The sequence below is a fragment of the Vigna umbellata genome, chromosome 11, assembly GCF_029865625.1.
Source record: "Vigna umbellata cultivar VRB3 chromosome 11, Vumbellata_1.0, whole genome shotgun sequence".
Lineage (NCBI taxonomy): Eukaryota > Viridiplantae > Streptophyta > Magnoliopsida > Fabales > Fabaceae > Vigna > Vigna umbellata.
In genome coordinates, this window is record NC_142175.1 from 19,136,436 (window position 1) to 19,280,614 (window position 144,179).

The window sequence follows — 144,179 nt, forward strand, 5'->3', positions numbered from 1 at the left end:
TCTTCTCTTCTTCGTTTCTTTCTTCCTCTTCTTTTCTCTCAATCTCTATTTCTATTTGCTTAACCTTCAGCTCTATTTTCTTAACCTTCAACTCCTTATGTCTGACTTCAAATTCTAGTTCTCTAAGAAGGAAACCATGGTCGTTTAAACTTTCAAGAAATGTTTTTCCATCTTGAACGCAATCTCTCATCAATTGTAGGTTTCTCTTAGTTGAAGGCACAAACTTTCTTCTTATGCAAGCTTTTAATTCATACCAATTACAAATGGAGGACTTTCTACCTATCCTAACATGATATTGTCTTTCATCCCACCACTCTCTTGCATGCTCTTCAAATCTACAAGTGTAGAGACTAAGGACATAAGATTCACTCTCTCTAGAATGGAAATAGGATTCATATTTACATTTTCTAGTAATGAATGGATGCATGTCATCAAATTCTCTTTCCCAGCTAGGTATGTTAATGCACCAATATCCTCACCAAAGAATGAAATATTTTCCCTAGCATGATGATATAAAAATTATCCTCAATCCTATCAAATTCCTCAAATCAACAAGTCTTCCTTCTTGCTTTTTCAAGGTTTCTTTTAATGTCTTTGAAACTAATTGGCTCATCAAAATTAGAAATCCTAGATGACTTATATGAACTAGACGACCTATATGAATTATAACAAGACATCTTTGTTCCTAAAAGTTTTTCTAGTCTAAGAGGTATACAAAATTCACACTTAGACAAATCTCAGATAAGAGAGGTGAGTCAAGAAGACTGCTTAAGTACCAAGTCTTACCTTACCAGAAATTTCTTAGGTTACTAAGTAGTTACCTCTTCAACTAAAATTACTTTAAAATTAAAGGACACAACTCACAATAAAACACAAACAATCAAAACTAGACTCCTAATTTTTGGACTCTAATGTGACAAGGCTTAGAGTTTAATCGCTTTTAGCCTAAATAACCCCTAAATTCAAGCAATCAATATCAAATTATACTCCTATGGTGAGGCTTGTAGCTTTGGCTAACAAGACATGCTCACCTGTCTAGCTATGTCAGATTTAAAAAAGAAAGAAAGTAAAGTTGCCAAGAGGTTGAAAGAGCATCAAGGACACTTCCAATCCACTTGGACTTTTAATGGCCCTTTACAAAATAATAATGAAACTAAAAGAAAGGCTAACAAAAACCTATTGCAAACTAATGTGAAAAAAATTACAAAAGAAAATCAAAACGTTGTTGCCCACTATACTGGTCCACTTCTGTAGAATCTTCTCATGACAAATGTTGCTTTTAGCTCTCTCAGCCTAATCAGGAAGCTGGTTGGGTCACTCCTGCAAACCCATTTGATAACTTGGATCAGTGTTCAGTTAAATAGATTGCAAGAGAAAACAATATGCATATAAAAGAAGCTTCCCATTCTTGGGCTCATCCACTTGATGCAAAGAAGGTTCCTATTTGCTATCCATTTAAAATTTGTTGCACAGGGAATTCACAATTCTCATCTATCCCAACCTGCACGGACATTCAAACCAACTCAACAGAGCATACAATGCTTAAAATTATCTGAAACAATTAGCAAAATGGAAGTAATTAAAATAATTAACTCCCCTAATAAAATGGTTGTTTCTCATTGTGTAATTCCCACAAGCTCAAATCTACACAAAGAATTCTGTCTAAATCAAGAGATCAATCAATCCAACAAATTGCAAGCCGTAACAAAATCAATTTAAGCAAACAACTTGAACAAACAGAGGCAATTAAACAACTTCCTTTATTCTTTGGCCTTCACGTGTTCACTTGCTGATCCTAGAAGCTTTCTAGCTCTCTTAAACTCCAAATATATCAGCCTTGCACACAAAATCACACAAAAGCTAGCAATGCATACAATGTTAGCCAGTTCAATTTGTGAGTAATTGGAACAATCACAATCAGACTTAGAAATGTTTAAATCATGATCAAATAGTGTTGTAGTATCTAATTCAGCTATTTCCATTAATCATAGCACACAAAAATAGTTGTGTCATGCAATGATAAACTTGATGCATTAATCTGGTCAAACAATGATCTAATCAATTCAGAATTCAATGGACTAAGATGATGTAAACAACGAACAAAGAATGACAAGATATAATGAGGAAACTCATCAACTAAGCTTAATCAATCAACCTAAATATACTGGAAATATGTTTAGTAAAACTCAGTTGTTTAAGCTCTCAAATCATCATATTAAAATTCTGATATGCACTCTCATAGTCCAATATACTCAATCTTCATCAGATTCAAGACCCAACTTCCAACTTATTTTTACCATATGAGTGGCATTCTCATGAACCGTGATCGACCCACTAGTCTGTAGGGTGCCACCCTTTTCAGAAGCTTTGTTCCTCTAGGCTGTAGCACACTTATTGTGAAACTCTGCTGAATTCCAATGAGTGAGTAAAGAGTTCCAAATGTGCTCGCCCAACCATTAAGGGCACTTCCTTGCATTGCGGGCATCCCTAAACATCTCTGACAGCCGATGAGATGCTTTCATGTGAAAATTTCTTTGTATTTGAGATTCATGTTCAGGTTTCCACTGCACCTTCATCTATAACAATAAACAAAACAAACATTGATTAATGAACATACTAAAATAAGAATGACAATTAGTTTAATGGGTTGTTCACCTTAAAACGCTCCTAGAATGACTTTCTGTCATCTACAGGTATTGCTCCCCAAGTAGGCCATGGACTCAAATATTGTTGCTTAATTGATCGTGTGATGACCTGGGAAGCAACCTTGGATGGAATAAACCTGCATATAAAAAAATAAAATTAATTTGAATTTAGGTAATCTTTAAACATCAAAATGGTTATGAAAAGGATTAAAGTCTTACCACATTGTTGTCAATGTGGATATCAACACCTTTTACTCTTGACTGGATCTCACCATTTACGCTTTTCAAGTTGTTGTAAAATACTCTCATAAGGTCAGGGTACCAGTCACCCTTCATTTGTACTAAAGTAGAGAGGCCTTGAGTTTCAAGCCATTTTGGAAAGTGAAAGCCCTTTTTTTCAAATAGACTTAAGTTGAGATGCTTGGGGGGGTATAACAATCTTGATTCTTCCTCTTAGAAATCTCTCTCTTGTTTCATCATCATTGACCCAACTTGAGGGATCAACACCTCTTGTAACAATTATTGTCTTTCCTCTATTTCCTCCTGAGGGATGTGATGAATCAGCCATTTGATCTTGAACTCTTGAACACTCTTTCACAATTCTAGGGTTACAAGGATTACACAGACCAAACACACTAAAAGCCAACATAATTTTTCAAACTTGACACTTATAAGGGCGTGAATCAAAATCACACATAAACAAGCCCATTTAAATTTTTAAAACACACAAGGCCCATAACAGAGTCAATTAATTGATTTCATTAAGGGCATAGTCAACTTGGTGTTTAACACATGTTACAAAAAAAAAAATAGAGAATCACATACACAGAACTTATTCGACTTAATGCATAAGACAATTGATTAAAAATCGAGTAACTTGATTTTCACAAAATTCAGTCAATCAAACAGACACACAAGAAACATGCATATAACAATCATTCATCCAAATATTTATGATGCATAAATCTGAAAATAATTTGTTATTTTTACCACAAATTGAATCTCAAGAACTTGTAAATTCTTCACTGTAATTCATCCTTGAGTTCTGTACTGCTTCAGCTGCAACTACTTCTTGTAAAACAATTGAATGGTTTTGATGTTGGTACCCACATGAACTTGGGTCCATTCTTGTCAGTTGCAGAAGGTTGTTCCTTAAGGATCCATTTTTATTTTCCTTTAGGAACTCCAACTTTTCTATTATAGCAGTTTCTATATAGAGTAAGTAAGTTTCTACTCCTTTTTCCCTTAAATTCTCTTTGCATGTATTAGATTAGTTTTCTACCTATCTATTTGTCGATCAGAAGTCCTAAGGACTTGCTCTGATCATGCTCTTGTGGTTTGTAGGTTTCTTTAGAGTTCCTTGAGCTTGAAGCAAGAGCAACGAGCTTTAAAGAGCAGTGGTAGTTTCTTTCAAGATAAGGGAAGATGGTTTTATAATTTAAGTGTTTAATTTCAAGTATGCATCATGAATTTCTATAATAATGGTTTGATTTAGTTATGTTAAAGATGAATGGCTTGGTGAAAATGTTGTTTTGATTAAGTGGAATTGGGGTATGATGCTTGATATATTGTATGAGTATGTGTTTGATTGGATTAACCTTGTTGATGATAATTTAGTGAAATGGTATTGTTATATTGTATTGAATTATTGAATTGGAAATTGAGATTTGAGGAAAATTAGATCATTTTGGTAAAAAGGGGAGGTATTGGTAGTTGACTTTTTGAAGAAATGGTAAAATGGAAGAAATGAGAATTTGATAGTGTCATTTAAGATTGATTTGGATGATTATTGAACATGTAGATGGTCTTAAGTAGTAAATTTTAGAAGTAGAAGTTTTTAGGTAAAATGGAGAGTTTCGGGTTTGCTTTTGAGTCCATTTGAACTTGTTCGTACCCCTAAATTACTTGGTCAAGAGCAAGAATTGGTATATTTGAATTTGGTCCATAAAGTGCATAAATGAGTTGAAATTTGATGGGAATTTCATGGTAGAATGATTTAAAACTTGTTTAGATTGAGTTATATGCATATAAACATGTTGGTTATAGTGTAGATTTACATTTATGAGTGTTAGAAGTTGATGGAAGTGCATAGGAGAGGACATGAGAGGTTGGAGTGGTGTTCTTGGTAGATTTGAAGGATTGTTGGTTTATGTAGTGGGGTTGGGCGAGCAAACAATTTGTTGGGCGAGTAACTAAGGGTTCTAACAGTGAGTTTCAGGGGCTGGGCATGCTTCCTCGCTAGTTTGTGGGAGTTCTCTGTCTTCGCACTAGCTGAGCGAGTAAATTTGGTTTGTTGGGCGAGTTTGTAGGGAGTTTGGATTGTAGTTGCAAGAGCTAGGCGAGTCAACTCACTTGGTTGTGAGAGTTCACTGGTTTTGCTCTTTCAAGGCAAGTGAAGGCTACTTGCTAGGCGAGTGAGTTCGGGTTTCATTGGTCATTTTCAATGATTTTTCTCTTTTATGCTTAGTTGTGAATGATAAGATGTTGTACCTTATACTTTGTGATATGATTGAAAGGTGTGATGGCATATGAATGATGTTATTAGGAGATCGAGGAGAATTCTTTTGTAATGGTTACGTGTATAAGTGTATGTATTGTTATAGGAAGATCGTAATTAGAGGTTATTTTGACGCTCTTAATGACCTCGAGTCTCAAGAAGAGAATGATGGTTATGCGGTGGAGAGTAGTAGGTGATGCCTAGTCTATTGGTTATTTGTTATCTTGGAGTGTGGTGATTATTGATGAGGATATCATTGTTGTTCCACCTCAAACACAGGGCCTCTATAGTTTGGTATCAATACATGTATCTGGATGGTTAGTCTAGACTTAGATGTTGAAATGGGTGTGAATATTGTTTAGTGATTGATAATTGAACTGTTTTGAATGATGAATATAACAATATATTTATTTTGTTTCATTTTATTTTATATCAATTGGTCCAATTATTACTGTTTCAATTTTATCGATCAAAGTAACATGTTATAAGAATATGAGAAGAAGAGCATGAAAAAAAGTTAATTAAGTGAACCAATGAGCCAAACCATTTAACCCACCAACCCGTGGTGGGTCGGGTCGAGTTCGAATTTTTTTAGCTCGCTAATAAATGAGTCCGGTTGGGTTGGCTCACTAAGTGGCCAACCCGTGGTGGGTCGGGTCGGGCCGGGTTACCTGATAACGGTTGAAAAACCGTTATTTTTATGCTTAAAATTGATACCAAAAGCAACCTTTAAGACTTAAAAACTAGCTTGAACTCATATTTTTGCTTTAGTTTTGTGAATAAGAGAGTTAAAAGTGAATTTAATGGTTTTGTGCAAGATTCCTTTGATTTTGTAGGCTAATTGAATGATTTGAAAGAAGAATTGAAGTACCGAATGATTGGAGTGCTGAAAAGTCAACCAGAAACCAGAAAAGTCAACCAGTCAACCAGAAAAGTCAACCAGTGAACCAGAATACGAAAAAAGTCAACTAGACGAGTTTTGGGCCAGTTTTCTGCGATTTTATGATCTGTTTGGGCCTGAACCTGTTTTCTATTATTTTTATGTCCTATTTAAAGACCTAGATATCTTAGGGTTTTGTATCTTTGGCTGAGACGAAGCAAACACTCACTTTTCCACCCCTTGAAGGAAGATCTTGGATGCTCAGGCTACCTCCTCCTCTTTCTAGGGTTCTATCTTTCATTCTTTCATTATTGTTCATCTAGTTTCACCATGAATATGGTGAACTAAACCTTGTATTGTTGTTGGGGAATCAATGTAGTCTTATGAAACTCTCATATATGAAATTTGTTTTAACGTCTTATATTAAGATATATGCTTTCTTTCATCTTTAGTTAGGGTTTTTCCTCTTTGCTTATTGCTTGCTTTGTTTAACTCATTCATTGGCATGATTATTGATTTTGTCGATACGGGAACGTACGGGGAAATCTAGATCCGGGGAATTTCTCCCAATAGCATATTGGTTGCCTTTAAGCTCCTGCACTTCAGAACTAATTACTAGGAATGCTAGGAATTGTATGAACTCGTAATTAAGGATAGGCCTTCTTGCAAGGTGATTTAGAGAGTGACATTAGCAATTGATGAAAAGAATGATGAATTCCTAAAAGTATATGAGAGTGGATAAGATGAAATTGATACCCCAACAACATACTCATCCATCTAATTCATTGAAGTGTTTGTATTATGTTTTTCTCCATTGATCAAATTCATGCATACATATTTAATTACTGTCTCTTGCATTTAAACCTACAATCAATTTGTTCTTAAAGTCTTAAATAATCAACAAATCATATAGCTAAACTAGGCCGTGAGTCCTTTGGCAAAACGATACTTGGTCTTACCTTGTTTTATTACTTGATACGATTCGATCACACTTGCCGATTGTTAAACAAGTTTGCGGCGCCGTTTTTCAGTGTTCATAAATTTGTCATCATTACCCGTTTTGACAGCTCTAATTTTTATGTTCTATTTAAGGACTCGCACGTCCTAGGGATTGTATCTTTTGATGGCTTGAGCATAGAAACACACTTTTCACCTATTGGGAGTAGATTTGGGGATGTGACAACTCTCCTCTTCTATTTCTAGGGTTTTTCTATCTCTTTCATTCTTTCATTCCATTGTTCATCTAGTTTCTCCATGAATATGGGGAACTAAACCTTATTATTTGTTGGGAAAGATGTAACCTCTTAAACTCTCATGTATTGAATTGATTCTTGATTATATATGCTTTACTTCATTAATTGTTAGGGTTTTTCCTCTACACTCTTTGCATGCTTTGTTTAACTCATTCAATTGCATGATCATTGATTTTGTCGATATGAACACATATAGGGAAATCTAGAACTGGGGAAATTCTCCCGAAAGCAATATTACCTAGACATAGGAATAGGAGGATCGGTTGCCTTTAAACTTCTGTGTGAATGTAAAGCATGATTAATTGCTAGGGAGACAAGACATTGTGAACTAGTAATTAGGAGTAGGCTTTCTTCACCGAGACATCGGGTTTAAGGTAAATTAGAAAGTGGCATTAACATTAATGAAAAAGATGAATTCATATATGCATGAGAGTAAATTAGGTGAAATCTAAACCCAACAACAATATCATCAACTTCATCCATTCATTCTTGTGTTTAGCCTCAATTGATCAAATTGCATTCATGTTTATTTTATTTCATTTGCAGCCAAAAACCCCAAAATTTATTCTTTAGAGTCTTAATTAGTTGAGTAATCACATAACTGTTTAGTGCCACGAGTCTCTTGGGAAACAATACTTGGTCTTACCATTTATTATTACTTGATACGATTCGGTACACTTGCCGAGGTCTTAATAAGTTTTTGACTCCGTTTTCGGGGATTAAAAATTTGTTTATCAAGTGCCTACCCGCAACCTGACCCAACAAAAAAAAGAATCCACCTACTACTGATAACAATTGATTTCACCGTTATTTAAGAGTAAATTTTGATATCAAATGAACCCTTTTTGACTTAGAAACTTGTTTGTTCTCTTGATTTTGGTTTATTTTGGGAAATAAGAGAGTTGAGGTTACACTTGAAGATTTTATCACTAAATCCCCTTGGTTTTGTAGGAAATTGGGATGAATTGGAAAAAGAGTTAAGTTGTCAAGAAGTTGGAACTCATAAATTACAGAAAGAGCACCAGAAGAGAAGGTTATAGAAGGTCGCATTCATGATTGGGCGCCCCTTTAATGACCCTCAGCGCTGGAGCTTCGCAGTCACGCCTGGGCCCCCTTTTTGGGGCGCTGAGCGCCATCTTTCCTGCAATGTTTCATGCCTGAGCGCCCTCCATTAGACGCTGAGCGCCATTCTCTCGCAAGCACGCCTGAGCGCCCTAAGTAGGGGCTTTGAGCGGTGGCAATGTTGGCCCAATTTATCCCTATTTAAGGATTAGCTTGACCTAGAGAAGGTATCTCTTGACAAAATTGACACAAACTCATATTTTCTCCAACTCTCTAAAGGCAGAAGTGGATGCGGAAGCTCTCCTCTTCAGTTTTTAGGGTTTTTTCTATCTTCGTTCCATTGTTCATCTAGATTCTCCACGATGATGGGGAACTAAACATTCTTTGTTGTTGGGGGATGATGTAACCTTGTGAACTCTCATGTATTTGAATTGATTCTTATTTATTTATGCTTCTTTCATTAATTGTTAGGGTTATTCTTCTTTGCTCAATGCTTGTTATGTTTAACTCATTCATGGCATGATTATTGGTTTTCGTGATATGGACACATACGGGGAAACCTAGATCTGGAGAATTCCTCCCAAAAGCAGTATTGCCTAGACATAGGGATATGAGTTTTGGTTATCTTAAGCTTATGTGCGTATGTAATGCAGAATTAATTGCTAGGGACAAAGACATTGTAAACTAGCAATTAAGGATAAGCTTTCTTCGCTGAGACATCGGGTTTTTAGTAATTTAAAAAGTGATATTAACATTAATGAAGAAGATGAATTCATATATGCATGAGAGGAAACTTGATGAAATCTAAACCCCAAAAACATATTCATCTCATATTCTCAATATCATCCATTCATCTTTGTATTTTTCTTTCAATTGGTCAAAATTGCATTCATGTTTACTTTTATAGCATTTGCATTCAAAACCACTAAATTGTTCTTTAAAAGTCTTAATTAGTTGGGTAATCACATAAATGTATAGTGTCGTGAGTCCTTTGGGAAACGATACTTGGTCTTACCATTTTATTATTACTTGATACGATTTGGTACACTTGCCGATATCTTAACAAGTTTTTGGCGTTGTTGCCGGGGACTCGTGGTTTTAACTATTCTATTGGTGTGATTCTTAATCGATTATACTTTATCTTTAATTTTTATCTTTTTATCTTTTTATCTTTTTATCTTTTTATCTTTTTATCTTTTTATCTTTTTATCTTTTTATCTTTTTATCTTTTTATCTTTTCATCTTTTTATCTTTTCATCTTTTTATCTTTTTATCTTTTTATCTTTTTATCTTTTTATCTTTTTATCTTTTTATCTTTTTTATCTTTTTATTTTTTTTATTTTTTTATCTTTAATTTTATCTTTTTTATCTTTTTGTGCTAATTAGGTGCTCTATTGTTTTGTTCTCTAGTGTATGCAGGGTACAATTTGGACTAGAAGCACAAAAGTTTCTAAACCTCTTCTTGAAGGTCTGGATAATAGTAGAAGAAAAATGAGATTGCTTTGATAGTTTTTCAAAAAAAATATTTGCGAAAATGGCCGGTCACAATCAAAACCATGTATATGCTGAGGGTGCTTCCATTAACAGACCTCCATTGTTTACTGGTGATAACTATGCTTTTTGGAAAGTGAGAATGGAGATTTTTATGGGGTCTGTTGATAGAGGTATCTGGGAAGCTGTACAAAATGGCCCTTATATTCCTATGAATACTGTTGATGGTGTAGAGACTGAAAAACCTTATTTTAATTGGACTGCTGAAGAAAATAGACGAGCTCATTTTGATATTAAAGCTCGTAATATAATTTCATCTGCTGTTGTACTTGATGAATTTTATAGAATTTCAGTGTGTAAGACAGCACAGGAAATGTGGGAAGTCCTCAGAGTCACTCATGAAGGAACAGAGGACGTGAAGCGCCCTAGGAAGAACACTCTCATTCAGGAATATGAGATGTTCAGAATGCAACCTGGAGAAACTATCTCTGACGTTCAAAAACGATTCACTCATATTGTGAATCATTTAACAGGGTTGGGTAAGACTTTTGATACTGATGAACTTAATGTGAAAATTCTGAAATCTCTGGATAGGTCTTGGCAACCAAAGGTGACTGCCATCTCGGAATCTCAAAATCTTACTCAGATGTCAATGCCAATCTTGTTTGGAAAGCTCCGTGAGCATGAACTTGAGCTGAGAAGATTGACTGCTGAAGAGGATCAAGGCAAAAGGAAAACTCTAGCTTTCAAGTCTGAAATATCTAAAGGAAAAAGCTCTAAGAGGATCGAAGAAGATGATTCTGATGATGAAGAAAACATGAGCTTGATGATAAAGAAATTTGCAAAGTTCATGAAAGCGAAGGGAAAGGACAAGTTTCACAAAGATAGGAAAGAAAGTCCAGAATCTCCATCAAACGTAAAGTGCTTTGGTTGTGGAGAAAGAGGGCACGTAAAATCTGAGTGTCCAAAAAGCAAGAAAAGTGAAGGGAATAGAAAAATCACACAGATATTTTTATCCTGGTTCGATTCAACAGAATCTACGTCCAGTCGTTAATCACTATAAATAGTGATTAACAGTTCCACTAAAAATGGTTTAACAGATTACAATCAAATGAACAGGAATAAAATGAAAAGAACCACTCTACCAACTTGAAGAGAACCGCTCCGGCAATCGACCAACGATTCGCAAGCTTCTCCTTACACAAGACCAGGCAGAGTACCTTGCTAACTTAAAGAGAGTCTGCTCCGACTATCGACACACGATACGCGAGCCTCTCCTTTCACAAGACCAAGCAAGGGAACAATGAACAAAAAGCTCTCTAAGAACGTTCCTCTGATACACAGTGTTCTAAGCTTTCTTAGTTCATAAAAACGTTACCTTCTGATTTCTCCAAATCAAATTATATAGCCAAGTACACTGAATGCCAAAGGTCAGCTCCCAACTGCCATGAATAATCGATTATTGTAAGTGATAATCGATTATTCAAGTCCATTACAGAGTTTTCAAAAAAGTGATAATCGATTATATGAAGTGATAATCGATTATTCAAGTATGACTTGTGATAATCGATTATTGCTTAACCATAATCGATTATACTAGTAAAAATTACAATGTTTAACATTTTCCTACTACATTCAAAATCTACAAGTTGATTTTTTTAAATATTTTCCTACTACATCCAAAATCTATAAGTTGCAGCATCATCAAAACACATCTTCAGGTTTTACCAATACTCCTTATTGGTAACAAACAGGACGTCCAAAGAACGTTTCCCTTCTCCTGAGACTCTGTTACAGCCTTCACCTCAAAGATCTGACAAGGAAACTGAAAATATGGCTGAAGAGCATAATGGTAGACGTACCCTGGCAGATTATGCAATAGTCATTGGCCCTCATCATTTTAATAGCATTGCAAAGCCGAGGGTTAATGTTGTAAACATGGATATGAAGCCTACGTTGATTCAATTGGTGAAGAGAAACCAATTTAAGGGATTGTCACATGAAAATCCGTATGAACATCTGACCACATATAATGAAATATGCAACAGTGTGAAGATCAATGGTGTGCCAGATGAAGCTATTAGACTTAGCTTATTCCCTTTTTCTTTGGGAGGCAATGCTAAGATGTGGTTGAACTCTTTCCCAAAGAACAACTTTACTGAGTGGGAAGCCGTGGTTGCAAAGTTTCTAAACAAATACTTCCCACAGTCAAAAGTAAACAAAGGTAAGCAGGAAATTTCTTCTTTCAGGCAAGGCATGGATGAAACACTCGGTCAAGCATGGGACCGGTTTAAAGGCTTGTTGAGAAAGACGCCTACTCATGGTTTTGATGAACCTACAGTAGTCATTCTATTCCTTGGAGGTCTAAGCTAACAAACTAAATTGATGTTAGACGCCTCAATTGGAGGTAATATAAAGTGCAAGACTCTAGAGGAAGCCTATGATCTGATTGAAAATATGGCTACAAATGATAATGAGATGCACGGTGAAAGGACTCAATTACAACAAAAGGGAGTTCTACAATTGCAATCTCAGGATGCTCTACTGGCGTAGAATAAGATAATGACTCAACAATTGAAGACTCTGATGAAGAAAATCTCTCAATTGCTAAGGGAGTTGCAGAACATTTCTCAAGTTCAACAGCAATTGTGCGAGCTGTGTGGTGGTGATCATATTAATGGTCAATGTGCCATGCCGGAAGTGACTGATAACAGTTGAAAAACTGTTATTTTCATGCTTAAAATTGACACAAAAAGCAACCTTTACACTTAGAAACTAGCTTGAAATCATGTTTTTCTTCATATTTTCATAAATAAGAGAGCTGGACAGGTTTATGCTTGATTTCAGTGTTTTTGTGCAGGTTTTAAGGTGAATTTAGTGAAAGAAGTGAAGAACGAGAGAGATGAAATCAGAAAAGACATCAAAAAGTGCAAAAGGAGAAGCCGAAGTCACCGCTCAGCGGCAGTTTACCGCTGAGCGGCACTCAGGAAGTCACGGGAGGTCCGCTGAAGGGCAAAATGGCCGCTGAGGGGAAAAAACGTCTCACGCACTTACCGCTGAGCGGTACTTTACCGCTGAGCGGCACTTTTATGGGCTTGGACCTAATTTTCTGTAATTTACGAATAATATATAAGCTTTAGGGTTTCCTAGGGTTAGGTATCTTTGGCTGGAACGAAGCAAACACTCTCTCTTCCACCCCTTTGAAGGAGGATCTTGGATGCTGAGGCTTCCTCTTCACCTTTTTAGGGTTTTATCTTTCATTCTTTCATTGTTATTCATCTAGGTTCACCATGAATATGGTGAACTAAACTCTGTATGTTTGTTGGGGAATCAATGTAATCTTTTGAAGCTCTCATATATGGAATCTGTTTTTACATCTTTTAATTAAGACCTATACTTTCTTTCATCATTAGTTAGGGTTTTTCCTCTTTGCGTAATGCTTGCATTGTTTAACTCATTCGATGCATGATTATTGGTTTTGTCGATACGGGCGCGTACGGGGAAGTCTAGATCCGGGGAATTTCTCCCAATATTATATTGGTTGTCGTTAAGCTCCTGCACTTATGAACTAATCATTAGGAATGCTAGGAATTGTATGAACTCGTGATTAGAGAGAAGCCTTCTTGAAAGGTACTTTAGAGAGTGGCATTAACAATGATGATTTGAATGTTGAATTCCTAAAATATATGAGAGTGGATAAGATGAAATTGACCCCCAACAACATATTCATATTTCATTGAAAGTGTTTATCTTTTGCTTTTTGCCATTGATCAAAAACTTCATGCATACATATTTAATTTTCGTCTTTTGCATATAAAAATCCAAATATTTCGTCTTTAAGTCTTAGCTAATCAATAAACCACACAACTAAACTAGGCCGTGAGTCCTTTGGGAAGAACGATACTTGGTCTTACCAAGTTTATTACTTGAACGATTCGGTCATACTTGCTGATTGAAAAACAAGTTTGTGACATCATATTTTGGTGTTCATAAATTTGTCCATCAACTTGCCGATTGTAAAACAAGTTTGTGACATCATATTTTGGTGATCATAAATTTGTCCATCAAGTTTTTGGCGCCGTTGCCGGGGACTCTGGTTTAACTGGTTAATTTGTGTGATTATTGATTATCTTTGACTTTAATTTTGAATTTCTGTTTTTATTTTCTGTTTTTATTTTTTCGGTTTTTATTTGATTTGGTTTTATTTTATTTGATTTTATTTGATTTTATTTTATTTGGTTTTATTTTATTTGATTTGATTTTATTTTATTTTATTTTATCTTATTTGATTTTATTTTATTTTATTTTATTTTATTTTATTAGATTAGATTTTATTTTATTTGATTAGATTAGATTTTATTTTATTTGATTTGATTTGATTAGATTAGATTTTATTTTATTTTATTTTATTTTATATTATTTTATCTTATCCTCTGAATCTTTTATCTTCTGAATCTATATCTTCTCCTATATCTTTTTGTGCTAACAAATCTTTTCTAGGGTTTTGTTTTCTTGTGCATGCAGGAAGCAATTAGAACAAGGAGCAAGAAAACAACAGAACCTCTGCTTGAAGGTCTAGACGAGAGTAGACGGAGGAGAAGAATCCGAACATCTAGAGAACTTTTCCCTTCTCCAGAAACTCTCTTACAATCATCACCACAAGGTTCTGTTCATAGCACAGAAAATATGGAGAACAACAATGTTAGAAGAACTCTTGCTGACTACACCAATATAGCTGGACCTCAGCACTTTAACAGTATAGCTAGACCTAGAGTCAATGCAGCTAATATGGAGGTCAAACCAGCACTGATTCAACTGGTGAAAAGCAACCAATTTAATGGGTTATCTCATGAAAGCCCATATGAGCACCTCACTACCTTCAATGAGATTTGCAACACAGTCAAAATTAATGGGGTGCCAGACGAAGCTATCAAACTTAGCTTGTTTCCTTTCTCATTGGGAGGCAATGCTAAGCTTTGGTTGAATTCTTTCCCAGAAGAAAGTTTCACAGAGTGGGAAGCAGTGGTCACAAAATTTTTAAACAAGTACTTCCCACAATCTAAGGTGACAAAAGGCAAGCAAGAGATTTCTTCATTTAAGCAGGGTATGGAAGAATCAATGGGGCATGCATGGGACAGATACAAAAGCTTGCTAAGAAAAACACCCACGCATGGCTTTGAAGATCAGGAAGTAGTCTTAACTTTCCTTGGAGGGCTTGGTTCACAAACCAAGATGATGCTGGACGTCTCAGCAGGAGGCAATATTAAATGGAAAACTCCAGAGGAAGCAATAGAGATTATAGAAAACATGGCTACTAGTGATAATGAGCTACACAATGAGAGAGGAGCTCCTATGCAAAAAGGAGTCCTCCAATTACAAACACATGATGCCCTGCTAGCTCAAAACAAAATTCTAACTCAACAGCTGGAGACTCTGACCAAAACTCTTGCACAATTACCCAAAGAGTTGAAAACTGCTGCACAGGTACAAACCCAGTTGTGCGAATTGTGTGGAGGCGACCATATCAATGGTCAATGTGCCTTTCCAGTTGAAGCCGTAGAGGATGTAAACTACATGACCAATCAGTATCGTCAAGGAAGCTACAATCAGGGGTGAAAACCACACCCAAGTATTGGTCAAGGGCAAACTGGGCAAGCTGGTCAATATAATAAGCAGCAGCAGCAACCCACCTTATGGCAACAGTTATCTATGCTTAATGAAAGGTCCATGAGGATAGAGGAAACTCTCAACAATTTCATACAGAAAACTGAGTCTACCCAAAAGAGCACTGAAGCTGCTATCAAAAATTTGGAGATTCAGATGGGGCAGATCACCAAACAGGTGGAAGAAAGGCCAAATAGAAATTTTGGGGCTAATACTGAGGTTAACCCCAGAGAAGAGTGCAAGGTGGTAGAGAGTGTTGATGATGAGAAAGTTGAGTTAGATACAGAAGAGAGAAGAGAAATAGAGAGCAAAAGTACTTTTCCTTTTCCAATCCATCAAGGGAAACAACTGGACTTCACAGAATTATTCAGAATGGTGGATAATGATGCACCTTGGGAGCAGATTCTACAGCAAATCACAGTTTACACAAAATATGATGAAAACATCTCTACAAAGAAAAGACGTAAAGATGATGAAGCAAAGGAGTGTATAACTGTTAAAAAAGAGTCATTCCCTCCTAAAGCAACAGATCCAGGCAGTTTTTCTATCCCTTGTACCATAGGGAAGAAAAAGGTGAAGAAAGCTCTCCTTGATTTAGGTTCAAGTGTTAACTTGATACCTTGTTCTTTACTGGAGCAAATCGGCAATGTTAAAGTGAAACCTATAAAGGTTAATCTAGTAATGGCCGATGGATCTTCAAAGGAGCCATGTGGGATTGCAGAGGACATTATAGTTTGTGTTGGCAAACTTCAGTTCTTGGCAGACTTTGTGGTGATGAAGATGGAGACAGAGAAGATACCTATCATACTTGGAAGACCGTTTATGAAAACGGCCAAAGCTATCATTGATGTAAATGAAGGTATAGTGGTGCTCCAGGATAGGGAGGAGAGAGTGGTTATAGACGTCTTTAAAGATGAGACGCAAACACAGGAGGAAGAAGCTAGTTATAAAGCTGCATTTCAAGATGCACCCATGACTAGCCGTAAAGATGAAAATCTCAAGGTTGCAGGTAACCATTGTTTGTTGTTTCAGGTACACAAGGAAGAAAAGATTGGAAGAGGAGGAGAAATTCCTGGTGACTGGGAGAAAAGAAGACTCCAACTTGGCACACCTGTAAGAATCAAGAACAAGTTGTGGGTTGTGAAGGGCTTTAAAGAGAAGGAAATGATAGAGATAGAGTCTCCACATTCTAGAAGGACCAAAACAGTTCACAAGAAACAACTGAGGAGTTGGTGGAATGACAACATCAACTATAAAGAAGGAACTTGAGCTTTACTGGGTCAAGCTAATGACGTTAAAAGAGCGCTTGCTGGGAGGCAACCCAATGACTTAAAAAAACTTTTAATTTTATTTTGGTTTGTAATTTTTAATCTGTTGAACATGATTTTGTGAATATTTTGCTGAACATAGCATCTACTGATGGATGCTAGGTGGTTAAGTATCTACTGAGAAAATTTTGCACCTACTGATGGGTGTTGGTAAGTTTTAAACACCTACTGATGGGTGTTGGTGGACTTTGGGTCAGGCTCGTGACGTTAAACAAGCGCTACCTAGGAGGCAACCCAGTTGATTGATTGTTTTTGTTTGTTTCATTTTAGTTGCATAATAGGGTTTGCATAAGTATTTTAAGCATTGAATTGTAGGGAACCAGTGAGGGGCATGTCTAGGAGGCACGTAGGATAAGAAAAGAAGGAGAAGAGCACATCACGAAAGTGCCGCTGAGCGGCAAATTACTGCTGAGCGGTACTATCGCAGAGTGGGCTTTGGTTACCCTTTAGCGGAACCCGAGCCCATTAGGGTATTTTTATACCCTAAGCTGCGCAAATGCTTTTATTTTCAGGCTCTTCTCTGCACACACACTCCTACATACCTTTTCAAAGGTTCTCTACAACTTTTCCCTCATCCCTCTTTAGAAAATCTCCCTTCCACTCACTTGCTCACTAGTTTTCCATCTAAGTTTGGGGTTGGGAGAGAGCATCATTGAAGGGGCTGATTTCTTCATTATGGTTTACTAATGCTTAACAATGTATCTTTTGGTTTTGTGAATTATGTTTGATGCAGGGATGGCCTCCTCATCGGGCAAAAAGAATCAAGACTAGAAGATCCAAGAAGAGGAAGATACAGAGGACAACTCAGATTGATGAGGAGCTGAGATAGCATTTACGGATGAATGCTATCATATGCTTATGCTTTTGGGGTTTAAGTTTTCTAAACTTATTTATTTTTTTTGTTTTAGATTAGGGTTTGATGTACTCTATTGGAAACCTGGTTTGTTATGATGGTTTTCTATTAACTGTGATTGTGTGATAAGTAATGCTTGATGATGATTAGTGATTGATTGATGTTGAGATAGATGTGCACATTAAAATGCTTATACAGGTGATTCACAAGCTTTGTGAACAAATGCAGGATATTATGATTATGATTGTGAAATTAAGCAGGATGTGTATGTCAAATGTGAATGAGCTTATATGTGAGGTTTTGAGCTCCAGAGTTGTTATGTTTGAATGCTATTACTTTGAAAGCATGAATGATTTTGCCCAGGTTTTCTATGATTGAATCAATTGCTTGTATTACATCATATGATCAAGGCCATTTGTTGGAACCCTTTTTATTGGCCAGATTCATAACGTTAGCCCACTAAAAGAGAACACTTTGTGTTCTATCCTTTGAACCCTTAGCCTTGAACATACACTGAAACCCTTGATTGAAAATCTTTACCTTGAGTTAAGTAGAAGATCTTGTGTGGTATTGTTAAATGTTCAAGTTTGGGGTTGTTGGGAAAACATGAAAAAGGAAAAGCATTGAGCTAAGAGCTAAAAAGTAAAAATATGCAAAGAAGAAGAAAAAAAAAAGAAAAGAAAAGAAAAAGAAGCAAAGCTCAATGCAAATGCAAAAGAAAGTTGGGAAGAATAAGAATAATTGTGTTGTTATGACTCTCTTAACTCAAGGATTTTGTGATCCAGAAAAACCAATTTTCTTGTTAGCCAAGCCACATTATAAGCCATTGAAAAGTCCTTATGATGATGCATGCTTGTGAATGTTTTTGATTGTGGTAAAATGAAAGGCAAAGTTGATTCATGTAACATTGTGATAGTGGAGTGAATGAGTGAAACACTTTACCTCTTATACACTTGTGTGTTTAGTGAAACACTTTACCTAGTGAGGAAATATTCCATAAGCACATGAACATCCATGCTTAATTGATTGATCATTCATGAAAAATAGCATTTGTTGGAATTTAAATGACTTTGTGAACACTAAAGCATGTGCACATCTTGATTGAACTCTTGGTCATAAGTTTGAGTGAAGTTGTTACTTATCTTGAAAAAGAGGATTTTTGAATGAGTGAACCATCATATGAATTGGTTGAAGATTGAGTTACATCTTGTTTGCTTGAGGACAAGCAAAGTTCTAGGTTTGGGGTTGTGATAACAGTTGAAAAACTGTTATTTTCATGCTTAAAATTGACACAAAAAGCAACCTTTACACTTAGAAACTAGCTTGAAATCATGCTTTTATCCATATTTTCATAAATAAGAGAGTTGGACAGGTTTATGCTTGATTTCAGTGTTTTTGTGCAGGTTTTAAGGTGAATTTAGTGAAAGAAGTGAAGAAGGAGAGAGATGGAATTAGAAAAGTCAACCAGAAACCAGAAAAGTCAACCAGTCAACTAGAAAAGTCAACTAGTCAACCAAAAAGTCAACCGTCAACCAGAATACGAAAAAAGTCAACCAGACGAGTTTTGGGCCAGTTTTATGCGATTTTATGATCTGTTTGGGCCTGGACCCGTTGATAACAGTTGAAAAACTGTTATTTTCATGCTTAAAGTTGATACTAAAAGCAACCTTTAGACTTAGAAACTAGCTTGAAATCATGCCTTTTGTTTATATTTTCAGAAATAAGAGAGCTGGACAGGTTTATGCTTGATTTAAGTGTTCTTGTGCAGGTTTTGAGGTGAATTTGGTGAAAGAAGTGAAGAATAAGAGAGAGGACATTAGAAAAGACAAGAAAGAGTGCAAAAAGGAGAAGTCGAAGGCACCGCTCAGCGGCAAACTACCGCTGAGCGGCACTCAAGAGGTGACGTTGGAACCGCTGAGGGGCAAAATGGCCGCTGAGGGGAAGAAAGAAGACGCGCAATCACCGCTGAGCGGTAAATACCGCTGAGCGGCACTTTTTGGGCTTGGACTTTTGTAATCTTTTGTAACTCTAGATTAGTATATAAGGGCTTGCACGTCCTATAGTTAGGCATCTTTGGCAGAAACGAGGCAAACACTCTCTCTTTCACCCCTTTGAAGGAGGATCTTGGATGCTCAGGCTACCTCTTCACCTTTATTGGGTTTATTCTTTCATACTTTCATTGTAATTCATCTAGGTTCACCATGAATATGGTGAACTAAACCTTGTATGTTTGTTGGGGAATCAAAGTAATCTCTTGAAGCTCTCATATATGGATTTGTTGAGTACATCTTTGAATTAAGACATATGCTTTCTTTCATCATTAGTTAGGGTTTTTCCTCTTTGCTCAATGCTTGCATTGTTTAACTCATTCTAATGCATGATTATTGGTTTTGTTGATACGGACACGTACGAGGAAATCTAGATCCGGGGAATTTCTCCCAATATTATACTGACAATATTATATTGGTTGCCTTTAAGCTCCTGCACTCATGAACTAATCATTAGGAATGCTAGGAATTGTATGAACTATTTGATTAGGGAGAAGCCATCTAGAATGGTACATTAGAGAGTGGCATTAACAATGATGATTTGAATGTTGAATTCCTAAAATATATGAGAGTGGATGAGATGAAATTGACCCCCAACAACATATTCATTCATATATTTCCTTGAAAGTGTTTATCTTTTGTCTTTGTCATTGATCAATTCATGCATACATATTTAATTTTCGTCTTTGCATATTAAACTTCAATTATTGTGTTCTTAAGTCTTAGCTAATCAACAAATCACATAACTAAACTAGGCCGTGAGTCCTTTGGGAGAACGATACTTGGTCTTACCAAGTTTATTACTTGAAACGATTCGGTCATACTTGCCGATTGTGAAACAAGTTTGTGACATCATATTTTGGTGCTTACAAATTTGTCCATCAAGTTTTTGGCGCCGTTGCCGGGGACTCGTGGTTTAACTGGTTAATTTGTGTGATTATTGATTATCTTTGACTTATTTTTTTTTTTTTTATTTTATTTTAAATTTCGAATTTTTATTTTATTTTATTTTATTTTTCTGTTTATATTTTTCAGTTTGTATTGTATTTTATTTTATTTTATTGTTCTGTTTTCTGTTTTTCTGTTTTCTATTTTTATTTTCTGTTTTTTATTTTTCGGTTTTTATTTGATTTGATTTTAGGTTAGATTAGATTAGATTTTTTTTTAGGTTAGATTTTATTTTTATCTTTTTAGATTAGATTTTATTTTATTTTATTAGATTTTATCTTTTTATCTTTTTAGGTTAGATTTTATTTTATTCTTATTCTATCTTTTAGGTTAGGTTAGATTTGATTTTATTTTTATCTTTTTAGATTAGATTTTATTTTAGATTAGGTTTTATTCTATTTTATTTGATTCTATCTTCTAAATCTTTTATCTTCTTATATCTTTTCAATCTTTATTTTCTTCTATATCTTTTTGTGCTAACAAATCTTTTCTAGGGTTTTGTTTTCTTGTGCATGCAGGAGGCAATTCGAACTAGAAGTAAGAAAACAACAGAACCACTACTTGAAGGGCTAGACGAGAGTAGAAGGAGGAGAAGAATCAGAACGTCCAGAGAAATTTTCCCTTTTCCTGAAACTCTCCTACAATCATCACCACAAGGTTCTGTTCATAGCACAGGGAGTATGGAGAACAATAATAATGCTAGAAGGACTCTTGCAGATTACACTAATCTTGCTGGACCTCAGCACTTCAATAGCATAGCTCGACCTAGAGTCAATGCAGCCAACATGGAGGTCAAACCAGCATTAATTCAACTGGTAAAGAGTAATCAATTTAATGGGTTATCACATGAAAGCCCATATGAGCACCTTACAACATTTAATGAGATCTGTAACACAGTCAAGATTAATGGGGTGCCAGACGAAGCTATCAAACTTAGCTTGTTTCCTTTCTCATTGGGAGGCAATGCTAAGCTTTGGTTGAACTCTTTTCCAGAAGAAAGTTTCACGGAGTGGGAAGCAGTGGTTGCAAAGTTTTTGAATAAATACTTCCCACAATCTAAAGTGACTAAGGGAAAGCAAGAGATATCTTCATTCAAGCAGGGCATGGAAGAATCACTTGGACATGCATGGGATAGGTATAAAAGCTTGTTACGTAAAACTCCCACGCATGGCTTTGAAGATCAAGAAGTAGTCCTAACTTTCCTTGGAGGGCTTGGTTCACAAACCAAGATGATGCTAGATGCCTCAGCTGGAGGCAATATCAAATGGAAGACTCCAGAGGAAGCAACTGAAATCATTGAAAATATGGCTACAAGTGATAATGAGCTGCACAATGAAAGAGGAGCTCCTATGCCACAGAAAGGGGTTCTACAATTACAAACGCATGATGCTCTGCTAGCACAGAATAAAATTCTAACTCAACAGCTAGAGACTCTGACAAAAACTTTGACTCAATTACCTAAAGAGTTGAAGTCTGCTGCCCAGATACAAACCCAGTTGTGCGAACTATGTGGAGGTGATCACATAAATGGCCAGTGTGCTTTTCCAGTGGAGGCCGTGGAGGATGTTAACTTCATGGCTAATCAGTTTCCATACCGTCAAGGGAATTATAATCAGGGTTGGAAACCACATCCAAGCATTGGCCAAGGACAAACTGGGCAGGCTAATCAGTATAATAAGCAGCAGCAGCAACCAACCTTGTGGCAACAATTATCTATGCTTAATGACAGATCAACAAGGTTGGAAGAAACTCTTCAGCAATTCATCCAGAAAACTGAATCTTCTCAAAAGAGCACTGAAGCTGCTATAAAGAATTTGGAGATTCAGATGGGTCAGATCACCAAGCAATTGGAAGAAAGACCCAACAGAAACTTTGGGGCTAATACTGAGGTTAACCCCAGAGAAGAGTGCAAAGTGGTCAAGAGTGTAAATGAAGAGATCATTGAGTTGGAAGAAGATGAAACAGAAGAGAGAAGAGAAGAAGAAAGAATGGACACTTTTCCTTTTCTAACAAATCAGGAGAAACCAATGGATTTCACAGATTTATTCAAAATGGTTGATAATGAAGCTCCTTGGGAACAAATTCTACAGAAAATAGCAGTTTACACCAAATCAGATGAAGGAACCTCTACAAAAAGAAGACGTAGAGAGGATGAGGAAGAAAAGTGTATAACTGTTAAGAAAGAATCATTCCCACCAAAAGCAGCAGATCCAGGCAGTTTTTCTATCCCTTGCATTATAGGGAAGAAAAAGGTAAAGAAAGCTCTCCTTGATTTAGGCTCAAGTGTTAACTTGATGCCTTATTCTCTATTGGAGCAAATTGGCCATGTTGAAATAAAACCTGTAAAGGTTAATCTTGTAATGGCTGATGGATCTTCAAAGGAGCCATGTGGGATTGCAGAAGACATTGTAGTTTGTGTTGGCAAACTTCAGTTCTTGGCAGACTTTGTGGTGATGAAGATGAAAACCGAGAAGATACCTTTTATACTTGGAAGACCGTTTATGAAAACGGCCAGGGCTATCATAGATGTGAATGAAGGTATAGTGGTTCTCCAAGACAGAGAGGAGAGAGTGGTGGTGGATGTCTTCAAAGATGAAACACAAGCAAAGGAGGAAGAAGCCAGTTATAAAGCTGCATTTCGAGATGCACCCATAACTAGAGGTAAAAATAAAAATCTTGAGGTTTCTGATAACCATTGTTTGTATTTTCAGGCACCCAAGGTAGAAGAGATTGGAAAAGGAGAAGAAGTTCCTAGAGACTGGAAAAAATTAAAACTCCAACTTGGCATACCTGTAAGACTCAAGAACAAGTTGTGGGTTATAAAAGGCTTTAAAGAGAAGGAGATGATAGAGATAGAGTCTCCATATTCTAGAGAGTCCAAAACAGTCCAAAGGAAGCAGTTGAAAGGTTGGTGGAAGGACTACATCAATTATAAAGAAGATGGAACGTGAGCTTTAACAGGGTCAAGCTAGTGACGTTAAAGAAGCGCTTGCTGGGAGGCAACCCAGTAGATTTACAAACTTTTGATTTGGTTTTATAATTTGTAATTTGTGAACATTATTCTGGACATTATTTTGTTGGATTTAGCATCTACTGAAGGATGCTAGGTGGTTAAGTATCTATTGAAGGATACTAAGTTTGTAACACCTACTGATGGGTGTTGGTGAGAAGATTTTGCACCTACTGATGGGTGCTGGTAAGTTTGAAACACCTACTGATGGGTGTTGGTGGATTTTGGGTCAGGCTCGTGACGTTAAACAAGCGCTACCTGGGAGGCAACCCAGTTGATTGATTGTTTTCTGTTTGTTTATTTTTAGGATTTGCATAAGCATTTTTAACATTGAATTGCAGGGAACCTATGAGGGGTATGCTAGGAAGGCACGTAGGTCAAGAAAAGAAGGAGAAGGGCACATCAAGAAAGTGCCGCTGAGCGGCAATTACCGCTGAGCGGTACTATCGCAGATGGGCTTAAGTTCCCCTTAGCGGAACCCGAGCCCATTGGGGTAATTTTAAACCCTAAGCTGCGCGTTTTTACATTCTTTCAAGCTCTTCTCTGCACTAAGACTCCCACATATCTCCTCTTAGGTTTCCCACATCTTTTTACTCTTCCCTCTTTAGAAAATTTCTCTTCCACTCACTTTTACATAGTGTGCTATCAAAGTTTGGGGTTGGAAGAAAGCATTCTAGTTTGGAAGCATTCTCATATCATCTAGCATCTCCACCCAAGTAAGTAAAATGCATTTTGTTCATTCTAGGGTTCTTGAAATTGACTGTGATTGTCAAAGCATGAATATTTAGGGGTTTTGATTTCTATGCATGATTTGATGATATATTTGATTTTTGAACCGATTAAACTGCATGATTATGAACTGGAAAACTGAAAATTGCATTTGGGTGGAGTTAGGGAAGCTTTGAAACTGATTTTTCAAAAATCTGCAGAGTTACCGCTGAGGGGTAAATTACCGCTGAGCGGCACTCTGCCAGATTTGGTTTTTTCTGATTTTTGCGTGTTGGAATGTGGCGCTGGTGGCGCTGAGGGGAAATTCTGGCCCTCAGCGGTGGTTTAGCTTCGACAGGAGTTATGTTCTATGTTTTACTAATGATTAACATCATGTTCTGTGGTTTTGCTTGTGTTTTGAATGTAGGAATGGCATCCTCATCAGGAAAAAGATTGAAAACCATGGCAACCAAGAGAAAGGAAAAGGAACCAGAGCAACCCCACTCTAGCAGGTTCCTCTCTAGGAAACATGAGAAGCACTTTAGGGTGGTTCAGGACAGGAGACTTCTGATGGAGAGAAAGGTTGGAATGATACCTAACTTTGCTCCTCAATTTGGAGAGCAAGTGTTAGGGAATGACTGGGGAAAGTTAGCCACCTATCCTGCACCTGCCAACATAGCTGTGGTGAAGGAATTCTACACCAATGCAAAGAAGATTGGTGATTATCCAGCTGAGAATTATTTGGGCTATGTTAGAGGCCATGCTATCAGGTATGATCCTGACTCCATCAATAACTTTCTGGATACTGTGTGGGCTGGTGAGCAATGCCAGTTTGCTCTTAGCATGGAGGAAGGTGCTGACTTTGAGGATGTTGAGAGAGTATTGTGCATACCTGGAGGACACTTCCAAAGGAATAGATCTGGCTCAGTGGTTAATATTAGGAGGACAGATTTGACTCCTCTTGCAAAGTATTGGATGGCATTTTCTCATGCCAACATTCAGCCATGTTCACATGTGTCAGATATTACTCTCAGCAGGGCACTCTTCATCTACTGTGCTATCAGAAACTTGAATGTTAATATTGGGCAGGTGATAGCTGATGAGATTAGTGTGTGTGCTAACACCTCAAACAACAAAGCACCACTGGGACATCCTTCTTTGATCACTCACCTTTGCAAGCTAGCTGGGGTGGACACTTCTGTTCCACCATTTGAGAGGCCAAGAAAAGCTATAGATGAGGCCTATTACAGACAGTACTGTGGAGGTGAGGAGGCAGCCCAGCCAGTGCCACCACGCCAGGCTCGTAGAGAGAGAAGGCCAGCACAGAGCAGGACTTCTGCTGATACTCATGAGGCAGAACCATTCCAGATGAGGGACATGTATATGTCTCTTATAGGTGCTCAGTTGCAGTCCATCCACAGAGGGCAGGTGGCCACGGCTGAGATGATAGTGGGGATGTATGATACCCCTCCAGCACACAGGTGGACTATGGATGAATTCCATAATGTAGTAGCTTGGCCAGAAGAACCAGTACATGGAGAAGGAGCTGGAGCAGCTGAAGCTTCAGCTAGAGATATGGAAGAAGATGAAGCTGAGGAGGAGGATGCGTTTGATGATGATGATGATGAGGAAGAAGAGGAAGATACAGAGGACAGCTCAGACTGATGAGGAGCTGAGATAGCATTTACTGATGAATGCTATCATATGATTATGCTTTTGTGGTTTAAGTTTTCTGAACTTATTTGTTTTTGTTTTTAGATTAGGGTTTGATGTACTCTATTGAACACCTGGTTCCTTATGATGGTTTGCTATTAACTGTGATTGTGTGATAAGTAATGATTGAATGATGCTTATTGATTGATTAATGTTGAGATGATGTGCACATTAAAATGCTTATACAGGTGATTCACAAGCTTTGTGAACAAATGCAGGGTATCATGATTGTGATTGTGAAATTAAGCAGGATGTGTATGTCAAATGTGAATGAGCTTATATGTGAGGTTTTGAGCTCCAGAGTTGTTATTGTTGAATGCTATTACTTTGAAAGCATGAATGACTTTGCCCAGGTTTTCTATGATTGAATCAATTGCTTGTTTTGCATCATATGATCAAAGGCCGTGTTTTTGAAACCCTTTTTATTGGCCAAATTCATAAAGTTAGCCTTCTAAAAGAGAACACGTTGTGTTCTATCCGTTGAACCCTTAGCCTTAAATATACACTGAACACCCTTGATTGAAAATCTTTACCTTGAGTTAAGTAGAAGATCTTGTGTGGTATTGTTAAATGTTCAAGTTTGGGGTTATTGGGGAAACATGAAAAAGGAAAAAACATTGAGCTAAGAGCTAAAAAGTAAGAATATGCAAAGAAAAGAAAAGAAAAAGAAGCAAAGCTCAATGCAAATGCAAAAGCAAAGGCAAAAGAAAGTTGGGAATGAATAAGAAGATTGTGTTGTTATGATTCTCTTAACTCAAGGATTTTGTGATCCAGAAAAACCAATTTTCTTGTTAGCCCAGCCACATTATAAGCCATTGAAAAGTCCTTGTGATGATGCATGCTTGTGAATGTATTTGATTGTGGTTAAATGAAAGGCAAAGTTGATTCATGTGACATTGTGATAGTGGAGTGAATGAGTGAAACACTTTACCTCTTATACACTTGTGTGTTGAGTGAAACACTTTACCTAGTGAGGAAATATTCCATAAGCACATGAACATCCATGATTAATTGATTGATCATTCATGAAAAATAGCATTTGTTGGAATTTAAATGACTTTGTGAACACTAAAGCATGTGCACATCTTGATTGAACTCTTGGTCTTAAGTTTGAGTGAAGTTATTACTTATCTTGAAAAGAGGATTTTGAATGAGTGAACCATCATATGAATTGGTTGGAGATGGAGTTACATTTTATTTGCTTGAGGACAAGCAAAGTTCTAAGTTTGGGGTTGTGATAACAGTTGAAAAACTGTTATTTTCATGCTTAAAGTTGATACTAAAAGCAACCTTTAGACTTAGAAACTAGCTTGAAATCATGCCTTTTGTTTATATTTTCAGAAATAAGAGAGCTGGACAGGTTTATGCTTGATTTAAGTGTTCTTGTGCAGGTTTTGAGGTGAATTTGGTGAAAGAAGTGAAGAATAAGAGAGAGGACATTAGAAAAGACAAGAAAGAGTGCAAAAAGGAGAAGTCGAAGGCACCGCTCAGCGGCAAACTACCGCTGAGCGGCACTCAAGAGGTGACGTTGGAACCGCTGAGGGGCAAAATGGCCGCTGAGGGGAAGAAAGAAGACGCGCAATCACCGCTGAGCGGTAAATACCGCTGAGCGGCACTTTTTGGGCTTGGACTTTTGTAATCTTTTGTAACTCTAGATTAGTATATAAGGGCTTGCACGTCCTATAGTTAGGCATCTTTGGCAGAAACGAGGCAAACACTCTCTCTTTCACCCCTTTGAAGGAGGATCTTGGATGCTCAGGCTACCTCTTCACCTTTATTGGGTTTATTCTTTCATACTTTCATTGTAATTCATCTAGGTTCACCATGAATATGGTGAACTAAACCTTGTATGTTTGTTGGGGAATCAAAGTAATCTCTTGAAGCTCTCATATATGGATTTGTTGAGTACATCTTTGAATTAAGACATATGCTTTCTTTCATCATTAGTTAGGGTTTTTCCTCTTTGCTCAATGCTTGCATTGTTTAACTCATTCTAATGCATGATTATTGGTTTTGTTGATACGGACACGTACGGGGAAATCTAGATCCGGGGAATTTCTCCCAATATTATACTGACAATATTATATTGGTTGCCTTTAAGCTCCTGCACTCATGAACTAATCATTAGGAATGCTAGGAATTGTATGAACTATTTGATTAGGGAGAAGCCATCTAGAATGGTACATTAGAGAGTGGCATTAACAATGATGATTTGAATGTTGAATTCCTAAAATATATGAGAGTGGATGAGATGAAATTGACCCCCAACAACATATTCATTCATATATTTCCTTGAAAGTGTTTATCTTTTGTCTTTGTCATTGATCAATTCATGCATACATATTTAATTTTCGTCTTTGCATATTAAACTTCAATTATTGTGTTCTTAAGTCTTAGCTAATCAACAAATCACATAACTAAACTAGGCCGTGAGTCCTTTGGGAGAACGATACTTGGTCTTACCAAGTTTATTACTTGAAACGATTCGGTCATACTTGCCGATTGTGAAACAAGTTTGTGACATCATATTTTGGTGCTTACAAATTTGTCCATCACCCGTTTTCTATTATTTTTATGTCCTATTTAAAGACCTAGATGTCTTAGGGTTGGTATCTTTGGCAGAAACGAAGCAAACACTCTCTCTTCCACCCCTTGGGGTAGATTGGGAGATGGTGACAGCTCTCCTCTTCTCTTTCTCGGGTTTTTCTATCTCTTCCATTCTTTCATTATTATTCATCTAGTTTCACCATGAATATGGTGAACTAAACCTTGTATGTTTGTTGGGGAATCAATGTAATCTTTTGAAGCTCTCATATATGGAATTTGTGCTTGAATCTTAATCTAAGATTTATGCTTTCTTTCATCATTAGTTAGGGTTTTTCCTCTTTGCTTAATGCTTGCTTTGTTTAACTCATTCAATGCATGATTATTGATTTTGTCGATACGGGAACGTACGGGGAAGTCTAGATCCGGGGAATCTCTCCCAATATTATATTGGTTGTCGTTAAGCTCCTGCACTTGATGAACTAATTATTAGGAATGCTAGGAATTGTATGAACTCGTAATTAGGGAGAAGCCTTCTTGAAAGGTACTTTAGAGAGTGGCATTAACAATGATGACTTGAATGTTGAATTCCTAAAATATATGAGAGTGGATAAGATGAAATTGACCCCCAACAACATATTCATATATATATTTCATTGAAAGTGCTTGTCTTTTGCTTTTGCCATTGATCAAAACCTCATGCATACATGTTTATTTTCTGTTTTGCATATTAAACTTCAATTATTTCGTTCTTAAGTCTTAGCTAATCAACAAACCACATAACTAAACTAGGCCGTGAGTCCTTTGGGAGAACGATACTTGGTCTTACCAAGTTTATTACTTGAACGATTCGGTCATACTTGCCGATTGTAAAACAAGTTTGTGACATCATATTTTGGTGATCATAAATTTGTCCATCAGTGACCCAAGAAGAAGTCAATTTTATGGGTCAAGGTAATCAATTCCGCCAAGGTAATTACAACCAAGGATGGAAACCTCATCCAAGCATGGGTCAAGGGCAAGCTGGGCAATATAATAGACCACAACAACAACAGCAACAGTGGCAACAACAACCTGCACTATATGAGAGAACTGCAAAGTTAGAAGAGACACTCCAACCGTTTATGCAAGTGTCTATCTCCAATCACAAAAGCACTAAAGCTGCTATAAGAAATTTGGAGATACAAGTTGGCCAACTGGCTAAAAAGTTGGAGGAAAATTCTGAAAAGCAGTTTGGGGATAATATTGAAGTTAACCCTAAAGAGGAGTGTAATGCTATCACAAGCATTAGTAGTGAGAGGTTGGAAGAGAGAAAAGAAAACGATGAGTTGAGTGAAAAGAAAGAAGAAAGTAAGAGGAAAAGTAAGGTTGAGAGGAAGGAGAAGAATAAAGAAAAGGAAGAAAGAAAAGAAGAAGAGGGATAGAAGAAAGAGAGAAAAATTGAGAAAGTTCTTCCTTACCCAAAGGAGTTTACTAGAAAGGAAAAAGAGAGACAATTAGGGTGTTTTAAGGAGATGTTCAAGAAATTGGGGATTACCAGTCCACTGACTGAAGCATTACACATATGCAAGATGGTTGAAAAACCCCTCAAAAAGAAAAAATATGTAGATGAGGGAACCATTCAAGTACAAGGAAATTGTAGTGTGATTTTACAAAAGACACTCCCTCCTAATGTCAAAGATCCGGGAAGCTTCACTATTCCTTACAATATTGGAAAGTGTAAAGTAGGGAAAGCTCTAATTGATTTAGGGACTAGTATCAACTTGATGCCTTTATCCATGCTAAAGAAGATTGATGGTCTTGAGGTCAAACCGACAAAGATAGTGTTGCAAATGGCGGATAAATCTACCAAGAATCCTTATGGCATAGTGGAGGACGTAGTGGTACAACTTGATAAATTAAATTTCTCGGTGGACTTTGTGGTAATGGAGATGAAGGAAGATTCGAAGATTCCTATCATTCTTGGAAGGTCATTCATGAAGACAACCAAGGTTGTCATCAAGGTAGATGATGGAGTTTTAATACTTAAAGACCGAGATGAAGAGGTGATTTTCATTGTCTTTGATGATGAGCAGCCAATTCAAGAGAAGAAGGCTAGTCCAAAAGATACATAAGTATCAAAGGCTAGTGTATCTAAACAAGCTGCTAGTTCAGTCAAGAAAGGTAAGAAGCATTTCTTGTCACAAGAAAAGGAAGAAGAGAAGGAGATCCAAGAGAAGATAATCCACCAAGACTTGAAGATTGAAGATGAAGAATTCAAAAATGGAAAACCAGTCAAATACTAGAACATGTTATGGGTTGTAAAGGAGATTAAAGTGAATGGAGTTATTGAGATTGAAGCTCCATATTCTAGAAGAGTTAAGAAGGTGGACAGGAAGTTGTTAAAAACAAGTTGGTGTGATGAAAGCAAAAGGAACATCAACTTAGAAGTTTCAAAGTGAACATTATGGTGTTAGGCTCGTGACGTTAAACAAGCGCTTATTGGGAGGCAACCTAGTGTTTTTGAGAACTTTTAATTTGGTTTTGTTTGATATGTTTTAGTTTTAGGGATGTGTTTGTGGATTTATGGTTTAATGTGCATCATGAGTTTAATTATTTTAAGTGTGAGATGTTATGCTTGAGTGGGAAAGCATTGAAAGAGCCAAAAATTTGAAAAATCAAGGGTTGAAACTAAGAGATCATACCTAAAAACACTTAGCAAAAGCAAGAAAAAAGGGGAGAAAAAGTAACGTGTCACGCTGAGCGCCAACGACGCTGTTTGGTTTTCTGGGCTTTTAAAGCTCAATGTCATTAGGCCTATTTCACCCTTTTTAACCCTAAAGTGCGCGTTTTCTCCCTCACTTCTCATTCCTCCATTTTCCAGCCACCAAAAAGCCTTGATTAGGGTTCCCTACTACTTTCCCCTTTCATCTTTTCTCCAAAAATCACCATCTCCAATACTATTTGCTTCATTCCATTCACTAAGTTTGGGGTTTGTGTGGTTGTTGTGGCTACTGTGTAGAGAATCTCTAAGTTTCCACAAGCTCATGTGCACATTTTGAAACATTTGGAACTCCACTCAAGTAAGCGTCTTGCACTTTCAATTTAACTCTTGATAGTTTTTTATTCTTGAGGTTTAACACCTTAGACTTCTTAGTTGCTGATGTTGTGTATATGTTTATAATTATGTATGGTTTTTTTCGTTGATAAACTTCTATCTACACTTTAACACTCAAGTGTAAAGAGTTATGTTGAATATCATTTTATATTCTCTTCTAATATATGTTATACTATTATGGTTACTCTTGGATAACTGTAAAAGTTTTATATATACTTTCCTCATGAGTATTCTTCTAGTTTTATTAATGTGTGATCTATCTATATTGTTAATACTATTGAAAATTTGGGATGTTACATTTTAGATACTAAATTCACTTTGTCAATCCATAATTTATGCTAAATCTCTTCTAAAATATTTAATTTTTCATTGAAACTAGTGTAATCGTGTTTATTAATTTTTTAACGAATTAATTTAGTTAAATTTTATATATTAATGTAATATGTAATAATATATGAATATTATTTTACATTGAATGTAGACCTACACTAATGCGAAATTATATTGTTTTTGGTATTATAATACTACATTTCTTCTAAAATAACATTTATTTAGGGTTTCAAATATGTATTATAAAAGAAATACATATATCATATTTGTTAAAGATTTTCTTTTATCAATAACGCATCATTATATATAAGTCTATTGAAGAACTTCATTATAAATTGGTAGTATACTTTTTAGGTATTAGAAATTAATGGTAATTATGGTCTAGTCTTAGGATTATTTTATCTGATATTTAATCTTAAGTTTTGTGTAGCAATTATGATTAGACCTGTCAAATAAGTCTCAATTATAGGACTTGACCTTAGCCCACATAGGTTGGGAGTCAAAAAAGCCTCTTATTTAAAAAGTTCACAAGACTAAATACTCTCAAAGCCCTATAGGTTAGGGTCAGCCTATGAGTCTTCTTTTTTATCAAATTTTTTATCAAATTTTATGTAGAGAAAAAAAAAATTATGATCCAGAAACAAATACAAAAACAGATAAACAAAAATTTTATGCAACAATTGGTAAATACCCATACAGTGAGATAACCATTGGTTAGTCCCAAGAAAGACACAAGCATAATCATCCATCCCTCAACACCATATTTTGTTGTGAAGTAAAATGCTGGAATTAACAAGAATCTAGAAAGCACTGCAATGAGTAAAATAAGATTGCAAGTCTTTGCATAATACACATCACGAAGAAGAAAAAAATCAGCATTAGAAAAACACAAACACAAAACAACTCTGCTAACCCAGCATAGTTGATCAATTCAAATACAGCAGATAACAACCACCCGCTGTGACAAATGTTCTTGAATAGCCAAAGAAAAGTTTTAAATGATGAATCATTAAGTTGTTGTAACTACAGGTTGAGTGGAAATGGTAACAGTTGCACTTCCACATTTTCGAATTGTCCCACACGATATATTATTCAAGATAATATGACAATCTAAACGCAGTAAGAACTGAAAAATTACATATATAAAGAACTTCGCCAAAAACGTTCTTGATCCATTGGCAATTTTCAGAAACCAAAAAAATACAGAGTTTAGAACATCACGATATTTTTCTTTAAAAGATCAGGAATACCATTTGCAGTTGACTGTAAAACAACATCAGTGAATTCAAATTTCATACACAAATATTTCCAAAAATAAATAAAAAAATCAAACATTTGAAAATAAAACGTCAGGCATTTGATAAGGGGAATATATCTGGATATTAGTTCAAACACGTTGTACATTGCGATCAAAACAAGAGGGTACCTAAAAGAACCTCATATGATGAGCCGTGTGAAAACGCATTTAGATGACCAAAAGATTGGGAATTAATAATTAACAATAAATGGTCTACTTTTAAATTAATAATAATTTTTTGCATGGTGTGGTGGCACTATAATGTTTCCAACAATTTATAACAGGTTTACATAATAATATAAAATTAGAGTTTATACTTTTATTGTCACTAGCGAGCAAAATCAATTCGACTCACTTATTAGCGAGCTAAAAAAATTTGAATCCGGCTTGACCCATTACGGATTGGTGAGTTAAACAGGTTGATAAAAAATTAGATTTTTTAATTCAAATCTAAATCAATTTCACTCTAACTCCAAAAACAATTTAAAATAAAAGAAAGTCATACAATCCAAAAACAAACATAAAAGGCGAATAAATAAGTTTTTAATATTGATAATTTTTGTATCATTTGTCCATCTATAATATTAGAGTCTTGAATAAATAAATCTATAATATTTTTTTTATCTCATTTACAATATAATAAAAAAATGCTAAGTAATAATATTGAAACACAAAATAATAAATAATTAAATTAAATTAGTTCTCAACTCACCACCAATTCAACTCGGATGAGCTGAGTTCTAAGCGAGCTGGGTTGAAAACCAACCCGCATAAAAAAATTACATATTTTTCAAACTCAACCTACCGTGGTGAATCGAGTTAGTTCACGAATTACAACCCATTTTGACAATACTAATATCTAACATATTACTTCCGAAAATGAGACAAAGAAATTTGAAACATTAATGAATATACACCATCACTAGTGCAGTAAAAGGAAACGACACCGGTTATTTTCGTTTATACGCAGCGGTTCATGAACCGAGGTATATACAAGCAAGGTAAAAAGAGGTAGCCTTTTTGCCTCAGTTCTGAACCGAGGCAGTATGTGGGGCTCTTTTACCTCGATTGGATTCGAACCGAGGTGGTAGATGCTTCTTTTAAAAAAAAATGGGGACTTTTGCCTATTCAGAAAAAGGGCGATTGACGGTGAAGTCGCCCTGGTAGGTGTCGAGGACGACGGTGGGGAGGGAGATCTGCTGGGTACGGTAGGAGGCATGGAGGTGGAGTGCATGTTAGTAGACACCGATGCAGGAGTTAGGGTTGTGGGCGGATAGGGTGACCTGCATGGTGAGAGAGAGAGTGTTGGGGATGGGGGAAGAGAGGTTGAAGGTGAAGAGGGTGGCGTCTTGGAGGGTGAAGCAGAGCTTGGTAGCGTGGAGGATGACCCATATGAGGAAGACAAGGAAGAGGACTAGGAGGATGAAGGCGACGACGCCAATGAGGATGAAGCAGAGGAGACGACAACCAATGGTGGAGGCAGCAGCGATGACCAGTGGTGGAGGCAGCGGTGGCGGAGCGACAAACTATTCAGGCGAGATTGGAAGCAGTAGTTTGCGTTCTCTGGCAGAAGAAGAAGAAGAAAGGCCGAAAATGTGCTTACTGTGTTTATGCTTCTGGAATTTAACTATCAAAGAGGTTATTACCTCGGTTATAAAAATAACTGATGCGTAAACCTTTCAGAAAAAATTCAAAATAAAATTGAAAATGAAAAATTTGAAAATATCTACTAACTATAGGTCTCGGTTCGCGCCTAAACCGAGGCATAAAGGGCCTATGACATCAGTTAAAATGGAATCGAGGTAATAGAGGTTGACAAGATGCATTTGAAACGTTCAGAATCAGTTTCTGGCAGGACATACTGCCTCGGTTGGTCAGAGAACCGAGACATTAGGCCTATTTCGAAAAAGTTGTCAGAATTTTTTGCCTCGGTTGGTCAGAGAACCGAGGCAATAGACCAATTTCAAAAAAGTTGTCAGATGAAAAGTAGGGTTTTTGGCCTCGATTGGTCAGAGAACCGAGGCAGTATACCCCTTAGACATCAGTTCAAATTGAACCAAGACATATAGTGTCGCCGGAATTACAAAATTGCCACCGCTTTTTTATACGCTTTGATTTTTTAAAACCGATGCGTAACACGTAAGTTAAAAAGTCGTTTATTTACTAGTGCATATTTCGAAATCTAATTCAAAAACTCATCGAACTTTAAAATTTGAAACATTAATGAATATACACCATATTTACAAAGTTTAATGTAATTTGTGGTTCAATTCTTTTAGTTTCTTTTAATTTTAAATATTAAAACACTAATAGATATATACTGGATTTTGAAATCTGGTTAATGATTTAATCTATTCTTACCTTCATCTAAATTATACTAAACGTTTACAAATAAATAAAATCAAACAATGATGATTTATTAAAAAAAGTTGAAAAAGAGAGACACAAGATGAAATTAGATACAAGAGTGTGGTAGAAATAGACAAAGACGAAGGAGACAAGAAAAAAAAGATAGTGCTAGGCTTAGGTTAAGAAACGTGAGACTGAAAATGGGTGGTAAATGGCTTGGATAATAATTGGAGAGAAATTTATTTTTTTATCACTTATCAGAAATATAATTTTGATATTAAGGGTGTGTTCTTTTGAAAGAATTTGGGGGAGATGATTTGGGGGAGATGATTTGAATGGATTTGAGTGGATTTGTGGGTAATTTTTTTGTTGTTTTTTGAGTGGATTTGTGGTTAATTGAGAGTGGATTTGGAAGTAAAGTTTGTGAGAATTAGTGTAGGATTTGATTGATGTGATAGATTTTAAAAATTTGTTTAATTGGTAGAAAATAAAGATTACCAAATTGCCCCTACTTATAAAAGTATTATAAAATGTTATTTTGTAATGTTATATTTAATTGTAAAAATGTTTATAAAGAGAAAAAAATTATGAAAAATTATTAAAATTAATATTTAAAAATTATAAAAAATATATCGTAGTAAATGAATGTATTTTTAAACAGTTTCTTATATGAATACACCGACAATGTATAAAATAATACTTTTACAATGCATAAGGTCATCCGTTTCTACATTCTCTAGTCAATTATTCATCTTTCTATAAAATTTGTTTTATTCAATATACATTTTAATATAATTTTTCGATGTTTTCTATGAACGTCGGAAACCCACTTTATTATTTTCCTTTCAGAATATACATATATACGTATATATACATATACCAATTTTCCAAGTGCTACTTCAAATAATAATATATAGTACCAAAAGTTTTAGATTTATTTTGGATATCATATACAGCAAGTCTCATTTTGTTTATTATTTGATTTGAGATATAATACATGCATTATTATTTAGTTTATTTACAAGATATATAAGCGAAATCACAAATGATTAATTGTTTGAGATATACACTCACAGAGCCTTTTGTGATGCTTTGGCACAAGAAAGTGCAAGAGAGCCACCTAATTTGAGCAGTGCCATTGGCAACCAGCTATTTGGAAACAGTAACAACATGTCCTTAGGCTTATCTCAGAATTTGGGTGCTCAGATTCCTTCAATCCATGACCAAAACTCCCAACCCAGTGACCTATTGCGTTTCTGTGGTGCACCAAGGACTGGTCCATTTGACCACATTCTCCCACCAAACATAGCCTCACCCTTCAGATCCTCCTCACACCAAACCATGCAACTTCAAAACCCTCCGTTCTTCATGCCAGAATCAAACCAAAACCAAAACCAAAACCAAAACCAAAACTACCATGATCACCAAGAAGCTTTAATCTCAAACAAGCCTTTTCAAGGAATGATACAACTATCTGACCTCAACAACACCAACACCCCTTCTGCCTCCAACCTCTTCAACCTTCCTTTTCTATCCAACCGAGGCCACCACGCCCCCAACTACTCCGAGGAACACCACTTCAACCCCACAAAAGCCTCAAATTTCTTCACAGAAGGCACCATAATCGGCACCGATCACCAAACAAGCTCCGCCACTGCCCTTTCGCTTTTCAGCACCACTCTCCAAAACACCACCAACTTGTCTCACATGTCAGCAACTGCACTGCTCCAAAAAGCTGCTCAAATGGGTGCTGCAAGTTCCAGCACCAACAACTTCCATGCAACCGGACAAGCCACGGTGCAATTGAATAAGCGTCTGGATCAAGGCGTAACCGGTTACATCAACCTGTAACCGAATACGGCATTTCGGCTTGCTGTTCATGAAGTTGTAACCGGTTACGTCTCCCTGTAACCGATTACGCCTCACACTTCCTGCAACTCTATACTCCGACAACGCGCACTGCTTCTCCTGCGGAAAGGATCTCCCGGATCATCTCTTCTTCTTTCCGAATATACACCCGTCACCAACTCAACTTCTTCAACCACTGCTTCCACGCTTGGCAGCTTCATCCACTCGGTCATCATCATGAACAACGTTCTCAACAACGTTCTTCCTCCTCCATTCAACATTCTCTGCCTTTTCATATGCTTTTATGCGGTGCTGCGTAATTCATAAAATACGTCGAGGGCATATGAGTCATTGTATGGTATTTCTTCGCAAATCCGCGCACCTAAGGCGAGATTGTATGTACAGTGTATTCTTGCAAATCTCTGCTTTTCCGTCTGAGCAAATCTTCGCAAATCGGCACAAAAGAACAACGTATTCTTTCTAAATCAATCCTCTCTTATCCACGTGAACAGAAAAATCAGTCGCATGATTAAACTTTGGAAGTGCATAAACTTTGAAAGTACATGAAAAAGTCCACTCATTGAGAGGACATCACTTAAAATGAGTCTGTAAGTGTTAATAATTATTTCAAATTTAAATAACTTTTTTATCCAAATAAAAATGTAAAATAAAATTAAAATTCATTAAATTTAATTATCTTGTCCAAACAAAAGATTTAAAGCATACAAGTTAAGCTTTTTAAAATGGAAGAAAACTAAATTTGAAGAATTCGATACTATTGTTGTTTGTAGCAAAAATGTGGCTCTCAAGAAGTGTTAGGTTTTCTCTTCTTCCTTCCATTGTCAAGTTTCCTCCTTTTCTTCCAATCCACAATTCCCTCTTTTGCTCTCACTCTCAGTCTCAAACTTCCTTACACGACGACGCCGTCTCACAATTCAATCGCTTGCTTCATCAGCGTCATGTTCCTCCCATCTTCGAATTTGGAAAGATTTTGGGATTTCTTGTGAGGATGAAGCGTTACCCTACTGCTATTTCTCTCATTAAGCAAATGGAGCTCAAGGGAATTCACAATGACCTTGCTAATCTCAACCTCCTCATCAATTGTTGCTGTCACTTACACAAATTATCTTTCGCTTTCTCTGTATTTGCCAAGATTCTCAAACGGGGTTATCATTCAGATGCCATAACATTAACTACACTCGTCAGAGGTCTCTGTGATAAGGGTGAGGTCAAGGAAGCCCTCAACCTTCACGACAAAGTAATAGCACTAGGATCTCGGCTCAACCAATTTACTTACGTGACTCTGATTAATGGATTGAGCAAAATAGGAGAAACTAAAGCCGCCATCGAATTGTTCAGAACGATTCAAGGTCAATCAACCGTAATGTACAACATTATTATTGACTCTTTATTAAAAGAGAATCATCCGAAAGAAGCTTATGGTTTGTATTCTGAGATGGTTATCAAGGGAATTTCTCCTGATCTTATTACTTATAATACTCTAATTTATGGCTTTTGCTTAGTAGGACAGGTAGAGGTAGCATTTGGTTTCCTAAATAAAATGGTATCAAATAGCATCAGGCCAGATGTTTATACCTATAATATATTGATTGATGCATTGTGTAAGGAAAGAAAGCTAGGAGAAGCCAATAATGTGTTAGGTGTGATGGTGAAAGCTTATGTGAAACCTGATGTTGTTAGCTTTAATGCTCTAATGGATGGATACTATGTAGTTAATAAAGGGAAAAATGCGAAACAAGTATTCAGTGCAATGACTCACATGGGAGTGAGTCCTGATGTTAGGACCTACAATATCATGATAAATGGACTCATAAGGAACGAAATGGTGGATGAGGCCATAAATCTCTTTCACGAAATGCGAAACAGGAATATCGTTCCAAATACTGTGACTTATAATACTCTTATTGATGGTTTATGCAAAACTGGAAGAATCTCTCATGCTTGGGATCTTTTTCATGAGATGCGTGGTAGAAATCAACAAGCAGACGTAATCACTTATAGTTCCATGATTGATGTTTTATGTAAAAATCATCAATTAGACAAGGCAATTGAATTATTGAGGAAAATGAGAGAAAATGGAGTTCAGCCCGATATGTACACTGCAACAATACTTATTGATGGGATGTGTAGAGGGGGGAGACTTAAGAATGCACAAGAGATTTTTCAAGATCTATTTAATAAAGGTTACAATCCCAACATCCGTACTTATACTGTTATGATCAGTGGTCTTTGTAAGGAGGGTTTGCTTGATGAGGCATTGACCTTGTGGTCCAAAATGGAAGACAGTGGTTGTTTATCTAATATTATAACTTTTGAAATAATAATCTCTGCTCTCTTTAAGAATGACGAGACTGAAAAGGCAGAGAAATTTTTTCACGAAATGATCTCTAGAGACTTGTTGAAATGATGAAAGGTGACACTGTATTTGAATAACAATGTGTTTGTCATAGAATGTGCATGAATGGTTTGTAAATTTTGTATTAGATGAGTTGGTTTAGGTTGTAACCTCTGTTGCTGATGTTTTCCTGGTCTAGGGTTGATACATTTTTATTTTCTACTCTGCATTTTGGATTGCTATCAAACTTCTGTTTCCTTTGACATTACATTTCATTTGTAGAATTTGTTTAACTGATTAGTACAAAGGTTGAAATCAATGATTTTATTGTCTTTCAAGACCAAAACTGTGACCTCCCTCCCTATGTCTAAAATCTTGATGATTTTTTTATTTCCAACTGTTTGATATTTTCCATTGTTTGCCAGAAACTAAATATGTTTTTTCTTTAGGGCCTTCAGTGTTGCACTTTAGGGAACCATTCCCAAAGAATAAGCACACTTACGAAGCTTAGGGATATTAACCTTGGCAATAATCATCTTCATGATATGCCTATGCCTAAAGAACTTTTAAGTCTTTCTGAATTCTTTCAATAGCAGAATCTCACGTGTCTATTTCTTACCCTCACTGGATTAATTGCAGGTTCAATATTTAGCACAATTGGATACATTGTCCCTCTATAATATTTGCCTAACTGGTTCAATCCATTCTACATTAGGTCTATTGAAGAATGAGGTCAAATTTCATTTTGATTCAAAACAATATGCAGATATATAACTGGGAATTTTGACACAATTAATGGAATTACATCTATCATATAATTTACTCACAAATTCAATCCCTTATGTATTTGGCCAATAAGAGAAGACTATTTTGTACTTTCAAAACAGCAAAATTTCTGGTCATATACCAGTAGAATTTCGAAATCTGAAAAAGATATTTTCTGGATGAGTGTGCCACTTATGTTTTTTTGTTCATAGAATTTGAATTATTTCTCCATGTTGTTCCGACAAGAGTTATTTGGAAAATTTCCTGGTTTGTTTTTATTTCCCATATACTTTGATTTCTTCCCCCTTAAAACCTTCGCTGTATGAACATTATGCAGCCTATTTTCTCACATCATAACATGGAGATGATCAAGCTGAAGTCTAAAAGAACTAGAGATATACCACTTCTTGTGTGTATGAAGGATGATGGCACAACTTCCTTTCATTCAAGTATGGTTATACATAACCAGCTGATAAAGTTCTTACTTAGTTATACATGTAGAAATTACATAATTACAATGATAAAGTTCTTAGATTAATTACATAGCCATATATAGAACTCAAATATTGTATTCGCTGTTGAGTTAAGGTCGGTGAAGACTAATCTATAGTTTCAACCTCCTTGACAACGGTGGTGGCACCAAGTGCATGGCTGACAGATTTGGAAACCAAAATAATCAAAAAGTCAAATAGATCAGTGGCAATAACTGTTGAGGTTAAGTCCTCTTTGTGCAAAGTCTTCAACGAAGAGCTAACAAGCCTTGGAGAAATTAATTGGAGCGTTCCCTGATATCATTTTAACATCCTCCCCTGATTTCTTCATGATCTTCTTTATCCTTGCCAAGGGCAGAGAGTGGATGTGGAGCCCTGTCCTTCCAGATATCCATCTACACAGTAACCCTGAATATGCACCAGCTTGTTTCATATCTGTTCTACTTCACTACTGTGTGTTTGAGTTAATTTCAGTTTTAATGGTCTCTGAGATACTCTTAGTTGTAGCATCAGTGTCAAGTTTCAGTGTTATGTATACCATTTTCATTGAATCTTTCAGTTTCATTCCAATAACATTGCTGGCCAAGACTACTTTGGCTGGCTAAGTGGATCTAGAATAAATAATTATGAATCTTTAACTCCCAACATTATTATTCTATTTATATATTTGTTGCTTGTGTCTAGAAACATTAGGGATCCAGAAGTGTAAAATCGTTATTTAATGATTTGACTTATTTCTTGGTAAAGCATTAACTATATGACAAGGGTTCTTCTCTACAAGTATTTAGCTATTTGAAAGGATTGCTTAATCTAAGAAATATTTTAGGCACAGATATAGCCTTTGGAGTCATGATCTGCAACAATCAGTTCTGCAAAATTAGACCTATCATTTTATTTTTGGGTCCCAAGGCCAGCCCTGGCCTTTTCTAGACTTAGGCCCATTTTCTTGGCCCCACACACCATGAAATGGATTGCCATTCCACTTGGGCCGGGGCAACCCCCAAATGCACATTTTCTTCTACACAAACATTTCTTCGCTGCTGGAGCTCGACAGCAGTACCGGCGGCAGCACAGTGAAGTTTGACAGCAACACTGACGGCAGCAATGGTGGACCTCGACTGTAGCTCTTGACGGCAGCTCTCGACAGTAGGACACGGTGGGTCACTTAAGGTCTCAAACATCTTGTGTGCTTTCTTAACCCTTTGATACTCCTCTTTAGCTTCTTTGGATGCTTGAACTTGTATGTCTTTCAACTTGTCTAGAGTCTCTTGGCATGATTTTAGAGCTATGACTGCCATCAAAGTTCTTGCATCGATGTCTTCTATCATTGTCCCAACACCAAAATCATCTTGCAACATTAAGTTAGTGTGGAAAAGGAAAACCAGATTGATGAAATGTGAAGTATATTAAAACTGAGATTACCCTTTTGTGCTCTGACCTTTATGAAACGTGAGATTATACCCAGTCCATACCTATTTCCCTCTTAAGCCAATATCTTTGTTTTAGTTGGTGTAGTTCTTTTAACAATTTTTGTTTTACAATTTCCAGCATATAGTTTTGTTTTTCCTTTAGAATGAGTTAGTATAGGTACCATATTTTGATTCTTCTTAGGACTTAGGTAGGTTAGTTTACATACAACTCTATATTGATGAAATGAATTTGCTTAGTCTAGTTTGATTGTAGTTTTTGTTTCTGTAATTGAATTCTGCTAAGTCCAGTGAATTTTCTTTTAGTTATAGTCTAGTATAGTAGCATAGTTAACTTCTGCAGTTTTAATTTTTAATAACTAGAAAGATATAGTTGTAGATTAGTTCAGTGAATTTGAGTTTCTTTAAATAAATATTAGAGCTAGTTAGAAGTAGGAAGTTAATTTTTAGATTGTTCTGTTTAACTGCAGTACTTTTAGGCTAGTGTAGGGGCATTTTCAGATTTTGGTTTTATAATTCTAGAGAGTAGATAATTTTGAGATGGTTTCTAATGGTAAATTTAGGTTTGTTAACATAGTTATGATGATATTTTGGTAGTTTTATCATTAGCATATAGGTTTAGGACAGTTTTAAAATTTTCTGCATATTACAATATCATAACTGAGTCCCATTTGTTTCCTTGTTCTACCAACAAACAAATCTCCAGATTTAATGAATCCTGGAATTCTTCCAGTGATTGTCCAGAATGGTAAATGTGCCACTGCTTCTTTCCTCCCTATTGAAACTATTGCAATTGCTGAATGTGGTTTGAAGTTTCCATCCTACATTCTCTTGCTCCCTGTATTATCACCTTCAGGTTGTTCACAACAACTTCAGCCTGTTGCTGTGCCAATAACCATGCTTCATTTCCTGATGTGTGGAGTTCCATTAAAATACCTCTTATTAGGTGGCTTGTAAGAAGATTAAAATGCCATTGATTTATGGCATTTTAACCAATTTATATGGGACAATCATCAGAAAGTTGTTCAATAGTTTTTGGCGTATCGAAGGATAAGTGCACAAGTTTGAATGAATAAGCTACTCATGCTTAAGTGTTCAACTGTGCTAGTTTGGCTGATTTCATGGTGTCATCATTGAAAGCTTCTGATCACCGCAGGTATATCAGATGTTTGCAACAAGTGAAGCAAGAGTACTGCCTTGTCAAGAATAAGCTTGAAACACTGTTCAGGGTATTAACCAGAGGAAAAACTTAAAAAATTGAATATCCTTCTATTTACATTCTGGATTTGTAATTTATATTTCTTTTATGAATTATTGATGCAGCTTGAGCAACAGATTGTGAGAGTTGGTGGGTAAATCCCTACGAAATTAAGTTTCAGTGGGTGACTGGGTGGGTTTGTAGAGATGCTTGTGTTATGATTTTCATCTTTGTTAAAGATTATCTTTTATCTTATGGCCATGGTGAATGTACGGTTTTTGTGAAGATATAAGATTATTCAAAATACTAACCGTATTCCCTGGCAACGACGCCAAATTTGATAGGTTGTCGTTGAAGCTATCAAATTAATACTACTTTTTAAGACAACTTAAGTATTGTCAAGTAGTATCCAAGTAAGTAGATAGGACTAAAGTAACCCTGAGTCGTCTCCCTACGAACACGGAATTGCTTTCGAATATCTGACTCTTATGAATGTTATGCAATGCTTAAGAGTAATGATTGAAGAATGTTTAAAGAACAAATAAGAAACTTAAAAACAGTCACGATGAATTAAGCTAATTCCACTGCTTTTCCAAGATAGATTCGTCATCGGTTATTCACGGATAATTGTTCAATTGATTATTGTTTAAGTTTCAAATTAATTAAAGTACATTCTTAATTAATTTGAGGGCGATCATGCATTTAACCAAAATAAATTCTCAATCAAATGCAAAACCTTTCTAGATTATTCACAATAAATTCAACCAAAGTACATTCTCAATCAAATTCTATTGTGTTTAATCATGTCTATTCTTAAATCTCCTAACCAAATTAAAAGCTAATTAATCAAAGTAAATTCTTAATTGATTATAGTTGAAATTATTATTAATCAATCAAAGTACATTCTCAATTGATAATAAAAATCATTTAATCATATGAAAGTTCCTAAATTAAATCAAAGTATTCTCAATTTAAACCTAGAAACCCTAAAACTCATATAACCAATATGCATGTAGATTCAAACACATTATGATGCAAAAATATTTGCTTTTAACAAGATAGAGAGATGAAAGACATATAGAGAACAACTTAAATCAATAACCAAAGTAAACAATTGCATTAACTCAATCTAACCTCAGAATCCATAATGGAATTAAAGCAGAATAATCATAGATGTTTAGCTCTCCATGAATGGAGTTGAATACAAGATGAAAGAAAAGTGAGACGAGTATGAGAGAATGAATGAATTAAGTCAAGTCTCTTTTTCTGCCTCCCTTGGGTCTCTTTATATAGGCTTGATTGGGCTTGGACTCTGAATAGTTTGTTGATAAAATATTTTCTATTGATATATTATATCTTTCAAATATTCATTAGATTAAATCAGTTTTAAAGAATATTTGATAGATATTAACTCAATTATCTTATATCCTATATCTTCCAAATAACTAAAAGATTTAGATGATGTTAAAATTATTTGGAAGATATTTTCTGTTGATATTCCCAAATTAAATTCAACAACTGAATTTTATCTTTTAGATTTTTTGACTTTCCAAAATTGCACAAATACCTTGAAATTTCCTTTATCTGCACTTTAGCCCCTTTTGAATTTTTCAAATAAAATCTGATTTTGGGCCTTGAATTGCCATTTGGACCAATAAAACTTATATTCTCAGCTGCACAAATAAACATTAGAACATCCAAGAATAATTTATGCACTAAAACTCACTTTTTATGTCTCTTTATTTCCCAAACCCAACAATTTCAATCATCACAAATTCACTTAAAATCAACCATTTAAGTACAATTATCCCATCAAAACTTTGAATTTTAAAGCATAAATGTGGGCATAAGTATGCACTCATCAGCAAGTCTTCTCTTTTCCAAGTGAACAAGTTCCTTACTTCTCCTTCCTTGGAACAACAAAGGAACATTCAAGAGGCTGGAGACACTCATCATCATTTTTGTCATCTATCCCTTTTTTACTGCTCAAAATATCTAGAGTAACTAACTCCCTTATTCATTGGGGTTGAACGTAATGTATCTTTATCCATCGTGATTTTTGTTATTCAATATACTTCCTTTCCATTACTTTTGTGTTATGTTCATATTATTAGTTGCGTTATTATTGATGGCTTATTTTATGGTATTTGATTATTGGAAAATAATTTATAATCTTGATTTGGATATAATAACTAATAGATTTTGCTTATATATATAAAGTTTAATCAAATAGTCATTATAAACATCTGAACTTAATTCAAACTTCTAGTAAAAATATCTAAGAGATTAGGTTTTTATCAATAAAGTTTAGACTTGTCTTCAAGGAATTAGGACTCATTAGGTTAAGTGTAAATGCTAGAGTAAAAAAGTTGGAGGTATGTTGTTTAGTGTTTTCATTTTGAATTGGTACATGAACTCAAGCTCGGTGAAGTCTCTACCACATATTTTACATCATAAATTTAATTGCTTTCTCGAATTTAGAATTATCTATATTACAAATAAATTCATTTCATTATCATAGTTCTTAGTCTTAATCAATAAATAATCATAGTTTCACTTAACAACACTAGTCTCTTGGAAAAACAATATCTAAAATTTTCACTTTATTACTTGTGCGATTTGATACACTTTCTAATATCATAACATCTTCTTCCAATAAAATCTAGAAAGAATAACTTATAGTTTAAATCTTTTATTCTTTAGTAGATTATAAACTACTAGCAAAGGACACAAATTCATGTGTCAATAAAGATCTCTTTGCAATGAGTTTGACATTCACTTCTAAGCATTTAATATGTTCACTTTGAACTCAAGTTTCACAAATTAAAATTGAACTTATATTGCAAGCACTCATTGTCCAATTAGAATTTGTAGAACTTGATGTCAAAGTACACTTTAAATATGCATTAAAAATTAATAAACTTTATAAATATAGATTAGAAATTAAAGAAAGAACCTAGAAAAAACAAATATTTATTGAAGTTAAATTTTAGTTAACATATATTTAGCTATTTTCAAAAAGTATGTTACTTGATTGGTTTAGTTTTGTAATGTAAATTTTCGTACGTATTAGTATTAATGTTTAGGATGTGGATCACTTATAATTTATATTATTTAATTTTTGAAAGTTTCTAACATCTTATTTTAAGAAAATATAACTATTAAAATAAAACATAAAATGATTTATATTCAAAGTAGGTGATCCATAACTTGGGGGCTATTACAATTATCCGAAATAATCATAGTAACATGATATATACATACATATACAACTCAAGGAAACTTATAATACTTATAATATGTTCTACAATGTTTCTTAAAAGATCTTACATACATATATAACTCTAGTCTAAGAACTCAATGACTACATCATTTCCCTCTTGAGACAGATGGCCTCCTACTTGCTCATTTGTTTACACTAATCAATGATGATCATTACAAAAGAAGAAAACAATGCATGAAACACAAACACAAAAGAGGTGATAACCTCCTCCTCAAAGCAAGGTAACTCTAAAACTACAAGAGAGTCTATGGTGATGGTAAAAGTGCAGAAGCAAAGGTGGATAATGGGTAATGATTCTCACAACTTTTGATGTTTATGGTGATGGTGGGGTGGTGTTTAATGGATCTTAAAGAGGTTAGGCTAACTCTAGAGGAAGGTAGCTAAAGGAGACCATATAAGGGTGGAGACACCTCTATTTATGGGCTTAGGGTGTCTCCAATTTGTAAAAGGAAAACACTAAACACAAACTTGACCTACCTCGGAGACCAAGGTGAAAATCTTCTCCATTAGGAGGTGGACATGTGGCCACTACCTTAGGAGAATCCTCTGAAATGAGAGCATGACACATGACCACACTTATCAAAGGTGGGGTGTCCCACACCAACCTAGGTTAAAAACTTTGACCACATGAGTCAACATACTAAGGAACGTCCACTTAGGTCAACATTAAGTGCAGACTTTTGTTGACCTAAGTTGACAAAAAATTATACACTAAATAAAGGGTCCAAAAAGAAATCCTAGACTACTTGACCCATAAAATTATACACTACTTATCACCATGTAGTACACTTACAATAGTCATAGAGAGTTATATCATACAAATAAGGACTCGTCTAGACTCAGTTATCTGGAAAAAATGTATTGATGTCGAACTACATGAAAAGTTTGCAGTTGTGATGGATAACCTCCACCTACGAGGGTTGTCCTTTTCCTGTCATCTAAGCTCCAAATTTGTTCTCTAGACAAGGACCTCTCCTACTACTCTTACCACCTAACTCATCCTCCTCTATGTGAGTTTGAATGGTTAGTAAAGTGTCAAGATAATTTTCAATACGAATCCCTTCTTCAATGCATACCCTAAGAAACTTAAATCAAAAGGATTTCCTCTATAGAATCCCTTACATTCTCATTAGTTCATACCTTATCAACATACATACTTTACACTTCATATCACACTCTCAAGTATAGCACAACTTAATAGCACATATAAACTATTTTAGATTTTAAAAACAAAATTGAAGCTTCCACAAAACTCATAAGTGTTCTTTCATTCGAATTAAATACAATTGAATCAAGAATTCACTACAAAAAGAATCAACTTAATTGGTTAACTATGTAAAATGTTATGCACCAAACAAGCAACAGTCAAAGCTTTCAACAACCTATACTACGAGAATCATACGTGAAAAATTTCTCTAACTACAGATCTCTAATCAAATATCCTAATGATAAAAATTAAGAACCATATGTCTAGGACCTGCTGTCAAAATTTCTGCTCGATTCGAAAGTTAACAAAATGGAAAATCCCATTTTTCTCGAGATGACTCGGACTAGGAAAACAGAGTGGCGCTCAATGTGGCCTTGTTGCCCAACAAATACAGGGTGTGCCCAACGAGAGCATCTATAGAACTTTAGGATTTAAATCAAATAAATGGTGCATTGTGGCATGACAATGTTGCCTAACAATATTAGGAAACTCAAATTTCATCTTTTGAACTTTGATTAAGTAATTTGATACTCTTTGGGCTAAATCTCACTTAATAAACCTCTTTAATACATAAACATTTTGATTCTTGAAGCATAGATTGCCAAATTAACTTAATTAAAGATCTCATAAGAGTATTCATGCCAATAATTAAACCTAAGATTTCATGCGTCTCATAACTCAAAAATTGAATCAAAACAAGCTGTAACATTTACCTTAACATATATGATTAAATCGATCAACTTAAACTCATACGAATTCTAATATCAGCTTAGAAACAACAAGACAAATTTGCAATCAATTTTAACTGCTCATAACTATCCACCATGCCAATAAAAGTTGTTGGAAATGGAACAACAAATGTGTTGGCCAATAACCAAAAGGGAGTGTCATACTAATAGACAAATTAGTGTAAAACTATTAGGCACTCTACAATAGACATATTTACAAAACTATCAAACTATTCTTCTAATAGATGACATCTACAACCACCAAATACAATATCTTAGAAACAGTTTAATACATTAAAATCTACAAAATTTCCTTAGACGCAGTTGCTTTCTTTCAAAATTACTACTAACGATCCATGTTCAATCAGTCCAAGCAATGCATGATTGTTTCTGGACTTCCTGAACACATGCAGGATTCACCTTGTTATCAATCCTTCTCACTTCAATCACCTATTAATTGGGAAGGAAGTGATATTTAACATCAATATATTATGTCCTACCATATTGCACATGATTTTTTTTTCTCAGGATATCGCATTCAAAGTACTGCACAAGGCAAGTAATAAACATTCAGGTCAATCTAAATTTTTATTTTAGACTACCCATGTAAAACACAAATTTCCATTTTCAGATTCTCCAATTCACAAAGATACTACAAATCCTGAAAATAATTTAGAAATTTTTCATAAATTTAAATTACGATTCCAGAAAACATAATCCGATATAACTCAATTGTATAATGAATTAAGTAGTTTTCTATTTGTTAAAAATATTATAAAAATATATGGAGACACAGCAAGATAATGGGATACAAGATGCAGCGTAAATTGAACCCAAAGAAATAAATATAAATAATCCATACACATCTAGTGTAATAATTTTTTATGGAATCTTTTTAGAATTATACATTTGTTTTTATGTCACCCTGCAGTATACTTCGATATAATTTTATCCAATAATTTATTTTACTGTTTTTCATGTCTATGATTTTGCCAAGTTTTATTACTTTTTTGTTTTACTTGATTTTTTTAATAAAAGAATAAAATTTATTAATAAAACAAGTACTACATCCAAAGAAAATTCCTGTCTTTTCATGATTTGAAGGACAGGACATCCGTCTACGAAAAACATCCCACACGGGGTTGACATTACATAACACCAATTGTGTAAAAGATGTTATTACGCAATAATCATAATTGAATTTTTTAATCTAATTTCTATAATTTCAGAAAGGAAAATAAAACCAAAACACAGAATTAACTAAAATATTACAGTTTATAAAAAGAAAGACTAAAATATTCCAGGAACCCATTCAAACCCTAACATAGCTTCCATGGGTAAACAAAATTAGCACTTTCGAATACACACGGAGCTGAGAGACATAGGGAATCTTGAAAATGTCATTGTGAATGGTAATAGCTGTAAGGGTATCATGAACTAACTATACTAATAATGAATTTTACAAAACTCGTCTATTGACAGCATAACATTCCGATTTATGAACAAGGAACAAATAATATAACAGCCAAAATAACTCTGAATAACTCAATGGAATCGTACTTCAAGTGAGTTTACGCCATAGCCCTCCCTTGGATGCTGTTAAGCACTTCACTCGTCGGAAAACGAAACCAACCTTTGGAGGTCTTCCGTCAACAAGTGAATTCTCATATATCTCTTTGCACTCTTGGATGACCTTTTTCAACAAAAGAAACATTTTTTCAATTACAAAATCAATCATTTCACCAGCCTTCATGAAATAATTTTACGTGGATAAAACTTCGATTAATATGTTACGGCATCCTCTTAGAAGTTGGGAATAACTGATTCCCCCATAAAGATTCCCACACAAATAGATTCACCAAGAATTTAAAGTACAAGCCGAGTTAAATTGTTAATTTATAGGTAGGGGAATATCTTCAATGAAGAAATTCATATAATAAAATCAGAACACTAACGAACTCCAGCAGTGAACTTGATTACAAAAGAATAAACCAAACCTAATTGTGTGCTTATCTTGAAGATATTTCTTGAGTTTAAAGTAAAATGTACCTCTTTGGCATCTTTCCGAGGAATGCCTTCTCGTAGATTAACAAGTTTCTCAACAACTTCAGGCTGAAACAGTAAAAAAATATGCTGATCCACAGGATAACTCAAGGTAGAAATCTTAATTGGTTTGAAATTCGAAGCATATAAAGCTTGTAGAAGTTAATTTTCTAAGCAAAAGATAAATTATGTAATAACTTGGAACCCGTCGCAAAGAATATTTCTGACTGCTTAAAGAACTCATACTTCCATTTGAAAAATGCAAATATTGAAATTAGATTAGGCAACATGACTTTACCGGGCAGTCAGGTTGATGTTCAAGTATATTGGTATAGATGAGTGTGAAGGTATCCAGGCTCTCTGCTGAAGCAAGTTCCCTCAAGTCACTAAGTACACTCACTCTATTTTCAACTTTCTAATCCAACATGAAGGAAATTAGAGTAAGAAACTTGGGCTGGAAGTCAAGATTAACAGATGTGGATCTTGCACAATCTCCACGTTAGAAAGCAACAGTAACAAAAGTTATACAAGGAACTTACAGAAACACTGATATGTTCCCTAAAGAAATCCATGATAACCTCCTCATCTAGCCTCATCCGTTCAATAGTTTCTTCCTTAATGTAATTTTTCTGCAATTAAAATATCAGTGACAATCAAGTCAAATAAATACAAAGCTGTTAAAAGAAAATCTGGACAACTTTGGTTCATAAAAAAAAACAGCAAGTGATTTATTGACAACAGAACCTGTGTTAAAAGATGATCAACATAAACAATCACTGTTTCTTCCAGACAGGCTTCAACAAATCTCCTAAAAGATCGCTCTTCAATATACCTTGAATATGAGTAGTTGAAAGTTAGTTTTCCTCACAAATAACAGATTTAACAATCAAATTTCAAATAAATTCAATAGAAGCCATTCGCACTAGCAACTTATACAAAGAAAATTTTGTAGCTAATCTGCTATGAATAATTTAAGAATATTGGAATAAGATATGACAATAAATGACAATAAATAAAAGTAAACAATAAATACGAGAGAAGAATAAAAAGTATTGCCATTAAAAATAATCCCGAAGAAGGAAACTAAATTCCATCGCATGTATTATGTACTATGAAATATAATATATTTAAATGTGAAATTAATTTCATTTTTATTTTGTTAAAACACTAAAGTGCGTGCAGCACCGAAGTCTAAAGCAAGAAGGCCTTTTATTGTAAGTGAGAATGGAAAAGCTTGACCGCAACTGTATTTGGATAATCAAGATTAAACTTACTTAAAGATTACATGAGCACTTTAAAAATGCACATCACTTTGTTCTAGTCAATCATACATATAAATCAAATCGTCAACACTTTGTGCTTGCTTCTATTACTCTGAAAATAAATACAATCTCATTTTTTGTTAGCACACGTGTGGTGGTGGGAATTTTCCATCTCATGGTATGAAATAATATTTTTACGTCTATCTCCAGGATCAACGAGTTTGACAACCCTGCTAAACCTTAGAAGTTTAGCAATCTATAAAAATTGCCTGTGGAACCCTACTGAACACGTAACAGTTTCTACACAGATACCCGAGAAAGTGCCATAGCACGTATGAAAAATTAAACAAAGTAAAATTACATAGACAAGAAAATATACTCACATTTTAACATCGCCAAAATAATCACCAAATGTTGCGACCAAGTACTCAGTAACCTGCCCCTCACTCCATTCTGATAAATGCAAAGAAATGAAAACTCAAGTTTTGCACTAGACGAGGTGCTAAAGCATTCAACTAATGATGCAAAGGAAACGTAGTAAATTTTACAATGAGGATATTGTACAGGATAATGATTGATAATAGTATAACATTAATCAAAATATGCAACTACTTAGCAGCAAGTATCTAGTACAATACAAGAAGTGTAAACTAGTATTATCACAGGCTTTAAACACTTAACAATAATTTGCAACCTATTATATCTTGAAATTAAAGACAATGTGCATTTCCTGTTTAACTGTATGAATTTATTGCAGGAGTGTATACAGTTCCAAAAACAGGAATACTGCTAAAAGGAAAAAATCCCAGGTAAAAGTTACAAGCATAAACCAGAAAGACCCAGCTAGTCAATTGAAAAAAATATTTTACCTTTCTGGTATAGCTTCACCAGTAACTCCTGGACACCAGGATCTTCAAATATCACACTAACCGTTTGATGCACAGCTTCCTATCACCAAGAAGAAATTCAATGTATGAAAACTGATATGTAAAATTTAGAAATAAAACATCTAATTTTCCACTTTAAGTCATGGCTTCAAATCCTAAAAACAAGCTCTCGTCTTAGAGGGATAAGGTTTTATAGATTTACTCTCCTGAAACCCCACTAATTAGAGACTCGTGCACTGAGTTGCCACCTTTTATTACAAAGATTTGTCACATCCATTTTCCTTTATTTTAGTTGGTTTTTCCTGTTTTGCTCTTATGTTTAGGAAAAACCATTATTGTTGCTCTTTTTGTAATCCTTTATCTTAATTAATTCTCCGTTTTATCAGATAATAATTATTATAATCATAGAAATAAGGAGTTGATCCTTTATAATCATGAATATCTATATACATATTATTAGGAACTTTCTATTAGTTAATATAACAAATCTTTGTTATTAGAGGATAACTACTCTCCTCAACTTAGTGTATTAATTCCTTTTTCTTAATATAAATAAAACACTTGTGCTGTCTCCGAAACACAGTATCAGCTTACTGTTTCTCTCTTCCCTAAGTTTTCCAATAATAATCAAAATTATAACAAAAATTATCAACAAACTACTTGGTGAAAAGATTATGGCATATATATAGAATTAGCCATATCTGTCATACACAACTCTTGATCATTTCTAAACAACTACACAAATTTGTCATGCACTTGGATAAACAGAAACACCTGCAGCTAAGATTTGGCATTTGGCTTCTATTTTTGTTTTTGAAAGCATGGTCATTTTAAATTAGTGGAATTTCCCAAACATACACACAATACAAGGGAATGATTTTTTTCTCAATTGATTTTTTTTCCTAACGTTATCCTTTGTTTTTGCTCCAATATCAACTGTCAAGGAAGATTATTTATCCTCCAAACTTCTAGTAATTTCATCTCTTCATCATAATGCAATGATTTATTAAATTATAATTTATGATATATGTGTAAATGGCTGTGATCTACTTTAGACCGATGATCAATTCTGTATGTGATTAAGGATCCTTAACTTCAAGGATTTTGACAAAACATCAATCAATTTAAAACCTTAGTTTATATCACTTTGAATTTCACAGAATGAGGCATAACTGGTTTCCTATCCACAATCATGCGATCTCATGATTTGTATCACATTAAAACATCTGAGATTATTAAAATAATAAGTGTGAAGAAACAAATACATACAAATATTTGCTATAGAGATGATGTCAGAAAATTCCATGAAGAATAAATGCTTGTTGAAGATCAATGTCAATTAAATGCATCAATATTTCACTGAATAATTCCTTTACAAAAACAACACACCCGAGAAACATGCCAATAAAAAATTGTACTCTCTTCCATACCTTAGCTACCTCAAGAAAACCCTTACAGGTATCTTCAAAATTAACCTGTAGTGAAACAAAACAGAAACACATAAAGTCAAGAAAATGATTGGGTAATTAATCATAAGAATGACAATCAGGCGAGTTTTAGACAATTTCAAAAGAACCAAAATATTAGGAACAGAACAGGAAACAGATGGGTTTCATCATTGGTGATTAACACAATTCAACTTGGTGATACCCAAGTGGAAGAGAAGCAATCAACATCAATCTAGAATTCTTAAAAAGCTCAGTTAGTTGGGCTAACCAGCCCAGGTTCTACTACAAGTAATTGACAATCTTTGTATGCAAAAACTTGGCATACCTTAAATTCTTTTTAACCAAACTAGGTATGCAAAAACATCTACACAGATTGCAACCCCAACTACGTCGAAACTCCAAACTATATCAATCATTTGCACCATACCTTAAATTTATTAAAAAAATAAAAGAAATATAAACCAAGAGGGGGCCTCCAGTCTCCGAAACAAGGTAGTTGATATTTGCATATCAATAGTAGGAAAGGAGGAGGAAGGAAGGTTACTGTTTTCTATGTGGGTGACAATGTTGGCCATTTCATGGGTGTCTTTAAAGAAAGTTAATAGTGCACTTTGGAGGAGGACGAAGCAGAAGGAGAAATATTAAAAAAGGCTAAATTATGGAACCAAATTCAAATGTTGATCAGAAAAGCACAGTTTCCTTTAAAAACAAAGATGCTCCTCTACTGGGAGTGATGAGTCACCATTCTTCATTATACACTTAGCTTTCCGCACCATACTTTGTTAGTGAAGTGTTTTTAATTCTCCATTTTTATCTCATTTTCACTATTTGGGCTTAATTTCAAGACTAATTCTTATTTTAATTAATTTGAATGATTTGGGCTAAATTCTTTCAATTACTATTTTGCAGGACAACCACTGTTTGAGAGAATAAGTGCACATAATAGCTTGACCGAACGGTCTGCGAAAAACCAAGCCACACCAGATCCACTTGACCAAACGGCCTTATAAGCTGCACTGAATGGTCGAACGGCCAAAAAGTCTTGACCGGACGGCCTTAGAACGCCAATGCCGAACGGATTGGGGTGACTACACAACATGATCCGAGAAAGCCTTGACCGATCGGATATCAACCGAACGGTCTTCTGAAGGCTTGTCTGAATGGTCCATGAATGAGTACCGAATGGCTAGAAGGATTTGACCGAACGGCCTTGCATGCCTGCACTGAATTACTGAGCAGCAAAGCCTGAGGAGTCTTGACCAACGTCTGGGCCGAACAGCCTTGTGAAGAACACACGAACAGTGACCTTAATGGCCGAACGGCCAGAAGCAATGATCAGATGCACAAGCCTATTCTGGACTTCAAGAGTACGACCTTCTTTGATAGAGCCCATTAGAAGGGAATTTTGGTCTTTTAGGGTCTATAAAAACCCCAAATCAGATTTCACACACACCTCCTCCGCCACTTTACGTTTTCTGCTAGGGTTTAGCATTTTGGGGGAGTTTCTTCTTCTTCCTCCCCCTTGCGGGAGGTTTAGGTGTTGCTTTCTTTACTTTTATGTATTGAACTCATTCTCTTTACAATTCCATGGTTGAATTTGTTGTTGCACTCAAGTTCTTCTTCATTTACGTTCTCTAAAATGCACTTTTCATCTTCATTCCCTTTTATTTAGTTATATGCTTCTGCCATTCAGTTTTCACTGTCCAATTGCGTTTTCCAAGTTCTTCTCATTTGTGAATTTACATTTTGGATGCCTTCATTAGTTACGTTTCTGTTTCTGGTGCATTTCTCATTTAAAATTTCACGTTTCGTTATTTAAGCTTCGTTTCTACTATGCTGTTTCATTTCTGCCATCATTTCTGCGTGCATTCTGCGTTTTTTTGGTTTCTGCACTGTTATGCGTTGATACCGATCGGTCACTGCATTTAGACCGATCGGTTTTAAGCTCGTTTACTAAAAATCGTTCGGTCTCCTCGTCAGGACCGTTCGGCCTTGTTGTTAGAACCGTTCAGTCTTGTGAACAGTACCGTTCGGTCTCCCCATTTAATTTAATGCTTTCAATTCTACTTACATCTTTATTTAATTTCCAGTTTAATTTAGTTTAATTGCATTCACAAACTCTTTCAAATCCTCCCCCCCCCCCCCCCTCACTGCGTGTTTGACCTAAGTCTTGAACCACATTTGGTCCTTGAGAGACAACCTAGGAGTCACTTCCTAGTCTATACTGCATTCGTATTGCACATCAAATTTGTATGGACCGCGATAGCCCCATCAAGCATTATAGAACTTTCTTATACAGCAATTATTAAAGTAATAATTCTAAATTAGTAACCAAGTAAATAATGTGAATGATGAAGGTGTGCAAGACATGGATCAACAGGCAGGCTAGCTAAGGGGAGAACTAGTTATGCAAGCATAGCTGGTAGTAGGCACACACCAAAAACAGAAATAACTAAGGAGGTAGTTATACAAGCTTACCCAGAGGTATGCTAATAGGAGAAGGGGATATGATGGGAACAACTAGCCATTTTTGTGGTAGTTTTGGAAGAAAATTCGTTTTGTCTTAGGAACCTAGGATCTGGGTTTTCCATTTGTAAGAACTTAGACTCATCAAGCAAAACATCTTCCTTATACTATTTTGTTCTATATGAATTATTTAAACGGTTTCAAGAAAATCAAAACTATTGTGGATAACGATGGTTTGCTAAGGGAGGCTGTGAACATTGCTGAGTCACTACCAATTATCCAAGTCATTCAGTGGAGCATGGACTAAAAACATAGAATCCAAAACTTGAGAGCCCACTCTTGAGAAATACGTCATATTTTGGTTACAATTTTCTTAATAATTTAGTGCAGTGTTGTTATGTTTCTTTTTGAGGATGACAGATTCTCCTCATTCACAACATTCATCAATGAAAGAATATACATAACTTTCCCAAAAAAAATTAAAGAACTTTAGTTCCCAAAGGCCATGTTAATAACCAACAGTTGTCAAGTTAATGAAATTCAAACCTGATCAGCATAGTTCTGTGGAAGGGCTTCTATGGTGCTGTTACTTAACTCCATTGCAAGGTCATAGCAACGCAAATTGTTGTTAATCTAAAAACAACGTTATATTGAATGTCATTTTAACAAAAAGCAATCCTATGATGAAGTAATAAGCAAATACTTGGCAAAAAAATTACACTAACCATAGCACATAAAGGTTCTAGACCAATTTCAGAAGCTGGCTCTTCAAGTCTCTTCTTTTCAGCTGCTTGAAAATCAATCATTACCTGTAAAAACACATAGTATAACCTAGGATACAAAGCTACCGATATAAGAAGTAAGCACTACATATTATGCTGTGAGGACCACTTCATAATTTCTGGTGATATCTTCCCAATAATGATGTTACACTCAAGTCTCAAAAACTAAGTTCTCTCCAGTTTACCTTTATTCGAGTTTAATTTTCGAACAGACAAATGTATAATAAGCATAGTATAACCTAGGATACAAAGCTACCGATATAAGAAGTAAGCACTACATATTATGCTGTGAGGACCACTTCATAATTTCTGGTGATATCTTCCCAATGATGATGTTACACTCAAGTCTCAAAAACTAAGTTCTCTCCAGTTTACCTTTATTCGAGTTTAATTTTCGAACAGACAAATGTATAATAAGCATGTTATGCTACATCTATATCTTATCTTATATTACCTGAATGGTTGCCAGGGCAATTCTGTATAACATGAGATCAGTGCTATTATCCCGAACAATTTGTACTTGTTCACCAAGTATTCTGAAGAGATCAACAGCAGCAGGGGTATATAACTTCCCATCTTCAGTTTTCTTTGGGGGCTGTGTTCTATCTGCCTCTAAAATGTTCAAGTACCATTTCTGAAAACATTAAGAATAAAGCTTAGTCCTTTTCTATGGTAAAGAAATTACCCAAGAAACATCACAGATTACTAAAGCTAAAAGATAAGTAAGATAGTTAGGATTACCCTAGTTGTAGCTTGCATTCTCTCAACATAGGAGTTCATTAGAGGATCCATTGAACCACTCTCAGAACACACTTGGGCTAGAGACTCATCAACTCCAAGCCCAATCAGATTATCTTGGTATTCAACCACCCAACCAGTTACCTGTTTTGTAAAAAAAAAAAAAAAAGAAAGAAAAACATAAGCCTGGGTCTTTTTTTTTTCCCACAAAACATTTAGAGCAATAGAGTATACTTATATTGATTTGTATACATATACACATGTATTGCTGAGTCAGCACATAGTCAATATTAGTTAGCCAACCAGCAGTCTGTTATGGTATTGGAATTAAATGGATTATCCAGTTGTCATTCTATTATGACAGCTAGAATTGATCGGGCTTGAGCTTTCAAAGCCCTATCATGGCTATTGATCCTTTTCTCAGTTGAGCTCTGCATCCAAATTCACTTGCGTTCATACCACCAGATCAGCTTTCTCAGGCAAATTCCGGACAGTACTCCACTCACCTATGCCTATCAAATTACATAGAAACTTGAGTAACAATTTTCTTGTATGGAGAAAATAGGTTGAACCTGTTCCCAATGCATGTTGACTTCACCAGTTTGTTGTTATTCCTCAAATCCCACCAGAATTCCTTTCTCAAACAGATTCTGGTGTGAATGTTGAAATTCCAGCACTCCTTTGGGAACATCAAGGACCAGCTGATTTTGTGTTGGCTTCAAACTCCACTCTTTGGAGCTGTTCTTCCAAGGTCATTGGTTGTGTCTACTCATGGCAACTATGTGAGGAGATACACAATCATTTTAAGGAAAGACTAAAGCCAAAACTCGTCATTTGCGAACTGAACATCACATTACAAAGAAAGGTGATAAGCCTATTGTTCAATTCTTAAGTGAATAAAAGCTTTTGTTGATTGGTCAACTTTCAAATGGTGAATGGTTTTCTTCTCAAGAACAGCTTGACAAAATTCTTGAGGGCTCACCTATGAATATGAATCTTTGGTCACTCTGATCAATAGTAAATTTGCTGTATTCAACTTTTAAGAGATTGAATCTTTACCGTCATCTCAAGTGCCTTGAGAAAAACAAGGAAAGCAATAAATATCACATTGTCTCTGAATCTCACTCAGACACCTTCAACTCCATAAACGCCTTCAATTTACATAGAAAAACACCTCTAATCAATCTTTCCAACCATATGTTAACAACAGTGCAGGAGGATGATCCTCTAATTTTCACGAAGAGGATGGCTTGGCAACAAATCAAAAAGTTTGTTATCAGGTTGGGGCCAAGTATGGTCATGAAGCTGCTGTGTTATCAACGTTTTAATCCTACATACATTCCACAACTCCAGAACTGTCAGAATGTGTTGCCTATGTAATGTTGCTCATCAAAGTGTTCAATACACCATACCAGTGACCAATACAGTTATCTTCAGGCTTATTTACCTAATTCAGTACCACCTAAACCGTCTAAGAACTGGTATGTGGACTTGGGTGCCACTCATCACATTACTATGAATCATCAAATCATGAATGAAGTTCCTAACACTAGCAATGAAGATGTATGCCTAGGGCATGGTCCAGGTTTTCCTACTCCCTATATTGCTTATCCAGTGCTTCCTTCCCCTCTTCCCCTTTCTCATCTCATCTCAAACTTCATCTTAATAATGTTTTAATTATTCCTAAGATCAATAAAAAGCTAGTTATTTTTATTCAATTTGCCAAGGATAAATCTGCTTACTTTGAATTTCATCCCACTCAATGGCTCATTAAATCTCAAGTTGATAATCCTGTTCACCTTCTAGGTGTTTTGGGTCAAGAGGGTCTCTATGCTTGTCCTCATATTTGTCAGCCTTTCTCGAGTCTTCAAGGTGTTCATAGCTCTTCTATGACTACTATAAATGCTACTATAGGATAGTGTTTTGCTTGGAGAAAATATTATCTTGAGGAAAAGCAAGAAGCAAAATGTTATTCGATCTTATGTGAGGATAGAGCAATGGCATCCCTCACCTATGAGCTTATATGAGTAAAATAGTTTCTAAAAGAATTAGGTTTTCCTAACAGGCAGCCGATGAAGATGTATTATGATAATTGTTAGATGTTAAGATTAGTGTTTCTGTTATTTGGGCTTAGCCTATTCTGTATTAAGGGCATTGACCCATATCTTACAATATAAATAAACTACCCTATGTGTATGCTAAACACACAAGGGATATTTTCTCCCAATCTTCTCTATTTCTCATATGGTATCTAGAGCACAGGAATAGTTCCAGTCAACTCCACGGTCTCCGGCACCCATCACTGCCGCTGTCGTCGCAATCGCCGCCGCTACCATCGCCGCCATCGCCGCCGCCGCCGTCGCCGGAGTTCCAGAATCGACCGGCGACCACACCATCGGAATCGTCTCGGCCGGGCGACCACCGTGGTACGAAGATCGCGGCGAACGGACCACCCACGCGCCTCCACGCGCCGCCGCAAGAGTCGCAGCTGCCGCCGCTGCCGCCGCGCGCCGGCGCGTCGCCAGAGCTTTCCTCCGCCGTGATCGCCTCCTCGCCCTCTTCCTGGATCTGTGGTCGTTGCGTCAATCGGAGCACTTTGAATTTTTAGGGTTTCTCCCTCTCTATGGCGTCTTCCTCGTCTACAAACACCTCTATTGGTGGCTCATCTTCTGATCCCTCAATATATACCAATTATGTGAATGTACACTTGTCCATTGACAAGTTAGATGGCACAAATTATGCAACATGGGCGTCCGACATCAAACTTTGGTTGAAGAATCAGGGGTACTTAGATCATCTTACTCAAAATGTGACTACTGCTCCCATAGATGACACTTCCCGCTGGATGAAAATTGATGCTCAGTTATGCATTGTTATAAAGTCCACCATTCACTCCTCACTGAAACAAATGTTTTGATCCTATGAAACATGTTCAGAAGTATGGGCACAAGCGAGGTTGTTATACATAAATGACACTCAGCGTCTTTCTGGTGTTTGTCAGGACCTATTAACTGTTATTGGTCCGCGCAATCCTGGTCCCATGGCAGAATATTTAGGTAAAATTCATGCCCTTCTTCATGACTTTAATGATATATTACCTACTGCTTCCACTCCTGCTTCCACTGCTGCTGAAGAATTGGAACAACGATCAAAGTTCTTCATGTTGTTGGCATTATACGGACTCTCTGATGATGTTTCTCATGACCGTGATCAGATTTTGGGTTCTCCTGTCATACCCAACTTTACTTCTACTTGTTCTGCTCTTTTGCGTATATCGAGCAAACCCGTCACTGAGACATCCCCTCATACTGATGATTCCTCTGTTATGGCTGCTCAACGTGATGATCGAAGTCGGTCTCGCAAGCCAAGTAAAGGACGTCCAAAATGTGACCATTGTGGCAAGTTAGGCCATAAGATTGACAGATGTTATGCTCTCCATGGACGTCCTCCTCGACCTGTAGCAATGGCAAATTCTGATCCACCTCCCCGATCACTGTCTGCAGACCAACCTACTTCATCTAATACCTAGACAAACCTGCAATCTTTAACGAATTTCTCAGATGGTATGAGGATCATCAGCACTCTGGTTCCACTACATCTGCATCTGTTGCACGTACAGGTACACCTTTTGTTGGTCTAACTCACTCCCTCGAATCTTGGGTCCTTGACTCAGGCGCCACCGATCATATCACTGGTAACAAGTCCTTGTTTTCTTCCTTGTCATGTCCGGATAATTTACCCTCGGTAACAATGGCTGATGGGTCTAGAGTCTCATCTCATGGTATTGGTACTGTTAATATTTTTCCATCCATATTCATTGATCATGTACTTTATGTCCCTGGGTCTCCCTTCAACTTATTGTCCATTAGTCGTTTAACTCGTACTCTTAATTGTGTTATTTCATTTACTAAAGATTTTGTTTGGTTGCAGGACCGGAGTTCGAAACACATGATTGGCACAGGATGTGAGTCTCATGGCCTTTATCATCTCCGCCCTTCTCCACATGTTGGCGTAGTCATGGAGTCACCATCCCTTCTTCATGCTCAGTTCGGTCATCCTAGTCTTGCCAAACTACAACAACTTGTCCCGAGGTTGTCCACATTATCAAGTTTGTCGTGTGAGTCTTGTCAGTTAGGGAAGCATACTCGTAGTTCCTTTCCTCGTAGTGTCTCACAACGGGCGTCGTCCCCCTTTTCATTGGTTCGTTCTGACATTTGGGGACCTAGTCGTGTTAAGTCCATTTTAGGTTTTCAGTATTTTGTTACCTTTATTGATGACTATTCCAAATGTACTTGGTTGTTTTTAATGAAGAATCGTTCTGAGTTGTTTTCTATTTTCAAAACTTTTTTCAATGAAATAAAAACACAGTTTGGGGTTTCTATTCGAAATTTACGTAGTGATAATGGCCGTGAATACCTTTCTAAACCGTTTAAAAAGTTTATGGCTTCTCATGGCATTCTTCACCAAACCTCATGTGCTTATACCCCTCAACAAAATGGGGTGGCTGAGCGCAAGAATAGACACCTTATTGAAACAACTCGTACACTTCTGATTCATGGTCAAGTACCCTCACGTTTTTGGGGTGATGCAGTTCTCACAGCATGTTATCTTATCAACCGCATGCCATCTTCCGTCCTAGATAACAAAATCCCTCATTCTATCTTATTTCCTCAAGACCCTCTGCATCCATTACCTCTTCGAGTTTTTGGGTCTACATGTTTTGTTCATGATTTTAGTTCTGGTCTTGATAAGTTTTCTCCTAGGTCTCACAAATGTGTCTTCTTAGGATTTCCACGATCACAAAAGGGCTATAAGTGTTTTTCCCCTTCCCTCAATCGTCATTTTATCTCTGCTGATGTCACTTTTGATGAGTCTTCTTTTTACTTTTCACATCTATCTTCTAGTTCTGTACCTCTCCCTGTTACTGTTGATATTCCTCTTATCTGTGATCCTCCTGGTGATGCTCCCCCCATTTTGTCTTCTCCTTCTTTAGACTCTCATTCTGATAGGAGGCTAAAGGTGTATGTGAGAAGAAACAGACGGGAGAAGTAGTTAGTTAGTTAGTGGGTCAGTAGCCTAACTGTTTTATCAGTTAGGAAGGGAGATGTATCTGTTAGGAGGTCAAACTTGTATAAATAGCTAGAGAGGAGAAGGATAGGGACTTTTGATTACTTGCATTCTTTATATAGGAAACAGTATTCCTGTGGGGGAGGTTAGGCTCCCATAGCTACCTTGTAATTGACTTTCTTACTGTGAATAAGAAGAGCGGATGTTATTCAGGATCTTTTGAGTGTTGATGCGATTCAATCCTTAGGTTTCATTGATTGGAAACCTAACAATTTGGTCTGACCTGCCGGATCCCAAATTTGGAGGAGGGTGACACACCAAGAAATGGAGTGCAACGGAGGCGAGATTGGAAGCGATTGAGATAACGATGGAAGGGATGAAGGCGGAATCGGTGGCGGTAAGGCGGGACTTACAACAAATCATGAAGTTGTTGGGGAAGCAAGTCGATCAGGCAGAAGGGAGCTCCAATGATAGTTCTGTGAATGACAACCGACAAAGAGTCGGGAGGGAGATCGGAGACGGAGGAACCGGCGATAGGAATGAAGAACAGAAACCGTGGAGGAGAAGGGTGGAATTGCCCTCTTTTGATGGGGTGGAACCACTGAGTTGGCTCAATAGAGCCGAGAGATTTTTCAATATACAGAAGGTGTCCAGTGACGAGGAGAAAGTCGAACGTGCGTACGTCAGTATGGAGGGGAGTGCGGCATATTGGTTCACCTTTTGGAGGGAGAAAGCGAGAAATCGGTCATGGGAAGGACTAAAGGCAGCCATGATCAACCGGTTTGGAGGAGTTTTTAGGGGAACGGTGTACGAGAGGTTGGCGACTTTACGCCAGACGAGTACGGTGGAGGAGTTCGTTCGGGATTTTGAGGTGTTGATGGGGCAGACAAGGGGCATACCTGATGAACAGGTACTAGGGTACTTCCTGGCGGGATTGCGTGATGATTTAAAAGTCCAGGTGCGAATTCAAAACCCATCGGAATTGATGGAGGCGATGCGGATTGCTCGGGATGTCGAGGGGGCCATCATGCAAGCACAGGGAGGATATGGGAACCCAGTCGAAACACGACTCCGCAAACGGGGAGAGCGGAGAGCACAGGAGTCGCGAGAAGAGAGGGAGTGGCGTCGAACATGGTGACGAGAGGGAGCGTTGCGACGGCCGGTGACGGTCGAACCAGGACGGTCCGTAACTTGCCCTATCCTGAGTTCCTTAAGAGGCGAGAAGAGGGTAGGTGTTATCGATGTGGAGGGCCCTTTGCCCCCGGCCACCGGTGCACAGAGAAGAGCCTCAAAGTGTTGATACTGGCGGAGGACGAAGACGAAGGAGAGACGGAGGTGATTGACGATACAGGGGAGAAGACGATGGAGTTATCGGCGTTTTCTGCTGAGGGGTGGACCGGTCCGAGAACTTTGAAGCTGATGGGAACGATAGGTGAACGGAGGGTGGTAGTGTTGATCGACAGTGGCGCCAGTCACAATTACATCAGTCGAAAGGTGATGGAGGAATTGGGATTGATTGTGACGGACACTCCGGCATACTGCGTAAGCTTGGGTGATGGCCATCGGAGGGAGGCGCGTGGTCGGTGTGACAAGGTAACAGTGCAGTTGGGGGAAGTCGACGTGGAAGAAGATTTTTACGTCTTTGATTTAGGAGGGGTGGATATAATTTTGGGAGTTGCATGGCTGGCCACATTAGGAGAAGTGAGTAGTAACTGGGGTAATATGACTATGATTTACAAGGTGGGGGATAGGAAGATATGCATTAAGGGTGACCCATCCCTATCGAGACAGCTGGTAAAGGCTGAGTCACTGTTAAAAGTGGTGGATGCAGAAGCGGGGGCCATGGTGTGGAGTTTGAGTAGAATGGAGGCAGATGATAGTAGTGAGTGGGGGACAGATTTGACCGTGGGACAGAGGGCAGAGTTAGTGACTCTGTTGCAGACCCAGTCACACTTATTTCGAGGTTTGCATGGCTTACCTCCGACACGTGTCCAGCAGCACCGTATCCAGCTCAAGGAGGGCCATAACTCCATAAATGTAAGGCCTTACAGGTATCCTCACCTCCTCAAAAGTGAAATTGAAAAGCAAGTTGAAGAAATGTTGAGAGCTGGAATCATCCGTCCCAGCACAAGTCCATTTTCGAGCCCAGTTATATTAGTGAAAAAAAAAGATGGAAGTTGGCGTTTTTGTGTGGATTATAGGGCGTTAAACAAGGCGACCATACCGGATAAATTTCCCATACCGGTGATAGAGGAATTATTGGATGAACTCACGGGTGCCAGGTACTTTTCTAAGATTGATCTCAAGTCTGGGTATCATCAGATACGTATGGAGGAAGAAGACGTGGCTAAAACTGCATTTCGCACCCACCAAGGACATTATGAGTTTCTCGTGATGCCCTTTGGCCTCATGAATGCCCCGACAACTTTCCAAAGTACCATGAACAACTTATTGCGGCCCTATTTGAGGAAGTGGGTTTTAGTATTTTTTGATGATATCCTCATTTACAGCCCCAGCTGGGAGGATCATCTGAAGCAGCTGAATCTGGTGATGCAAACGCTGGAACGGGATGGCTGGGTGGCAAATCAAAAGAAGTGTGAGTTCGGGAGAAGAAAAATTCGTTACCTGGGCCATCAAATTTCAGAAGGAGGGGTGGAGATGGATGATGAGAAGGTAAAGGTCGTAAGAGAGTGGGAAGCACCCAGAAATTTGAAAGCGTTGAGAGGGTTTTTGGGCTTAACCGGATACTACAGGAGGTTTGTGGAGGGGTATGGCAAATTGGCCAAACCATTGACTGACCTATTGAAGAAAGGCAAATTTGAATGGAACGAAGGGGCGAGAGAAGCGATGAGGCAGCTGAAAAATGCGATGACTGCTGCACCTGTTTTGACTCTACCAGATTTTTCCCAAGAATTTCATATTGAGTGTGATGCGTCGGGAGGAGGAGTTGGGGCTGTGCTGACTCAAAATAAGAAGCCAATTGCGTTTTACAGCAAGGCTTTATCCGAGGGAAACCTCAGCAAATCCATTTATGAGAAGGAGTTGATGGCCTTGGTCTTGGCCATTCAACATTGGAGGCCATATTTGGTCGGGCGGAGGTTCACGGTGCATACAGACCAAAGAAGTTTGAAATATTTGATGGAGCAAAGGATCACTACACAGAGTCAGCAAAATTGGATGGCAAAATTGATGGGGTATGATTTTGAGGTGGTATATAAAAAGGGGAGCACAAACAGGGCAGCTGATGCCCTTTCGAGGAAGAATGAAGGAGAGCTGGAGGGGAAAGAGTTGAGGGCGATATCCAGGCTTTTTTGGCCAGATTTTGAAGAGGTTGTCAAAGAAGTAGAGGAGGATGCAGAGTTACAAAAGGTGATTGCTGACTTGAAACGCGATCCCAATTCACATGTGCCATATACGTTGGAAAATGAACGATTACATTACAAGGGTCGATTGGTACTGTCGGCCAAGTCAGTTTGGATTCCAAAATTGCTGGGTGAATTTCATGTAACAAAAATGGGGGGACACTCGGGAATTTATAGGACTTATAGAAGGATAGCTCAGTCACTGTATTGGATGGGCATGAAGAAGATGATAACAGAGTTTGTAACCAGTTGTGTGGTGTGTCAGCAGCATAAGTATCAAACATCATTACCACAAGGGTTGCTGCAACCCTTACCCATTCCTCAGGCAGTATGGGAAGAAATCAGCTTGGATTTTATTGTGAGACTGCCTAAGTCACAAGGATATGATGCAATCATGGTGGTCGTAGATAGATTGAGCAAGTACGCTCATTTCATGGCACTAAAACACCCATATTCAGCAAAGACCGTGGCGGATGTGTTTACCAAAGAGGTTGTAAGATTGCATGGGATACCAGTTTCTATGGTGAGTGACCGAGACCCTTTATTTCTGAGTATTTTTTGGAGAGACTTGTTTAAAAAACAAGGGACACAGCTCAAGATGAGCACAGCATATCATCCGGAAACGGATGGGCAGACAGAGGTTGTGAATCGCATAGTGGAGGGATATTTGCGTTGTTTTTGTTCTGAACAGCCCAAGAGTTGGTATTTGATGTTGCCTTGGGTAGAGTTTTGGTACAATACGAGTTATCAGGGGGCAGCCAGGTGTACCCCATTTGAGATAGTGTATGGCAGGCCTCCTCCTTCTTTCAGCCGTTTCATTCCGGGAGAAACTCCAGTTGAAGCAGTAGCTCAAGATTTGATGACCAGAGATGAGGCTCTCAAGCAGCTAAAATACCATTTGAGTCGTGCTCAAGATTTGATGGCACAGCAAGCGAATAAAAAGAGAAGGGAAGTTGATATAAAAGTGGGAGATTGGGTCTATCTGAAAATCAGGCCACACCGACAGCTTTCAATGCCAACCAGGTTGCATCCCAAACTTTCTGCACGGTATTTTGGGCCGTTCAAGGTACTGCAGCAGGTGGGAAATGTAGCGTTTAGATTGGAATTACCTGAGTCAGCAAAGATACATTCGGTATTTCACGCATCACAATTAAAGAAGGCAGTGGGGGATCGAAAAATAGAAAAGGATCTGCCCGAGGAGTTGCAAGCAGAGGGACCTGCTTTTTGGCCAGCAAAAATTCTGCACCAGAGGCAGATACAGCAGGATGGGGAGTCAATTCAGCAAGTATTAATCGAATGGCAGACTGGAGGTGAAGAAGGAGCAACTTGGGAAGATCTAGCCACAATCAAAGATCAGTTTCCAGACTTCAAAAGGTTGAAAGTGGGGGGGGGGAAGTAATGATAGGAGGCTAAAGGTGTATGTGAGAAGAAACAGACGGGAGAAGTAGTTAGTTAGTGGGTCAGTAGCCTAACTGTTTTATCAGTTAGGAAGGGAGATGTATCTGTTAGGAGGTCAAACTTGTATAAATAGCTAGAGAGGAGAAGGATAGGGACTTTTGATTACTTGCATTCTTTATACAGGAAACAGTATTCCTGTGGGGGAGGTTAGGCTCCCATAGCTACCTTGTAATTGACTTTCTTACTGTGAATAAGAAGAGCGGATGTTATTCAGGATCTTTTGAGTGTTGATGCGATTCAATCCTTAGGTTTCATTGATTGGAAACCTAACACATTCACCACAAGATCATCCTTCACCTCCACCCCTTCAGGTTTATAGTCGCCATAATTGTCTCCCTCATGACTCACTTCCGATGCCGCCTCATGTGTCTCCTTCGGCTCCAGCAACTGAGTCTGACTTGCCTATTGCCCTCCGTAAAGGTATACGCTCTACCCGTAATCCTTCCCCCCATTATACTGTTCTTAATTACCACAGATTATCTCCATCTTTTTATACTTGTCTCTCATCCATTTCTTCTGTGTCAATTCCCAAATCTGTGGGTGATGCCTTAACTCATCCTGGTTGGCGTCAAGCTATGATGGATGAATTAAGTGTTTTACAGGAAAGTGGAACTTGGGAGCTTGTCCATTTACCATCTGGAAAGTCTGTTGTTGGTTGCAGGTGGGTGTATGCTATCAAGGTTGGTCCTGATGGCACAATTGATCGTCTGAAAGCTCGACTGGTTGCCAAAGGCTACACACAGATTTTTGGTTTGGCTTATGGTGATACTTTTTCTCCAGTGGCAAAAATGACCTCTGTTCGCCTATTCATTGCCATGGCCGCTCTTCGACAATGGCCTCTTTACCAAGTTGATGTAAAAAATGCTTTCCTCAATGGTGATTTGCATGAAGAAATTTATATGGAGCAACCGCCTGGCTTTGTTGCTCAGGGGGAGTCATCTGGATTGGTATGTCGTCTTCGCAAATCCTTATATGGCCTAAAACAGTCTCCTCGGGCCTGGTTTGGTAAATTCAGTTGTGTTGTTCAACAATTTGGTATGTCTCGCAGTGAAGCGGATCATTTAGTGTTCTATCGCCACTCGAGTGCTGGATGTATCTACTTAATAGTGTATGTCGATGATATTGTTCTCACAGGAAGCGACTATCTTGGCATCTCTCAGATGAAACAACACCTTTGTCATCATTTTCAAACCAAAGATCTTGGCAAACTCCGGTACTTTTTGGGTATTGAAGTAGCACAATCCAATGATGGTATTGTCATATCTCAGAGGAAGTATGCGTTAGACATCTTGGAGGAAACAGGGTTAATGAACTGTAAATCTGTTGAGACACCTATGGACCCTAACATCAAACTCCTACCAAATCAGGGGGAGCCTTTCTCAGATCCTGAACGGTACAGAAGACTAGTTGGTAAATTAAACTATCTTACTGTTACGCGTCCTGACATTTCCTTCGCAGTTAGTGTGGTGAGTCAATTTCTAAACTCCCCATGTGAAGACCATTGGGATGCAGTTGTTCGCATACTGAAGTATATTAAAAGATCACTTGGAAAAGGTTTGCTATATGGCCCTAACAACGATACAAAAATCGTTTGTTATTCAGATGCTGATTGGGCTGGTTCCCCTTCTGATAGGAGGTCTACTTCTGGATATTGTGTCTCTATTGGTAGCAACCTGATATCTTGGAAAAGTAAGAAGCAAAGTGTTGTGGCAAGGTCCAGTGCAGAAGTAGAATATAGAGCTATGGCATCAGCTACTTGCGAGCTTGTGTGGCTTAAACAATTGCTTAGTGAATTGAAATTTGGAGATGTCACTCACATGATACTTATATGTAATAATCAAGCTGCTCTCCATATTAGCTTTAACCCTGAGAACCAAACACATTGAAGTTGATTGTCATTTCATTCGAGAAAAGATCATATCCGGAGATATCAAGACTGAGTTTGTTAACTCAAGCAACCAGTTGGCAGACATATTCACTAAGTCCTTACGAGGACCTAGAATTGATTATCTTTGGAACATATGATTTATATGCTCCAGCTTGAGGGGGAGTGTTAGATGTTAAGATTAGTGTTTCTGTTATTTAGGCTTAGTCTATTCTGTATTAAGGGCATTGGCCCATATCTTACAATATAAATAAACTACCCTATATGTATGCTAAACACACAAGGGATATTTTCTCCCAATCTTCTCTATTGCTCATAATAATCAAGCCAGTCACCACATTGTGTCCAATCCAGTGTTCCATGAGAGACCAAACACATTGAAAGTGATTGCCATTTTATTCGAGAAAAATTGTTGTCCAAGGAAATATGCATTGTGTTTGTTAGATAAAATTATCAACTTGCAAATGTTTTAACAAAATGCTTAAGAGCTCGTTGGATTGAATTTATTTGCTCCAAGTTTTGCACAAACAATTTGTAGGCTCCACCTTAAGGTCGTTTTAGGATAAATACTGTTAAATAGGATTTATTGTAAGATATTGTGTGCTTTGTGTTGAACCTAGTACCTTGATGTATCTCTTAGAATTCTCTTCTCTTCCCTCTCATACATTGTATCAGATGTATCCAAAATGATTATAAATATGAAATCTTAAGAGAGAGACACATGCTCTCAAATTCATTCTAGTATTTCTGTGTATCTTTCTCAAGTATCTAAAACCTCCAAGCCTCTACCCTATTGGCATCATGTGTTTGACACAACAGCATACCTCAAAAATGGACTACCCTCTTTCTCATCTCTGATTTTTGCTGAAGCATATTAGCTAAGTTAAAGAGGCAACCCAAGCAAAAGAATAAGGAGAAGAAATTTTCCACTGCCACCGCTGACATGGGTGTTCAAAGCTGCCACCGTGACTCTCAAAAAGAAGCTCTCTAATTACTATGACATCTCACGAAGATGTGCAAGCAACAGCATTTTCACCATTACTATCATGCTCCACACTCCAGATTCTCCTCTCAATTTGACAAGTACCACAAGTTTACCTCTTCAGAATCTTCTTCCTTTCTCTTCTCCCTCATGACAAAAAATCCATTGAATGTTAACATTACATAAAAAATAGAGTCTAATACAGATGAATTGGATGGATAATAACTTATTTTCTCATATGCCACAGATTTGGAAAGTTTGAGGCCGGCTCTCCTTTATCTAGGAAAAATGACATTCTAAGAAAGTAATAACATGTTATACATAAATAAAAACTCCAGAGAAATACCTTTAAAATCTCAATGTTCGTTAATTCATTTGCTCTGTCGCTGAGCAATCTTAGCATCTGAATAAACCTCTCAGTATAAAGATTTACCATCAGTTGGAATATTTCATATCTGCCAGAATTAAAAAATCAATTAGAACAAATGAAACATGTACATAAAGCATTTTATGTTGTAAATAGCAGGTTACTAAGATAAAAAATATGCTCAATGTCTCTATAATAATTAGAAAAAATATAATTTAGATTATTCCTATTTATTTTAGCATATTGTTTATTTCCATTTTTTAGGCTTTTGGTTATTAGAATGTAATGGGTGATCAATAAATAATTCTTTATTTTTCAAGTTGGTACAAGAGAGCCCGGTTTCCATTGCCTTGTTAACTACAGTCATTATCATTGAGGTTAGTTGTGGAACAGAAAGGTGTGTCCCACTCACTGCTGCCACAGACAGGGTCATCAGGACCTCATGCGCACCAAGGGGTGGCATCTTATTCAACTTGGATTTGGTTCCAATGCCAAACAGGTTTTCTTTTTTACGAATCAGCGATAACAGTTGAATTGTTATTATCTCTTTGTTAGGGTGTTTTTCAATATGAAAGCTTTTAAAGATGAACTAGATCATTTGAAAACAATGATTGAATCAATGACTAAGTCATCTAGGTTGTATACCATACCCATGAAAAGTAACACTAAATTCAATACATTTGACCCCATTGTCTTCCGGTGTTCAGATTCTTCATTCATAAGCAACTGATCACATGACTCCTTTTCCTAAGCTCTTCAATTCGAATGTTAAAATGACCAATGAACAACTCATTATAATTGCAAAAGATGATAGTGTACCCATATTCAAATATGGGAATATCACTTTAGAATGATCTATTGTATTAAAGGATGGATGTCTTACATGTCCCACAACTAACCAATAACCTTATCTCTACACAAACGGTTTGAATTGTTCAGTAAATTTTTTCTCTTCTTGTGTATTTCAGGACCTTGGCACGAGAAAGACAATTTTAATTGGTAAGGAGTAGAGTCAGTTGTACCTATTGGAACTCAACGACCAAATCAAAAATAAAGGTCATAAGACAACAAGCAACGTTAGAAACAAGGGTAAATTCCAAATATGGCTTCATCAGAAAAGACTTGGGCCCTCTTTCAACCTTATAAGATCTTTGTTCCCACATCATTTGTTCATTACCTAGTCTATTGAGTCTTTCAAATATGATATTTGTCAACTACCAAAGCATCATCGTGCATCTTATCCCTCATTTGGTAAAAGGAGTATTTTAACCATTTGACAATATTCATTATGATGATTGGGGACCAATTTTAGAATCTATTTCTGAAGCAAAATGGTTTGTTACTATTATTGATAATTAAACTAGTGTAATGTGGACATACCTTATGAAAAGTAAATCTAAGGCCTTCCAACTTTTTGTTAATTTTGTCTATCCTTTTGTTAGGGGTTGGAAGGTATATGAGAGAAAAAAGGTATAGGAGAGAAGGAGAAGGCCGAATGGGGAAAGACGGAAGACCAAGCCGAACGGTGGAAAGCGGGGAGAGGCCAGACCGAACGTTGGAAGGCTAAGAGAGGCCAGACCAAACAGTGGAAGGCGGGGAGAGGTTAGGCCGAACGGTGGAAGACGGTGAGGAGTTGAGCCGAACAGGCCGAAGGCGGTGAGAGCTCGAGCAGAGCGATGGGAAGCAACAAAGACCCTAAGCTGATCGGTTGAAGAGTGACTATCCTAACTTGGACAACAGTTAGGATAGGTAGGAAATATTTATTAATAATTATAGTAAATAGAGCTATATCCTAGGAAAATATTCAGTACAAGTTAATTATAGTAATTAGGGTTATATCCTAGGGAAATATTCACTACAAGTTAATTACAGTAATTAGAGCTATATCCTAGAGAAATATTCACTATAAGCTGAAAACTATGCGTTGAGATATAGTATAATAATAAGGAATGTGGGGGCTCTGGGCTCAACCAATTAGTTGGTCATAGTGCGTGCAGCGAATATGAAAGGTACAAGAATTGAACCGTTCAAGTATTAAATATGGATAGATTATAATAGGCACATGTTAACATCCGTAAGATAGACATTACACAATATGTATCAATGATTGATTCCCTTTGTACTCTAACATGTAATAAAAATTGAAACAAGTGTTTCTAAGAGCATCCCCAATGGGATTTTCTCTACCCATTCATGCAGTAATAAAAAATCCATTCCATAACATTTTCCATTGGATAGTAACTCTGTAGGACCTATTTAAGTTTTGGGCTCCTCTGCACAAAAATTCTTTCTTTTCTGCATATTGTGGGCACTTAATATAATATTAATTTTAAATATTGAAATATTTAACTTTAGGACAAAAGCTTTCCACTTTAATATGTAGGGAAGTGTCTCAATGTTGGCCCAGTTTTGTTGGAGTGTCTTGGAATCTTTTGGCAAGTGTTGGCTCACAGTTTTCTTTCATTTATTATAATTTATATTTTTACTTCTATGTATAAATTAGAAAGGGATGCTCAACTTTGCATGTACTTTAAAAGCTGTTATTAATTTTAATTTATCTTATGTGTACTAAATATTAAAATTAATTTACATTTAATTAAAATGTGCTATATTTTTTTATTATTTAATAATAATAATTAATTGAATATTAAATTTACATGTGTATAAGTAATGATTTGATTGTATTAATGACTGATTCCCTTTACATTCCATTATGTTATTATGGATAATACACACACGTGTACCTCTGAGACACAACATTCGCATATCTTTCGTCTCCATAACATGTATTAGTATAGAGGTAGGAGGTCAAGTTATGACTTTGTTCTCAATGTCTCACATTTTCTGTTATTCATTTCTTTCTCTCACTTTTTACAATACTCATTTTAGAAAAAAAAAAAACATACTCTCCAGAAAAACTAATTTGAATTTTTTTAAAAAACCTTTGATGATATACAAAGCACATGTCATACCTAAACAGGGTGAAATTATAGTACAAAGCACATCAAAAATCTCAAAATGACATCTTTAATTAGCAGAAAGTTTGTTCAAAAGCTGTGAAGAGTGAAAAGGTAGTATATTCAATGTAGAGCAAACCTTGGAGGAAAGCAAGGGGCAACGTAGTCATAGACATCTCCAAGCTCTTCACCAATCTATATGCCATTTAAGTAAAAAGGTCTATAAGTAATAGAGAATAATACTGGACTTCACCTACAGAAATCTGAAAATGATATGATATTTTGAATAATTACATTAACAATTGTACTGTAAATACGAGATCACGACAAATATGGAATTCCTTCATAGCATGAATCAGTTGATATAATTGACTTGAGTGTATCAAATAATTGACAAAAGGAGAGGGGGAAGAGGGTGAGTGAGAAAATTTATTATTAAAAGTGAGATTAAAATTATACAATATAATTTCCAACCAATAACACATCCACTAATACAAAAATGAATATAATAAGTGAAACAAGATTCTCACATTGCACTTTCACTAATAACAGCTTTAAAATACTTAAGGAGTATACACGACAATTAAAATTTTAAGTGGGATATAGAGAAGATACATCATTGGGATGTGGAAGCCCTTCCTCATTCATTTCCAATTAAATTATAAGCAAGTTTACTCAAATGATAGTTTATATATAAATATGGTTTCATAAGGAATGGTTACATTTTCATAAACTGTTTTTAATGCTGTCCTCCAGCATTCTTTACAGGTGAAGCCGAGTGGCAATCCCAATGTCCAGTCTTTAACAAGCATGCATGAACTTTAAAATGCAATGACTAGCTAAATGTTAGTTATACAAGTCCATCATATAACCAACTCAATCTTACTGAAATATGAGCAGTTATTGAAAGTTTTAAATTAGACTTAATTGATTACAGCTAATTGTTTCTACCATATAAACAGGATATCCTCTCATCATGAATATCTAAGATATTCCAACACTTTTCAAGTAAATGTGTATGGATCATTATGCCAAGATTATCAAACATATAGTTGAGCCAGGTATCCGTAAGCCTAATTGAAAATGTCTGGAGGTTGATCACTAGAGTATACAAATGATTTTGCAATCTGCCTAACAGAAAGTCATAAATGTTTATTAGAGTATATAATATGTTATAAATGCTTTTACAGAAAGTAAAAAGATCAGAAGCTAAAAATTAGTCAAACATACCGCTCGTGCTTCCTCTAAAGCTGCTTTCAAGTCCTCAAACACATACTGATTCATAAATGAAATTAACAGTGAGTAGCATAAAGAATAGCAAATTTACATTGGTGTACAAGCAAGTCAGTGTCTGCATATTTTTAGCAGGAAAGGGAACATGCAGAACAGTAATATGACTAACCTCAGTGAGAAGCTTGTTAAACCGTCCTTCTACAGTCTTCCTTATTTGTTCATAGCATTTATCCTTATAGCCTTTCCCCTGAACCTTTAGTTTTTGTTGTGTTAAATTTTTTGAAGAAGCCATTGTGTTTGTCGACTTTCTGTAATTTATCAGTGAACAGAATTTTGAGTGATGAGGGTAGGGGGTTGTGGGGCTTTCCTGACAGATCAGCTTGGTATACAGAGTAAGAAGAGATGAAGATGTTGGGAAAACAGTTAAAAATATGAGCACATGTCTCATGATAAAACAAGCAAGTATAACAGAGAAATAAGACAATTATTTTTATTTCATGGTAATGAATAAGAAAGTTCTAAACCATGTCATACTAAATTTATATAAGTTTTCTGAATATGTTCATATGTAACATTGCAATAGGTACTTCAATTGCTATTATTGTCAATGGCAAGTGGCGGCCCATGGCAGAGGCCAAACATCCCCCATCGTATCATAGTAGATTGCACCACAATCAATGCAGTAGAAAGCCGAGCAATGGTAGAAAAACATAAAATTTAATAAAAGTAATCATAAAAAAATGAAATAAAAATAATGAGTAGCTTAATTGTTGAAATGTAATGTATTTTCTAGTGGGCTTTTTAGGAGCCTTCTGTTTTTCCTTTTTATGTTGATCTACTATCCCTTAAATAGGGTAGTATGTATTAGGGTTTAGTTAGTTTCTCTCCCAACTCTTTAAGTGTGTCTTCATAGGTGACAAGTTGATTTCTAGGAAAAGCAAGAAGCATAATGTAGTAGCAAGGTATAGGGCATAAGTAGTGTATAGAACTATGGTTTTTGCCACTTGTGAGTGACTTTCTTTGACTCAATTGGAGAGATTACACAAAATGACTCATTTGTGATAACCAAACTACCCTTCATATTGCCTAAATTCCAACATTCCATAAGAGAACTAAACATATTGATATAGATTGTCCCTTCATTATGAAAAGATTTCATTTGGATACATTACTACTTAGTTTGTTAACTCCAATGATCATGGCATATGTCTTCACCAAATCATTGTGGGGTGGTAGAACTAATTATATTTGTAGCAAGCTTAGTGCATATAATTTTTATACACCAACTTGAGGGAGAGTGTTAGGTTTCTTGGGAACAAGAAACCGGATTTTTCAGCTTCAGTAAAGAAATAAGCACTCAAACCTTACTGCACAATGTAAGATAATACTTTAATTAAAGAAAACATGATACAGAAAACATCCAATAGCTTCCAAGGGAAGAAATTCCCTTCAACACAAGTTAAGACCTGGTTTTGAATAAACTACTAAACCACCAGAACTAGAACCCTCCTTAAAAGACAAAAACTGTCTAACTACTAATTAAAACTTCTCCTAACTACTGTTTAAACTCTTCCTAACTACCCCTAACCACTTCATACTAACTTCTATGTTTTATATTTGCCAAACTATCTAAAAATTGTCAACAAACTATCTAATACATTACATATCCTATCATTACTCACCACTGCAAAACAACCTTGTCCTTAAGGTTGTAATTTAAAAACCGGTCCTTAATCGTTGCGACAACTTCCCATGCAACTGCCTCAAGGATTCCTTTCGGCCGTTGGATTAATCCTTGAATCTGCAAAGATCTAACTTTGACGACATAATCTTTTGCAAATAGATGTTTAATAAGTAGTCTGACTCGGCTTCCAAAATCAACAAGTTTATTACTGGAGTTTACTAGCAATCGATTTTCATAACAGGTAAGTAACCCAAGACAAAAGGGAGATCGTCCAACTTTCTTGTCCTTCTTGGATAGGGCCTACCACTTTGTCAAGAAATACTCCCCCGAATGGTTTTCTAATGTTGGGTTTACTAGAGACACCAATATCTTGAATTCTTGAATGACATTTTCCCCCCTCCCTATCCTTGTTACTACTGCCATCCTCTCACGTAAAATTTCCACACTCCCAATCTATGTTACTGCTGCCAAACTCTCAAATAACATGTTTCCCTTGTTCCCTTCAACTATCCTTAGTTGAGGTATTGCAAGATCTTCCCAAGAAAGGTTATGGGATTTCTGTTGCCAGGTCTTGAACCCCTTGACTGCATTTTTTCCCATGTTATTGATGGTTAGGTGTATATCTATTGTTCCTGTGATGTTCTGGACTTCAAAAACGTTTTTTGTCCCACAACGAACTAACTTTGAACCATCTACACTCAAAACAGCCTCATCTTTAACTTTACTCGTAGAAGTAATGGTTACAATGTTCCCACCACATTCCGCCTTCTTTCCTCTATCTTCACCCTCCTTCACTGTTTTGACATATTCACCAAGACCTACCACACTATCTCCACTAAAACCAACAACTTTTGCAACTTCATTATGAGAAGCAAGAGTCACAACATTCATATCACAGTCTTGGTCTCCACCTTCCTGTTCACTGATATCATTTTCTCTTTTCTTCTCCAATTGATGGAATTGTCTCTTGCATTTGAGGGTTTCTTGGCTTTCTTGATGTCATGAAGAAGTTCCTCTCTCCCTCCCTTTCTTGCTCTGTCAACAGATTTTTCCCTTCCTTTAGAGTCCCTTTTTTGAATCTGGACATCCAGAATCTTATTACATTCCTGTATCATTTCTTCCAAGTTTTGGAAACTTTTTCTCATCTTTTGATGCCCCTTTTCCAGTTTGCTGCTCCCCCTCTACAAAGTATTGAAGCTTCCTTCCATGCTTTCCCTCCTTCTTGATTTGGCAGGTTGAATCAATTTGTTAGGTTTCTTAGGAACAAGAAACCGGATTTTTCAGATTTAGTCAAGAAATAAGCACTCAAATCTCAGTGCACAACGTAAGATAATACTTTAATTAAAGAAAACATAATATAAAAAAAAACATCTAACAACTTCCAAGGGAAGAAATTCCCTTCAACACAGGTTAAGACCTGGTTCTGAATAAACTACTCAACCACCAGAACTAGAACACCCCCTCCTTAAAAGACAAAAACTGCCTAACTACTAATAAAACTTCCCTTAACTGCTGTCTATACTCCTCCTAACTACCTCTAACAACTTCATACTAACTTCTATATTTTATTTTTGCCAAATTTTCCACAAACTGTCTAATACATTACATATCCTATCACAGAGTGTCCAATGTATTTTAATATATAAGTCAAGGCCCATTTCTGTGTAATGCAATGTACATGAATCATGATATATAATATTTTATTTTATTATGTTGGAGATTCACAAGGATTCCATGATATGACTCTCGCTTATCTATACAAAGATTAAATGATTTTTAATATCTTAATCAGAGTAAGTCTCGAAGTGCTTTTATTGAATAAAAAAAGATACATAGACGGAGGATAACAATATTCTCCTGGAAAAGAAACAAGAAGATAAGCCAAACACATCAGTCTTAGAAAATTGAATGCATTCCTATGTTTTCTAGATGATTTCCCGAAACGGTATGTAAAGTAAATGCTCTAAAACTATCAAGAAATCATATAACAAGGTCGTAGCAAGGATTGTTGCTTCCATTGCTATAGATTTTCAAGATCACACAACTGATGTGACATAATGGAAATTAATTAAAAGTATTATAACATACATGCCGCTCTTGCGAGGATTTGCAACTGGTGCAATGTCAACATCCCCTTCAGCCTCTGCTGCTTCTTCTGCAATCTGTTGATCAAGTATCTCTTGCATCTCAACAACCCTAGAATGTTGAAAACAAAGGGAAAATAAGATTACATTGTTTTTGAAAGAGTAAAATCATCCAGAAGCTGATTAGTATTTCCAATCATCCAACCTACCATCTACAAATGAAGATAATGAACTGACTGGGGAAAAAATAAGTGCAATTGACAATCAACAACATACCGTAAAGCTCGAACTAAAGTCTGTGGGCTGCAAAGGAAAAGAAATAATAATTAAAATAGAGCGTTGCAGATCATACTACAATCAAAGCATATACTTTATGCTTAAGAGCACAATATATCCAACTTTGCTAAGTAAATGGAATATAGACTGTAGCCACCAAATTTTCATTCCTATATTTTCAATTTCTTACCCAGCACAAACTACTGCTCTAACATCTATCTCTGCTAAAGAGTATACCAAACAACTACAGTGGGTTTAGACTAGCATTCCATTTACACCCAAAAAAGTCCCTTTAACCCAAGAAAGTTCATAATAGTCATTGCCAATGCTTGTACACCAGCAGTCCCACGCTGTAGCCATAAAAAGGAATTAGGGTTTCAGTACTTATAAGCCATGGCACTGCTTCTGACTTTTCGAATTTTCGCACTTTGGACCTTATTTTGTAATTATAAATATCATCTCTCCAGTCACAAACATATGATGATGTTAGTGTGATTTTCTAACTAAAAAAATATTAATAAGAATATTCTTGAAGCCATATACTAGAGAAATAAAAATTAAAATAATATTCATTTATTAACAAAATATACTTGGAATATTACATACTTCTCTATAATATCTTTTAAAAATTGACTATAAATAGCTTCTTAACTGTCTGATAACTATTATATTAGTGTTTCAAAAGTTATGCCAGCACAATGATGGATAGAATAATACTTCAAGATATTAATGAACTAATTTGAAATAATTAAAATTTGAGAAACTATTTTGCTGATCAAACTTTTAAGAGACTGATATAAGGAAATTTTAAGCACAAGTATTTTAGCAACAAGATTTTACAAGGAATAATGTAATGACTTGTAACTTAACTTGAAAGTTTGCTACAAAAAAAATGTTATATTTTTCTTAAAAATGTAATTAAAAGCTAATACATATTTTAAAGATTTTTTAATGGAATCTTGAAAATGCTTATTGACTTGTACGGCTTTAGGCACTTTATTTCTCTTACTTTTTTGTGAAATCTACTTTATGTTTTGCGTAATGATGGCAGTGAATAAAGTGGGTAAATTTACTCATGCTGAGCATTTACATGTATATACCCTTAATTATTTAAATTATAAAAAAAATAGTGGTCATCCCACTAACTGCTATTCCACTGCCCCACTTTTGAGATCGACCGCTCCATGTTTACAGAGACAACATTTTAATTTTAATATATTTTAAACCAAAATCTGACACTTCATGATTGCAGAAAAGAAGACTGATATCACCAAGCCTTAAAATTCTAATAAGCAATTAAACAAACAATTGACTCAAATCTGAAAACCAAACTCAATAGAAAATGCATTAGTTTCAAATATCACAGGTAGCACTCAATAGAAGTTAAGAGGGATAGCTTCATCCAAACAATAGACCATGTTATTCTAGATGTTAATATTTAAAACAGTGCACAAACCTTTCTTTAGAAAGTTTATAGAAATTGGAAACATGTCCCCATAGCGTTTTCTCAAAGGTCTCCCAGGTTCGATCTACATCTTCAAAATATTCTCTGAGACATACACAAGATGTGGAAAAACAGATACTCAGCCTTAAATTTATAAAATAAATTATCAAAACAATCATTAATACAACTCAAAATACATGTGATCATCTTTCATATACTGAACTCAAGTTCTAAAAGCATGTAAAACATGCCATCTTCACTAGGCAAGCGTTTAACCCTTGATTTTCATGAGTTTGTGTATAACAAAACTAGTTAAATCACCAAATTTGATGATTAATGGCCATTAAAAGGCTCCATTCGACCAATAAAATAAATAATGACTTTAGCCACAAGTGGATTGGTATTTCAACCCAATGATCCAGTGACCCCTGTAAGCCCAGTATAAAACAAATTAACTAAAGAAACATGCAGAACAGGTAATCTAGTAGATACCTTTACGCAGGTAAGGAGGGGTGACTACTGCAATAAAAAAACAGAAATTTGACCTATTGGTGATATACTAAATTTTATAGTCGCAAAAAAAGGAACTTTAAATACTGCACTTCCTTTGCAGTTCAATCAAATTGCATGTCCCCCTGATTGTCACAAGCATTTTTCAATAGCTATATTTGTATTTGACCAAGAGTTATCAACATTTGTTCTTGGTGCCAAACCAATGATAGTAATTTTTAGCAAATCTCACATTGTTAATTCATTCTTACCACATTATATTTCATCATGTGAAGGAACATGAGTTGGGTTGAAAATCTATTAAGTAGTTTTGATATAGACTTGACAATGCAAAGCATATATAAATATTGCTGAATATAGTAAAACTAGGTATAGCATTAATCTCTTATGTGTAGAAAATATACATAGGGTAATATATTTATAATAATGAGAATGTTGGCTAAGCCCAAATACAAATGAATATGTAAAAATAACATAATTAACATAGAGACTATGTTTCCCTAATTAACATAAAACAATATATCTAACAAATATGATGTACAATGTACAGAAGGATGTGCCAAGTTCCAGAGGATAAAAAAATTAAGAGATAATCTTCTCAGGTTACCTTCTTTAAAGAGAATATAAAAACTTCCAGGCTGTAGAATGCTCTTTTAAAAACTTCTTAATGCAACATAAAGCATAACTAACATCCCACCTACATATTTCTCAATCCCCACCAACACCGTGAATTGAACATAGGAAAAACAAAGTCTGCATCAGAAGAGCCAGAAAGAACTTCTGATGATGGAGCTTTGGATCATGCATATAATGGAGCACAAAATAATACACCTATTTTTTTATAAGAAAGTTGAATAGATACCGTTATGTGATGATTAACTACTTCAATCAGTTTTCTCAAAACAAGAAATATTCCAAATTTGTCAAAAGAAAACTCAACACTCCAGTACTACAAAATAGAAGATTCATACCAGCCACTACCAAAGTCTCTAAAAATAACCACAAATTGGATGATAAAAGTATCAACTTCAAGATTTAAATGACCAATAAAATAATTTATATGTGAACCACTGACTATGCAAAAATAATTGGTTCATTACATATCGATGAGGGCTTATGCAGATTGAAATGCTCATTCCAAAATCTGTAGCAGCCCCCTCCTGGATTATTGCTTTCCCAAATCATGAATGTGACAGTTCACTAAAAAGGACACACACCTTAGCCTTCCAACCTCTTCCTTGTGAGATGCTGCAGCTGCCAATGCAAATCTTCGTTTTCCATCCAATGCAGTTAACCTCTGCAAAATCCATAAAAGTTATAGAGATAAAATGGAAAATAAAGTTTAAAACGAACCTTAGATTTGAAAAAACATTGTCATTTTATAATAGAGCCAATAGCGTACACTATAAGGAAGACCAGCATTACCTCATAAGTGTTGACAATTTCTTTGTCATCACTCAAAGAATCCCGAGCTTCTGCTGCCTCAACAGAGATAGACATCATACCTTCAACATCCTATCAGAAGACCAAGAAATCAGCCAAAATCATAATGACAGGATATGCACATACCAGACATGTGTACAACTGAGTTCCAACAATTTAATTTAAATTGGGACAAATGAAATCATAAGTTTGTATCAACCATTCTAAAAATGATAAATTAACTAAGTTAAAAATGTTTGAAACAGTGAAGGCAGCATTTGAGGGAATAACCACAATACATAACTGCATCTGCTAATTTAACAGTGATTATACACGGTATAAAGGGAGAGAAACCCATTTTCTGATAGTTGTAGATCAAAAGCTCAATACTACTGCAGAAAACTTGGAAAGGGAAAGTTCTAAGTAACAACTCTTAACTATGAACCAGTAGAATGAGTATTGGACAATTAGCATTTTAATCTAGAAAACCACCTTCAAGGTTGTGTTTAAGTTATTTCTTGCATTGCTGAGTAACTTTATCTGATCATGGTTGTCAATTAATGTTTGGCATTCCTGACATAACCTGATACAACAAGAAATCAGAGAATCACAGTAAGTTCCAAGTGAAAAATATTGGTGGTAAGCTTACTCTCAAGACCGAGCAAACACCCTCTAATAGGTGAAAATAGTTTCAGTCTGTCACATTTCAAACATACTTCTCAATAGAGACAAAGTTTTCACGAAGCTGATTTATTGTGTTTTCGGATAAGGATAGTGATTTTAGTCCTGCCTGTGACTGCTCAACCTGCAGCAATTGGGCAAAGCACATCAAGATATGAGATTTGGTACCTTGGTTAGGTCAATATCAAGAGCAATAGCAGTTTCAAGGAAACACATGTTTAATGTACTAGATAAACAACGACATGCCATCAACTGAGATCTCAATTAAATTTCAGTTTCCAAGTTCTGAAATAATAAAGTCATAGTGTAAGGAAGTAGAAAGCCTGAAAACATTTTATGTTTAGTGGGGTTTGCAAGGAGGAAGAGGATAAAAATAGAATTATAAAAACTATTTTTTTTTTCTGAGCCTGTTAAAGTTCAGTCATGAGCTTCTAAAGTTAATTCTAGATGGTCTCTTGCTAACACATAGTGAAGCAAAAAATATGTCTTTTTCTTTTACCCGCACATATTTCTTATCTTCAATAGTTCTTTTAACACACTCATTAGTTAACATACGAAAAGAAAAAACCCTGACCTATACTTATCTGGAAAACTGATTATGGCATCTAAACCTAGCCATCTTCACTGAGGCATTTGTATCTATCCCAACCTCCTTCATTGCAGACAACCTGTCCTCTGCCCCTCCATCCCCATTGCCAACACAGCTTTCCAGCAACTTTACCTCCAATGCTGCCCAATTCAAAGCCAGAAACTAGTCCGATTGAACTGGTAATCTCATCAACAAAACCACACTCCCCACATTGGCTAGATCCCAAAGACCCATTGACAGAGGAGCCCCTGCTGAACCTCACACACCAGAACTTTGTTGCTATCACATGCACATGTGTAAGCCAGCTGCTACCCTGCTAGCATAAGAACTCAAAAGCACTAGTACTAGCAGACTCGTTCACCCCTACCCTCTTTGTTCACTATGCTGCAGCTTGCACACCCAACAACCACAGCCAATTGAGGACATACCTGTCCATTGCACAGTTGAACTGGAGTGTTTAAGAAGCTTATGGATTCTCTTAGTAAGTCATTTAATACTTTCTCTCTTAACTATTCTAAGCTCCTTAATGTTTCTAGACTTTCTAGTACTCAACCTGAAGATCGCTGGATAATTGGATTAGGTTTGGTGCTGCTGAGTGCTAGCTATATAACAATGCATCCTTCATGTTTTCTGACTGTTGTGCCTTGTGTTGTCTAGCAAAAAATACATTACTATTGCCAATAGGTCTCATTGTTGGGTTTCAAGGGAGGGGGTTTACTAAAGAGACACAACACCAAATGAGATCTAAGTCCAACCACATAAGAGATTGACACCACTCTCAACCCAAAACCTTAAGGCAATGGGTTAATGGGTCTGTATCCTTATATGGTGCTCCCCTTTCTCATTTCTACCCAATGTGAGTCTTAGACTCACACTTGGATTCCCAACACTCATTCCCTTTCCTGAAGTGATAATATCTCCCTCCATCCTTCAATACACTAAATAATGTGTTGCATGCTCCACATCTCTTCAATAGTCTTATTTTTGTACAAAAATCTCTCTATAGACTAGAAGTGTATGGTGACGTTTTGTCCTTTTCATCATGCCTTTCACGACCTTATCAAAAGAAAAACAATTGAAATTGCTAAGGTACATAACAGGTTACACTATGAGCAAATGCAAGTTAGTGAATGAAGGGCAGTGCCGTATAAAATGTGACACAGTTTTGCCTCCAAACAAGTTAAAAGTCTACAGCATCTCAAACTAGGCTTCAACAAGCAACTTGGACATCCTTCATTTAGTGCTCCTAGGTCCACATCTCCTTTCTTATTTAATTAAGAGTTTGTTGAGTTGTTTCAAAGTGATATTTGTCAAATTGCAAAATGTTGTAATTAGAGAAAAAATTTCCTAATTAGAGAAAATATCTGTAGAATCTTCTAGTTTATTTTTCAATATATTGTTTTCTTATTTCCCTTTTTTGAAGATTGGATTGTTACAAATAGGTGTAAGGAGAATGTAATACATATGAATTACAATAATAAAATTCATTCGCCATTGTCTGGCCACTACGGCTGTTGTCGTAGCTGTTGGGGTCGTTGATAGGGCAGACAAGTGCACCCAACTCTGGCAAACACAACATTGGAAATTGCTCAAGGAAAGACACCACCACGCGCTGCCACACACCACCACCGTCACCGGCGCGTGTAGCCCATGCGCCTAGTTCTGGCGAGACCCACTTTCCGCCGTCGTCACAGAAAGGATCGTTGGAGCCTCCTGAGTCCGTTCCACGGTTCCCATAGAACAGAATCACAGAATTGGAAGTGAAGAAAGTGCTCTAGTAGAGAAGGCCCAATATCAGAGATTGGTAGGAAAATTGATTTATTTATCACACACAAGACCAAACATTGTTTATGCAGTCAGTGTAGTGAGCCAATTCATGCATGATCCAAGAAAGAGACACATGCAAGCAGTTGACAAAAATTCTCCAGTGATTGAAGTCAAGTCCAAGAAAGGGGCTATTATTCAAAAGGGAAGATACATTGACTACGAAAATATATACTGATGTTGACTATCCAGGTTCTATTACTGACAGAAAATCTACTTTTGAGTATTGTGTGTTTCTTGAAGATAGTATGGTAACGTGGAGGAGCAAAAAGCAAGATAGAGTATCTCGTTCTAGTGCAGAAGTTTAATTTCAAGCTCTTCCTCAATCAAGGAATGTGTGAAGAACTCTGGATGAAAATCAATTTGGATAACCTTAAAGTCAAGGTGGACAATCCTGGGCAACTATATTGTGACAATAAGTATGCCATGAGCATTACCCATAATCTAGTACAACATGATAAGACCAAACACATTGAGATTGACAGATATTTCATCAAAGATAATCTAGACAGAGGTTTTGCGATTACAACTCATGTTCCCTACAAAACTTCATATAGCAAATATTTTTACAAAAGGACTCCCTCCGAGTAGATTTTAAGATCTTGTAGGTAAGTTGGGAATGATTGATATTCATTTACCAACGTGAGGGGGAGTGTTGTAATTAAAGGAAAATCTTCCTAATTTAGAGAAAATATCTATAGAATCTTCCTAATTAGAGAAAATATTTGTAGAATCTTCTAGTTTATTTTTCAGTATATTGTTTCCTTATTTCCTTTTTTTGAAAGATTAGATTGTTAAAAATAGGTGTAAGCAAAATGTAATAGATATGAATAATAATAATAAAATTCATTTTCTTTTCAAGTCAAAGCATCATTGTGCAACTTTTCCTTGTAGTAGTAAAAAACCTAGTCAAGCCATTTGATCATGTCCGTTCATATACATAGCAACCTGTTTATGTTTCTAATAATTGTAGAATGAAATGGTTTGCTTCTTTCTGCGATGATTGTGATTGCGTGACATAGAAATTTCTAATTTATAACAAAGAATAAAATTGAGGTTGTGCAACTTTTTCAAAATTCATAAGATTCAAACTTAGTTTGGAAAATCAATAAAACAATTACTCTCCAAAATGGAAGAGAATAGTGGAACCAAAGTTTATTTGAATTGTAGGTATTAATTACAGAACTACCTACTTGAGTTTAAACTAGTGACAATTGTTGAACTAACCCTTGATTGGAAATCCCACATCGACTAGAAATAAAGTCAATTTAAAATATATAAGTTGGTGCAAACCTCACCTTACAAGCCGGTTTTGTGGGGTTGAATTAGGCTTAAAGTTCACTTCTTAACATGGTATCAGAGCCAGGTTAAAGTCTATCTTAGTGAGATTTGTGTGGACATATTTTTCCACCATCAGACCACCCATTAATGTTTAGTCTCACGTTCGAGATGTATATGCCTCGGCATGAAGGGGGCGTGTTGGAAGTCCTACATCGACTACAGATAAAGTCAATTTATAGTGTATAAGTGGGTGCAAACCTCACCTTACAAGTCGGTTTTGTGGGGTTGATTTAGGCTTAAAGTCCACTTCTTAACATGGTATCAGAGCCAGGTTAGAGCCTATCGTAGCAATATTTGTTGTTTGTAAGGCAAATTGTTCCACCAGCTATTGGGTCGTTATCAGACCACCCATTAATGTCTAGTCTCACGCTCAAGATGTATATATCTCGACGTGAGGGGGGGTGTTGGAAGTCCCACATCGACTAGAGATAAGGCCGATTTAAAGTGTATAAGACAGTGCAAACCTCACCTTACAAACCGGTTTTATGGGGTTAAGTTAGGCTTAAAGTCCAGTTCTTAACATGGTAACAGAGCCAGGTTAGAGCATATCCTAGTGAGATTTGTGAGGACATATTGTTCCACCCGCTATCAAGCCACTATCGGACCACCCATTAATATCTAGTCTCACGCTCGAGATCTATATACCTCGGCATGAGGGGGGTGTTGGAAGTCCCACATCGACTAGAGATAAGGCCAATTTATAGTATATAAGTGGGTGCAAACCTCACCTTACAAGCCGATTTTATGGAGTTAAGTTAGGCTTAAAGTTCATTTCTTAAAAAAACTGACTTACATTACAAGTCTAATAACAAATAGATAGTTGAGATAGGTGATAAGTGTGTTTAATACTTCACTGATCATACCTTTTTAAGATTTTATTTATACTTCAACAATGATTATTCCTCATTTTTGTGCATTATGATCAGAATATATCCATATCACTAAGGATTACAATTAGAGGGGATACCACTAATTTCTCCATATTTTTTGTAGAGAATTAGAAGCTTGGAGCCATAGTAAAATGAAGTCACTTCTGAAAATACTCACTAAATGAACATATAACTCACTCAGCAAGTGCACATGAAGAAGTAAGAGTAATTGCAACCACTTGAAGTCACTCAGTGACAAGATAGGTCGATGAGCAAGAAGCCTTGTAAAGTACAAAATTTGTCGTATCATTTTTGCTCAGCAAGACATCATGCCTTTGAATGAAAGTTCACTTTATGGACTAAAAACAAAAAGGATGATTGGGCTACAAGGGTGACACCTTTTAGCATTTAGAGAAACATTGGTTGCAGGCTTTAGACTTGGAGAACATGAGAGAGACTTCCACCTTCAATCTTCACAATTTATAGTTCATTTGTTGTGCTCCAAATGTTTTGGGATAGATAATATCCCATTCAGCATAGTTGAATGTAACAAATATTTATATTCACTTTATGCAATTTCCTTTATATTTCAACTATTTTTCTTAACTAATGCGATCTTCCTTTATGCTTCATGTGCATACTTTATTATCTATGCTTTGTTTAGTTTCATTGCATTGGAAAATGTTTTTGAATTTGTAGATCTACAGTTGAACAACAAAGGCATTTCTTATTAGACATGGTATTTAATATCTTGGTCATTCTTATAGCCCTTGTTCGTGCAAATCATGTGTGGAAATAACTGAGGGAATAGAATTTCTACAATAAGATTTACGCTCTTTTCACTAAGGAATTAGGATTTGGTTAAAATAATAGTGTGAATGCAAGAGTTATGTTGGAAGTAATATTGAAAGTAGGGAAATTATTGCGTCAAGTTCATGAAATTCAACCCAACAATATCTTCATATCTTTTTCATTTGGTTTTTATATGCTTTTTAGAAAAATTATAAAATCTTATTTAGTTACCTATTCTAATTGCAGGATAGTAGTTAATCTCATTGCTTCAATAATCAATATTGATTTAAAGTTCTAAAGTCTTATTAATATCCAAATTGCCCCACTAGTGCAAATCCATCTGGAGACGACTAGATTTATCAATATACTACTTCAATTGCTACCCCTCCCAAGAAGTTAACAATAAGTTGATCTAAATGCATCATTCACAAGGAGTAATAGAAATTTATTCACCAGTTTAAAGGAAGTGCTCCATATGTTTATTTCTTCTTTCCTCTCTTTGTATACAATTACTTTGACTTCTTCCTTATTAGGATAGATTAGTCAAGGATTTACTTATTTGGTGCAACAGGGTTTGATTTTATGCCCACAATTCTAGCATAGGACTTTATAGCAAGGTTGTGTACAGATAGAGACTTCTTGTGAACTGAAAATAAAAAAATAATATTTCAATGCTTTTCCATACATTTTGAGTGTTTATATTTACATGCTAATATCTCCAAAAGAGCATTGTAATTAACAAATATATGTTATAATTGTAGCAAGTTCCAATCACATGTTTTGATTACATTCATGATTGTGCTTTCACTTCTATACCTACCTCAAAACCAATTTCAGGTGGTGAGGGTTAACCACTACTTATACATTCCATTCAGGCTCTATCTCTAACTAATGTAGGAGATGGGTTTCCTAATACATTATGCCCAAAATTCCAGGATAAGATGACCTAGGCTATACAAATAGAGACTTATTGTACACTGAAAATTAAGAAATAATATTTCAGTGCTTTTTCATACATTTCAAGTGAATTTACATCGTAATAGCTCCCAAGAGCTTTTGTTAAAAAATATATGTTATAATTGTAGCAACTTCCTCATCACATGTTTCTATTACTATCATAGAACTACTTTTGTGTCAAAATCAACCTCACAAGACCAATTTGGTGAAGTGAGAGTTGCCTTCTATTTATATATTCTATTTAGGCAGTAAATGTGGGAGATGGATTTTTCATAGTACAGCACTCACTCAACTAGATGGATAATATGATGGGTAACCCTTTTTAATGGATCTAGGATAAACTTTGATACCATCTTAGATAGTAGGTTTATGGCTAACTCAATGTTAAAGACCAGCTTGGAAGTAAAGAGCTGTCCCCCACTTACATACGTTTTTCAGGCTCTATCTCAAGCCAACATGGAACTTGGGTTTTTACCCAGTAAGCTGTAATAAAAAAAACATCACAATCAAAAGCTCCACAGAACAAGTTGGAAATAAAAGGCTTTTCCCACTTATTTGAGTTGGTCATAGGGATCAAACAACATTGTTCTGTCAAAAACCTATCAGAAAACAAAAGAAGCTAACTTAAACACATTTACCGAGCAGGCAGTGTATGACCTTGTATGGGATAAAAGAAACAGTAGTTCAAAGGTTTGGAGCTACTAAAAGGTTTCGTTTTTTTGCAACCTGCATCTAACCTGTTGACATCTAGTTAATTAAGAAAGAAGAAAAGAATACCTGCTCAGCAACCATTGTACTAAGTTGTGCATCATTGGCCTGAAAAATAATGCAAAATATTCACACTTAGAATTTTAGCTGCTTAGATTCTGAATAAAAGCTGCAATACTAATGAATGATGGAGACGCCATACATGATCTAGTAATTGTGAATGTTAGTTCAAACAAGACATGATCAGAAATAGGCAATATGCTATACATAGGTCGTTGTTATATAACTCAAACTGGTAACTGACTCAGGAGAGATACAAAGTTTGAGAAAATACACCAGTGAGTCATTAATCAAACAACATAGAATTTCAACCGTATTTAAACATTTAATGAAGACCGAGATTTTAAAACACAATATTGTCATCATACTTGAAATATAAATCAATTTAGAACTAAACAAAAGTTGTCTCAATTATTTAAAAATAAATCTTAAAAGAGGAGACGAATACTCAAAGCTTCCACTTAGTGGGACTTGAAAGAGTATGCGAGAAAAGAACTTAAGAGATATTAACTTAGATCTCTTTACTAATTCAGATTTATAAATGTAAATCAGTGGCTTACAACAAAAGTGTAAGGAAGGACAAAAAAACACAATAGAGTTTACCCCTAGGAGTCTAGGTTACAGATAGATACAACACAAATCAGCTTTTGATCAGAAAATATATGAAGCACAGACATGCCTCTATAATGGTGTGTCCCTATGTCAAACACATATCAGATGTCAAACACATATCAGACACCAACACTCATACAACACATATCAGAACTCTATTCAAATTTCCAATTTAAAAAAGGTTTTTTTTGAGCCTATGATACACCACTGATACAATGTTAGTGAGGACACATGCGGTGATTTTTTTATTAGAAACTCAAAAACTTATTGTGTAAGCTTCTATTATAACTATAGAAATAAAGAGCAAATCTTATATAATCAGGAAAATTATATTATATATGTACTATTAGGAACATTTTTATTTATTCTCATATCAAATCTTCATATATTATGGAATTCTTTGAATTTTTTAATTTGTCTTAAGATGAATATCAGTTAGAGTGTCTTTTTTCAATGATGATGATCAAGAATGAGTGTAATGTCTTCAATGGGTTAGATCATCGTTCCACTTTTTGGACTTTGGATAGATGGATGGATTAAATTCATTTTTGTATTAGGTAACAATTTGTTCATATTGTTATATTTGACTAAATTTTTTAAAGATGATTTTGAATATATAAATATTGATTGCCAGATTAAATAATTCATAATGATGTTATGCATATTTATAGTAAAAAATTAGAGAAGAAATATTCTTTGGTATATCATTTTTGAAGTCTTTTGGTAACTTATCCAAATTAACTTTTCCTTATTCAAAATGGACAAAAGTTCATAACGATCTTTCGTGAATAAACTCAAACCATCCTACCCATCTTTTTTTCTCTCTCGCACCATAAACTCCATCGAAGGGCAGAAAAGTAGTATGTTGTGGTCAGTATGGGTGGTACTACCCCCAAATACATACCCATAGATTAAAAAAAATTATGTCCGCTCCCATAAATTTAATTGCATGGCATCCTCCTCTACTTGAAGTTTACCAGACTCAAATTCCTACCAAACAAGTGCAAAGTTATTCCTCTTCAAACAATCAACAACTACTGCAGCGTCTAATTATCTATTCCATAAAGTTACTCGGAATTCAACTTACAGGTAAACGTACAACCCATAAATTCCCTTCATAATAAACATCTCAACTGTCACATCTTAACAGTTAATACCGCCCCTATAGCAATCAAATCAAAATCCACTGAGAAAAATTTTTAAAAAATAAAAAAATTGAAGTTCCAAGTAGCTTAAAACCGAGCTCGAGAATCACACTACCTTAATAAGAAATCCATACACAAACAGCAACAGCAATAATAGGCAAAAAATTTAAAACAAATATTATACAATATACTGAATCAAATCGAATAGAACTGAAACCTGTTGGCGCGAAATGTAATCAGCCTTGATGGATGAGATCGACTGAAGCAGGTCCGGCAGAGGCAACAGCTTCGCGACCTCGCGAACTGCTGCCTCCTTCGCCTCCACACCGAGATCCTCAGCCATCATCGTGCCTACAGATAAAGGAAGAAGCCAAATGAGCTCAAACCTCCAATGACGCACATATTCCTGAGTTAAATGAACAAATTCACCAGTGATTTCCCGAATGTAGAGAGAATTTGACCTGATTTTGGGAAAATTGAACGCGGATCGCGTCAGAGTGCACGAAATTGCGATGCTGACGAGGTGCGAATTCAAGAAAGAGAAAGTTCTATAGGGAGAGCCGCGCTTGAACGAGCTTCCACGAAGAATAACGAAATGGGAATTGGAAATTGTTGTGACCACGGAGTAAAGGAGAACAAGTGAGAAAAAGGTTTATGAATTGGAAATGGAATGAAAATGAAACCACTATTTTTGGTCGAATTATTTAAATTTTTTAAATTAAAAAATATGATGATGAAGAATACGAAAAAGTGTTTATTGAGAAAAAGGTTTATGAGGTGGGAATGGAATGAATATGAAACTACTAATTTCGGTTGAATTATTTAAATTTTTTAAATTAGAAAATGTGATGATGAAGATTACTAAGTGTTTATTGAGAAAAAGGTGTATGAATTGAAAGTAGGATGAAGATGAAACCATTAATTTTGGTCGAATTATTTAAAGTTTTAAAATTAAACCATATGTTCACGAAGATTACGAAAAAGTGTTTTTTATTTTTAATATTATTATTGACCAAAAGGATGTAATAAAGATAGTGACTTATATTTATAACATCACTTAAATTTATACAAAATTTTCTTTTATATTGAAGTTGTTAAAATAAGTGCTTATATTTGTCTTGTAAGATAGTCTTTTTATTATATATATATAAGTTTTACGGTAATATAATATTAAAATATAAAAAAATAGTCTTTAAGATTAAAAAAATAAAAAAAATTATCATGTTTCTATGCTTTCTTTCTATTGGTATAATTTTTATCTTACCAAAACCATGATATAAGGGAAGACAAATAAGTAAAATATATAAAAAAAAAAAGTAAATAACAAATACATGGATAAGGCACATGTCAATGTAGGGAGAGAACACATAACTCTTCATGGGTCAAGTCCTAAAGAATTTACTTTTGATACCATTTAAAAATACCTATTATTAATGGAGGTATTTTATGTGTATATAAACTCATGTTAATCTCTTATTTTTTGTGGGACTTTTTGTTTGTATCATAATAATTCTCCTCTTAAACAAAGGATTATGTTATCTACCTCTCCTACAGTGGAAGTCTTTTTCTATCCACGAGTACACCATGATGTCTGTAGTACCATAGTCACACCAATAGGAAAGGCAACGGGTCGGGTCGGACACAAATAGTGCCTACACGCAACCTAACCCGTAAAATAAAAATCTGACTCGCAACTCATCCGCTACCTATGTGGGTATTCGCTTAGAAAATACACGCGGGTATTTTAAAACCCGCTCATACCTGCAAAAAATAAAAACAAAATATTTTATATGTTTTAAAATAAAATTTAAATAAAATTAAAAATATATATATAATATAATATAAATTAAATTAAATATAAATATAATTTTAATTTTAATTAAATTTAACCTAATAAAATATAATTTACTTTTATTTTTAATTAAATTTAATTAAAAAATATATAAATTAACTTTTTTGTGGGTAACGGGTACCCATGGGTCGGGCAGTATACTACTCGCATTCGACCCATTTAGAAACGAGTATTAAAATACTCGCTACCCATTACCCACAAGTAGTAAATATTCGCAAATAGTAACTACCCGCTGCGAATTTTCCCCTCGGATACCCATACCGCAGATTTTTTTGTCATCCCTACACACCACTAAGCATCTCTTGTTTTCCACCTCCCATGATGGTCAATATGACCATTGGAGTATGTTGATGGGTGGAGAATTTTTTGAGCTCCAAGGAATTTTGGCAAGTAATTGAATTTAGTGTGCCCAAGCTAAGAAGTTGAAAGAGACTTTTAAGGATATTAGGAGTCAATGAATTTCCCCTCGGATACCCATACCGCAGATTTTTTTATCATCCCTTCACACCACTAAGCATCTCTTGTTTTTCACCTCCCATGATGGTCAATATGACCATTGGTTTATGGGTGGAGAATTTTTTGAGCTCCAAGGAATTTTGGCAAGTAATTGAATTTGGTGTGCCTAAAGCTAGTGTAGGGCTCACTGATACACAAAAAAAAGAGTTGGAGGCCATGAAGTTGAAAGATTTGAAAGCTAAGAACTATCTATTTCAAGTCATTCTCAACAAAGAGACTTTTAAGGATATTAGGAGTCAATGAAGAAGAAATATCAAGGGTCCTCTAAAGTAAAGAGGCAGCAACTACAAGCTCTACGTGTAGAATTTGAAACAACTCGAATGAAATCAGGTGAATCAATCTCAGATTACTTCTCTCGTGTGATGACAATTGTGAACAAGATGTGCATCAATGGTGACAAAACTGAAGAAGTCATTGTTGTTGAAAAGATACTTCGGTCTTTTTCACCAAATTTTAACTTTGTTGTATGTGTTATCGAAGAGTCCAAAGACATTGATGAGCTCTCACTTAATGAACTACAAAGCTCATTACTAATCCATGAGCAAAAGCTCAAACAATCAGACACTGAGGAGAAACCTTTGAAGGTTTCTACCAATACTCATTCCAATAGCTTTAGAGGAAGAGGTAGAGGTAGAAGCAAGGGACGAAGAGGAAACATAAATTCCAATAGGAATTATAGAGGCCATAATGACCAGTTTTGAGATAAAGGCAGAAGAAAGGAACATGACAAGCCTAAGGTAGAATGCTTTAGATGTCATAACTTTAGGCATTATGTTTCTGAATGTTATACCAAGTTGCCTCATGACACCAAGGAAAAGGGAGAAAGGTCAAATCTTGTGGAGATAAAAGAAGAAGAGACTTTGTTGATGGTTGTTCAAGAAACAAAGAATATTGAGTCAAGTATTTGTTATGTGGATACGGGTAACAAGTCCTCTTTTTCTTATTTAAATGAGAATTTTTGCTCTAGTGTAAGCTTTGGTGATTGCTCTAGTGTGCAAGTGATAAGAAAGGGAAATATTAATATAAGAACCAAAAATGGTTTTGTTGAAAAAGTCTCTCATGTGTTGTATGTTTCTAATTTGAAAAGTAGCATATTAAGTGTTGGACAGTTACAAGAAAAGGGTTATGTTATCACCATCGGTAAAGGTTCTTATGAAATTTATGATCTTGTTAAAGGTGATATTTTTATTGTACAAGAAAAGGGTTATGTTATCACCATTGGTAAATGTTTGTTGCATGATGGACTGATTGATTTATATCAGATTTATGTGAGTTATCTGTTTACATAGTTAATTAAATTACACTAGCTTACCCTAAACGTATAAGGTTTTGACTTCCCTCCAAAATATTTGTTTGTGTTAAATAAACCTGATCAGAGAAGTTTGACACCCATACTTTCTCCGCAAACATTGTGATCTTTCCTCTTGGGTATTCTGAAATTTGTTTTCAACGTTCTACATTAATGGCATCCTCATCATCACAAAGGAAGAGAGTGAAAACACTTGGTCAATAAAATATGATGCGAGCATCAAATCTGGATGGATGGATTAGTGACAATAGTGCTTAATCAAATTTTTTGGATAGTTGGAAGAAGAGAAAACTTATCTCGCACAAGTACTTGAAGCTAAGCTTCTTTCGAAATGAAGGATTTGTGTTTCAAAGTTGGCTAAGTAGACAGGGTTTGAAGAAGTTTATTGAAATGACAAACCCATGGTATCTTGAGCTGGTAAGGGTTTTCTATTTGAATCTCAAGATAAGTGATGGAACACTTTGTTCCAGAGTGAAAGGTGTGGACATTAAGCTAACAAATGAGGTATGGACTGATATTGCTGGTTTTCGATTGGAAGGAGAAAAATGCCATCTAGGCATGGAAGGTTTCCACAAATTCACTATATATCAAGATAGCTTAAGAAATCCTAATGAAGTGAGGGATTACTCTCATTACAAGACTGGTGGTATGAAGAAGGATGACAGGTTCTCTGTCTTTGTCATCTCTTGGATACTCATGTCAAGAGGAAGCAACCACGCACAGGCCACAACAGAGGACTTGTACCTTCTAAAGGCAATCAAAGAAAACATTCAAGTTGACTGACCTGCTGCCATATTCGAGAACACGCTCAAGGTAACTAGACTTGAGTCAACAATGCTTTCATACTATGTCTTCATCTCAAAAATATTGATTCACTTTGGGGTGGAGTGTGTGAATGAAACAAGTGAGTCGTATGGTAGAAGAAATATGATTGACAAATCTGCCTTACATCGCATGGGACTACAACATGGTCCTGATGGCTGACAATTCAAGGATGAGCTTGCTGATGATTTCAGTTTAAATCAATTTATGGGAATTATATCTTTGATTGATGACTTATTCTAATTGATATAAATCGATTAACTAGTGTGTATATATGCAATTTGACCAATTTCACTATTACATTCATATCATTGCATATTCATATCTTAACTGTGTTGATCACTATACTGCATTGATACTAAAATGCTTGATCTAATTAAACCTGAAAGGTTATGCAGGAATAGAGCTTTCTGACTAAGCTATAATGGAAGTTCAACATTACTCTACAACATGAAATCGATTACAATGAAGTTCTAATCGATTGATTTTTGTAACTTGGTTCGAAGATTCCAAACTTCCGATATCTTATATCTTTAAACCTTGTCTGATTATGTGTTAACTGATTATTCTGCTTATATCTCTATATTGATCCGTTGTGAATATGTTTTGATATTATAAGTGATAAATTTATTTTGTTGATTCAACATGTATCAAATTACTCTAGGATCAAGTGACTTAAAATTGCTCTGATACATCTCTATATGCTTGATTATCTGTGTTTCAATTATAGTTTACTCTCAATACCTTTTTTGCTAATGCCCAAAGGGGGAGAATAATTTGATGTAATTGGATAGAATTGTAATTGTAGATAATCTGTGATTATGACTGTACAATTGTGACTGTACAATTGTGACTATACAACATGGTTTTATTAACCATGGTTGTGCATCATCAAAAAAGGGGGAGATGGTTGATTGGGGGAGCACAGGATTAACTAAACCCACAATCTTAGTGATATCTGTGTTTTTGATGATGACAACACATAGTTAATGAAAACACATGTGTATGTACTATGTTACATGTTACATATGCTTTTATGCTTACTGTGTTATATTTGTATAAGCATAATTGTGAACATATTGTGTTGATTATTGCATACTACTGTATTAGAAATGTGTTTTTATTTGTGTATGCATAATATGAGTTTTCGGAAATGAAAAATCACAAACACCTAGCTTCAGTTATTTGAACTTTAAAGTGTGGCAAAACAATCAGTTTTAAGTTGATTACATTATTGGTTAAATCGATTAAAACTCGTATGTTTGCACAAATATTTTTCAAGTGTGCTATGATGTATGTTAAGAAGGAAAGTTTTCAAATATATGCTAAGTATTTCTAGTTAATCGATTGCATGCATTCTGTATTCGACTAAGTCTGTTATTATTTTGGAAACTGATTAAATGCTTGACATAACTGTCACAACAGTCATATTTTTAAATATGTTGACCAAACATTTATTACAAATCGATTACATTAGTTGCGCTTTCAATTAATACATTTGACTGTTGTTAATCTGATATAACTGTGAAATGTATTTTATTAGATTAATAGTGTAATCGATTAAAACGCGTCTGATTTGTCTTATACAATATATAGACGCATGATTTGATTTTTGTAAGGAGAATTGATTTTGACACTTTCATATTATTTTCGATACTTTCATATTATTTTCAGTGTGTTCTTTGAGATCTTACAAAAGAGAGAAAAGCTCCAAGAATCAAGAATTACTGTGGTGATAAAGTCTTGAGGATTTCTTGTGAAGCAAGTGACTGAGCAGAAAAGACTGATCGTTCTGCACAGGAAGGTGCTTTGTACGTGATCAGGAAAAGCTTTGGCAAACAGAGTGTTGTTGGTATTCCCTATGGTGTGTACAGGAAGAAGAACATGGTTCTTGACTTTGAGGGGTATCTCAAAGGGTTAGACAGTAGAAGATGATTGTTCTTGCTGCTTGTCTATGTTGTGTACTACCTATACTTAGATTAGTGAGTTAGAGAGGTAATTTACATTTTGATGTGAGGTTGCTGTAAAGCCTTGGTGTAAAAACTTATATCTATATAGTGCATTGACTTCTATCTAGAGTTGAGTAGAAGGACACTGGATGTAGGCTTGACCGAACCAATATAAACTGCAGTGTTTGAATTTTCTCATCCCTTCTCTCTACATTGAATCAATTATACTGTCATTGCATTCAAATACGCTTACTATTTCATTCCATACAAATTTACTTGCGATTCAAGAAAAGTTTAAAGACTCCTGTTTTGCGAAAATAATTTTAAAAGCAATCATTTTTATACATCACCAATTCACCCCCCTCTTGGTGTGAGAAACAAAGCCTTCTTTTTTAACTATATTCAATATGGTCCATTTTGTTTAATTGGTATATATATAATTTAGAAATGTCATATGTCAAAATTTAGTTTTGTCCCATGTCAAAATCTAGGTCTATCACATGTCAAAATGTGTTATCTTATATGAACCCTGAATCTCCTTTTAACACATGACACATTCCAAGTAGAAGATGATCCAAATTTTAACACGTGACAAATTTTAATATGTGACACTTTTAAACAACGTTAATGTCAATTTAAGGAAATGAACCATATTGAATTTTTTTTATAGAAATAGAGACTCAATTGAGTTTTTTGAAAAACCTATGGAGTAGTTGTCATAAAATCTATAATATACTAAAATAAATGGGTTTAGTCATTTTTGTATATTCAAATTGTGATTAAACTTGAATATTCGAATTTAGTTAACTTTGCACTACTATACACAAGACTTCTTATGACAGGTAAAACAAACTTTTTAGGACAGGTATTCTAGCATCATAGTTGTGAAGTCATAGAAAGTTTGTTCTTTCTATAAAGTCGTGAAAACTTGACATAATAAGTGTGACTTACTATGACAGGTAACCAAGTAACAGTCATAGTAAGTTCAACTTACTATGATAAATTTTCGATCACTTGTCATAGTAATCACTTGTCATAGTAAGTGTAGTTTACTATGACAAGTATTTAGAGAGCTACACTAGTATAAAAATGGTTTTTTAATGCTTCCATTAGGTTTCAGTTTTGAAGAAATCAAAGTATAACTTTACATAGTGGCATTTTTGAAAATTTAGCGAACTTATGTTTTCGGTTCATGGGGAACTAAAACCAAAAGGGTATATTACCTCGGTTATCTGGGGAACCGAGGCCATAAATTCTGCAAAATCCCACTGATCCCTTTGCAAAACTACCTTTTTAGTTGACAACTTTTCGAAAAGAGTCAATAGTCTCGGTTCCTCAAAAAACCGAGGCAATGTATACTTTTGGCTTCGTTTTCCTCTGAACCAAGGCCATATACCTTACTCTGAACCAATTTAAATGTTTAAATATAATTCTTTTTCTGGTTTTAGGCAATGGTTTATAGAGAATAAAGGCCATAGGCCTTTTATGCCTCAATTTGGTGGGAAACTCATAAAAAAGTTGAATGAAATTTTTGAAATGGCTTAATACCCTCTTTGGTCCCTAGTTTCAGTGGTTAATGTCAATTAAGTCCCCATTTATGAAAGTGTTTTTAATATGTCCAAAGTTATTCAAATTAGCATCAATTTTGTCCCTTCCGTTAACTAGTAGGAAACAGAGTTAATGCTTTGATGATGTGGCAGTAATTATTGGCAACGTGGGAATAGATTGTTGTGTGTGTGGTGACATGTATGTTAATAATAGAAGTACCCCTAAACGTGGGTAGGGCACTGATTTAGGGCACAGAAAAAACCAATAAGGGTCTTCTTCTCCATTACGGCACAGGTACATTGGTAGGGGTAGGTCTTCTTCTTGAAATTTGTCTTCTCCTCCTCTGTGTTGTTATTGTTTACGGTTTGGATGTTACTGTTGTGAGTTGGCAGTAAGGTGGTGGTTCGTCTTTGGCGGTTCGTCTTTGGCGAGTTCGTGTTTGGTCGTTCACAGTTGGTTGGCGAAGTGGTTCATGGTTGGTGGTTGTCTCGCTTTGAGCTTCGCGATGTACTGGCAATGTCTTTCAATCAAGGTTGTTCGTCTTGCTCATGGGGGAGCTCTCATGGTGCTTCATCGAGGGGATTCGTTGCAAACCAAATATGCCATTGCGGGGAGGTTGCTGTGTTGAGAGTGGCAAGAACAGTTAAGAACCAGGGGAAGCAATTTTGGGGCTGCCCTAATTACAAGGTTTGTAGTTTAATTTTTGTTATAAATTGTTTTGGTGATTAACTAAATGTTTATGGTTGGATACTTTGAATAACAGACAAGAAATGAAGAATTTCAAGGATGCAACTTCTTTAAATGACGTAATGATGATAATGTAGATGATGGTGGTAGTATTATTGCTTGGCAAAGGAGAAAGATTAATACTCTGGAGAAATATCTTATGGGTTGTCAAAAAAAGGAGAAGATGTGGTTAGGGATGGTATGTTTGATGGGGTTGATGAACATCATCGTTGTATGTATTTTGTTTAGTAGTCCATGATGTGTTCTACTATGATGAACATCATCATTTTTTATTGTAATATGATGTTTTGTAATGAATGAGAAGAACACTTTGGCCTTATTGTCAAGAGCATATTAATTTGTGGTCTGAATATACATGTTGTCTCATATATACAAGATAACCACTTTGAAGTTTAATTTGAAATTAAAATCAAATGAAGAAGTGGTTTAAGCACAACCATAAGTGTCCCCTGAACTGATAAAGATGAAGGTCAGTTACATTTAGTACTTAGTGTGACCAGGACTGAAAAAGATGAAAAAGTGTGACCTGGACTGAATTTATATTGTAATTCACATTATAATCAGAAATTGGAAATGAAATTGACATCGAAAAGATAAACTGTCATTGACATTGAGATTTTAAGCATCCAAATACATATTATACTTTACAAAATACCCACATCACAGCTAACAAAATAGCCACTTCAAAATGGAGTTCAAAGTACAACTGAATGTTTACAAAGAAGCCAATAATGGCTATAATACTTAAGCTAAAGTTGATCATACTGTGATGTCAATGTTCAAAATACAAGTGAAATTGTATATAACTTCTAAAGTCCTGTTGTAGATGGTTGGGTTTGAGGTTCCTAACTTGGTCCTGAAGTTGCCTGGGTTTCAGGTTGCTGACTTGCTTCACATTGGTTTGTTGGATGTCGTTGTGGGCATGTATTTCTTTTGTGACCAAGTTGTCTGCATATGGAACATCTCTTACGAGTTCCATTTTGCTTTAGCTGTGTCTCATCCTTCTTCAGTTCCAAGCCTCTAGCCTTCTCTTCTTTTTTGGTCTACCAGGTAAAGTCCTTTTAGGTGGGGCAAAACATCAGGCTGAGATGTGATTTCCCACAGTTGATGACCGTTGACAGGGTATATGATTGGGATGTATGTTTCTTGGTATGTTGACCTTCTAAACCAATTTGGCACGTAGTCTTCTCCATTGATGTTTAAGAAATTCATTGCAGCTAATGCATGACAGCATGTCATGCCTGTTAAAGTCCACATTTTGCAAGTACAGTCCAATTGGTCTATGTCAACCACATACTTCTCACCAATCATTGAAGTGTGTCTAACCTCAAAAATTTTATCTCCTGCCCAACTGCAATGACAACCAATTTAAATAAGTATATATAGAATCAAAAATTATAACATCAACATTAAATCCAAATTCTTATGTGCAGATGTTCACATACCTAGGTAGCCAAAATTGAGTCATGTGCAATTCCTTTTGAAATCTTTTTTTTATCTTTGGGCAAAGATGACCTTCAAATGTAGTTATTTTCTGTCTATTTGTTGACCATCTCTTCATGAGATACAAACGAATGTCTTCCATCATTGTAATGATGGGCTTACCTCTTGCATGTAATATGACACTATTAAAAGCTTCAGACATATTATTCACTAAGGTGTCACATACAGCTCTACCCGTAAACCTTGAACGTGACCAAAATCTAATTACAGAAAAAAACAGTTACATATAATCAACTAGGCAAACAAACAAGGAAAATGGATTTCAATATATGTTACCTTGGTGGAATTGATAGCAAGTGTTTAAATGCATATGGATTTACATCTTTAATATCTCTCATCACTGCCTCCCATGCTGCAGGGTGTGTAGATGAGGTTGCCTTCCATAATAGACGTCTTAGAATTTGGCCAGGAAATTTCTTTCTAAAATTTGCATAAATGTGGCGAACACAAAATCTTTGCTCCACACCAGGGAGAAGTTCTTGTTATGCTGGCAGAAGTCCCTATCAGAGTTCCAAACATGAAGTTATACACGATATAATACAAAACAAGAAGCTTTGGAGGATATATAACGACATTGGGCTACGTTACTTACTTTTTGTTGATCTAAAATATGTGTTAGTTGAACACAGCTCTACACCACCAAGATCATCAATGAGCAATTGTAAAAACCAATGCCAACTGTCCTTATTCTCCACTTCAACAACAACATATGCCAAAGGACACATTTGGTCATTTTAATTTATTTTTTAAATTTTTTCTTGTAACTTTAGGCACTGGTTAAGTGTAAAACTAATGTCGTAGACCCCTACTGCTTCAGTTTTAATTTTATCCAAGGCAATATATCTCCTACGAGAGTTTAATTTTCGAGAAAACATACACAGAGTCGTTCTTCTTTTCGAAAGAAATCATCATTGTTGTGAACTACAAACTGTGAACGTGTTTATTGTGCGCCACTGTCGTGACTGCTCAGACCGTTCTTCTTCTCCATTCGTTGCGCTTGTACTTTTGCACGTTTTCATCCTTTCATTGTTGGTTTTCTTTTTCGTGGTTAGAGCAATTTTCTTCATTTTTTTTGTGTGCCTTTTCTTATTGTTTTGGTTCTTCATACTAAATTTTTTTTTATTTGTGTTTAAGTATTGTATTTTTATGGAAAATTTTTGTTCCATTCCAAAACTCGAGGTAGTCGTATCTTCTCCATTGTTGTTTTCTTTTTCACGCTCTTAAGTTCCTATTACTATGCTTATTCAATTTATTTTTGTTCATTATTTTTATGTTTGATATGTAATTATGTATGATTGAATATATTTTTGTGTTGACTTAGTCTTAGTTTCTCGTTTGAGATTCAATACAAAAATTATTTACGAGCTCCAAGCTTTTAAAGAAATGTATCATTTTAAAAATGAATATAAGTTGAGATGGTAATAATAATTTAGAAGTATTTGTAGTTTTTTACATATAAATTTTATTATGCATGTCTTAAATTTCATGAATATTTTTAATTGTTTTGTATTTGATCTTTGGGTGCATATTTGATTGTGGTTTATAATCACTTTCCTTACGTGTAACTTGAAGACCAATGCAAAATGCTGCCAAAATTTTTGTGAAATTTTAGATATGTTGTTTAAAAATTATATGTTCAATAATTTTAAAAAAAATTATATGTTCAATAAATTATATCAATAATTTTGTACTTTAAATTAAAGTGTAATTTCGTTTTTTAGGTATATTTGGGCAGATTTAATTTTTAGGCCATTTTTGGCCATTTAGGATTAGGCCCATGACAATTCTGACACAAGGTTGTGTGCAAAAAAGGGGGCAGACCCCAAAAGACACACATGCTCTCCCTCATTCTACATTTTCACGTTTTTGAGTTTCTTGGAGAGCTCTCATTAGGTTTGTGTTTTCTTTCATTGTAATGACTCTTTTTCATTGAATTGATAGTTGAATTTGTTTCTGCATTTGTTTTTGTCCTTTAATTTCATCTTCTTTATTACCATTGTTCTTCCTTTTCACTTTTGTTCATGAGTGCATTCTATTTCGCCATTTTCGGTTTTTGCTTCAACTTTTGAGCTTGCGTTTTTGTGTTCTGTTGGGTTCTTCAATCTGAATTTGCGTTTTTCTACGAGTTGTTTGATTATGCATTTAATCTCGTTTTAGGTTTTCATTCCAGCATTGGGTTTTAGTTTCATTTTCTGCATTGGTTGTTGTTCAATGATTCGAATTTTGTTTTGCTATTTGCAAGTTGTTTTAATGGAAGCTTAAATCTGTTTTGGTTGGTATTAGCGAGGTTTCAATGGTTCCATGAGGCTTCTGACGTTGATGTAACTGCCTTGCTTTGCACCATGCTGAATCAGTTTTACACTTGCAATTAGAACACGCTTAGTGGTCTGATTGGGTTTAGTTCTCACTTAGTTAATTAATCCATAATGTGCAAAACCAATTAATCATGTGCAATTCGTTTGCTTAATTCGAATTTAAGACAACCTAATTAATCTTCGCTTAGTTGATTGATTGATGTTGGAATAATGTAAGAGCAATGTTTAATTTATTGATAATCAATGATTTGAAGCCTTGTAACTAAGCTAAGAACCAACCTGTCTTTGAATATTGTGAACTTCGTGTTTTGGTTTGTTAATTCTAGTCACAAAACTGTCCATAAAACCCCCCACTACATGGTCAATCTAATTCCTGAACCACATTTGGTCCTTGAGATACGACCTAGGGTTCAATTCTCCTAGTATACTGCACTTTATTTTCACATTAATTTGATTCGAGTACGACCTCAATTACTTGCTTTAGATACTCATGGAATGAACCCATTTGGTAATTTAAGTACCAATCATAATTGTTGTCCCTTATATTGATAATTTGCAAGTTATCTCCTATATTGTTCTTGAAGAGAAAATACATGATGTTGTCTATGATGATATCTAGGCTAAAGCAGCCTAAAAATGACATAAATGTTTATCAAAACCCAATAGTTGAAGACTTGAAGTTGTTGTGGGTTGATGAGGTTGAAATATTTGGCACGTGACAAAATATCTATCCTTACTCTATCTTTCGATCATGTGTCCAAAGTTGATTGAAACATAATATGGCATGATCTATTGGTAAGTTAATTAATATCTTTCCACTTATAGTTTGATTATATTGATGATTTTGTATTGATACAACGTTATTTTCTTTTTTGCATATGACATTTAACATTCCAAATGTTGTGACACTTAAAAATAAGTGTTTATTGTCTACCATTGAAAATTTTTGGGGTTTTAGGACCAAATTGAGTTCTAGATATATCTTCGGAGCAAAAAAAAAGTCTCCATGTGCCAAATATAAGGCAACTAACAAAGAGACTTGGCGTCAATTTATTGATATTCGTACATCCGAGGCATGCCAGGTTAGTTTAGTTGAAATCATTCAATTCCTCATTGACAATTTTATATTATAAGAACTAATTATGTGACAGGAAACAAGGTAGGTATAGGAAGCTTGAAGAAAAAATCATCAAGAAAAAGTCAGAAGGTAGGCCCCCACTTTCTAAGGGTGGTAGTCCCCAACCGCTTTCACCACCATCTTGGTATGAGAAGTGGAAGTTAGCCCATCTACGATCATCGGGCTCCAACACTTCTGAAAGTGCATGAGAAATATCAGAAAAAATTGTAAGATATCACTTTTCCTATAATAATAATATTTTCATTATATAAATTCAATAGACCTTTCAAAATAAAAATGATGTTTTGTTATGTTATATGACTCCTTGGTTGAGTAGAGCTCCAAGGTCAATTCACTCCAGAAGGTCATCATGATATTCTTGTTACTGCAATTGGATGACCTAAGCACCCTGGACGAGTGTGTGTTGTTGGATCCGACATAGGCATTAGGCATTATTTTGGGGGCTCCTTGCGTCACAGTTCATACACACATAGTTAAGAGTATGAAGAAAGGCTGAAGTAGGAGATCACGAAGAAGATTAGGATACAATTGTGTGATGAAGTCACTTGAAAAGTGGCTGAAAGGGTTATGTGTCAGTTTCAGCAATAATTGTATAATCTAACATTGACTCTGACAAGTAGAAGCGGTAGAGGTAGTTGTTTAGCTCCAGGTGTCTTAGGGGACGACATGGACGACACTCGTCCATGTCAGCTATATGTTTTAGACGATACCTGGACGATGTTAGTGGCTCAGGGAACATTTTTTTGAGACACTCACTGTAGTTCATGGTATGAAGCTTTCAAATGATGAGGTTAAGGTCATGGTAGACGAGATTGTCATAGCTGATGTGATAGTTCTTGTGCCAACAAATGCGATAGTTTTAGATTGTCCTGGCCTAGACAGTTTGTTGGTTTTATTTCTGGCCCCCCCGTTGTGGACTTCTACTTTACACAACTCAATTTTAGACTTTACATGTTATTGATGTCCAAACTTAAATATTTTTGCATGTAATAGCATATGTGTGGAGAGGAAAGTCCTACACCCAAGAAGATTCATTTATCTAAGGACGACACTCTTGGTGCATTACACCAACTTTCTGCCACCATTGTAGATAAGCTGATGACGATTCCATGGGATTCTACTATATTTGGGAGAGACTCTGAGATCCCATTACTCGCATAGGCAAGATGTCTTGGAGCTTGCACTAGGGAAAGAAGAGTTGAATATTACCCTAATTCAGTTATGGATGGTGTAAGTCTATGATCAATTATTTATATAAAATTAATTTATCAAGTTACTTATATCAAGTCAATTTTTTTATTTCAGGTATATGTTTGGTTTACGTAACAGTATATGGGTTCATTGACCCGCAACTCATTCACGAAGACAATAAATTTGATGACATCCAAACATATGTGACCAGCTCCTTTGTAAGGGGGAATGCGTTATTTTTTTGTGCCTTTTATAACTGGGTAAGTTATGTTTGTTAACTTGAAAGTTCAATATGTGATTTTAATATATAATAATTAAGTTATTCTCAATTTCAAGCACCATTGACAACTACTTGTGATTTTCATACCAGATAACATTGCTGTCTGGTTTTGCTCATTACACAAGTCTCCTCCCAAACATCTCAGACAAGTAGTATATTGGTAAGAACCTCAATGTTTAAACTTTCTTTATTATATAAGTGTCCTAAAGCCATTTTTTTCATAGTTCAATTGTACAACATATGATGTTCTTAGGGAAATCAACTACTACGACTAAAAAGCTTGCATGGTTGGCCTTCAAGGTTTGGTATTTTGGTCCACACTTTCTTATAATTGTTTTATTATAACGATCTTCATTAACAATTGTTAACACTTCGACAAGTGTACCAAGTATCGTTTTCCAAGAGACTCACGACACTAAACAATTATGTGATTTCTTGATTAAATTAGACTTGTAAACGAAATCACCGTGTTTAGATTGCGGAAAATAAACATGAATGCAAGTGTTGATCAATTGGATTGAAAGAGCAAAAGTGATTGTTGTAAAATATAGAATGATGATGTTGTTGAGGTTTACGACTTATCCTATCCACTCTCATGTATTTATGAATTCATCTTCTTCATTAATGTTAATGTCACTTTCTAATTTACCTTAAACCCGATGTCTAGGTGAAGAAAGCCTAATCCTAATTACTAGTTCACAATGTCTTGTCTCCCTAGCAATTAATCATGCATTTTACATTCGCATAGAAGCTTAAAGGCAACCGATCCTCCTATTCCTATGTCTAGGTAATATTGCTTTCGGGAGAATTTCCCGAGTTCTAGATTTACCTATATGTGTCCATATTGATAACATCAATGATCATGCAATTGAATGAATTAAACAAAGCATGCATAGAGTATAGAGGAAAAACCCTAACAATTAATGAAGTAAAGCATATAAAATCAAGAATAAATTCAATACATGAGAGTTTCAAAGGATTACATCGTTTCCCCAACAATGAAGGTTTAGTTCACCATAGACATGGTGAAACTAGATGGAAATAATGAAAAGAATGAATGATAGAACCCTAAAAGTTGAAAGGAGTGTGATTTCGCCTCTTTCTGTCCAAAGATATCAACCCTAGGTCGACTAAACCCTTATATAGTTTATTAAAAGTACAGAAAATTGGCCCAAGCCCAAGAAGACAACGCTCAATGGTAGAATTGTGCTCATCGGTAAGTGCGACACTCAGAATGACGTTCAGCGATGGCGCTTAAGCGTGAGACAATGTATTCAATATCAAGCATGGCGCTCAACGATGAAAATGGCGTTGAGCGGTGGCTGCGATTCTTCTTTTGTGCACTTTTTCTTCCTTTCCTGAGTCCAACTCCTTGCTACTTCAACTTCTTTCATCCAATTCCTCTAAACTCCTGCCAAAACAAGGAAAACTAAGCATAAAATGCCTTCAAACTCTCTTATTCTCTTAACTTAGGCAAAAACATGATTTCAAGCTAGTTTCTAAGTCATAAAGGGTGTTTTTAATATCCAAATTAAGTATAAAAATAACGGTTTTTCAACCGTTATCAACAATTTATAATTATGATGATATATTGTAGTGTAATAGATAAACCGACTCATATGAGTGTGGTTACTATGTATAATGCATTGAATAATGATCATTATTCGTGCCTGATAACGGTTGAATTACCGTTATCTGTGATGCAATTTTGATATTAAATCAACTCTCTTTGACCTATAAACTTGCTTAAACTCTTGTTTTTAATTTAATTTTGTGAATAAGTTAATAAAGGTTATACTTAATGATTTTATCACTAAATTCCCTCAATTTTGTAGGTTATGGGTATGTTTTGGAAGAGGAGTAAAAGTATCAAGGAGTTGAAACCTAGGAGGGACATCAAAAGCACCAGAAAAGAAGGTTAAAGAAGGTGCAGGGCACTTGGTTGCCCTTTTCTGGGGCCCTTAGCACCATTGGTCACAAATGGGCGCTTGCTTGCCCTATAAGGGGCGCTGAGCGCCAGAAGCACCTAACGCAGATCGCCTGCTTGTCCTCTAAGGGGCGCTAAGCGCCAGCAGCATGAAGCGCAAATCGCCTGATTGCCACTACTTAGGGCGCTGAGTGTTGGCGGTTAGGGGTTTGTTGCAAAGTTGTTCTATTTAAACCTAAAGCACGAGGGTTATGGGTATTTGGTTCTTTGGAGGTGAAATTCACTTAGAGGAGAGTCTGAAGGGCTGCTAGGGTGATTATTTGGAGGTATCCTTGATTGAGAACTCTATAAATTAGATTGTGACTCTCATTTTGAAATACAAAAATACGAACATACAAAAAGTGTATTTTCAAAATTCTTATCTATAGGTTGTGATGATAAGTGTTCTAGGGTTTGCTGAACCCTTGTGTTGTGGCTTTGAGAACTTGATGTGTTGGCATAGAGCGAAAACTTTCACAGGGAGTGTGATTGAGTGTTGTTGTTGTTGTTGTGTTGAAAGCCTATCATCTTTTTGAAGATTCAAAGTAGGTGGTCATCCTTCGTGAAGCATTCGAAGGAGGTGTTCATCCCTTCTGGGTTATAGGGGAAGTGACTTATATCTCTTGGGGGTAACAAGAGAAGTGTTCTAACCTTCAACTTGTTCATTTTTTTTTGTGATTGTAACAATTTGTTGCTTTGTGCTAGTGAAGTGTTAATTCTTAGTTGAGATTAACAACTAGATGTAGGATCTCTATGATCCGAACCAGGATAAAAATTACCTGTACAATTTTCTCTCTTCCTTACTCTTTTAATTTGTTTAAATTGTTTTAAGGAATTTATATTTACGTGATAAAATTATTAAAAGAACGATTTGTGATAAGAAACAAATTCACCCTCCTCTTGGTTTGTTGAACGCTTTAACCATTCCACTATGCCGGTCTGACAAAAGCAGAAACCCACCCTTTTTTACCTTGATTCCTAATCGAAGCCAAAAACGCACCCTTTTTTACCTCGCCTGAATATACCCCGGTTTTAAAACTGTTGTCAATTGTAAACAATAATCGTTGTTTTTTCCTTTCGCTGCAGTAGTGCTATCATAGTAAGTCTAAATTACTATGACAAGTATTTGGAGACCTGTCATAGTAAGTGAGACTTTCGTTTTTTCAAATTCATTTCGCTTTACCATTTTTTTTGTCCATTTAATTTACCTACAAATCCCAAAATATTCATATCACTAAACCAAATAATTCCTAATCAAATCAATTCAAACATTAAGTTGTCCATCAAACTTTAAAACATGAAATTGTATATACATAAACCTACAACCTTTATAACTTATACAAATACTCTCAAAAAGATTGTAAAGTACTATAAACCTAAGATATTTACAAGTTATCACTAAAACAAGAAAGGAAGCCCACTTGCTTCTAATTTCTTCCATCTCTCTACCTTCCAATGAGGATGAATCATTAAGTATCTACAAAAAAAGCAAAATGAAGTTAAACAATAATGTAATTCACAATACATTCAATGTGATCATTCTAACAATGCCAATACACCTGATATTTGAACGATTGATATTTACGCAAATTAGGTACTTATAAGACCAAAAATTTCAATTTGACACTCAAATAAACTAGCATTTGAAGTAACTACCAATTGAGAAATGAAAATCTCACCAGAGGCTACTTTTGCAACCCAAAATTCTTGCACCATTTTTTCTAGTTTATGAAGAGTTTCTTCATCATTTCATTTAAAGCACGATCATCCAAAATAAGTATGTAAAAAAAATGGGGAAAAGTATGTTCATATCATATAATAAAGCCAAAAGCCATAATAATAGATAAAATCAAACCTTAGGTTGTTGATCAAGTTTTGGAAGTTCTCATATATGTACATTCGCAAGCAAAAGAATCAAGTGCTCTCTTTGATTTTTCACATTGTCCTTCTACACAAAGACAAGAAAGATAACCTTTAAGTGATATATAACAAATTAAACACCAAATGATAGACATAAATCAGTTCAGTCACTACTTAGAAACCAAACATCAACTGAAGCCAGTCCAAAATGTTATCATTTACTTTGTTAGCATGACCCTTTGTCCAATGCAAACCACCCCTTAGATACAGAGTGCCCAAACGAAACCTTGAATTTGTAAAAGCAAATAAGCACATGCAACCTAATAAACCATTTAAAAGCAAATGTTGGCAAAGGTTATTCCACAACTAAAAGTAGTAATAATAAGTAGGTTCAGACATGAAAAGGAATGAGAAAACTTTTCACCATATATTGTTTAATTACCTAATATTTAAGATTCTTTAATCTAATCTTTCTATGTTTATATCACAGGCAATGTAACTAAAAGAATTGAAGTTTTTAGGTAATTAGTCTTTGTTTCAATGATTCCACAAATGTAATTTCTTATGTTCCTCAACATTAGTATGATCTTGCATAATATGCAATTAAATATAAAAAAACAAAACGTAATCATCAAAATAAAACAATCAATGAATAATCAACACTACACAAAGCTCCATTTACCTCATCATTCACCATTAGAGCACCCCATATTTCAACATGTTTGCATAAGCAGTTTAAGCCTCCTTCATCAACAACATAAAACTACCACTTATTACCTCATTTCCATCTCTTCCAAAAGTTTTATATCCGTCCATTTTTCATCTTCATCCAACACCCAAACCGATGCAAAGACCACACCTAGAGTCATTCCAATCTCCCTCTTAACTTACAATCACCTCTGAACACCTTCACCCGAGAAGCTCCCCTTCATCTGTTTGGCCATCACCATTTTGAATATTCCTCCCCTTTTGATACTCATCATCACAATACTAAAAACTCATTTCACAACATCATAAAATTAGAAAAACTAAAATCCTTGCAAACAAAGAAAAGGAAAGAATAGAAAAATCATAATGCAAGGAAGCATAATGAAGCCAAGGTATTTCTGGTAACGTTTCAATCGTGATGTCGTCAGCGAGTCAGAGTTTGGAACAAAGCCTGAGGTGAACTGGTGGCCTTGGGTAACACAATTTAGTTATGCACGAGAGGGTAAACAAAAGAGGATAAGCCATCACAGAAGTTGATGACACTTTTACAATTGGCCCATGAACGGTGCCAACGGTGCATCTGGCTATCCATAAGATGAGCAGTAGTTGATGAACCATGGAAGGGAGGTGAGCCGGGGATAAGAGGAGAACTCATGCGTTCCTCGTTCATGCTAATGACGTTGTCGATATCGCTAATGGCGACAACGGGGAAAATAGTGGCTCCAAGAGGCACGACAATGTTTGGCTATCAGAGATGTGACAGAGGTTCCAACAACGACTAACTCAATCGTGATAGTGAAGCCTTTGGCAGGAGATCTGATTGGAAGACTAAGTTCAATCCCTTAGGGTTTCTGATTTGGAAAGTGTTCTTGTCGTTGTTGAGCCCACCTTTTAGTCTCGCTCGAGATGTTTGGTTTAGCTCCAATGGTCAAAAAATGAGGTTGAGTGTGGGAGAGATATGTGGGCAATAGAGAGCGCAAAGATCATTATGTCAACAGTTGTGGGAGACGACAACTTTAGGAAATGACGACGGCTTCCATCGAAGGCATAAGGAAGCAACGAGGTCTTACGTTTGATGATGTGGGGAGGCAACAACCTGCGAGACTATGCATGAGGACTTTGTGAAAATGATTCATGGATTCTGAAACAATAGACAAATTAGGGATTTAGACATACTATGACAGATGATGAACTAACAGTCATAGTATGTCTTCCTAAACTTGTCATAATAAGTTTTGAACATAATTTTAATTATGCCACCACGTTCAACTTACTATGACGGATTTGCAACACCTGTCATATTAAGTTTTCCCTTTTCAATTATTATGACAAGTCTCATTTTATCCTTGAAAATCAATGTTATTTTTATTACGAAAATTTTACCAGACAACTTATTATCATATATCTCCTTTTATCAATCATAATAACAATTACTTTTATTAACAAAATGTCATGAGTCGACTTACTACGAATTCATAATAAGTCGTCATAGATTCCACTTTTTTCACGTTTATCATGTATATGAGTAGAAGTTTTTGTGTTTCACCATTTATAGGTATTACATATTACATATACATATAAACACCAACATATATGAAATAATATAAATTTATTCCATAAGGAAAGTTTAATAGGAAGAATATTCATGACTTGTGTAGTTAAATTTTTACAATTTTTTTTTGTCTAACTCACCTTCATTCTAAAATAACTTGTGTGCGGTTGTACCCACTTAGGTGCGGGAGGCATGAATAGATAAAATTACACCTAAAATTCAACCATATGGTGTGACTGTATCCAAAGGGCTATGGATGATGCGTTCGCATAATTGCACCAAAAGTTAAGCAATGGTTGAGTTCATATTAATGTAAGAGACACGCTCATCATCGAAATTTCACCAAAGGTTCAACCTTTGAGATGCGTTTACGTATACGTTAGTGTTGGAGACACTATAAAAAAATTGCACTAGACAGTAGACCATATGATGTGACTATATATCCGTGTGGGAGGAGCGTTCATATAGAAATTTGTACTCATTAGAAAGGTCTGATTCCATTTACATGAATGTCATTCATACACAAAATTATACCAAATGTTCAACCATAAGGATGTGATTATATCTACATGATTTGGGAAACATGCTCAAATAGAAAAATTACACAAGATACTACAAATGTGTGATTTCATTCACATGTGAGAAGAGTGCTAGTATAGGAAACACTCCATATTTAATTAAAAAAATGAATGATCTTCTTGATAAATTATTTAGAAAATGGTGAGAACTTATTTATTTATGTGTTTGAAAAATGTTTTTTTTGAAACCCCACTATCCATAATCTTGATATAGAAATTGTTCTTATAGTGAATAAAAATTGAATATTCAACTTAATAAATCATTTAAAATAGAGAAAAGATTTTTTTATTTTAGATGAAAAATGTTTTTATTATAATTTGATTATATATTATCACGTATTTCATGAGGTGGAATCTTTGAGTAGTTCAAGTTTTAGATTTTGTTGAGGTTAAAGTGCTTTGAATTAAGTACGAATGAGCAACAAATAATGTCCCCTCTAAAATCAAATTTCGACGTTTAGGTTACTGAAAGAATAATTAAAGCAAAAATTATAATAAAGAAAAATGAATATGACTTTAAATGATAGTCCTCTAAGATATGATGTAATTATCTCTTAAGAAATAGTTCAAAGTAAATAAGAAAACAATTGAGAGAATAAATTTTATATTTTATGCCCACTATAATTGATTTATTCATAAAAAGTATTTAAACAATAAATTAGTTTCCACGTCTCTTCATAAAGATTTTCTTGTGCACAAGAGTTTTCAAGAAATACAATTATCGTCTTCAAAGTTGTATAGTATAAAATATTAACCGAGTGGTTACAAACAACCAACCGGATATTCAGGTAATCTGTTTATATCTTATTCTGTTTATATTTTATTGGGCTTATATCAGCTCAGGATCCATGAGGTAAATTATAAATACAAAGCCAGGGCCAAAAGCCAGGTACGTTCCACTTACCCTACATGACTCTCAAATACTCAATAGTGATAACCATTCACTAAATATTCAACCAAGAGCCGAGGCTCTTCAAATCACACGCCTAACTTGGGCGTCGGAGTACCTTTTGCAGGTACATCCCCCTCGTCAAGAAGGAGACCGATCGGTTTGCGCCAACACCGATCGGCCAACAGGAGGAGTTTGGAAGCGAGCGAGCGGCCCAGACGCGTCAGCAGGTTAGTCTCTCGGTCCCTAAAAGTATCTACCGAAACATTTTGGCGCCCACCGTGGGGCCGAGCGGCAAACCCAACGGCGACCACGAGGAGCATGGAGGAACAACAAAGCTGAACGGTAAAGCCCGTTCCCTATGAAGCACTCTACGTGAATCATCATCTCTACGTGAGACGTCATCCACAAGATAAGTATTTTTTGAAATATGAATATTTCATAAAATATCTAATTGATAATAGATATTATAACAACTATTTTTATGTTAAATATATAGTATAATCCATAATATATTATATGATATATGATATATAATATAGTACATAACTATAAATATAGTTATCTAATTATTATAACCGAAACATTTTCTGGCATGATTCAAATAGTCAAATAAATTATTGTGTTAGAGATAACTATCAACAACAATATTATAAAATCTCGAAACGGTTTTGATACCTTGTTTATTATCTATGTTATTTATTCGGTGCAATTCATAATATCTGGTAACCGAATCATTTATTATACGGTTATATACCATAATATATATCATCATGAGGATTTCAGCAATGAACATCTTGAACAAATATATATCGAAATCCACGCCATCAACTATTCAAGTGCAGACTAAGATCTAGTCATAAACGAACTTCATGCTTAAAGTATCATGGAATTCAATTAACGAAGGGGAAGTCTCCTATTGCAAGCACTGATTGCCAATTTTGTCAGCAAAGTTCATAATTAACGATCAAGTCCAAGACCGAGCGGTAAATCCCTCTCGGGAGAGAGGTAAAGCCCTCTCAAAGACGAACGGTAAAGCCCGTCCACTAGGAAGCACTCCTAGCTCAAAGCAGAGGTAAAACCCTCTCAAAGACGAACGGTAAATCCCGTTCACTAGGAAACAATCCTAGCTCAAAACAGAGGTAAAACCCTCTCAAAGCCGAACGGTAAAGCCCGTTCCCAAGGAAGCACTCCTAGGTCGAAGACCGAGCGGTAAATCCCCCTCGGGAGAGAGGTAAAGCCCTCTCAAAGACGAACGGTAAATCCCGTTCACTAGGAAACAATCCTAGCTCAAAACAGAGGTAAAACCCTCTCAAAGCCGAACGGTAAAGCCCGTTCCCTGGGAAGCACTCCTAGGTCGAAGACCGAGCGGTAAATCCCTCTCGGTTCATGTTGAAGGACGAGCGGTAGATCCCGCTCGGTTAATGTCAAAGGCCGAGAGGTAAATCCCTCTCGGTTCATGTTGAAGGATGAGCGGTAAATCCCGCTCGGTTAATGTCGAAGGCCGAGAGGTAAATCCCTCTCGGTTCATGTTGAAGACCGAGCGGTAAATCCCTCTCGGGAGAGAGGTAAAGCCCTCTCAAATACGAACGGTAAATCCCGTTCACTAGGAAACAATCCTAGCTCAAAACAGAGGTAAAACCCTCTCAAAGCCGAACGGTAAAGCCCGTTCCCTAGGAAGCACTCCTAGGTCGAAGACCGAGCGGTAAATCCCCCTCGGGAGAGAGGTAAAGCCCTCTCAAAGACGAACGGTAAATCCCGTTCACTAGGAAACAATCCTAGCTCAAAACAGAGGTAAAACCCTCTCAAAGCCGAACGGTAAAGCCCGTTCCCTGGGAAGCACTCCTAGGTCGAAGACCGAGCGGTAAATCCCTCTCGGTTCATGTTGAAGGACGAGCGGTAAATCCCGCTCGGTTAATGTCAAAGGCCGAGAGGTAAATCCCTCTCGGTTCATGTTGAAGGACGAGCGGTAAATCCCGCTCGGTTAATGTCAAAGCCCGAGAGGTAAATCCCTCTCGGTTCATGTTGAAAGACGAGCGGTAAATCCCGCTCGGCTAATGAGGTAAAGCCCGCTCGGTTAATGTCGAAGGCCGAGAGGTAAATCCCTCTCGGTTCATGTTGAAGAACGAGCGGTAAATTCCTCTCGCTTAATGTCTAAGGACGAGCGGTAAATCCCGCTCGGTTAATGTCGAAGCCTGAGAGGTAAATCCCTCTCGGTTCATGTTGAAAGACGAGCGGTAAATCCCGCTCGACTAATGAGGTAAAGCCTGCTCGGTTAATGTCGAAGGCCGAGAGGTAAATCCCTCTCGGTTCATGTTGAAGAACGAGCGGTAAATTCCTCTCGCTTAATGTCTAATGACGAGCGGTAAATCCCGCTCGGTTAATGTCAAAGCCCGAGAGGTAAATCCCTCTCGGTTCATGTTGAAAGACGAGCGGTAAATCCCGCTCGGCTAATGAGGTAAAGCCCTCTCGGTTGATGTTGAAGACCGAGAGGTAAATTCCTCTCGGTTCATGTTGAAGGACGAGCGGTAAATCCCGCTCGGTTAATGTCGAAGGTCAAGAGGTAAAATCCTCTCGATTAAGGTTGAAGACCGAGAGCTGTTGAAGAACGAGCAGTAAATCCCGCTCAGTTAATGTCGAAGGTCGAGAGGTAAAATCCTCTCGATTAAGGTTGAAGACCGAGAGGTAAATTCCTCTCGGTTCCTGTTGAAGGACGAGCGGTAAATCCCGCTCGGTTAATGTCGAAGGTCGAGAGGTAAAATCCTCTCGATTAAGGTTGAAGACCGAGAGGTAAATTCCTCTCGGTTCCTGTTGAAGGACGAGCGGTAAATCCCGCTCGGTTAATGTCAAAGATCGAGAGGTAAAGCGCTCTCAGTTAATGTAGAAGACCGAGCGGTAAATTCCTCTCGGTTCCTGTTGAAGGACGAGCGGTAAATCCCTCTCGGTTATTGTTGAAGGTCGAGCGGTAAAACGCTTTCAGTTCCGCCAACGCAGCCTCCCTCAAACTCATCAGTCCTATAGTTAACCACGGCTAAAGCCAACCGCTTAACTCGGACTTGGGGGGCATAATGTATAGTATAAAATATTAACCGAGTGGTTACAAACAACCAACCGGATATTCAGGTAATCTGTTTATATTTTATTGGGCTTATATCAGCTCAGGATCCATGAGGTAAATTATAAATACAAAGCCAGGGCCAAAAGCCAGGTACGTTCCACTTACTCTACATGACTCTCAAATACTCAATAGTGATAACCATTCACTAAATATTCAACCAAGAGCCGAGGCTCTTCAAATCACACGCCTAACTTGGGCGTCGGAGTACCTTTTGCAGGTACATCCCCCTCGTCAAGAAGGAGACCGATCGGTTTGCGCCAACACCGATCGGCCAACAGGAGGAGTTTGGAAGCGAGCGAGCGGCCCAGACGCGTCAGCAGGTTAGTCTCTCGGTCCCTAAAAGTATCTACCGAAACAAAAGTCAAATTATCTATCAGTTGCTATCTAAACAAAATATAGTATAATACTAGCAGTCCAAGTTAAAAGAAGGATTTCAAGAAGAAGAATTTAACAAAGAAATAAATATTGCAATATCTTTTATGTTTAATGATTAGTGTTAGATATCTTATCTTTTATTTTTTATATTACGTTATTTTATTATTATTTTTATTTATTATTATTATTATTATTATTTTTTGTATTTTGAACTTAGTTCATATTTTATTTATTATAAATATAATATCATGTATGTATTTTTTAAATTAATTTTATATCTAGTTTTTTATTATATTAAATATGATATTTAGCGCTTAAGATTTTTATTGTAAATTTGTTATTATTCTTGTTATCGCAACTATTTCGTCATTGTCGAAGTTTCCGTTCAGATGACAACCACACGGTTTTGCTCGTCTTGGCTAGGCGACCACCGTGCCACAATATCGCCGCCATTAGAGTACAAACACTCTCCCACGCGCTGGTCAAAGATTCGATCTATAGACTTTTTTCCAGTCACATGTGGCAACACGTGAGTCTTCGTTTCTGTCATCAATCACCATCGTTGGACTCACCATGGTGTCTTCTTTCTGGATCTGGCCTTGTTGCCTTGACCAAACCTCTTAGGACTTTTAGGGTTTTTTTTCTCTCTTCCTTCATGACTTCTTTTGTTGCCTCTCCTAAAATCTCTTCTCTCACCAAAGTGTATGACTAGTTAATCTATACTAACCATGTCAATGTGCACTTGTCTATTGATAAGTTAGATGACACTAATTATGCGACTTGAGCATCAGACATTAAACTTTGGCTTGAGAGTTATGGGTATGTTGATCATCTTACTCAAAGAGTGACTGTTATTGCTCCCGATGAAATTTCCCGTTGGAAGAAAATTGATGCTCAGTTTTGCATCGATCTTAAGTTTACCATTTGTCTCTTCTTTAAGAAATTTGTTCATGCCTGTGAATTTTGGGATCAGGCAAAATTATTAAACAACAATGATACTTAACGTCTTTATGGAGTTTGTCACGATCTTTTTCAATGTTGTTGGTCCTCGATGTCATGGTTCTATTGTTGATTATTTAGGTAAGCTTCATGCTTTTTTCATGAATTTAATGAGTTATTACCTCCTGCCTCCACTCCTACCAAAGAAATAGAGCAACGGTCAAAGTTCTTCATGGTGTTAGCATCATGGACTTGCTGATGAATATTCCCATGTTCGTGATCATATTTTGGGTTTCCCTGTTGTACCCAATTTTACGTTTACTTGTTCCATCCTTCTGCCTATGCTAAGTACACTCATAAATGATACACTTCCTTTTTACCGAGGATTCCTTACTTTGGCATTTCAACATGATGACCGCAATCACTCTCACAAGCCATGAAAAGGGTGTCACAAGTGTGACCATTGTCATAAACTAGGACACAAGGTGTTACTATATATTGTTGTTCAAACTTATCCTCGCTCATAATCATATATTTTGGATCCTCCTCCATTTGATACTGCAGAAAAAAAATGTTATTTTCAATGAATTTTTGAAATGGTATAAGGATCATCATCCCTCTGGTTCCACTACTTCTGTTGCACGCATAGGTATATCTTTTGTTGGTCTAACTCAATCTTCTTATGGTACTTGCATTACTAGTAACAAATCTTTATTTTTTATTTATCCACTTCTAATAATTTACCTTCTATTGCAATGGTTGAGGGATTTAGGGTTTTAACTCATGGTATTGGTACTATTAATTTTTTTTCCTTTTTTTATCTATTAATAGTGTCTTTTATGTCCCTAGGTCTCCTTTTAATCTATTATTCATTAGTCATCTAATAAATTTTCTATTGTGTTATTTCTTTTATCAAAAGATTTTGTTTGTTTAAAAGATCAAAGTTTAAGACTTATAATTGGCGTCAAATGTGAGTCTCATGGTCTTTGTCATATCTCCCTTCTACACATGTTCTTAATTCTAGAATTCACATCTCTTAGAAGATTCACTTTTCTCATATTGTACTTGATGGTCACTTGTTGCTAATGACTCAATGATTACATTGACTTCTTTAACATTCTTCAATATTATGGTCTCTCATGCAGAGAAGTAGAACTTTCTTTTTTGAGCCAAGTATAAACCATGTTAAGTTGTCAAATTCATGGTTTGAACATTATTTTTTTAGTAATACCTTATATTTTTTTCATGTATCACAAAAATGTTCATCACTTCCTTCAGAAAAGATTACAATGGCAGTTTTTGCACTGATATATTTAAAAGGGGAAAAAAAAATCTTACTAGGAACTTTTTCTCCACATCCTCCTTTAGCTAGAAGTATATCATCTGAAGTTGAAATTATTACGTAACTTTAACATGATTTTCTAAGCAAATTTTATCTGGAGATACATTTGGTGAACAAGAAAAAATTATGTTCAAGAATCATGAATCATTTAAACATGTTTACACGCAATGTTAATTAAAATTTCCATAAAAAGTTAATGGTTTATTACATTATATTATCTAACAAACATAAAATGTTATTCTTTTCATTAAAACTTTTTTACACCGGCAACGTTCCCTTCTTCCTAAACTTTTAATAAACAAAAAAGTAAGTTACTACTATATATTTTTTCAATTTCATTTTAGTGTTTGAAAATTTTCAATTTAGTCTCAATGAAACGAATTATGTTGACTTTCTTTTCATAAAAGGGATATTGAAAATGATACTAAATTGAAATAATTTAAAATGGTGGGATAAAAATTGAAAAAAAAAGGTATTTTAACATCGAGACAAAAAGACTACTACCCATAACAATATTCTTATAAGCAAGAAAAAATTACATCAATGAGTCATATAATACAATCACATCATAAATAACTATGAGAGTTTCCTAACTTCTACCAATTATATATACTTTTTGCTTCATGAGTTGGTGGATGGAAATGCTATCAAAATGCCAAAGCAATGGTGGCTTGGAAGCTAAAAGCTCATTAGCTATTTCCTGCATTGATGGTCTGGATTTTGGGTGGGGACTCAAACATGCTAATGCCAATGTTACAACAACACAATATCTTGCATATCTTTTCTAAAATATGGTAGTGGAATACGTGAGTCCAATATATCTTTCAGCTTCTTCTTCTGAATGGATGGTTCTGATAAACAAGAAATCAATTCAGCTGGATGTCTACCCATCATTGCTTCCAAAACCACCACTCCAAAGCTATAAACATCACATTTGGTGGTCACACTCAAGGTGTAAGCCAATTCTACATCAACCAAACAAACATTGTAAGTAAAAGGATTATCAAATCAAGATTTGAATTTCTGTTTTTCGAATTATGAATCCTTCAGATACATTGGGAAGGCATTTCCAATAAATCAAAGATAATATATATTGTTAAGTATGAATACTTTAAACCAGAAATGGACAAAAATAACTTCAGCTAGTGATAAAACTAATAATTATATTTTGTAGCCTTTATTTCAGAGGTAGATTGGTGAGAATATAAATGTAAGTTTATGTCTCATTGAATAGAAAAGAAAAGGTTAAGTAAGTATATGAAAGAAAACTTATAAATTCATTGTTTAAAGGTTTTGAATTGATGGTGATATCAATCTCATTGGTATTGTGTCTTTTTAATTAATCATTTCTTGAAAGATTTACTAGTGTATCAAAGTTGATAGTTACTCTTGGTGACCGACTCATTAGAAATCCAAGTATAATTCTAAGTCTCATGTATTGAGTATAAATGAGAAAGTTGAGTAACATCGATTTGTTAGGAATCCAAGTGACTTTAAATTCCACATACTGAAAATAAAGGAAAAAGTTAAATAACAAGAAAAAATATTCATAAACTCATTTTCTTAAGATACCATATCTAGAAATCCTCTCTCGAAGATCCATCATAGATGAATGTGTGATGGATAAAGGTGGAAAACTAAATACAATAAGTTTGCAAGTACTTTTTGATAGACCTAAGGGTAAACAGGGGTGGATTGTATATGAAAGGAGAAATAGGAAGGCGAGTTAGAGGAGTTAGTCAGTTAAGGGAGTTGAGGAGGTATTAGTATAAATAGGAGTTGGGTAGTTGGGAGGTGCAGATTATTGTTTTGACAGTTAGTTGGTTAACAGGTTAAGTCCTGTGGAGGAGGGTTAAGCCTCTTGTATCATTGTTGCCTATTCAATTCTTTGTGAATAAGATACGATACCATTCTTTTCTCTTCTGCGTTTCTCTGTTGTTTGTGTGAGAAGAGTTCTTGATTAGGTTCCCAAATCAGAAACCTAACAATTGGTCCGAACTGCCGGATCCACTAGAAGGGAGCGACGACGTTCGAGGGCAATGGAGGGAAGAGTGGTGAATGTTGAAGGGCAAATTGAAGCGGTGGAGGTCGCGATAGCAGAAACGAAGGCGGAGACAGTGTTCTTGCATCATGAAACTGGAACCTTGAGGCAAAACTACGAGGTGATGCGCCAAGATATTCAAGCAATCTTGACGATCTTGAGGGATCACAAGAACGACAATAGGGGACAGCGTCGGGAGGGCAGTGAATCATCTGTAAACGATAACGGAGGAGGGCCAGGAGGCAATGGAGGACAAACAGGAGTAGGACGAACGGGGACGATGCCCAACTGGCGGAAACAGGTGGAGCTTCCGGTGTTCGAAGGGGGCGAACCTTGGAATTGGATTAGTCGGGCAGAGAAGTTTTTTGAGGTACAGAAGGTAGAAGAGGAGGAGAAGTTGCAACTGGCATTCATTAGTATGGAAGGGTACGCTGGCAGTTGGTTTCGATTCTGGCGTGAAAAAACAAAGAATTATTCGTGGGAAGGGTTGAAGAGAGCATTAGGGATTCGATTTGGAGGAGGAACAAGGGGCACGGTGTATGAGAAACTATCGGCGATTAAGCAGACAGGATCAGTGGAGGACTATATCAGGGATTTCGAGGTGCTAGTGGGTCAGATGACTCAGATTCCGGAGGAGCAAATCCTTGGATACTTTATGGCGGGACTCAGGGAGGAGGTGGGCGACCACGTGAGGCCGCATGATCCCCCAGATCTCATGACGACGACGCGGATCGCGAGGGACGTAGAAAAATTGTGTACACCGCTGAAGACGGGAGGAGGATCGGGTTTCAAAAGTCAGAATTCGTGGGGACGATCGACGGGCGTAGTCACATGAGTTGATCCAACGAGGGACTCGCAAAACAGAGGAGGAGGGGGGCTGTTGAGAGTGTCGGGTCGGTGAGGAGGGAGACGACCCAAGGAACCGGCGCTGCTAGAATCACCGGCGAAGGAAGAGAACGGGGTCCGCGTAACTTGCCGTATTCTGAGTACTTGAAAAGGAGGGAGGAGGGAAAATGCTTCCGATGCGGCGGTCCGTTCAGCCCGGGCCATCGATGCCCAGAACGAGGACTTCGAATGTTGATTATGGTGGATGAGGAGGAGGAAGAAGGAGGCGAAACGAAAGCAGAAGTGAATATCGCCGGGATGGAATTATCGGCCCTGTCGGCGGGGGGTCTGACTACTTCCAGAACAATGAAATTAAAGGGACGAATAGGAGAACGAGAGGTGCTTGTTCTGATTGACAGTGGCGCGAGCCACAACTTTATTAGCCGATGTTTGGTGGCGGAACTGGGTATGGCAGTAAGGGAGACCCAACCTTATTTCGTCAGTTTGGGGGACGGTCAGAAGAAAAAGATTAGCGGGTGTTGTGAGCAAGTAGTTTTGGAGCTGGGGGGCACCGAAATTGTAGAACAATTTTACCTTTTTGAGCTTGGGGGAGTGGAAATAATACTAGGCATTGAATGGTTGAAGAAGCTGGGGGAGGTGACGGTAGATTGGGGAAAACTTACGATGGTATATCGGCAAGGAGAGAAGAAGATAACTGTGAGAGGGGATCCCAAGTTGGAACGAAAGGTGGTGGGATCCAAGGCTTTATTAAAAATAAACAATGCAGAAGCTTGGATGATGATCTGGGAATTGGGCTCCATTGAGGCCCATAATAGGGGCCAGAAGTATGTGGGCCTTACAGAAAAACAGAAGGATGAAATGGAGCAGCTTCTAGACCAATATGACGTGGTGTTTGCGGAGCCCACCAGCTTGCCACCTAACAGAGGCATGCAATATCGGATAACACTTAAAGAAGGAAGTGACCCCGTCAACGTCAGACCTTATCGGTACCCGCACGTGATGAAGACCGAGATAGAGCAGCAGATCGCCGAGATGCTCCGGACGGGGGTGGTCCGACCAAGTCACAGTCCGTATTCGAGTCCGGTAATTCTGGTGAAGAAAAAAGACGGCAGCTGGCGTTTTTGTGTAGACTACCGGGCCCTCAATCGCGCGACTGTGCCAGACAAATTTCCCATTCCCGTCATCGAGGAGTTGCTAGACGAACTGAAAGGAGGGACTTTCTTCTCAAAAATCGATTTGAAGGCCGGATATCATCAAATACGCATGCACGAGGAGGACATTGAGAAGACGGCTTTTCGAACACACCAGGGGCACTACGAATTCGCAGTAATGCCATTCAGACTCACCAACGCGCCGGCGATGTTTTAGAGCGCAATGAAGAGTCTTCTCCGGCCCTATTTGCGAAAGTATGTCTTGGTGTTCTTCGATGACATACTGATTTACAGTTGTAATTGGAAGGAACATCTTGAGCATGTAGCGAGTGTGCTGTCGACGTTGAAGCGAGAACAGTGGGTGGCTAACCGGAGGAAGAGCGAATTCGGGCAAACCCAAGTTAAATATTTGGGGCATGTCATTTCCAGCAGGGGCGTGGAAATGGACGACGATAAAATAAAGGCCATAGTGGAGTGGGAAAGACCAAGAACAGTGAAGAGCTTGAGAGGGTTCTTGGGGTTGACCGGGTACTACCGGCGATTCGTCCGAGACTACGGAAAATTCGCCAGACCTTTGATAGAGCTGCTAAAGAAAGGTGGGTTTACTTGGAACGCAGAGGCAGAGGAGGCTTGGAAGTCGTTAAAGAAGGCGATGACGACAACACCCGTGCTGTCGCTGCCCGATTTTAAGCAGCCATTCCACATCGAATGTGATGCTTCCGGCCGAGGAGTGGGGGCAGTTTTGATGCAGGAGAGGAGGCCCATAGCTTATTTTAGCAAGGCGATATCCGAGGGGAAGTTGAGCAAGTCAATATACGAGGAGGAATTAATGGCTCTAGTACTGGCCATACAACATTGGCGGCCTTACCTCGTCGGGCAGAAATTCATCGTTCATACCGATCAAAAAAGTCTCCGACATTTGCTGGAGCAATGTATTACCACCCAAAATCAACAGGACTGGATCGCAAAGCTGTTGGGATACGACTTCCAGATAGTTTACAAATCAGGGGCTGCGAATAAAGCTGCAGATGCCCTGTCTAGAAAATATGAGGGGGAAGAGGATGAAGAAAAAGAACTGGGCGTGTTGGCCAGACCCTTTTGGCAGGATTTTGAGGAGGTGGTGCGAGAAGTAGAAACTGATGACTTCTTACAGAGAGTAATGGAAGATATAAAGAGGGACCCTAATACCCACCCAGCGTATACCCTAGAACATGAAAGACTACACCATAAGGGACGATTGGTGCTGTCGGCCCAATCAAAATGGATTCCCAGATTGATTGCCGAATTTCATGTTACACAGACAGGAGGCCACTCAGGAGTTTACCGGACTTACAGGCGCATAGCCCAGTCCCTGTATTGGGTTGGAATGAAGAAAGAAGTGACGGAGTTTGTAGCCAGGTGCGTTGTACGTCAACAACATAAATACCTCTCTTCTTCTCCTCAAGGGCTGTTACAGCCATTGCCAATTCCGAATGCTGTGTGGGAGGAATTGAGCATGGACTTTATCGTGAGGCTACCGAAGTCACAGGGGTACGATGCGATATTGGTGGTTGTGGACCGTTTGAGCAAATACGCTCATTTCCTTCCGCTTAAACATCCTTACACAGCCCGAACAGTAGCGGAAGTTTTCATCCGGGAAGTCGTCCGGCTACATGGGGTACCTCAGTCCATCGTTAGTGATCGGGATCCAATATTTCTTAGCAACTTTTGGAGGGAATTATTCAAAGGACAGGGGACGCAACTAAAAATGAGTACTGCGTATCACCCCGAAACCGATGGGCAGACAGAGGTGGTGAATCGGGTGTTGGAGGGATATCTTCGGTGCTTTTGCTCTGAGCAACCAAAGGGGTGGATGGCAGTTTTACCGTGGGCGGAGTACTGGTATAATACCAGCTTTCAGGGGGCTATAAGGTGCACTCCGTTTGAAGCAGTTTATGGGAGACCACCCCCCTCTCTGCATCGTTTTATTCCGGGGGAGACTTTGGTAGAAGCAGTCAGCCAGGAGCTTCAAACCCGTGATGAAGCGTTTAGACAATTGCGTTTTCATTTGGAGAGGGCCCAAGAAATAATGGTGCGACAGGCAAACAAGAGGCGAAGACCAGCAAATGTTGAAGTGGGAGATTGGGTTTTCTTGAAGATAAGACCTCATAGGCAATCTTCAATGCCAACCAGACTTCATTCAAAGTTGGCAGCCAGGTATTTCGGTCCTTTTCAAATAATCCAGAAGGTGGGGGAGGCAGCATACAAGCTGCAGCTTCCAGAGACAGCCAGGATACACCCCGTCTTCCACGTTTCCCAGTTAAATAAAGCTGTAGGCACGCAAGGGGTGGAGAAGGAGTTGCCGCAGGAGCTACAGGGAGAAGGGCCATCGTTCTGGCCAGTGAACGTGTTGGGAAAGCGGCAGCTACAACAAGGAGATGTGGAAGTGCCACAGTTGCTGATAGAGTGGCAAGTCGGAGGCTCAGACGGTGCAACCTGGGAAGATGAAGTCACGATCAGGGAACAATACCCTGATTTCAACCTTGGGGACAAGGTTGGACTTCAGGAGGCAGGTATTGATAGACCTAAGGGTAAACAGGGGTGGATTGTATATGAAAGGAGAAATAGGAAGGCGAGTTAGAGGAGTTAGTCAGTTAAGGGAGCTGAGGAGGTATTAGTATAAATAGGAGTTGGGTAGTTGGGAGGTGCAGATTATTGTTTTGACAGTTAGTTGGTTAAGAGGTTAAGTCCTGTGGAGGAGGGTTAAGCCTCTTGTATCATTGTTGCCTATTCAATTCTTTGTGAATAAGATACAATACCATTCTTTTCTCTTCTGCGTTTCTCTGTTGTTTGTGTGAGAAGAGTTCTTGATTAGGTTTCCAAATCAGAAACCTAACACTTTTTCAAATTACTTTCCATTTAAAATTACACCTCACATGACTTTTTTTAAGTGAAAAAATTTGAACATCATGTGAGTACATATTCATGCATTGTAAGATACAGAGTTATTTAAAGTTCATCTTATGATATGAATAAATACATAGCAAAAATGTATATGATTCTATTACTTTCATGCAAAAGGTTATCCGTACAGATATTGAATTTGTGGTTCCATAACAACAATAAAACTTTACCTGGAGCAACATATCCATAAGTACCAGCAGGAAGAGTCTGATTTGATGAATGCAAATCAAGAAGTCTTGCAGTGCCAAAGTCTGAGATGAAAGCCTGCAACTCTGAGTTTAACAAAATGTTGTTACTGCTTATGTCTCTATGAACAATGGGTGGGGTACAATCATGGTGCATGTGAGCCAAGCCATTTGCTATTCCTTTTACAACATTTATCCTCTTGCTCCAATTCAGCTCTTGAGCTTCAACATCATAAGACAAGTTGCAAAATAAGCTTCCTCTTTCCATATACTCATACACTAAAAACATACACTTGTTATGCAAACAAAAGCCATAAAGCTTGATGATGTTACGATGGCGAATTTCTGTCAAGATTTTGGTCTCATTGCAAAAGCTCTTGTAAGAGGATGGATTTTCAGATTCTGCTTTGTGAAGTTTTTTCAGTGCAACAATTCTGCCACTGGGAAGTTGTGCTTTGTACACACTCCCATAAGCACCCGTTCCTATGCAATACTTTATATCAAAGTCTTCTGTGGCCTTAATTATGTCTTCAAATGCAATCTTACCATCATAGTTCCAAATTGAAAGCATGTCTCCATTCTTTCTTCTATGCTCATTTCCAAACTCATTATGGAGGGGACAGAAAACATGAATTCCCCAACAGACAAGGACCATTGAGAAAATCATGCCATTGAAGATAGAGAAGACAAGTATCATTACAAGAGAAATATCAGCATCAGAAACATCAACATCAAAAGAGCAAGAATCTTTCATATCCTTGTTACCAATTAAAGAGTCTTTTGGAAAACCACAAAAACTGTGATCTGAAGCATTAAAGGAATTGTATGACAAATTAAGGTGAGAAACAGAATGAAGGGCCTCAGGTATGTTGCCTGTGAGGTCATTATAACTAAGATCTAGATATGAAATATTTCCTACTTGAGAAGGAATGCTCCCATTTAAAGAGTTATTCCTTAACTGCAGATACTGACAATGCTTCAAAACATCATCTGGGATAGGTCCCTTAAGATGATTGTTGGAAATATCTAAACTTTGAAGTCTTAGGATTTTCCCAATCCCAGATGGAAGGGAACCAGTTATTTGATTCCAGGATAGTTGAACACTAGTTAGTTCTGTCAGTGCAGATATCCCCTCTGGTATAACACCAGAAATCTTATTATGAGAAAGATCCAAAACTTTGAGATGGATCAAGTGCTGTAAAGTAGAAGGGATCTCACCAGTAAGAAAATTGTTAGAAATATTTAGTGTCTGAAGTTGATTGAGACTTGAAAGAGAACTAGGCAACTCACCTTGAAGACAATTAGAAGACAGATCAAGATGGACAAGCTTTTTAAGAGAGCTAATTTCTGAAGGAATATTTCCTTTGAGTCCTGATCCACTAAGCTCTAGACTGATTAAATCAGGGAATGCAGCCACATTGAAATGCTGAATATGAGCTTGTGTTGAAGGAATATAAAAATTGTTCTTAGTTGAAATCTCTATAACACTTTGAGCTTCATTGCACACAATACCATTCCATTTACAGTATTCTGAGATATTTTGAGCTCCCCATCCACTCTGATAAAAAGCTTTTTGTTCCTCATTAGTGGATGAGGAATTGGAAGCTGCTATAATGTCAGCAATGACACCTTGTAGGAACAATGCATAAAAGAAGATAACAGATACAAGATCCAGTAATGGTAAACTGCTATATGAGTTTTCCATGCTCAATTCAAATTTGAATGATTGAATTTTCTAATGAGAAGCTTGGTTATAACTTATACTGGCCCTTGGATTAATTATGTGTGTGTGATACTAGCCTAAGCAATGTCCACCAGGACCATGTGGAAATTTAGGATTAAATTTTGAAGTTTCCTTGCAATTTTCAGTTACATATGAGAACAGCTGATAAGATATGGTTTTGCAGAAAAGACTTTTCAAATTGTGGTTGATGATAGAATGAGACATTTAAGGTTAGTTTGGAGGAAATTTCTTCTTAAATACTTTAGAAAAAAAATAGAAAAATAAAAATAAAATTAGTTTAAACATGAGTTATACATAATAATTCATATAAAAACGAATGAAATTGTGTATAAGATAATTTTAGTTTAAAAAGATGGATTTTGTTTTGTCTTATTTTTAGTGTTTATAAAGAATTTTCCATGGTACATACAAATTTGAATGACTTGTTGAACGCAGTAATGAATGCCCTTGGTCCCAGAACTTTGAACATATGATACTGGCATGAGATTATGGTTTCAGTTTGGAATTTTCTTTCAAATTTTAGAAAGAAAAAAAAAAGCTGTTGAATGGGACTAAGTCTATAGCCGTGCAAAATACTTCTACACATTGGAATTCTAAGATTATTGGTTGCTGATAGTTTCTGCAAAAGTCAAGGTCATGCAAACCAAATATTGGTTCAAGTTGTCACTATTGAGTTGAATTTGAATTATGCTTTAAATACTTTAAATAATTAACATAAACAACTTAAAAACATTGCTTCCAGTTTTATATTAATAAAATAAAAAATAATAATATCTGTTTCTACATTTTATCGAATAGTTTTTTGAGATGGAATCTGATTGTTAAATTTTAACTTGATATGACAAATATATTAAAACTTAAAAATTACAAGTGTTATTTATATTTATATTTTTTAAAATTATAAATTTTAAATAGGAGTTTTTTTATCAAAATTAAACATGTAAAAAATAAAATTAATTTAGATTGAGTGGTTGGGTGGATAAATTTTAAAAAATTATTTTAACAAGTATATTGTAATTAAATTTAATTATTAATTTAGTATGAAAGAAAAACACATTATTTTATTTTTTTAAAAAAATAAATTTATATTAAGTTAAAATTTTAAATATAAAAATTGAATTGAACGTGTAATATTTTCACACGACAATAATTTTACACGTGAAAAAGAATTTTAAAAAACTAAAAAGAAATAAAAAAATAAAATAAAATTACAAACTGCCACAATATATATGAAAACAATATTAATTACAATCAAACAAAAATAACTTAATTAAATTATATAATCATATTGAAAATTAAACGTCGAGACGTGACACTCGTTACTTTCACAAAACATTGAAAATAAAAGTGAGTTTGATGATTGCAATTAGAACATTTGACTGAGGCAAAAAAAAAATGTTTTTCATACGTACATCATATGTTTGCCATTAAAAAATCTTTTGGATCGAAACCTTTTTCATACGAATCTTTCTTATTAAAAAATACAAAGAATAACATTCTGGTTTTCTCTTTCAAGTCATACTATTTCTTGTTGATCATGTTTTTCTCTCATTTTGGGCTTTTAGCAACCTCATCTTTACACCTTATTTACTGCTTTTAAGTGAGGGTTTCAACACTCTACCATAATCTTTATACTTTGTTCTCTTCTCCTAATATCAAGACCCTCTTTTTGGGAATGGTCACTAATGTCTTTTCCAATATCAAATTTCTTTCAAAAATTACAAAAAACATTTCACAAAACTACAAGTTTCAAGAATTTCGAAATTTGAAAGCCTAGTTTTGTCTGGCTCCCAAAGCCCAATTTTGGTTGGCCCACAAAGTGCAATTCGCCTGGTCCCCTAAGCCCAGTTTCATCTGGCGTACAAAGCCCAGCTCGCCTGGCCCCCAAAGCCCAGTTTTGTTTGGCCTCCAAAGCCTAGCTTGCTTGGCCCCCAAAGCCCAGTTTTGTCTGGCTCCCAAAGCCCAACTCGCTTGGCCCCCAAAGCCTAGTTTCATTTGGCCCCCAAAGCCCAGCTCGCTTGGCCCCTAAAGCCTAGTTTTTTTATGGCCCTAAAGCCTAGTTTTGTTTGGCCCACAAAGCTTAGCTCACTGATAATGGTTGAATTTATCGTTATTTGATACTTAATTTTGATACTAAAAACACCCTTTTTGACTTAGAAACTAGCTTGGAATCATAGTTTTGATGAATAAGAGAGTTGAAGGTGAATTTAATGGCTTTGTGCTAGATTTCAGTGTTTTTCAACAGGAATTGAGATAATTTGGAAGAAGAGTGAAGTAGTAAGGAGTTGGAACTCAAGAAGAGATGGAAAAGCAGTAGAAAGGAGGATTGCAATAACACTAGGCACCACTTTAGGGGCCCTTAGCGCCAAAGTACACTGTCTCACGCTTGGCTGCCCTTTTCTGGAGCCCTCGGCACCAAAGTTCACTATCGCACACCGTTGAGCGCCCACTTTAGGGGCGTTGAGCGCAACTTCATTGAGTCGCACCACGCTTGCTTGCCTTCTAAGCTGACCCTGAGCGCAACTTTTGACCCGCACACCGCTGAGCACCATAAGTGGGGCGTTGAGCGCAAGTCTTGTGGGCTCGGACTCGTTTTCTATTATTTTTATGTTCTATTTAAGGACTTGGACATCCTAGGGTTCACATCTTTCGATGGAATAGGCTCAGAAACACACTCCTTGCTCCCTTGAAGGCAGATTTGGATGCGGAAGCTCCTATCTTCAATTTCTAGGGTTCTATCTTTCATTCTTTTTCCATTGTTCATCTAGTTTCACCATGTCAATGGTGAACTAAACTCTATTTATTGTTGGGGATGATGTAACCTTTGTAAACTCTCATGTATTGAATTGATTCTTGATTATATATGCTTCTTTCATTAATTATTAGAGTAATTCTTCTTTACGTAACGCTTGCTTTGTTTAACTCATTCTTTAGCATGATGTTTGATTTGCATGAGTATCGGAAGGTATCATAAAATTCATGATCCGGAGAATTATTCCCAGAAGTAGTATTGCTCAGGAATGGGGGTATGAGTTCTGGTTGTCTTAAGCTTCTGTTCTTCAGAATTAACTATTAGAAATACTAGTTAAGGATATGCTTTCTTCGCCGAGGAATCGGGTTTTAAGTGTTTTAGAGAGTGACAATAACATTAATGAAGAAGTAGAATTCGTATATACATGAGAGTAAGGTAGGTGAAATCTAACCCTAACAACATAATCATCTAATAATATCCAAATCGTTCATCTTTGCACTTTTGTCCAATTGATCAAATTGTATGCATATTTACTTTTCAGTATTTGCATTCTAAACACAAAAGAGTTTGTTTTCAAGTCCTAATTAATCAAGAAATCACATAACTGTTTAGGTCGCGAGTCCTTTGGGATACGATACTTGGTCTTACCATTTTATATTACTTGATACGATTCGGTACACTTGCCGGAGTTTTAACAAGTTTTTGGCGCCGTTGCCGGTGACTCGTGGTTTAATTATTCTATTTGTGTGATTATTGATTAGCTTTGACTTGATTTTTTTAAATTTTGTTTTTGTTTTGTTCTAACAAAGTTTTCTAGGATTTTGTTTTCTTGTGTATGCAGGATACAATTAGAACTAGAAGTAACAAAACCTCGGAACCTCTTCTTGAAGGATTGGACGAGAGTAGAAGGAGAAGGAGAATTCGAACGTCTAGAGAATTATTCCCTTCTCTAGAGACACTATTACAACCTTCACTGCAAGGATCTGACCAGAGAGATGAAGAGATGGTCAGAGAAAATAATGGTAGACAAACTCTGGCAGATTACACAACAGTTGCTGGCCCTCATCCTTTTAATAACATTGCAAGGCCGAGGGTCAATGCTTCAAATATGGAGGTAAAACCTACATTGATACAATTGGTGAAGAGCAACCAATTTAATGGACTGTCTCATGAAAGTCCATATGAGCATTTGACAACTTTCAATGAGATTTGCAACATTGTAAAGATCAATGGAGTATCGGATGACGCTATAAAGCTTAGTTTGTTTCCCTTCTCATTGGGAGGCAATGCTAAGTTATGGTTGAATTCTTTTCCGGAAGATAGCTTTACTGAATGGGAAGAAGTGGTTGCAAAGTTCTTGAACAAATACTTCCCGCAGTCGAAAATCAACAAAGGTAAGCAGGAAATTTCTTCTTTCAGGCAGGGCATATAAGAGACTTTAGGTCAAGCATGGGATAGATATAAGAGCTTGTTGAGAAAGACTCCCACGTATGGTTTTGATGAAGCCATAGTAGTCATTCTTTTCCTTGGAGGTCTTGGTTCATAAACCAAATTGATGCTAAATGCCTCGGCTGAAGGTAATATCAAATGCAAAACTACAGAGGAAGCATATGAATTGATTGACAACATGGCTACTAATGACAATGAGATGAATAATGAAAGAGGAGCTCCATCTCAGCAGAAGGCAGTTTTACAGCTACAATCTCATGACACCTTGCTTGCACAGAATAAGATTATCACTCAACAATTGGAGAATTTGACGAAGAAACTCTCTCAATTGCCAAAGGAGCTGCTGAATGTTTCACAGGTTCAATAGAAACTCTGTGAATTATGTGGTGGTGATCATATCAATGGTCAATGTGCTTTTCCAATGGAGGCTCAGGAAGACGTGAACTATATGGGCAATCAATTCCGCCAAGGTGATTTCAACCAAGGGTGGAAACCTCACTCAAGTATGGGTCAAGGTCAATTTGGACAATCTGGGCAAGTAGGACAATTCAATAGACCACCGCAACAACAATCACAATGGCAACATATATCTGCATTATCTGACAAAACCTCAAAGCTTGAAGAAACCTTTCAACAATTTATGCAGGTAACTATCTCTAACGACAAGAGCACTGAAGCTGCTATACGGAATTTGGAGATGTAGGTGGGCCAACTGGACAAGAAGTTGAGAGGCAATTTGGGGCTAATACTGAGGTTAACCCCAAGGAAGAATGTAAAGTTTTTGTGAGCATAAGTGATGAGAGAGTAGAGGAGAGAAAAGAAAGAGTTGAGTTAAAAGAAGAAAAAGAAGAGAGAGTAGATGAGGTTGAGAGAGAAGAAGAGGGGAGAGAAAAAAATTGAAAAAGTTGAAAAGATTCTTCCTTACCCTAAGGAGTGTTCAAAGATTGAAAAAGAGAAGCAATATAGGCGTTTCATGGAGATCTTCAAGCAATTGGAGATTACTATGCCCTTGATCAAAGCACTGCAGCAAATCCCTGTTTATACAAAGCACATGAAGCAATTCCTCAAAAAGAAGAAATATATAGAGAAGGAAACCATTGATGTATAGGACAATTGCAGTGTTATTTTGCAAAAGCCACTTCCTCCAAAAGTTCAAGATCTAGAAAGTTTTACTATTCCTTGGATCATAGGGAATGTTAAGATAGGGAAAGCCCTAATTGATTTATGGTCAAGCAATAATTTGATGCCCCTATCTGTGCTTGAAAGGATTTGTGGTCTTAAAGTGAAGCCTTCTAAGGTTACTTTGCAACTAGTGGATGGATCTACCCAAAAACCCTATGGTGTGGCGGAAGATGTTGTGGTTTGCATAGACAAACTTAGATTCTTGGTTGATTTTGTTGTGATGGAGATGAAGGAGGACGTGAAGATTGCTATTATTCTTGGAAAGCCATTCATGAAAACGGCCAAGTTAATCATCAATGTGGATGATGGGACGATAGCACTTAAAGACCAAGAAGAGGAGGTGATCTTTGATGTCTTCAATGATTAGCCACAAAATCAAGTGAGGAAGACCAGTCATAAAGCTGTAGATGAAGATGCACCAGTGACTAGCCTTAAAGTTGCCAAGCCGGATATCAAAGGTAAAAATTGTTTCTTGTCAGAGGTTAAGGAAGCAGAAGAAAAAGAAAAAAATAGCAAAGGAAAGATGGTTCATCATGACACGAAGGATAAACGACTCAAACTTGGTGCACCAGTGGGATTCAAGGGCAAAGTATAGGTTGTAAAAGAGCTTAAAGATAATGGAGTCATAGAGATTGAAGCTCTGTACTCAAGGAGAGTAAAAAAGGTGACCAAGAAAATGTTGATGATTTGGGGTAAGAGGAAAAAGAAGAAAATCAACATGAAAGAAGTGATGTGAGCTTTATTGGGTCAAGCTAATGACGTTAAAGAAGCGCTTGCTAGGAGGCAGCTAGTGATTTGAACATTTTAATTTTTGTTATTTGGTAATGTAATTTTAAACTTTTGTTATTTTATTTTTGGTTTTGAGCCTGTTATGGCACATCATCTACTGATGGATGCTAGGTGATTAAGTATCTACTGAATGATATTATGCTACCAGACACTTACTGATGGGTGTTTGAAGAGTTATTGGGTCAGGCTTGTGACGTTAAACTAGCGCTTACTGGGAGGCAACCCAGTTTTCTTAACTCACATTTTTGTGTGTTTGTGTGCTTGATTGTTGAATGTTTGAGGGGTGTAGAGAGATTTAAAGTTTTGAGTGAGTGTTGATGTGTGAGTTGGGTGAAAAATACATTGAATTGTGAAAATTTGAAGTTGAAGTCGAGGGACCTTAACTAGGAACACTCAATACAAGCCTAAAAGAGAGGGAATACAAGTCACGCATGCCGCTCAGTGCCCTTCTGAGGGGCGCTAAGCGCGACTTTCGGCTGCTAGGGTTTTTAAGAGTTGGGCTAAGCGTAGGATGCGACCCACTTCACTCTTTTTACTCCCTAGGGTTTGCACAAGCCCCCTTTCTCAGATTTCACCCTTTTTAAACAATCCAAACACTTTCACTAAGCACTTTCTTTACTTCCCCTTTCTTCACTTCCCATGCTATGTAAGCTTTCTTCTTCTTGGGAAATCTTCTTTCTTTATTTTCTTCACTTTTCTTATTATTAGGACAGTCAGTCTTCACATGTCCTCTTTCTCCACATCCATAGCATTTCACAATTGATGGAAAACCTTGATTCTCTTTTCTTTCTCCACGATATTTGTCCTTTCCTTTTGCTCTCATGAACTTGGAAAACTTCTTTATCATGAGGCTCATGTTTTCCTCATCATCAGAGTCATCATCCACATTTCTTTTTGAACTTTTTCCTTTAGTAATTTCTGATTTGAAGGCAAGAGTCTTCTTCCTTCCTTAATCCTCTTCAGAAGTCAATCTATGCAATTCAAGCTCGTGCTCACGAAGCTTTCCAAAGAGAATTTCCAACGACATTTGGGTGAGATTTTGTGGCTCTGAGATAGCTGTCACCTTTGGTTTCCAAGATTTGTCCAATGATTTCAAAATTTTTACATTTAATTCATCAACATCAAAGGTCTTACCCAAACCGGTTAGATGATTCACTATGTGAGTGAAATGCTTCTGAACATCAGAAATTGATTCTCTAGGTTGCATCCTGAATATCTCATACTCTTGGATGAGCGTGTTCTTCCTTGCATGCTTCACATCATCAATGCCCTCATGTGTGACTCTAAGGACTTCCCACATTTCTTGTGTTGTCTTACAAATAAAAATCCTATAGAACTCGTCAAGTACAACAGTAGATGAAATAATATTACGAGCCTTGATGTCAAATTGGGCTCTTCTGTTTTCCTCAACAGTCTAGTTAAAATATGGTTTTTCTACTTCTACACCATCAATAGTATGTTTTAGAATATAAGGACCATTTAGTACAGCTTCCCAGATGCCTCTATCAACAGACCCCATAAAAATTTCCATTCTGACTTTTCAGAAGGCATAGTTATCACCAGTAAAATGTAGTGGTCTGTTGATGGAAGCACCCTCAACATATACTTCATTTTGATGACCGACCATTTTTCGAAAAATTTGAAAGAATATCAAAGCAAGCTCTGATACCAATTGTTGGAACAATCGGTACGGATATTGCGTAGCAGAAATAATAAAACTCAGAGTACGATACAAATTGTTAAAAGCAAAGAGCTTGTTCGGTCAATAAAAAAAAATGCTTCCTTTAATTTTCTCTTAAACTTTTCATCAAACAGTTGATGTGTAGAAAATGTAAAGAGTGTAGGGAGTAGAAAAAATCACACAGTGGATTTTTATCCTGGTTCGAATCAAAAGATTATACGTCCAGTTGTTAATCACTACAAAGAGTGATTAACGATTTCACTAAAAACAATTTTACAGATTACAAAATAGAGAATGAAATAAGAGTGATAAAACCTTCCTTCGAAGAACGAATGGGAAGGAAACTTGCTTCGAAAAACGAACTCGAAGCAAGCAGCGAACACTTTCCTTTGACAGAAGAACCGAAACAGTGTAGTAGAAAATCTTTCTTCGACAAACGAACCGGAAGAAAACAACTCTGCCAACTTTAAGAGAACCGCTCCGACCTTTGACACACAAAGCGCGAGCTTCTCCTATTCACAAGACCTGACATAATCAATGAACTAACACTTTGAGAACTTTCTCATATCACACTGTATTCTCAAGTGACTTAGATAAACCCTCTAAGGGTTTTGGACCACTATATATAGCTCACAGGTTTGAATTTAAAAAGACACAATACAACTGCCAGTGATAATCGATTATTGTAAGTAATAATCGATTATTCAAGTCCGTTACAGGGTTTTCAAAAAAGTGATAATCGATTATCCTGAGAAATAACCGATTACCTGCGAGACTTGGGCAATTCTCATCCAAACCAGGATAATCGATTATTTCAAGCAATAATCGATTATCTGCGAGAGCAGTGATTTTTCAACGAGGCTCATGATAATTGATTATTACATCACATAATCGATTATATGCGTACAGTATATTTCTAAGTGTTTACATGTTCAAGATTATTCCTAATACATTTCTAGTCTACAAAGCTGCTTTTAAATAAATTACAACTTCATTCTTCGAGTTCTTCTCTTGCAGCATCATCAAAATCATTATCTATTAAAATACCAAGGCACCTTATTGGTAACAAATGCATGTGGTTTTTCCATATCCAAAACTTATATTATGCATACACTGATATAATCACATTTCAAACACAGTAGTATGCAATAATCAACACAATATGTCCACAACTATGCTTGTACAAATCTCACAATAGGCATAAGCATATATAACACAAATAACACAGTACATACACATGTGTTTTTATTAACAATGTGTCGTCATCATCAAAAACAGATATCACATAGATTGTAGGTTCAGCTAACCCTGTGTTCCCCCTATCAACAATCTCCGCCTTTTTTGATGGTGCACAACCATGATTAATAAAACCATGTTGTACAGTCCACAATTAAGCCTATTTCACTTATCTCAAAAAACACAATTCAATTACATCAGATATTCTCCCCCTTTGGGCATTAACAAAAAAGGACATTTAGTACACAATAATTGAAACAGAGATAATGAAGCAATTAGAGATGCATTAATCAATATCACAGAATAAATTTGATGCTCCCCCTGTCAATAATCTTCACATGATTCTATCATTTTCTCCCCCTTTTAGTAACATGTGAACCATTAAACAGTATACAAAACTCCTCCTGTCATTATGCACATTCAAACATCAAATCACAGATGCATAATTCAGATATATCATAGTTATGTATCACTCAAGCATATTCAAGTAATGTATAAGAGAAATATTACAAAATTTGTATCAGATTAGTTTTGATACATGGTGAATCATTACAATAATTTAATCATTTATAATCTCAAATCAAATTTCACAATGGATCAACACAAAGAGATATAAGCTGAATAAACATATAACAGATAATAAGTCATGGTTTAAAGTATCAGATATCCGAAGTTTAGAAACTTAAAAGCAAATCACAAATCTCAATCGATTAGAACTTCATCTTAATCGATTTTTGTTGTAGAGTAATGTTGATTTTCCATCTTAGCTCAGTCAACAAACTGTATTCCTGCATAACCCTTCAGGTTTATCTAGATCAAACATTTTAGTATTTATACAGTACAATAATAATCAAATTAAAGTATGATTATGCAGTGATAAGAATGTAACAATGAAATTATTAAATTTTAAACATACAAGTTGATTAATCGATTTATCAATGAGTTTAAGTCAACAATAACAAATTCACACTCAGATTGATTAAAACTGAAATATAACTTTCATTGATAATAAGAAAACAATTACAACCAAATGAAAACAAAATACATTTAGATCCATTCATTACAAAACAAGACAACATAGAATAAGAACCAGAACAAAGATAAAACAAGAACAAAGCAAACTCCATACTAAGACTCTAACACCCTATTCTGAGTCAGACATTTCCATAGAGTCCTCATCAGTAGACTCTTCATCAGATTCTTCAGATGGTGAATCATTCTCAATCTTCCTTTGATAGAGTACGTCGACCTTCTTTTCAAGTCTCATGATTCTTTCAATTGTATTCCTAAATTGTTCTACAACAAATCTTTCAAAGTTTGTTTCAGGAATGAAGCTGGTGTTATCTTCATTCAATGCAAGTGAACTCCTTGAACTCATGACCATATTTTCTTCATCCTTGAAGCACCATCCGTTCAGAGTCTTCACCAATCCGATGGAAGACAGGGTATTTTTATTAATCACATTTGAACAATTACAAGAACTTTTCTTTTCTCCGCTTACATCTACCCCTTGAAGAATCAGAATCCTGCTGATGAGTACACCATATGGCAGATTTCGTGCCTCTTTGAATCCAACATCAATCATGCAATCCTTTATCACCTCAACCCAATTGATAGGAGCGCCATTTTTAATAGCATACAGGAGAAAAACATCTTTTGTTGTCATTCTGTTCTACAAGATTCTTCCAGGCAGAATCAACCACGCAAGAATGTGCGCTGTCATTTTCTCTTCTTTGTTCAGTCCATCATGCACATACAATCTTTCTATTGTATATCTACCTGGAAACCTCAACCAATTTCTATACACATCCTTCTTCTTCAGCCACCTATTTGTTTCTGAGTTTTGTAAATGAGAGAATAATCCTTCAACTCTCAATCCTGCCACTTATAGCCAGACATTGTTATCAATGCAAATATTTACACCTTTTACATGAGAGTGAATAACTCCATTTATGTTTTTCAATTTTTTGTAAAAGACTTCCACTAAGTCATTAGGGTACCAGTCACCCTTCATCTGGACCAAAGTAGAAATGCCTTGAGATTCAATCCACTCCTGGAAATGAAAGCCCTCCCTTATAAACAAGTCGAGGTTTAGATACTTGTGAGGAACAACAGTTTTGTTCCTCTTCCATCTCAAAAACTCTTCATGAATCTCCTCATCATTGATCCATCCAGAAGGATCAGCATTTCTTGCCTTTTCCTTTGCCTCTTGAAGAATCTAATGAAGAAGCCATTCTGAGTTTGGATTCCAGACAATCTTCCTCAGTACTAGGGTTTTGTACTTTTGCACTTACAAAACACACTCAAAGTATAATATACTTTCAAACATAACACATATAAGGGCGCACAATAACAGACTTCAGTATTAAGCCCATATCAGATAATTTTTAATCGATTTTATTACTATCAGAATCGATTTCATGATAAACAGAGTTTCACTTAAAACAAAGAAACAAACAAAAATCCAAATCGATTTCATTTATAATCTAACCGATTAAAAGTTGTGAAAAACAATGTTTCATTCAAATATATCAATCAGATAGACACTCATCAAACATGCACACAACAGTCATTCACACAGAATGCATGAGTGCATGAAAATAACTATTTTCATTACCACTTTGAGATACTCAAGAATTTGTGTAATGTTCCATTGCAGTCCATCCTGAGCACTACTTTGCTTCAGTAGCAGCTTACTTTCCTGCAAAACAGTGGAAAGGTTTTGAAGCAGGTACCCGGACAAACTAAGGTCCTTTGTGGTTAGTTACAAGAGGTTGTTCCTTTAGGATCCACTTGTATTTCCCTCTACGAACTCCAACTTTTATGTAGTAACAGTTCTTGACAGTATGTCCTATGGTATTGCAATAAAAACAAGCATTTATAACAGGTTTGCTCATATAAATGAATTTTTTAGAATTAATTATATTGCTCTTAGCTTTATAACCTATGCCTTGTCTGTTTATTGCTCTACCCTGAGACCTTAAAACAACATCTAGATTGTCTATTCCTAGAGTAAACTTTGATAGAGTGTTTGTCAAGTAATCAATTTTCTCTAGATGTAGAGGACAATTTTCACATTTTTTCTCTACAACTTGAACTTCAGCTTTAACAGTTATAGGAGATTTTAAAGTAGTTTCTAATTCCTGTTTGAGCTTTTCATTATCTTTTTTAGCTTAATCGATTTACCTTATACTGAAGTTTCATGGCTTCAGCATGTAACTCTTGAAAGGCATCCAACAACAAGTCGTATTTTACTTCTATAGGCTCGCTTTCAAAGTCACTATCGTTGTCTTCAGAATGTACAGATCCTGCCATGAAGCACATATTGAACTCCTCCTCAACACTATGGTCATCATCACTAGATGTATCATCATCACTGTTCTTCCAGGGGATATAAGCTTTTCTCTAGTTACTCCTCCTCTTGTCCTGTGGATACTTGGTGTCAGCCTTCTGCCTGTTTTTCAACTTTGGACATTCTGGCTTTATATGACCATCTTTGTCGTATTCATAGCATGTCACAGTGCTATTCTTGGATTTCTTCTTTCCTCCTCTTGAGTAACCTGCATTGTTAGTTGCAACATTTCTATTTCTCATGAATTTAGTAAACTTCTTTACCATCATGTTCATGATCTCTTTTTCTGGTATCTCTACATCAGACTCAGCATCAGATTCAGCTTTCTTGGAGGATCTTTACTTGTAGCCTTGAGAGAAATCAAGTGCTTTTGCTCAATTTCCTCTTCTTCTCTCAATCTACCAAGCTCTCGCTCATGTTCCCTGAGCTTGCCAAACAAGGTTGCCATATTCATGTTAGTCAAATCTTTAGACTCGGATATAGCAGTTACCTTAGGCTGCCAGCTTCTGTTCAGGCTTTTCAAGATTTTGATATTGATTTCTTCTTTCTCAAATGCCTTGCCGAGAGCCATCAAATTGTTGACAATGTGTGTGAACCTTTTCTGCACATCATAGATGGTTTCTCCAACTTTCATCTTGAACATTTCGTACTCCTGTACAAAATAATTCTTTCTGGCATGCTTTACTTCATTTGTTCCCTCGTGTGTGACTTCAAGGACCTCCAACATTTCCTTTGTTGTCCTACAATAAGAGACCCTGAAAAACCCATCCATTGTGAGAGCAGAAGCAATTACATTACGAGCTTTTACATCATCGGGTTTCCTTTTGAGTCCACTAAAAAAAAAATTCAAAACAGTTTTTCCATTCATAACATGAGTAGGTTCAAATGGACCATTGAGTGTTGCATCCCATACACCCTTATCTACTAATTCAATAAAAATTTGCATTCTTATTTTCTAGAAAGCATAGTTTTCACTAGCAAATAGAGGTGGTTTATTTGTTGATGCACCTTCACCAAATGTCTGAGAAACAAAAGCCATTTTCAGGATCGAGTAATCAATTAGACAAAAAGGTTAATCGATTTGTTTTTCAAATATCTTTTGAAAACCAGCTCTGATGCCAATTTTTAGAAAAGATGTGCTTTGTTTCTCAAACCAACAAGGGGGGCTGAATTGGTGTTGTATAAAATTGATCGCTTTTGAAATCTTTTTCGCAAAACAATAAGTCTTTAGACTTTTCTTGAATCGCAAGTAAATATGTATGTAATGTAACAGTATGCGTATTCGAATACAGACAGAGTATAATCGATTTAATGTAGAGAGATAGTGAGAAGAAAATTCAAACTCTGAGTTTTATACTAGTTCGGTCAATCTGCCT

The 144,179-nt window shown here is 36.2% G+C and overlaps 4 protein-coding genes and 3 pseudogenes across 5 annotated transcripts; 4 read left to right on the forward strand and 3 right to left on the reverse strand.

Annotated features, from left to right (window-relative positions):
- Window positions 1-34,616: 34,616 nt before the first annotated feature.
- LOC148191091 (protein indeterminate-domain 5, chloroplastic-like) lies at window positions 34,617-37,568 on the forward strand. The gene is made up of 2 exons (XM_088101283.1): window positions 34,617-35,006; window positions 36,780-37,568. Exons 1-2 carry the CDS (start codon window positions 34,617-34,619, stop codon window positions 37,566-37,568), a joined length of 1,179 nt encoding a protein of 392 aa, XP_087957409.1.
- A 765-nt stretch (window positions 37,569-38,333) lies between these two features.
- LOC124842237 (uncharacterized) lies at window positions 38,334-40,150 on the forward strand. The gene has a single exon (XM_047318680.2). The coding sequence runs from the start codon at window positions 38,362-38,364 to the stop codon at window positions 39,991-39,993; it is 1,632 nt and encodes a 543-aa protein (XP_047174636.2). The 5' UTR covers window positions 38,334-38,361; the 3' UTR covers window positions 39,994-40,150.
- A 1,135-nt stretch (window positions 40,151-41,285) lies between these two features.
- Window positions 41,286-41,610, reverse strand: LOC148191092 (nuclear transcription factor Y subunit C-3-like; annotated as a pseudogene).
- Window positions 41,611-50,276: 8,666 nt separating this feature from the next.
- On the reverse strand, window positions 50,277-93,620 carry SEC6. The gene is made up of 26 exons (XM_088102289.1): window positions 93,417-93,620; window positions 93,173-93,306; window positions 91,208-91,246; window positions 84,094-84,182; window positions 83,870-83,960; window positions 83,381-83,470; window positions 83,173-83,252; window positions 81,458-81,550; window positions 80,002-80,028; window positions 79,730-79,837; window positions 76,127-76,265; window positions 75,955-75,999; window positions 74,864-74,919; window positions 71,747-71,855; window positions 58,650-58,790; window positions 58,363-58,542; window positions 57,852-57,935; window positions 57,673-57,759; window positions 54,643-54,687; window positions 53,195-53,273; window positions 52,709-52,778; window positions 51,808-51,895; window positions 51,603-51,692; window positions 51,362-51,478; window positions 51,070-51,132; window positions 50,277-50,713 (listed from the first exon to the last, which is right to left on the reverse strand). Exons 2-26 carry the CDS (start codon window positions 93,299-93,301, stop codon window positions 50,582-50,584), a joined length of 2,271 nt encoding a protein of 756 aa, XP_087958415.1. The 5' UTR covers window positions 93,302-93,306; window positions 93,417-93,620; the 3' UTR covers window positions 50,277-50,581.
- Window positions 61,687-62,175, forward strand: LOC148191093 (uncharacterized). The gene has a single exon (XM_088102290.1). It carries the CDS (start codon window positions 61,687-61,689, stop codon window positions 62,173-62,175), a length of 489 nt encoding a protein of 162 aa, XP_087958416.1.
- A 1,736-nt stretch (window positions 93,621-95,356) lies between the features above and the next one.
- Window positions 95,357-96,612, forward strand: LOC148191094 (uncharacterized; annotated as a pseudogene).
- A 25,338-nt stretch (window positions 96,613-121,950) lies between these two features.
- Window positions 121,951-130,539, reverse strand: LOC124820382 (MDIS1-interacting receptor like kinase 2-like; annotated as a pseudogene). Its single transcript, XR_015783109.1, has 2 exons — window positions 128,604-130,539; window positions 121,951-122,417 (listed from the first exon to the last, which is right to left on the reverse strand). The product of XR_015783109.1 is annotated as an MDIS1-interacting receptor like kinase 2-like (transcript).
- Between the last annotated feature and the right edge of the window lie 13,640 nt (window positions 130,540-144,179).

Bases quoted from the DNA above. Each gene is read 5' to 3' on its own strand.
- SEC6 (XM_088102289.1), bottom strand. From the start codon at position 93,301: ATGATGGCTGAGGATCTCGGTGTGGAGGCGAAGGAGGCAGCAGTTCGC. The intron at 71,856-74,863 runs GTTTGCTCTACA...TAATTCTGGCAG, and splicing joins GCCCCTTGCTTTCCTCCAAG to ATATGAAATATTCCAACTGA. The intron at 52,779-53,194 runs GTAAAATATTTT...TGCATTTATCAG, and splicing joins GGTGAAGCTATACCAGAAAG to AATGGAGTGAGGGGCAGGTT.
- LOC148191093 (XM_088102290.1), top strand. From the start codon at position 61,687: ATGGCAGAATATTTAGGTAAAATTCATGCCCTTCTTCATGACTTTAAT.
- LOC124842237 (XM_047318680.2), top strand. From the start codon at position 38,362: ATGTGGCTCTCAAGAAGTGTTAGGTTTTCTCTTCTTCCTTCCATTGTC.
- LOC148191091 (XM_088101283.1), top strand. From the start codon at position 34,617: ATGCAGGAGTTAGGGTTGTGGGCGGATAGGGTGACCTGCATGGTGAGA. The intron at 35,007-36,779 runs GTTATTACCTCG...TAATTGTTTGAG, and splicing joins GGAATTTAACTATCAAAGAG to ATATACACTCACAGAGCCTT.